The sequence below is a fragment of the Balaenoptera physalus genome, assembly GCF_965194825.1.
Source record: "Balaenoptera physalus genome assembly, chromosome: X".
Classification (NCBI taxonomy): Eukaryota; Metazoa; Chordata; class Mammalia; order Artiodactyla; family Balaenopteridae; genus Balaenoptera; species Balaenoptera physalus.
The window spans coordinates 61,429,897-61,553,622 of NC_138903.1; the positions used below are offsets into that span (position 1 = coordinate 61,429,897).

The 123,726-nt window shown below is 49.3% G+C and overlaps 6 protein-coding genes across 23 annotated transcripts; 4 read left to right on the forward strand and 2 right to left on the reverse strand.

Moving 5' to 3' along the window:
* Window positions 1–13,620: 13,620 nt before the first annotated feature.
* Window positions 13,621–20,749, forward strand: FOXO4 (forkhead box O4). The gene is made up of 3 exons (XM_082446003.1): window positions 13,621–14,525; window positions 17,928–18,993; window positions 19,316–20,749. The coding sequence occupies exons 1-3, from the start codon at window positions 14,061–14,063 to the stop codon at window positions 19,321–19,323; spliced, it is 1,539 nt and encodes a 512-aa protein (XP_082302129.1). The 5' UTR covers window positions 13,621–14,060; the 3' UTR covers window positions 19,324–20,749.
* A 176-nt stretch (window positions 20,750–20,925) lies between these two features.
* LOC309652160 (uncharacterized protein CXorf65 homolog) lies at window positions 20,926–23,546 on the reverse strand. Its single transcript, XM_082445680.1, has 5 exons — window positions 22,865–23,546; window positions 22,528–22,662; window positions 22,089–22,193; window positions 21,560–21,666; window positions 20,926–21,391 (listed from the first exon to the last, which is right to left on the reverse strand). Exons 1-5 carry the CDS (start codon window positions 23,025–23,027, stop codon window positions 21,236–21,238), a joined length of 666 nt encoding a protein of 221 aa, XP_082301806.1. The 5' UTR covers window positions 23,028–23,546; the 3' UTR covers window positions 20,926–21,235.
* A 145-nt stretch (window positions 23,547–23,691) lies between these two features.
* Window positions 23,692–29,811, reverse strand: IL2RG (interleukin 2 receptor subunit gamma). 3 transcript variants are annotated; one of them, XM_082446021.1, is made up of 9 exons: window positions 29,792–29,811; window positions 27,150–27,247; window positions 26,806–26,959; window positions 26,405–26,592; window positions 26,068–26,207; window positions 25,498–25,660; window positions 24,824–24,938; window positions 24,504–24,573; window positions 23,692–24,162 (listed from the first exon to the last, which is right to left on the reverse strand). In XM_082446021.1, the coding sequence occupies exons 2-9, from the start codon at window positions 27,199–27,201 to the stop codon at window positions 23,986–23,988; spliced, it is 1,059 nt and encodes a 352-aa protein (XP_082302147.1). In that variant the 5' UTR covers window positions 27,202–27,247; window positions 29,792–29,811; the 3' UTR covers window positions 23,692–23,985. The 3 variants fall into 3 exon arrangements, with proteins under 3 accessions (XP_082302147.1, XP_082302145.1, XP_082302146.1); XM_082446019.1 differs by lacking the exon at window positions 29,792–29,811 and having other exon boundaries at window positions 27,154–29,566; XM_082446020.1 differs by lacking the exon at window positions 29,792–29,811 and having other exon boundaries at window positions 27,150–27,300.
* A 266-nt stretch (window positions 29,812–30,077) lies between these two features.
* On the forward strand, window positions 30,078–52,111 carry MED12 (mediator complex subunit 12). Of its 9 annotated transcripts, none has more exons than XM_082445925.1 (46): window positions 30,078–30,335; window positions 30,853–30,957; window positions 31,165–31,356; window positions 31,493–31,652; window positions 32,395–32,576; window positions 32,765–32,875; window positions 33,221–33,475; window positions 33,841–33,987; window positions 34,151–34,250; window positions 34,382–34,518; window positions 34,748–34,879; window positions 35,218–35,344; window positions 35,837–36,066; window positions 36,589–36,669; window positions 36,801–36,971; window positions 37,174–37,318; window positions 37,485–37,535; window positions 37,857–37,975; window positions 38,179–38,322; window positions 38,762–38,925; window positions 39,125–39,256; window positions 39,681–39,908; window positions 40,085–40,229; window positions 40,403–40,523; window positions 40,884–40,985; window positions 41,086–41,199; window positions 41,451–41,626; window positions 41,795–41,974; window positions 43,039–43,110; window positions 43,561–43,694; window positions 43,863–44,024; window positions 44,265–44,376; window positions 44,536–44,625; window positions 45,118–45,227; window positions 45,453–45,588; window positions 45,856–46,017; window positions 47,009–47,383; window positions 47,574–47,757; window positions 47,913–48,118; window positions 48,271–48,348; window positions 48,441–48,495; window positions 48,571–48,658; window positions 50,587–50,812; window positions 51,215–51,361; window positions 51,537–51,618; window positions 51,836–52,111. In XM_082445925.1, exons 1-46 carry the CDS (start codon window positions 30,237–30,239, stop codon window positions 51,877–51,879), a joined length of 6,513 nt encoding a protein of 2,170 aa, XP_082302051.1. In that variant the 5' UTR covers window positions 30,078–30,236; the 3' UTR covers window positions 51,880–52,111. The 9 variants fall into 9 exon arrangements, with proteins under 9 accessions (XP_082302051.1, XP_082302052.1, XP_082302045.1 ...); XM_082445926.1 differs by having other exon boundaries at window positions 48,274–48,348; XM_082445919.1 differs by having other exon boundaries at window positions 48,441–48,658.
* Window positions 52,112–52,190: 79 nt separating this feature from the next.
* On the forward strand, window positions 52,191–80,074 carry NLGN3 (neuroligin 3). 4 transcript variants are annotated; one of them, XM_082445984.1, is made up of 8 exons: window positions 52,191–54,010; window positions 56,580–57,235; window positions 57,872–57,931; window positions 61,878–61,937; window positions 63,523–63,672; window positions 69,965–70,150; window positions 72,665–73,454; window positions 74,095–80,074. In XM_082445984.1, the coding sequence occupies exons 2-8, from the start codon at window positions 56,779–56,781 to the stop codon at window positions 74,936–74,938; spliced, it is 2,547 nt and encodes an 848-aa protein (XP_082302110.1). In that variant the 5' UTR covers window positions 52,191–54,010; window positions 56,580–56,778; the 3' UTR covers window positions 74,939–80,074. The 4 variants fall into 4 exon arrangements, with proteins under 4 accessions (XP_082302110.1, XP_082302111.1, XP_082302112.1 ...); XM_082445985.1 differs by lacking the exon at window positions 57,872–57,931; XM_082445986.1 differs by lacking the exons at window positions 57,872–57,931; window positions 61,878–61,937.
* On the forward strand, window positions 73,341–117,253 carry GJB1 (gap junction protein beta 1). 5 transcript variants are annotated; one of them, XM_082446059.1, is made up of 2 exons: window positions 73,341–73,454; window positions 115,742–117,253. In XM_082446059.1, exon 2 carries the CDS (start codon window positions 115,758–115,760, stop codon window positions 116,610–116,612), a length of 855 nt encoding a protein of 284 aa, XP_082302185.1. In that variant the 5' UTR covers window positions 73,341–73,454; window positions 115,742–115,757; the 3' UTR covers window positions 116,613–117,253. The 5 variants fall into 5 exon arrangements, with proteins under 5 accessions (XP_082302185.1, XP_082302182.1, XP_082302186.1 ...); XM_082446056.1 differs by lacking the exon at window positions 73,341–73,454 and adding an exon at window positions 110,577–110,715; XM_082446060.1 differs by lacking the exon at window positions 73,341–73,454 and adding an exon at window positions 110,813–112,711.
* Window positions 117,254–123,726: the final 6,473 nt, after the last annotated feature.

The following is a 123,726-nucleotide window of genomic DNA, read 5'->3' on the forward strand; positions in this document are numbered from 1 at the left end:
ACTGTGACTTTTATTTCTCTTGCATCGTGTATCCTGCATAATGCCTAGCATGGTGTATTGCAAATAATAGGCACTCAGCAAATATTTGTTGGTTGACTAATTGATTGGGAAAGGTCAGAGACTACATCAAATCTTGGTTAACCCCTGAATCGTTAGTGAAGAACTATGCACTCAATGTGTACTCAATAAACATTAATGATGATTACAAAATCATTCAAAGAGTTTTTATAGAGCTTCTACAGTGTGTAGAGAATGGTGTGTGGGGATAGAAATTAAATAGAGGACACAGCTTCCACCTTTGAATACCTTAGCTTAGTTTTCTCTTACTACTTCAATGCACACTATCTCCTTTCTCTGAATTCCTGCTGCATTTGAAGTCAGGACTAGCTATCACTCAGTTGTTGTCTCCCCCGATTCAATTGCAAGCTCCTTGAAGGAAATGGGTAACACTGTGCTGGGACCAAAATGGAATCACAGAATTAGAAAGGACTTTAGAGATTTCCCTATTGTCAAACTTCCCACCCAACGCAAAAATCCCTTTTGTAACAGCCCTGATTCAGCTCTTATTTAATTATACACTTCCAGTATCAAGAATTAATCAATATAGGAAGCATAGGAGGAAGAATAGGTTCAGGAGCTACATAATGAGTTGGATTCTGACTACGTGCAGTTTACTGTGATTGTTAGACAACCAAATGGAAACAAAGAGCTGAAATTCAAGTCTCAATCTCAGGAGAGATGTCAGGACTGAAGATAGAGACTTGGAGTCTTGGGTGTGGAAGTAGTAGTTGAAACACTAAGATTAAGACTACTAAGGACAAAAGAACAAAGCAACCAAGGACAAAATCTCCGAGAATTCCTCTACTTGGAAAATGAGAGGAGAAATCAATGAGGTGAGAGAACTGGAAGATGAAGAAGAGAGTTTTAAGGAGAGACTGGTCACCAGAGTCAATGGAGGATGGATCAATGAAGTTAGAAAGGATAAGACTGAGATAAGGTTATTTGATCTGGTGATTAAGAAGCCAGACATTTGATGACCTTGAAGAGAGAGGTCTCAGTGAAGTAGGGTCTATTTTGACTTACTCTTGTTACCTATAATGCCTAGTTCAATGCCTGGTTCAATACATATTTGTTGAATAACTGAATAAATGGTTGCAAGAACTGTAGTTCCTGCTAAAAACAGGAGGTGATGGGGAAAAGTAAACAAGTTAGCCTTTCTTTTTCTCTGAAGCAAGAGGAGAATATGGGTAATAATATAGAGAAATGTTAAGGTGAAAAAGAAAGGGGCAATGATTTTCCCCTCAAAATGTGAAGTAAGCTCATCTGAGATTCTTTCACAGGTTTGATGGAATAAACTCTCAACTGGTAACAACTATAAACTCTGGACAAAATACACACACACACACACACACACACACACACACACACACACACACCTGAAAGCTCCCGAGAGTAAACAAAAGTAGGCAGATATTGGATGGAGGTTGGAACTTAGAAAAAGGGAACAGCAGGGGCCAGGATTCCCATTTTTATGGATTTAGCCTGAGGGCAGGCCGTAGTCATCAGCCACATCGCTAAAACTACAACAGGAAACCCTCATCTTTCTAGCCTAAAGAACCAGAGGACAGGATCTGGGGAAACGACAGTCTCTAGAAAATGAGGGGATATATCAGAAAGAGATCCTGAGGAGGAGCCCTGAATTATCTGTATAAATTCCTCCCAAGACTTACCCTAAACCATGCATGCACAGGGTGGACTGAAAACAACTTTCATCTAAGACTAAAAGAATGGAACTGAGATTTGAGCTGCCACCCACCACAGGCAAGGCAGGGTTTTTAGTTTGAATCTAACCAAGTTAATTGCCTGCTGAAACAAATGCATCCTCACTCTTCAGAGAAGTATAACAGTATCCAGAGACTCCACAAGATAGCATTCACAATGTCCAGTAAACCCTCTAAAATTGCTCACTATATGAAGAATCAGGGAAATGTGGCCCATTCTCAAGGGAAAGACAATTAATGGAGGCCAACCCTGAGATGATGATGCTCAAAGAGGAGAGGAAAAAATGCCCTGGTAATGAATGAAGAGATAGGAAACTTCAGCAGAGAAATAGAAAATATAAAAAGGAACTAAATGGAAATTCTAAAACTGAAAAACACAATATCTGAAATTTAAAAAATTAACTAGATGCACTCAATAGCAGAATGAAACAACAGAGGAAAGAGTAAGTGAACTTGAAGGTACAGCAATAAAAACTATCCGATCTGAAGAAGAGAGTTGGTTGAAAAAAAATGAACAGAGCCTTATAGACCCATGAGAGAACATCAGTGGTCTAAAATATGTGTGATTAGCATCCCTGAAGGAGAGAAAAGAGAGAATGGGGCCAGAAACAGTATTGGAAGAAATAATGGTTGAACACTTCCCAAATTTGGTGAAGGACATATATTTACAGATTCAAGCTCAGCAAAGCCCAAACAGGATAAATATGGAGAAAATTGCACCTATGTGTATCATAGTCAAAATGCTGAGAACCAAAGATCAAGAGAAAATCTCGAAAGCAGCCAGAGAAAAACAGCACATTACATATAATGATTCAAATAACAATGGACTTCTCCTCAGAATCTATGGATGCTAGAAGACAGTAGAAAAACATCTTTAAATTACTGGGGGAAAAAAATCACTGTCGACCCAGAATTCTATGTTCAGTAAAAATATTCTTCAATAACAAAGGCAAAATAAAGACTCTCTTCAGATAAAGAGAGTCTCTCTCATGCTTATAAGCCTTTATTCTTGCTGTTCCCTATGTCTGGAACACACAGTCTCTCCTCTAGTCCCCTCCCTATCTTCAGCCTGCTAACTCCTACTCATCCTTCACAACTAAGCTTAAATGCCACTTCCTCCAGGAAGCCTTCCTGATCCCCCAAGTCCAAGTTAGGTGTCCCTCACTAATACATCAATAGCCCCCCACATTTCTCCAATCTTAGTATTTATCATGCTGTATGTAATTACATGAGTTGATTGTCTGTGACCTTCACTAGACTATATGTTCCATTAGGGCATGCACCATGTTTTCCTTATTGGTGTATTTACAGTGCATGCAATAAGCACTCAATTAATATTACTGAATAAAGAAAAGAAAGTCTGATTCCAAAGTATTTCTTCCTTTCTACTATGCCAGGCTGTCATCATCGAGAGGGAGGTCCTGACACTACTATAAGATTGACTACTATTATACTCTCTTAAACTTTATGGAGAAATCTACTGTGCTTTGAAAAACTGAAGCTTTCATTGAACTATCATTTTCCTGTGATCTCATGGGCAATTACTGTTTGGAGACTATTCATATGTGCTTAACATAGATCCTTGGTAATCAATGCTTGTGAAAATCCTCCTTCAATACCACTTCAAGATAAATGACGAGTAACGTGGAAGTGATTAAACTATGGTGCATCCAACTTATAGAATATTATGTAGGCACTAAAATTATATTTATAAACCTGTGTAATCATTTGAAAACACACTTATATGTTAAGTGGGAAAAAGACAAAACCAAAAATACAAAATTGTATGTATAGTGTGATTACATTGTTTTTGTAAAAAAAAAAAAAAAAAACTATGTGGAAGGGAAAAATAATGCTGGAAAGAAATATAGCCAAATTATTAGCTGCGGTTTTCACTGGGTGATGGAACTATAGTTACTTTAAACAATTCTTTTCTGTATTTCACAATTTTTCTTTAATAAACACATGATTTAAACAGCATTATTCCTATAGTGAGTGTGGGGGGACTTTCTTTTTTAAAAAGTTTAAAATAGAAAGTCTAAGGGTAGGTAGAGGTCCCCTGATACACCAGACGACAATCACAAGTAAAACAGGACTGTGTTTAAGTCTCCTTTCTCTTTAACTTGTACCTTAATGGCCTGATACCACTCATAGATTAACTAAGTGCATGACCTTGTTGAAGGGTGCTATAAGACTGGCCTCAGGAAAAGAAGAAAGGGGATCAGCAGTGGAAACTGCCAGAGGCAGAAGGAGAAAGAGACTAAGCAAAGAGATCAGAGAAAGTAAACATAAAAGAACAGGAAACGGGAGGGGGGAGGGAAAGACAAGAGGATAGGTATATGTATATACATACTTTCATACATTGGCACCCGCATGAAAAAGATGAGCTGGTCATGGATTTTTATTACAGGCATAGCTAGCATATTTTTCATGTTATTTTATTATTATCTGTATTAAGAGTATGTGTGTTTGTGCCTCGTGCCTCACTATTCCCCAGGGGCACACTATGTATTTCTTCAGCCCACATGTGCTGTCATATCTGCCTGATGTTGCCAGGGAAGATCAACTGGACACTAGGTCTGGACATTCTGGAGCCTACTCTGGGAGCAAATTGCATAACCACGTGCCTATCTACGTGAGCTATAGATTTAGCAGACTATGTGGGACAGTCGGGAACATTCTGGGTGATAAAGGAGATCTGGATGGGGATTCGGGAAGTCCCAGAGGCATTTATGGAAAACAAGAAAGTAGATTAGTTCTCTCCGGGTCTAAACCCATTTATGACAAACAACTCGACAGCTCATAGCCAAGATTGTTTTTGTAAGATATTCATATTATTCTGTTGACTTTGTATATTACTTCCGTCATCCTTGAAACTTTCACTGGGCTAGTGGGATGGTTGATGGGGGGGGGGGTTCAATTATTAAATGTCATGCGAGAGTGTTGGAATTAGAAATTAATTTCTACATGGTTTGGTTTGAGTATAGTCATTTCCCAGAAAGGATTTCTAGCAACCTTGTCTTTTCTGTATGATAATCCATCTTTTAACCCACCTGGAAATCAGGAACAAGGAGACTTGAAAGTAGGACATGTAAAGGGACCAACGCAAGATCTTAGCATCATTCATTGACCTTTAGAGGGTGGATGCAATTGTCTTAGAGCTCCTGATGATATAATTTGTAAGGTAAAAAACTGTGGTTTCCATTACCATACGCTAGAGTCTTGCACCATCCAATACAGTAGCCACTAGCCACATGTGACCAAATTTAAATTAAATTAAAACTTCAGCTCCGCAGTTGCCTGGCCACATTTCAAATGCTGAATAAGCACATGTGGCTAATGGCTACTGTATTGAACAGAGCAGATATAGAATATTTCCATCATCATAGAAGTTTCCATTGGACAGCACTGTGAATCTAGACTCGCAGGATGGTGATCTGAGGACCAGGCATCTCTGCATCTGCATGTAAAGTGACTTTTTAAAAAAATTTTTATTGGGGTATAGTTGATTTACAATGTTGTGCTAGTTTCAGGTGTACAGCAAAGTGAATCTGTTATACACATAATATATCCACTCTTTTTTAGATTCTTTTCCCATATAGGCCATTACAGAGTACTGAGTAGAGTTCCCTGTGCTGTACAGTAGGTCCTTATTAGTTATCTATTTTATATATAATAGTGTATATGTGTCAGTTCCAATCTTCCAATTTATCCTTCCCCCCTTACCCCCTGGTAACCATAAGTTTATTTTCTACATCTGCACCTCTATTTCTGTTTTGTAGATAAATTCATTTGTAGACTTTTTTTAGATTTCACACATAAGTGATATCATATATTTGTCTTTCTCGGTCTGATTTACTTCACTCAGTATGACAATCTCTAGGTCCATCCATGTTGCTGCAAATGGCATTATTTCATTCTTTTTTATGGCTGAGTAATATTCCATTGTACATATGTACCACATCTTCTTTATCCATTCCTCTGTTGATGGACATTTAGGTTGCTTCCATGTCCTGGCTATTGTAAATAGTGCTGCAATGAACATTGGGGTGCATGTATCTTTTCGAATTATGGTTTTCTCTGGGTATATGCCCAGAATTGGGATTGCTGGATCATATGGTAGCTCTATTTGCAGTTTTTAAAGGAACCTCCATGCTGTTCTCCATAGTGGCTGTACCAGTTTACATTTCCACCAACAGTGTAGGAGGGTTCCTAAAGTGACTTATTTTTTTTCTTACTTCAGGTTGTCTCTTTGCATCAATGTGCTCAGAGTGACACCAGGGAAACTAAGGCAGTTTAGCAGACCTAGTAACCCTCTTGCCACACACACGCACACACACACACACACACACACACAGATAAGAATTCTCCCTTGGGGAATGGCTAAATAAAATGTGACATATTCGTTAAATGGAATACAATACAGCCGTTACAGGGAATGAGCTAGAGGTATCAATAAGGATAGATCTCAAAAACATTTTTGTGTGAAAAAAGTCAGTTGTTGAATGTAATCATTTATTGCACACAAAACAATACTACACTTTTCCTATGTAAGAGTATTTTTTTAAAAGGTCTGGAAGAGTACATATCAAACTAACGACAGTGCTAACTTCAAGGAGGGAGGAAAGGTGAATGGGATAAGGGACCAAAGGGATTTTTTTTTTTTAAAAGGGATTTTTAGATTTTTCTGTAATGTTCTAAAATTTTAAAGAAAAATCTATTCATGTATTACTTGTGTAACTACAATTATTAAAACAGGACACAAATTTATATGCATAACGTGAATATATATATGTAAAAATATGGTGGTGAAAAAAATAAGGGAAGTATACAAAATCCTAACGATAGTTGTGTTAAGATGGTGGGTTTGTGGGTAATTATTTTATTCTATTTCTCTATTTTTAAAAAGTTTTTTTTGGGACTTCCCTGGTGGCGCAGTGGTTGAGAGTCCGCCTGCCAATGCAGGGGACACGGGTTCGAGCCCTAATCCGGGAAGATTCCACATGCCGCGGAGCAACTAAGCCCGTGTGCCACGACTACTGAACCTGTGCTCTAGAGCCCATGAGCCGCAACTACTGAGCCCGCGTGCCACAACTACTGAAGCCCGCGCGCCTAGAGCCCGTGCTCCGCAACAAGAGAAGCCACGACAATGAGAAGCCCACGCACTACAACGAAGAGTAGCCCCCGCTCGCCACAACTAGAGAAAGCCCGCGTGCAGCAACGAAGACCCAACACAGCCATAAAATAAATAAATTAATTAATTTTAAAAAAAAGTTTTTTTTGTTTTATGGCTGTAATGTTAATACAATAAAAATTCTTAAATAAAAAATGAATCCACCTTTATGCTGCTGACATAGTATTATCACACATTAGATGTAGTTCTGAAGAGGCAATGGGCTCTGGTATGCAATTAGTGCCAGAAATAACAGCTCAACCTCATTTATGTAAAAAATTTCAATTGTCCTTGGTGACAGTCTCCAAGATTCAATTGGTCAATATAAAACCCCATTCTGCAGCGAATTCATACTGGCAGACACACTGGGACCCTACAGTTCCTAAAAACAGAGGGTCCATCGGAATATTTACGAGAATTCCCTTCTTATGCCCAGGACACCTGACTGGTTATGGGCCTTGAAAATTGTTCAGATCAAAAATGCCTCCTCTGGGGACTTCCCTGGCGGTCCAGTGGTTACGACTCCGCACTTCCAGTGCAGGGGGTTCGGGTTTGATCCCTGGTCGGGGAACTAAGATCCCACATGCCGTGCGGCACGGCCAAGGGGGTAAAAAAAAAAAACCCTCCTCTGTGGTGTGGAACTCAGTTCCAAAAGCTGTTTCCTAAGAAAAATCTGGCTTCACCTGCACCCTACCTCCATGGGGATGCGAGGTCAGCTTCCACGCAGGCAACAACACTGGTCAAGCTTCTCAACTTTCAAGCCAGAATGTTAACCCTGTCACCCAACCACCTGTTCATCTGGCTTCCAAAACATATGGATCCTGCCTCAGTCAACAACAGAGCATACCAACTCTTCTGGGCTTCATCGGAGAATAAATGTAGTCAGCCTCTGAGGTCCTGTCAAAAGCCTGGTTGTGAGAAGAGATATTTATGGAATATATTATAAGGGACATTCTATCCATCCACTCCTTTAGGTGGCATTTTAAGTTGTGTCCTCAGATCAAGTTAGAGCACCAGAAGGTTACATGCCTGAACCATATCAGCTCGGCCCCTGCAGAAATGCTTTAATGTTATACCCTTGGCTTTTAGCCAGGGCAGTTACAAGAAAGTAATATGAAAATCTCTTCTGTGTGCATTATAAAACTGTTACTGAGGACATTGTCCCTTATGGTAAATCCCACATGAGAAATTTCTTATGGAATTTAGTGTCAGCGATGAACCATTATGTAGCTGTTAAAAATTGTAATTCTGGAAGACTAAATATGAAAACGTGTTTATGATATGTTCATTGAAAAAAAACAACACAGGATGGTACATAGAGTCTAATTGCAGCCATGCAAAATTATTTGTGTCTGTGGACAAGGACGGAAAGCTATAGGCAAAGATGAAAATTGCATGAGGGCGATGGGATTACAAATCTTTTATTTTTTTCAAAAAATTTTGTTTGCTGTAGCCCTGTCTTTTCAAGTGAGGGAAAAAAGAATTTAGTGACGAAAATCTCTATCTCTCTTGAGGAATTGCCACGTGTCTTTCTTTCTGATAAGAATTGTGTAATTTACTGTGTTTTCCCCGTTCCCCTGGGCGGCCCAGAAGATTAATTTAATGTTCAGTCATCGCACATTAGCTGCTTTTTCCTCTACATGCCTCTGATGTTCTACTTCTATAATCTGATGACATTTGTACTGGTTTTCTTTTTTCTGGTAAAGTGCCTCAAATCCCTTATAGAAAGAGCAAAACATAAAGCATTTCCCACATTTTAAAAGTTATACACAAAGAAAATTGGAAAAATATAAGAAAGTAAAAAGAAAAAATAACCACTGTTAACACTTTTGGGCATTTCTTCCTATTTTTTCTCAATGTATTTTAAACAAAATTATGAGCATATAGCATATAAAGCATCACATCTAGCTCTTCTCATGTAATTTTAAAATACAAGCATCTTTTTGTGTATTGGAAGCTCTTCTGGTAAAAAGCCTAGTAAGTATCATGCCATTCGAAGGTTGAAACCATAGAGGCCTATAGGAATGGTTAATGAGAAAGCTCAAAGGTCAGTTCAAAGAGCCAGAAACCTGAGAGATGAAGCTTTGTGGACCTTATTCCTGCAGGGGGCCAGGACAGAATTTGTGTGGGTGTGAAGTGTAAGCTCAGGGCAGTCTAAAGCCAAAAGGGCAATCTGGAGTCTTGTACCCATATCAAACATCACAGAAAATAGGATTTTAGACCTAGGAGAGACTTTAGAGATCACCTAATACAGTAGTCCCATTTTACAACTGAAAAAAACAAAGCCAAAGAGGTGAATTGATTTGTGTAGGCTCTGGAGTCAGATGGCCTGGATTTGCACCTCTGCTCTACCACTTAGTAACTCTGTATCTTAAGTAGGTCCCTGTACCCTCTCTAAGTCTCATTTTCCTCTGTGAAATGAAAATAGCAATAGCATTTAATTTACATGCTTATTATGTGGATTAAACCAGATAATCCGTGTAAAGCACTTAACACGGTGCCTAATACATAGTAAAAACTCAATAGATGTTACTTATTAACAGTAGTGTAATTATTATCATTATTCAACTAGTTAGTGACAGAACAACGACAAGGACTCAGATCTCCTGACTCAACCTAGTGCTCTTTTCACTACATCAGACTGACTTCCAGGGTTTGGAAAGGACTGAAAGCTGCCTCGATCTTAGTAGTGGTGCCAACTCAAATCTACTTGGGGCTAAATCTTAGGACTTTAGTCTGGGGTGTACTTTATGCAAAAGCACGTAGCCTGGTGTCTGGAAATGTAGGCTCTTACGAAATGTTTATTAACTAAAAAGATTTTTAAAAACAACGACAGGGTTGGGAGGGTGTTGTTGGCTTCTACGAGAAGAACAAGAAATCTTTCACGGAAACACATAAAGAAGGATTTAGGGAAGAGGGCTACGAAAACATGGATGTTCCATACACGTCAGTGAAGACCAGGGACAAGCTGAGGTTTCTTGAGCTTTCTCGTTGTTATTTTTGTTAACCCCTTCATCTTTCTCTGTAGTTACTAGCAAAAACCCTATGCAAACCCTAGATGGGAGGAGGGGTGTTTTCAAAGCTGGGCAGGGTAAGAAAGAAGTGGGGAAATGTCTATCTCAACTCAAATGAATAAAGCCGGTTCGGCAGCAGGCTTGGGGGGTGGCACCCAGGTAGAAGAGTGGGTGGTGGTGGTGAAAGAGGCAAGAGAGCCAAACACCTTTGACCTTCCAGAGGAAAAAAACCACGTGGGAATGGGGAGCCAGTTGAGATCATAAGCTCTGGGCTTGCAACCGGGAAAAAGGCCTGTGCCCCCCATATCCTACCATATTTCTGTTTGTAACTTATAACTATAGCAGTTTTCTGGGGGCCTGCTGTTGGTCCTCTTATTTTTTTTTTAGTTTTATTGGAGTATAGTTGACTTACAATGTTTAATTTCTGCAGTACAGCAAAGTGACTCAGTTATGCATATATATATTCTTTCTCATATTCTTCTCCATTATGGTTTATCACAGGATATTGAACATAGTTCCCTGTGCTATACAGTAGGTCCTTGTTGTTTATCCATCCTATATATAATAGTTTGCATCTGTGTTGGTCCTCTTTCATGACCAATGTCTCTTCTATTTTCCAAGGCCACCTTGCTGACTCTCTCTCTTGACTAATGTATATTCCAACACTGCCACAGTAATAAAGTGCATAATTCTGACCTCTCTGGATGCATGCTTTAAAGTCTTGGTGTTCTTACCATTCCATCGATCCTTCAGCTCACCCTCCTAAAGCATCTGGAGGTCCTATGGTTTATGGTCATTTTCATCTGTCCGGAGTTACAAGGTATACCCTCATCTTAACAGTAAAGGCTCAATAAGCATTTGTGGATTGACTGAAGAATTTATACTCTAGTTGGGGAGACAATATGCCCTCATGAAACGAAAAGCCATGTAACCCCAAGCACAAAATGAAAGAATACAAACTGAGTTCATAGAGGCTCAGGAGATGCAAAGTTGTTAAGTGATCTGTCAGGTTGGGCTAGTTGGGGAGTTTCCAAGAGCATGTAAGTTTTGAGCTTTGAATTGGAAATTTAAGGTGATGGACATGAGTTGGTAGAGAGGTGGACCTTTTCAAACAAATGCACAAAGGGAGACAACGCAAGATATAACTCAAGCCACGACAGGTGCCTGCCCCACCCTGCCATTTCCCTGTCTCAGCAGCTCTTCATGATCTGCCACCACACCTGTTTCAGTTAGAAGAGAGCTCCTTGTGACCTAGCGCCCACCAGGCTCCCTCTTCTACCAAATTCACCGCTCGTGCAGCACTTTCTGAGTACTCCAGGCTGTGCTGGAAGAGGCGTAGGCAGGAAATGTTCGCAGGCATTGTGAGCAACTATCTCCTGTCCCTCTAGTCTGGACCTCAGGTGGGAATACACAGTCTTCTGTTTACCCTCTACATGACAAATGCGTGTTGGAGTAGAAGAAGGCAGGAATATGTAGAACCAAGATGGTTATGTTACCATGAGCAGACTAATATCACTTTGAAGGTCTAATGTGCTGCGGCCTCTGAAAAACTCCGGGTGGTATGGCTTTACAACCGTGATGGGAGGAAGGCCTGGTCATCACAGAGCACATATCAAGCAACACTGCCAATGGTATAATGCTAGGCACTATACAGATAAGTTAAATTACACTCCCTACCCCTAGGAGCTTGCCGTCTAACAGGAAAAATGGGACATGGCCAGGCAGTAAATAAATATGATACATTTATTAAAACGTTGTCAAATGCACAAGTGCAATGGTCACTCGATTCCTGACCTCGTTCATTCGACAAACATTTATTGAATGTCTGTTATGTGGGCTCACAGAGATACATAAAACTTGTCTCTGCCTTCAAGGAGTTCACAGTTTAGTGGAAGAGACATACACACACATAAGCAAATAATTACAGTATAATATGGTTTATGCTATATAACATAAGCCTGCACAAAATGCTTGGGAATGCATGAGACAGAGAACTAACTGTACCTGAGGGAGACCAGGAAGGCTGAGTAAGAGTTTTCCAGAATAAGAGACTTGGGGAAGGGATGATGAGAGGGAGGACATCCCAGGATGTGGAGGGAAAGGTATAAAAGGGTATGTATGGCATTTCCAGGAAATAGTGCGAAACTCGAACTGGTCAGAACTTAATGTGCCCAGTGAAAGAGGAAGCAGGAAAGGTGCCTGAATCTGAAGAGACCTGTATGCCTTGCTAAGGAGTTTGAACTTTATCACATAGGCAATGGGGAAAATCAAAGGAAGTTTTAAGCAGGGAAATGCTATGATCACATATAGGTGATATTCCAGTTCTCCTGCCTCCTAGCTGTGTGACTTTGGGCAAGTCACTAAATCTCTGAGCATTAGTGTCTTTCTCTGGAAAATGGGGGTGACAGGGGTACCTACCTCACAGGGTTGATTTGAGGGTAAAGGAGCTAATTTATATAAAGCAGTCAGCACAGCGCCTGGCACATAATAAGTGCTCCATAAATTTTAGTTATTACCAGGGGTGTTTCTTAGAAAGGTTACTTTGTTGACAGCACAGAACATAAACTGCAGTTGGGAAAAGATTCGTGGTGGGAGGTCTGATTAAGACGATGCTGCAATTTAGTCCAGTGATAAATAAGATCCTGAACTGGGATTTGGATGTGGGAGTTTAGGGAGATGAAAAGATGAAGGGTAAATCTAGCTTAGGAGACTGGGTAGATTAGGACAACCATTAACCAAATTCAGAGATAAGAGTATCCAGAGGATAGGGGTGTGGGTGCAGGAACAGATAATGAGTTCTGTTTGGAACCTGTTGAATGAGAAGTGAAGCCGCCGAAGATGGGAACCTGGAGAATATCAATATTTGAGGAGAGGCCAGAAGAGCCAGTGGAGAAAACTGGTTAGCAACCGCACTATCAATGGGAACTGCGTATGGGGAGTCGAGAGCGGTGGGGGAGACACCATCATCAGCTAACCATTTGTTTATGTTCCCCAAGCCCTCCGCCCAACTCCTCAACACGAAAACAAGCCTATTCTCTAGTCAGTTCTTTGCTTCGTGCTTCTCGGTTTTCTGCTTCTTGCAGAGACCGCATTTTTTCCTTTTGCCCTCTTCTGACGGAAAGACGGAACGGTCTAACATCTCTCGACACGCTCATCTAGGCGATCCCGAATCACAGGGGAGGAGGGGGGAAGGGGAGAAAAGGAAGAAAATGATTTTTAAAGAAAAGAAAAAGTCCGCCACGACCTCTAATAATTAATGTTCCCCCTCTCTATATCCTGCCACGCCGCTCTCCTGCCACCCAGATCGGGCTCCTGGCCGCGAAGTAGGACGGGAGATGTAGTCCCCAAGCCCGACCAGGCTGGCACGACTAGAGAACTCTGTTTCCCAACCCGCTCTCCAGGCGCGTGCGCAGATGGCTGCCCCGGCGAGTGGTAAACAGAGACGTCAGGCGGGGGCCGCAGCTTGGAGCAAAACAAAAGGGAACCCCGGGGGGCGGGGGGTGGGGGGGTTTGATAGGGGGATTGGTGCGAGAATTCGAGAGGCTGGGGCCGCGGGGACGTGGACCCGAGTAAGAGCTGGGGGGAGGGAAGAGGCGGGAGGAGGGGGAGTCAGGGGAGGGGCGAGTGACGCGGGGGAGCGGGGCGTGGGGGAGGGCAGTGATCCGGGTGGAGGAAATTCGGGAGGAGTGTCCGGGGGGCAGCAACTTAAAAGGGGGAGGGAACTGCGGCTAAAGAGACGTTCGGTGATGGGAGCGCGATTTGTGAGGGGATACGGTGCCTCAGGTTTAAAAGAGCAGGAAGCTGAGTGAGAGGTTGGGGAAAAAGTGCCTTCGCTAGGCGAAGGTTACAGGTGGTGTCTCGGAAAGAGCTCCAAGGCTGCAGACTGTAGTGGAGGAGAGGATCAGAGAACTAACTGTGTGCAAGGGACAGCTTAGGGGCTAGCGTCCAGGGGCGAGGGGGAAGTTCGAGACTTTCTGAGGACTGGCAGGAATGTGCCTCCTGGCCCTCGGTGCTTCCCCCCTGGGGGGAGGCATCGCGAGGGACTGTGGCAGGCTCCTCTGAACGCTGAGCGGCGGAGGTCCAACTCCACGTATGGATCCAGTGAATGAGAATTCAGCCAGAGAGGCTGCCGCGCTCGTAGACCTCGATCCCGACTTCGAACCCCAGAGCCGTCCCCGCTCCTGCACCTGGCCCCTTCCCCGACCAGAGCTCGCTCCCGAGCCGTCCGAGCCGGCCGAGGTGGAGTCAGGTCTGGGAGAGAAGGTACACACGGAGGGGCGCTCGGAGGGGCGCTCCCAGCCGACCCTGTTGCCCTCCCGGCTCCCTGACCCGGCAGGGGGCCCCCAGCCTGGGATCCTGGGGGCCGTAACAGGTCCTCGGAAGGGAGGCTCCCGCCGGAATGCCTGGGGAAATCAGTCATATGCAGAACTCATCAGCCAGGCCATTGAAAGCGCCCCCGAGAAGCGACTGACACTCGCCCAGATCTATGAGTGGATGGTCCGCACAGTGCCCTACTTCAAGGACAAGGGTGACAGCAACAGCTCAGCAGGATGGAAGGTAACTATGACCCCCTTACCTCCGTCCCAATACCCGTCTGCCCCTGGTCCCCCCAGTCTCCTTACCTCTACTCTGGGGCCCCTTTTACACCCCTAGCCCAGAGGTCCACCTTCCGTCGTCATTTAGACAAACATTTACTTAAGACATAGTATATGCCGCTGGGTGCTTGATGCTGGAGGATCACAGATGAATAAGACACTGTCCTTGCCCTGGAGAAAATTGAATTCTCTGCTCACTGCTCAACACTCCCAGCACTTTGGCTTGGGCTGCCCCAAACACTTATCCCCACAGAGAAGTCTTTATCCTATGTACAGCAGGAACTGTGTGGATTCCCCACAGGAACCTAGCCTTCCCTCCTCCCCCACCTCCCACCCCAACACCTTTTCTCCCATTCCTGTGGGATCACTTGGATTCCCTGCTTGCCTCCCAATACCTCAGGGTAGAAGTACTGTTCTAGGACTCTGCTACCCAAGAAGATGGAGTGAAGTGGCGAAAGGTAAAAAGAGTGATATCCATGTGGTAAGGTAGCAGATCTTATGCACTAAGAAAAAAGGGGGGGCTGCCTCGGTTTACCCTATATAATGCCAAGAAACTCTCCTTAGTAAGGGGCTATCCAAGTTGTGGGGGGAAGTTTTCATTTACTGTTGAGGAATATTCATGGAAAAAATAGATAGGGCTCTGACTTCAGAGCACAAGGTTGGGAGTTCCCTTGGCCTTCCATGAGGAAACTGCGAGGAAAGATCTCGCTAGATGCTCTGAAAGCTTGTCCTGAGAAATATGGGACTCTAATCCCAAGATTTGGGAGCTTTAACTCCTGTTGACGCCTTGTGCCCCCATAGGTGGTGAGATCAACATGCAAGGAAATACAGAGGGTTGAGTGAGCAGAGGAGGGTCTTCTCCTAGGTATAAGAGATCAAGGGATCGGATCCGCAGTATCCCTAGGGGTTGGGCAGAACAGAAAGCAGGACAGCTGACTGAGACCCTTGGCACTATTTCTGGGTAGACTGCCACGCCACAGTCTCAGCTCATACAGAGCTCCCCTCCTTGGACCCAGCCTACACAGCTGTTTTTCTTTTCCCTTAGGTTCATTTTCCAGGGTAGAAGAAATAACCATGAGTTGTTAGTTATGCTGTGGTAGTGTAGTCCCTCCTTAGAATTTACACTTGTACGGGGTTTTTTAGTTTACAAAGTAATTAAAAATTTTAATTTCATTTATCTTCACAGCAATTCTGAGATTCCGCATTTTACATATTAGGAAACTAAGGTACAGAAAGGTTAGGAAACTCGCCAAAATCAATAGAATGAGGACTTGAACTCAGGTCTAACTATAAATCATATGCTCTTTCTACTAATCCATGCTGCCATGGAATGATGGCAAAACCAAATCAGGCCAAATCTGGGGCTTCCAAGGCTCTCACCTCCCACTCCCCACCCCCACCCCACTCCAAGGGGGAGACCTCAAGCCTGAGCTGGCTTCCCTGGTGCTGTGCCAAGGTTACTACCACTCCACCAGGGGGCGGCACTCACCTAGAACAAGAAGGCTTAATTTAGGTGGCTGGGGGAGCAATTAGCAGTTGCCCCCCTTCCAACAGGTTAGAACCGTAGGCTTCTAGGGAGCCGACCTCTCCAGGTAGGAGGCTGTACAATGTACTAGTTCCAAGGCCTAAAGAAGAGGGGATGAACAACTGGCACTCGTGGGTACTGAGTAGTAGGGAAAGGAATGAGCCTTCTCAGTAGACCCAGAGTTAGAGGATGGAAAGGCAGGGAGTGAGGGGGAAATCACAGTGCCAAAAGTCACTGTGGTTCTCAGTTACTAAGAGCCCAGGCTGGATGGACAAGTGTGATTCCTTGAAGGAACCAAAAACATTATAACGCAGCCAGAGTAGCTGGAATGCCATTACTACAGGGTCCCAGGGAGACAACGACTTCTAAAGAGCCCTGGAGCAAGAGGCTGCTTAAGCATCTTTCCCCAGGCAAAGGGTCTCCTTATCTAGAGCATCAGTCTGAAACACATGAAGTGATTTCTGACTGTCCATAGCCTCAGCCTGCTAGTTGCTCCAAGCCCTTCTGGGCTCCTCCCAAGTTTCTAAACACTAAAGAGCTTCATGTGGGAGGTCAAATGCCCCTAAGGTTGGAGATCCTATGCACAAATTCCTGAGGAGAAGTGGGGAAAAGGAGGTAGGAAAGAGAAGGGAGGTTCCTGGAGGGTGGGGTGGGGCGGACACAAAATGATGGTGTAACTAGCCTGGAGCAGCCAGTAGAAATAAGCTGCTCTGGGGGCTCAAGAAGCTGCCAATCTCAGCTCCCTGGGCCCCTGGAGAAAAAAACTTATCTCTAGCAGAATATCAGCAGCGAGGGAGGAAGGAAGAACACAGCTTCTAATACTCAAGGCACTCAAGAGCTGACGGAGCCTCAAGGGGAGATTCACCATCCGTCACCAGAGGGCCAACCACCAATCAGGCAACAAATATTGATTATGTACTGGGAGATTGGCACTCTGAGGGGGGCACTGCTGGGGGCTGCCCACCTGGACAACATGTCCTGGCGTTTACACTTGATAAGACGAATTACTTGAAACCATAAACAGCATAATATAGATTGGGGAAATTTGCGTGGAACAGATGAAAAATGCTGTACAAGAAATTTGGCTGCAGAAGTCAAGCAACCACTTTAGAAAAGAGAGAGGACTTCAGCTTGATCTTGACGAGCTAGTAGAATTTAGAGAGGGGAGATCCTTCCCGGGACAAGGAGGGAGGGAGGGATGGGCCTGGTGTATTTGAGGCACAGGGAGAAGCCTGGCCTGAATGTACTTGAGGGTGTGTGTCCAGGAATTGGGAGAAATCAGAAAAAAGGAATCTGCCAATCCTATAGAGAGCCGGGGCCCAAATGCCCTGTGCAGAGTGGAGCACCAGCCTTGCTGAGGTTCCAGCCCCTCAGCCAGTTCAGAGGACCGGCTCAGGACAGGGTGGGTCTGTCCTGGGCTGCTGTTGCGCCACTGTCCTGTAAATTCCACCCAAGCCTGCACTCAAGGAAAGGGGTGGAGCTGTGGAATGCTCTTTCCCACTTGAGCCTAGTTCTTGCTGAACCAGGAGTGCGTCTTCCCAACGCCCACAAGCCCCAGACAGCCACCAGAGACTTGGGAGGGGTAGAGTGCTGTGAGCTCTTGGGGGGGGGGGTGGCGGGGAGGGGGGCACAGTGCCCTCTGAGTAGCTCATTGCTCGGGTGGGAACTGTGTGTGGTCTCATCCCCTGCCACCACCCCCCACCCATACCTTTGCCTCTTTTCCCCCCTGGATTTGACTAGCTTTGCGTCTCCAGGAATGCCCCCGCTGCATCCCAGCGTCCTTTTAGACTGCACTGCCGGCCACTGACCTCCCTTTCCTGTTGCCTCTGCCCCCTCCAGAACTCGATCCGCCACAACCTGTCCCTGCACAGCAAGTTCATCAAGGTTCACAACGAGGCTACAGGCAAGAGCTCTTGGTGGATGCTGAATCCAGAGGGAGGCAAGAGTGGCAAGGCGCCCCGCCGCCGGGCAGCCTCCATGGATAGCAGCAGCAAGCTGCTCCGGGGCCGCAGCAAGGCCCCCAAGAAGAAACCAGCTGTGCTGCCAGCTCCGTCCGAAGGTGCCACTCCGAGGAGCCCTGTTGGCCACTTTGCCAAGTGGTCAGGCAGCCCTTGCTCTCGAAACCGCGAGGAAGCTGATGTGTGGAGCACCTTCCGTCCACGAAGCAGTTCGAATGCTAGCACTGTCAGCACCCGGCCCTCTCCCCGGAGGCCAGAGCCTGAGGTGCTGGCGGAAGAAGAAATGCCAGCCTCGGCCAGCAGCTATGCTGGGGGTGTCCCTTCCACCCTAAAAGAAGATCTGGAGCTGTTAGATGGGCTCAATCTCACATCTCCCCATTCCCTGCTGTCTCGGAGCAGCCTCTCTGGCTTCTCTTTGCAGCATCCTGGGGTTTCAGGCCCTTTACACACCTACAGCACCTCCCTCTTCAGCCCAGCAGAGGGGCCCCTGTCAGCGGGAGAAGGGTGCTTCTCAAGCTCCCAGTCCCTGGAGGCCCTGCTCACCTCTGATACGCCACCACCTCCTGCTGATGTCCTCATGACCCAGGTAGATCCCATTCTGTCCCAGGCTCCGACACTTCTGTTGCTGGGGGGGATACCTTCCTCCAGTAAGCTAGGCACAGGGGGTGGCCTGTGTCCTAAGCCCCTAGAGGCTCCAGGCCCCAGCGGTCTGGTTCCCACCCTTCCGATGATAGCACCAGCACCGCCTCCAGTCATGGCGGGTGCTCCCGTCCCCAAGCCCCTGGGGGCTCCTGTGCTCACACCTCCTACTGAAGCTCCAAGCCAAGACCGAATGCCTCAGGATCTCGATCTTGATATGTACATGGAGAATCTGGAGTGTGACATGGATAACATCATCAGTGACCTCATGGATGGGGGCGAAGGACTGGACTTCAACTTTGAGCCAGGTACGGCACCTCCGAATCACGGTAGCATCTCACAACCCATACCTCCTCCTAGGTGTCCAGCTAGTCCTGTGATTGAGCAAAGGAGAGGTAGAACAAGGGGTAGCTGGAGGTGCCGGGGAACTGGAGGGAGGATGTCATGTTAGAGTGGCATAGTTTCCACATGGGACCTCCAGGCCCCTCAGCAGTGCTCACCCCTACAAGGTAGGATGGGAGAGGTGGGGAAGGGGCCGTCTCTGTTTTCCTTGGTGTGGATCTTGATGGTGGAAAGTTGTCATGCCCCAGATGAGCCTCTTACGTTGTCCTCCATTTTCTCTTCCCACAGATCCCTGAGCCATTGGCTGGCAGCTTTATTCCCTGCTTCAGAGACGGAGCCAGGCGTGCCCATATCCACTCTTTACCCTTGACCCCTCCCTGGGAATTTGGGACCCTGCTTTAGACCTAGGGTAGGGTCTGCTCACCTGGGTGTTGAGGAAATTATAAAGCTGGGGGTGGGGAGGGAAAGGGGAGGGGGAAAGGGAGAGGGTTTATTCTCACTGTGCCAATTAGGGGGTAAGGCCCCCCTCTCAGGAGTCATCCTCGGGCCCCCCCCCATTCCCACCCCATAGGTTTTGTAGCAGGGGCGGGCAGTACTGTCGGAAATGTGAAGTCACCAGTGGCCTTACCCCTGCCTTTGGGAGCAGGATATTTTGTAGAGTCTTATCTGAGCTGGTCCAGGCTGGGTTGAGCCTGGGATTTTTATGCAGTGGCCCCTTGGGCCAGTGGTGTGGGATTGCGGGGGGTGGTAATGGGGAGCTGGAAGGGCCAAGGTCTGAAGCCTGGAGTGGCTCACCAGGCCAAATCACCCTTGGAAGGCTACAGATAACAGAAAGGCTTTTTATAAACTTTTAAAGAAATATAAACACAAATATAGAGATTTTTAACAGTGGCAAGGTGCTAGTGATGGGGAGAATGCTTTTTTCTTTCTGAAGGCTTTCTCATAGTGACCTGATGCAAACACTACAGACATTACTCCAGGAAACATGGGGGAAGTAGGGGAGAGAACCCCAGGTCAGCAGAGAGCAGGGGGCAAGGGGAAGAGCTCCCGTGAGGACCAGGTGTAAAACACGGCCTGCACAGAACTAGCTTGGAGTTTCCCTAAGCCAGGTCCCCTCACTCTGTCACCTTGTGCCTGGGAGTGTGTGGTGTTGGGGCACAGTCACACTCTCGTGTGACCCCCTGTGGGTTCGTGCTATGGTGGGAGAGTGCGTTGAGGGCCAGGAATGAGTTTGTGGCCTGGGAAGGGGGTGGGAGGGGGGTGAAGAGAAGGAGGGAAGGATTTAGGGTGGTAAAGTTAGGCACAGAGACCTCCCTGTTCAAGGCCCCAGACAGCTGTCCCTGCCCTTCTTCCCCTTGCCTGACTGCAGGGGTTATGTGGAAGTGTGTGCAGTAGCAGGCAGGGGGAGGGGCGGAACAGGGAAAGGGGAGCTGGGGAGCTTGGCTGAGGGTCTGGGAAATGAGCAGGGATGGAGGGGAATGTGGATCAGGTTTACTAGCACCTGCTAGGAAAGGCCATCTGGGGCTCCTTCTCCACCCTAGCCCCCAAAGCAGCCCCTCCCCCAGTCCCCTTTGCATTGTCCCCTCCCCCGCCCCTGCTGTGGGTTCCCATCATTTCCTGTGTCAGCGCCTGGCCTACCCAGATTGTATCATGTGCTAGATTGGAGTGGGGAAGTGTGTCAAATCAATAAATGAATAAATTCAATAAATGCCTATAACCAGCTCTGGTTTCTGCTGCCTCGCTGTTCCACGCGGATAGCGGAGGGGGAGGTAGGGACTGCCCAGAGGCAGACTGGTGGGGGGTGGGGGAATTTCAGACGGGGACTTGGTGGAGTGTGGCGGGGGGGTGGGGTTGGGGGGGGGAAGATGCCCATCCCCATCCGTCACCTAACCCCAGCAGGAGTAGGCAGGCTGTGATAGGCCTCCCAGGGGGAGGTTGTCTGGTTGGAGAAGACCCCACCCCCCACTCTGTCCCTCAAAGGCTCATTGTGCTAAACTTCGCTGTCTTTCCTCACCCCCACCCATGTGCTTGCCCCCGCCGGCTCCTGCTGCCCCTACCCACCCTGAGAGCCTCCACAATGCCTGGCGCAGACTTAAGCCTTGGTGCAGATATTGGGAGAAGAAGTCTTTCTTGAAAAAAGGAACCTCACATTAAATGCCAGTAATTTCATACCTAGTATTGCTGCTCTCACTTGGTCACTTTATTTTGTTAGCGATGTTTATCCCTACTACGGATAATGTTCTCTCTGGTCTTAAAGAGTGGACCACTGCGAGTGGTCCCCACTTCATCTGAGCGTCTTGATGATTTGGACTGGAAAAGGAAAGGGTCGGTAAGTAGAGAAAGAGGCCCCTGCAGGGAAGCTTTCTACAAACTAGGGCCGAAGGCAGGACAAAAGAGGTGAGAGGCAGGCCTTGGGCATGGATGTTGGATTTGGAAAGGAAATTCATCCCAGAGGGCCAGGGTGGAGGAGCCTTCGGTAGACTTGGTGGGGAAAGGAGGTTGCTGGGACAGACCATGTTTGGGAAGTCTTACTGGGAGTTTCACTGACGATTCAATTGGAGCGACTTTCTTGGCTTCTTGGCTTCTAAACAGTTCAACTTGACCCCTCTGCAGGAGGTCACGTTGTGTATGCAAGGCATCTAGGAATCAGGAAAAGGTGCCCTCACCTCTGAGGACTGGAGACCTTCCCTTTTCATCCTGTCCCTCCCATCATTCAAATGATCACTTGGAGTAACCGGGCCTAAAGCTAGGCTGAGGAGTGACCTGAAGGTGCCTAAGCTTTGCTCTTTTCAGTGGCAATCGGGACACCAAGACTCCAAGAGCAAAAGGTGAAGGGAAAGATGGGAATGATGTGGTGGGGATAGGGAGATGTACTGAGGAGATGGCTGAGAAACAGCGAGGAGGGATGAGTGACACACGCACACTGCACCTGGTTTGAGCTAAACATCCCTTCTGAAGTGGCCCTAGACCCTAGTCCCCTTTTCCTAGGATCTTGTGATCCTACCTGATGGACTACACCAGCCCCACCCTATATTCTCCATCACCCACCGTTATACAGTACCCTCCATGTTCCTCCTTCCTCCATCATGCTCCTTACCAATTATCTTGGGTTCTGGGTTCTTAAGGAGGGGCACAAAAGCTCTGTAGGCATTCTTAAGTCCAGTTCCTGTGAACACGGCAGTGCACAATCCCCAGCCCCCGTCACCCAGCCTCCACCCTTCCAAAGCCCAAGATTTCAGGACCCTAACACTCAACACTACCTTGAGCTGGTGTACCTTATTTTCTCCCCTCTGGTCCATCCCTAGGTCAGGTCAGGGGAGGTGGGGAGCGGTGCATAGAATGTGCTAACCTAACCAATGTCATAGAGGCAGTGCCCTTTCTTAGGCTGACTAGAGACGGTCAATTTGGATCTGGTTGAGGGGGCCCTATTTGAAGGACCAGGTTCACGGTCCATCTTTGGGGCCTTGCTCTATCTCTGGGGAATGCTCCCAAGCCGCTACCTGGTGCCTCATGCTCCACCCTACAAACGTAGTAGGTGTTTCGAGCTGTAAGGAATTTGTTGGCATAGTCTCCAAGGGTCTTCGTCAGGAAAAACAACTGCATTGTCCCCATTGCATCACACAAATCGATGATGTCTGGAGGGAGACCAAAGGGTAATTGGGGCAGCTAAGGAGGGAGAGAGGGAGCAAAAGAGGCCAGTGATCCTATTCAGAACGTGTTGGAGGAAGCTGTCGGGATTCAAGGAGCTCTCTTCTTGCCAGCAGGAGGACCTGAGGGCTAGAGATGACCCTGCTACTTCTGACCCTTGGCCATGAGTCCCCTCCCCACACTCCTCACCTGTATCAGGCAACCCCACTTCATGACGGACATAATGCAGCAACAGGAGGACAGAACAATTAGTATTGGCCAGAAACTGCTGATTATCTGAGAAGAGATGGCACGGGGCATGTGGTCCTTCCTCAGTTATACCATCTCTGTGATCTCCACTGCCCTCCAACATCCCCAACCCTACACATAGACTCCAGCTCTGTGATACCCCTCACCTCCATGTTTGATAAAGATGAACATGCTCTGAAGATCTTCTCACTCTTCAGAGAGTCTTAATAAGTCATGGCAGAAGGAGGGTGTTCTAGAGGCCTTGGGGGGCCAAGTGGGCCCATAAGGTCAGGGGACTGGAGAGGAAGATGGATTAAATTGGCTGAGGAGGTCCAGACTGGGCAAACAGGAGAGAGCTATGGGCAGTTGTGGATAAGCAGCATCCCTAGGGGTGGGGCCTGAGGCTGTAGCTGAGGGATTATGAGGTCAGAAGTGGTATGTGTGACAGAAGGTGAGGTAAGGCTAAGGGGAGAAGAACCTGGGTGGGGCCTATAAAAGATTTGTTAAAATGGGGGCAACAACAACAACAAAAGATAATGGGGGCAGCATGGTAAATCTAACTCTAAACTGGCCCCTAGAAGGAGTGTAGGGCACCTAGAGAAAAGTCCGTTTCTGGAACAGCACTCTTTTCCAGTGAGTCTGTAGTGCCGCTGCCTCCGCGGCATGAGTCCACCGCGCCCCTTTCCTCCCCTCGGCACCATGCCTCCCACCCGCATTGCACCCCACGTTTCCCTTGCTCCCTCCCCCTCCGCAACAGCAGACTTCCTTGATGATTATCAACAGAACTTTTATTTCTCATTCGTTTTGGGAACAGTTGAAGGGTAGATGGAAAGGGGGAGGGAGGGAGGGACAGCAGAAGCAATGCTGTGAGGAGGAAGGGCTGGGCTGGGGGAGATGAGAAACATGGACAGGGCAAAGGGGCAATTCTCAAGTAGGAGATATTGAATGAGAAGGCAGTTATAGGGGGCACAAAATTCAAAATCAGCCACAGGGGGGCGAGGTGAGCACTGGACCCAGGTTGGTTGGACGAGGGCAAGTTAGTACAATTTAGGGCTACAGGGCCCTGGGGTTCTGTCAGGGTGTCAGGGCTCAGGTTTCAGGGTGTAACATGGAGGAGCCCAGTAGGGGCTATGCTGGCTGCAGGGGGAGCCCCCAGGCCCTTCCCCTCCTTTTGGGGGGATCTCACTGACGTGGCAGAGCCGTTCACTGTAGTCTGGCTGCAGACTTTCCGCCAGTCCCTTAGACACACCACTCCAGGCCTAAAGACAGATATCTCCAGGTCAGGGCTCAATTAGGAGCAGGAAGTAAAAGACCCAGGCTCTGTGCCAGGGGAACTCTCCCAAGATCTGCAACCACTGTGATTACAGAAGGGACACACACACTCCTGGGCCCTCAATACCACTGTTTCCATCTGCCTCAACCAATCTAGGATCAGTTCTTCTGGGTGTCTCTCTGCATCTAGCCCATCCCCCAACTGGTCGGCCACATCCTGTTAGTGCAGGCCCCCCTCCCCTCCCCTCTGCCCCCCATGCCCTGTCTGTCTAGCTGGCAGGCAGTTGGCCATTGACAGACTGCAGTCTGCCTATGACAATGTTCTCACCGAAAAGTTCCCATGGTATTCAGTAACCAGATCCTCTAGGTTCTTGAGGGTTGGAATTCGGGGCATCGTCCTGAGTGTGGAGAAAGAGGGAGCAGGAATACATCGGTTACGCTCTTGGATTACCCTTCTCCCAGTTCTCCCACATGGAATGTAATGATTCTGTGTTGTCTGTGCCTGCATCTTCCTTCCATCACCATGCCCACTTGGGTGATCCCTCATTCCTTACTGTCCCGCCCTCTACTCCTGGAGACCCGGTAACAACCCTCTTCCCCTATTCCCAACCACCCCCACCTCATTTTTCTGGGATTCCGAATTCTCACCGTTCCAGCCAGCAGTACAAACAGATGAGGCTCACGATAAATGCCATGGAGCCAAGGGGGATCACCACAGCTTTCCAGGCAAACAACGAAGGAGTCTCAGGATTCTCAGGATTCTCTATCGAAAAGAGGAAAGGAAAAGAGACCGAACATTTGTAGTGCCCCTACTACGTGCCAACATTTAGAGCCCCAACTTGGTGCCAGACACTGTGCTAAATGCTATCTGTATAGTTAATCCTCATAACTCCTGAACGGGGCGGGGAGCAATTATTATCTCCATTTTACAGATGAGGAAACAGAATCAAAGAGGTGAGTGATGTGCCCAAGGTCAAAGAGGTAGGAAGTGGCAGAGGCAGGTTTAAACCCTAGATTTGCCTGATTCCAAAGCCATCTTTACCATGCAGGCTTTCTGGGAATGCTGCAGGGAAATTTTATACATTCTGTATCCCCTTTGAGGACCCCCTCAGCCTCCTTCCCAATCCACCCCCCTACTGTAACAACACACTGATCCAACCCTACACAGAAAAATCCTGCTTCCTGGGGGTTGGAGTTGAACAGTGAGGGGAGATGAGCCACCAAGTTTGGGGGCTTAGGGGTAGGGAGGTAGGGCAAAAGACAGTGGTGCTAGAAAGGTTCCTGGGCTCATGGGTCGGGGTGATGCATTAGGCCCATTTTACCCTTTGAAGTATTGCTGCCCCAGTGGACGGGGAAGCTCCAGTCACTCCAATGCTGAGCGCTTCCACAGAGTGGGTTATAGCGGCTTCGAACACGGAACGTGTAGAATTTCTGTGCATCCACGCTAGGCAGAGAGAAGCTATGTCTGTGGTCCACGGCTTGTTCCTTGAGGAGAAAGAGGGTGAGGGAAAGATGGGTGTCTATAAAAGAAGGGAGAACGGAAACTGCTGCCCCCCCACCCCCACCCCCCAGGTCATCTTCTGGTTCTTCCCAGTTTCTCCCTCCTCTCTTGACTACTCAAGCCACACTGCTCCCTTCACTGCCTAGAATTTAATGCCTCCTTAAAGGCTTGCTTTTGTTTACTTGCCTTTCTGGTTTTGGGAAGAGCATGGGTAGGGAAACCTTGAGGAAAACTCACTGGTGATGAGAGGGAAAGGAGTCAGAGGAGGGTGGAAGGTGGGCAGGGGAACTGGGAGGCACAGAAGGGGAGCTGGGGCTCAGGCCTTCCTATTGGCTGATTGAATCCTTCATCCCCACTTGCTCAGCCTGAGCTGCTATCCCCACTCACTCACAGTCCAGCTGTGGTCCCGGTCACTCCGGTACTGCACCAGGTGCTCCAAACAATGGTCCAAGTGTCTGTTGCTCCAGCTCAGTTCTAGCTGGAATTCACTCAGGTTGCGAAGTGTCAGATTCTCCGGAGCCCAGGGGATCACTGGAGATAGGTGTGCGTGTGTGGTCATTCCCCTGGCCTAGACAAGTCAGGATCCTGAAGGTAGTGCGCCTGAGCCCTCCTCCCTTCCCCATTCTATTCCTCGCCTCTTTTCTGCCCAAGTACCCTTATGGTGAAAGAACACTAGTTTATATACTCCAATACCCCACAATATCCTTTGATCCTCCTTTCCAAATTACCCAGATCCTGCAGTTTTAGCAACTGTTCGGGCTGCCTCCTGTGTTCCCATGGGTCCTGGAGCTGGACAACAAATGTTTGGTAGAGATGGATCTCCTTTTTTCCAAACCAACAGCCAGAAGTGATCCCTTCAGAGAACAGATAGTGGCCACACTCCTGGAGTTTATCATCATCATTAAAGTTCTTGTACCTAGAGAAAGATTTCAAGGAAGAAGAACAGTGAGGTAAACTTGGGTACTCCAGATTTCCACAGCCCAGCCTCAGCTCCTCTGAACTGACTTATGACTTACCCCATGAGAAAATAGTGGGGAGCCTGGGATACTCTCTTGGTCCCCACGCAGTCTCTCACATCTAGCCCACCTCCTCTTCCTCCCCCGTACGATCCCCTCTCCCCTTCTCTTACCCATAATGCAGAGTCAGGTTGGTGGGCTGGGGCTCAAAGCTGCTGTTCCAGGTGCAATTCATGTACTCGACATTGAACACAAAACACTGAACCTTTGGGAGGGGCAGAGTGGAAACATTGAGGGTCCCAGGGGGTGTAGAGGTCAGGAAGAAGTCTAGGTTGGGGAGAAAATGAAGTGGGGGAGGGGAAGAGAAGACACGATGGTCAGAAGAAGCAGCGTGAGGCAGGGAACCCTTCCCCTTGCCCTCCCCACGGTACTCTTAAAACTCTGCCTGCATCCTTCCAATGTCCAGTGGCAGGTTCCAGAATTCAGTAGGACCCCTTCCCACAGCTTCCCTTCTCACCAACCTCCTCCAGTCCCAGGTTTCCCACCAGCTGTGATGTCTTCATTCCCATTGGGCGTGAGGACACTTGGGTTCAGCCCCACCCCCAGCAGAGGCAGCTGCAGGAATAAGAGGGATCTGAGAGGCAATGGCGGCTTCAACATGGCGCTTACTCTTCGTTCCCTGGGTGTAGACTGTGTCAGGAACCTGGGCCCCTTACCCACTACCCCTCCCCACCCACACATTTCCTTCTGTCATAACTTCCGGTGGAAAGAACCTTAGAAGCCAGGGCTTTACGGAGGGTGTGGTGAATGTGTGCTATGACACAGGCTAAATCCTCTGGGAGATTAGGTGTTAATCTAATCTGTAGAAGTAACACCACCACTGTAATGTGGTGTTAAGTAGAGACTAAAGCTGGGTATCCAATATTGTCACAGACCCAAGAAACCTCAGACTACCTAGATCCTGGGAAGGATCTGTTCATCACCACCACCGCTCCCGGCCACCTTCTCATCTAAATTATTTTATCCCATATAGTGGAGGGTCTGAACCTCCCTCCATCCTATGCTATGCTCCTTCCTTGGCTCAGTCACCCTGAAACTGCTATCAAAGCTCTACTGTCTTGGCTGGATGGAAATTGCAGTCTTGGCTCCCATGGGCGCATCTATAGCTATCTTTCCTCTGACCTTATCCAAACCAGAATAGCCACCCTTAGCTGTTGCGAGAGCTGGGTCCCCATTGTGACTGGTGAGGAGGTCTGACTTAGAAGTAGATTCTGGAAATGAAGGAACAACAATACTGGCTTCAAACTCCTCATCTTCCCCTGAATCTGCTTCTCTTCCTGTGTTCCGTATCTCAGTTAATGGTATCATCACCCTCTCAGTCACCCAGACTTTAAACCTCAAAGTCATCTTCGATTCCTCCGTCTCTCTCACCCTGAGAATCCTATCAGCTCTACTTCTGTTGTGTTTCTCCCAGTCGTGTCCTCCTTTCCATGACCAGAGCCACGGTGCTAAATCAGCCTTTCATTCCCTCTAGTCACGATTAGTACTAGAACCCACTACCTGGCCTCCCTTTCTAAAGGCCCCCTGCTCTCTAATCCATTCTTCATTCTGTTGCCAGATGTATCTTCCCCCAAACGCAGAGCTGATTAGAGACACTATTTACATAAATAGTTTATTTAGTAAACATTTATTGAGCCCTTAATATGTGCCAGGCACTGTGCTTATGTTCTAACCCACCCTAATTTTCCGTGGGTTTAAATTCCTCAGGGTTAGCGCAAATGTTACCTCCTCCAATATGTCTTCCTCTCCCCAATCAGAATTAGTCTTTCCATTGTGATTCAATAGCATTGTGTTATTGTTACTTTTATTTGTTATGTGCTAATTTTATTATTTTTTATTTATTGTTATTTGTTACTTTTATTACAGCACTCTATCTTTTCTCTAAAAGGCAATACCATCATAGGAAGAATATCAAGAGTCAAGAAAAGTATGATATCACTTATATGTGAAATCTAAAAAAATACAACAGGGAATCCCCTGGTGGTCCAGTGGTTAGGGCTCCGCGCTTCCACTGCAGGGGGCACGGGTTCCATCCCTGGTGAGGGAACTGGGGAACTAAAATCGTGCAAGCCGCGTGGCCAAAAAAAAAAAAAAAAAAAGATAAAAAATACAACAAAGTAGTGAATATAAGAAAAAAGAAATAGATTCACAGATACAGAGAACAAACTAGGGGTTACCAGTGGGGAGAGGGAAGGCGGGAGGGGCAATATAGGGGTAGGGGACTAAGGTGCAAACTATTATGTATAAAATGAGCTACAAGGATATATTGTACAACACGGGGAATATAGCCAATATTTTATAATAATTATAAATGGAGTATAAACTTTAAAAATTGTCAATCACTATGTTGTACACCTGTAACTGATATGATATTGTACATCGAATATACTGCAATTTAAAAAGGCAGGAAAAAAAAACAGCAATGAGATGATACACTACTTTAAAGAGAGAGAGTGAGAGACAGAGACAAGAAAAAATTCTAGTCTCAGCTCTGTTACACAGTAGCCATATAATATAGGGCAAGCAAACTTCCACTCTTTGAAAACCAGCTTCCTCATCCACAAAATGGAGACAATAATAATCCCTAACTCATAGGGGTTTTTTGCGGATTAGAGGAGACAATGTCTGAAAAGCATCTGACACTCAGTAGGTGCCTCTTTCGATACAGCAAGGGTTCTTAACCTGGAGTTCATGGACCCTTAGGGGATATGTGAGTGAACTTCAGGAGGGGGTCTAAGAATCTCCCGGCAAAGTATCTAACGTTTTGTATATCTCTACGTGCATTCTGGGAAGAAGGGCCATAGCTTCCATCAGCATTTCAAAGGGACTGTGAAGCAGAAGAGGTTAAGAACCTCAGGGCTAGACCATAAAGACCTTGAGCCGACCTTTCAGGGTTTAATAGGTGCTTTCTTATGCATACATAGTTTCTAATAAAGATTAGAGCCGACCTTTCAGGGTTTAATAGGTGCTTTCTTATGCATACATAGTTTCTAATCTTCGCAACAGTCCCTTGAAGGTGTTAGTACACCCATTTTTCAGATGCAGGAACTAAGAAACAAAGAAGCGGTTTGCAAAAGGCAGAGTTTCTAAGCAACGCACAGACGATCGAGCACTTATTCTAGGCCGAGAACTGAGCGAGGCGCTGGGAATCCAGTTCCAGTCGGAGCTCAGCGCCGCGGCCGACTCACGCCTCGCGGGTTCGTATCCCCAGCGCCTGGCTGGCGGACGTTGCAGGGATCTTGACTGAGTGAAATCGATCCTCCGGCGGCCGGGGCGGAAAAGCTCCCCGCGCGCGGAGCTCCGCCCCACGCCGGGATGGGCCCCGCCCCCGCCCCCGCCCCCGCTGCGGTTGGTATTGTCCAACGGTTCCCGGCGTCCCTCGGTTTCCCTCGGTAGTTTCCGGCAATGATCGAGAGTTTCTAATGTGCCCCCTTGTTGTCTCTCGGCTGCCGTCCTCGCCACCGCCGCCCCCCTTTTCGGCTCCCTCTCCCCCTCCCCCGCGGCCGGGCCCGGCTGGCGCCTCTGGTGCTACGGGCTGGGCAAGATGGCGGCCTTCGGGATCTTGAGCTACGAACACCGGCCCCTGAAGCGGCCGCGGCTGGGGCCTCCCGATGTATACCCTCAAGATCCCAAACAGAAGGAGGTGCGTTCAGAAATCCAGGCTCCCACGGGGCCAGGGGCCAGCCATCGCCATAGGAGGAAGAACTGATGGCTCGGGGAAGGGGGGGGCGGGGCGGTTCGGTGGGAGCGCAAGTCCCGAAAGGGGGAAGAGTAAAGTGGGCTGGTGTAGGAGAGTAGGACCTAGTGGGGGTGAGGGGTGGTTCCTGGGCGCGAACCGGGAGTGATATCGGGGCCACGCTGGAGGCGCCCCCCTCTCCACACACACACAGCTCAGAAAGTTGTCTGAGGCTGCTGGGTGAGCTACGGCTGCTTGCAAGCTCGCAGGGGCAGAGTGCCGTTGAGCGAGCTCTGGGGAATTGGGAATCTTAGTGAGGGTGGGGTCCAAATGAACATTTGGACCGAATATCCGAATCCTCCTCCTACCTTTTTCCCCCCTTGTTCCCCTCTCTTCTGCCCTCCTCTCCCACCACCCCCACCCCCACCCCCACCCCCACCCCCAAGGGAAAAAAAAAAGCTAAAATGTCGTTTTCCTGCCTCAGGATGAACTAACGGCCTTGAATGTAAAACAAGGTTTCAATAACCAGCCAGCTGTCTCTGGGGATGAACATGGCAGTGCCAAGAACGTCAACTTCAATCCTGCCAAGGTGAGACAACCCTGCCAGGCTGAAGGAAAAGGCTGGAAGAATCTGAGAAGGGGCAAAGGCCCTGGGTTGGGAAGACTTAAAGGGATGACCTAAATGGCTGAGTTTTCCTTCATAACCTAATGCTACCACATTGGCATTTGCCCATCAAAGGCACAACCACTTCTTTGCCCCTTCTTCCCACCCTGAGGTGTACTTTTCTTCCCTCAGATCAGTTCCAACTTCAGCAGCATTATTGCAGAGAAGTTACGTTGTAACACCCTCCCTGACACCGGTAGAAGGAAGCCCCAGGTGAACCAGAAGGACAACTTCTGGCTGGTGACTGCACGATCCCAGAGTGCCATTAACACCTGGTTCACCGATCTGGCTGGCACCAAGCCACTCACACAACTGGCCAAAAAGGTGAGGTACTGTTTCCTGTTCTTCAGGCCAAGGAGGGGAGTGTGGGTACCAAGTACCCTCCGATTCCCAGATGAAGCTACACGGGTGCCAGCTCATGGAGGTGAGAGAGGTCTCACTATTTGCGATGTCCATCCAGGTCCCCATTTTCAGTAAGAAGGAAGAAGTGTTTGGGTACTTGGCCAAGTACACAGTGCCTGTGATGCGGGCTGCCTGGCTCATTAAGATGACCTGTGCCTACTATGCAGCGATCACAGAGACCAAGGTTAAGAAGAGACATGTCATTGACCCTTTCATGGGTGAGTAACTCCTAATACCAGAGGTTCCACCACTGATCGCTTCCAGGAGTGGTAGAGAGACCCTTGCAATTATTCTCCTTCCTCATCTGTATTCCTTGCTTCTGCTTGTATCTTGCATTCACTCAATTAGTAAGCATCAAGTATCTTGAGTATCTACTGTATGCATGTACTGGGCTATAAAGATGACCACTACCTAATCCCTGCCCTTAGGATGCTTATAGTCTAGTGGGGATGCTAAGGCGTATGTACGAATCCCATAATTGAATATAGAAGCGTAGTGTCAAAAGTGGAGGCAGAAGGTTCTTTGAGAATTCAGTGAAGAAAAAGATTACTTTCTTTTGGGGACACCTGGGAAGGCTTTAGGAAGGTGGCATTTGTTTCTTTGTTTGTTTGTTTTGTTTTAATTAATTTTTTTGAAGTATAGTTGATTTACAATGTCGTGTTAGTTTCTGGTGTACAACGAAGTGATTCAGTTTTACGTATATATACATATATATATATATATATATATATATATATATATATACACTCTTTTGCATATTCTTTTCCATTATTGTTTATTATGGGATATTGAATATAGCTCCCTGTGCTATACAGTAGGACCTTGTTGTTGAAGGTGGCATTTGACTAGAGCCTAAGGGGATGAATAGGATTTAGAAGTATGGTGACTGGGGGTGGGGGACAGAAGGTGTTCTAAGCAAAGGGACAGTATAAAATAGCCCTATTCCCATCTTTCCCCTAGAATGGACTCAGATCATCACCAAGTACTTATGGGAGCAGCTGCAAAAGATGGCTGAATACTACCGGCCAGGGCCTTCCGGAAGTGGGGGCTGTGGTTCTACTATAGGGCCCTTGCCCCATGATGTAGAGGTGGCAATCCGGCAGTGGGACTACAATGAGAAGCTGGCCATGTTCATGTTTCAGGTAGGAAGAAGGCATGTCGTGTGGGACGTGGGATTGAGCCTGACCTCACACTCTGCCAGCATAGAACAGAATCTGCCTGCCACCTTGCCCCACTCATGGTTCTCTTCATTCTTTCTTTTACTTCCTCTGCCTCATCTCTGATAGTCCCTCAGCAAAACTAATCCTCTTCCCATCCCTTGTACCCATAGGACGGAATGCTGGACAGACATGAGTTCTTGACCTGGGTACTTGAGTGTTTTGAGAAAATCCGCCCTGGAGAGGATGAATTGCTTAAACTGCTGCTGCCCCTGCTGCTTCGAGTAAGGCCTGGGATTTGGGGGGTCTAGGGAGGATGTGAGGAGATATAAGACGTGAAAGCAATGTCCCTTGGAGAGAACTGTTTTTTGTTTGTTTGTTTGTTTTCCTAACATTTATTTATTTATTTGGTCGCACCGGGTCTTAGTTGCGGCTCCAGGGTTCCTCAGTTGTGGCAGGCGAGCTCCTTAGTTGTGGCATGCAAACTCTTAGCTGCGGCATGCATGTGGGATCTAGTTCCCTGACCAGGGATCGAACCCAGGCCCCCTGCATTGGGAGTGCAGAGTCTTATCCACTGTGCCACCAGGGAAGTCCCCAACTGGGGGGTTTTGATCATCGTGTCTTGACAGTACTCTGGGGAATTCGTTCAGTCTGCATACCTCTCCCGCCGCCTTGCCTACTTCTGTACACGGAGACTGGCCCTGCAGCTGGATGGCGTGAGCAGTCACTCATCTCATGTGATGTCTGCTCAGTCAACAAGCACACTGCCCACGACCCCTGCTCCTCAGCCCCCAACTAGCAGCACACCCTCTACACCCTTTAGTGACCTGCTTATGTGCCCTCAGCACCGGCCCCTAGTTTTTGGCCTCAGCTGTATCCTTCAGGTAGGTACTAGGTGGGCCCATGGAAGTATTAAAAGGCATCTTGAGAAGACTCAGGTGCCTGTCCTGGAAAATGGGAGCGGTTCTAAATTGGAGGCGAGAGTAGGCACTGAGTACTTGCTTGGAAATTGTTGGCTTCTCATTTCTGGGGTCTTAGTTCCTTTTCAGTTAGTTCCCTTCCAGGTCTAAATAGTAGGCCCAAAGCCTTTTAGGAGAGTGGATGAGGGGAGGGGCTCAGAGATGGAGTGATGCCACCCCAGGGGCTCAGAATAACTTTGGATCAGAAACTGAAGGATTGGGTCTTATAATGGGCTTCTAGACAGGTAGCCGTGATAACTGAGTTTGACTTAGCTGTTCCTGTCTGGCAGACCATCCTCCTGTGTTGTCCTAGTGCCCTGGTTTGGCACTACTCGCTGACTGATAGCCGAATCAAGACTGGCTCACCACTTGACCACCTGCCTATTGCCCCCTCCAACCTGCCCATGCCAGAAGGCAACAGTGCCTTCACTCAGCAGGTAAGTCTGACCAATAGCCTGGTATCCCCAGGCAACTGGGATGTGAGAGGCTTAAGTTACTCTTTCAGAAATAGTGATTCGGAGTCTGCTACTATTCTTTTAGCCTGGAGCCCTGGCCTTTTTTGTATGCCTTGCTACATCCTTAAAGCCTTCCTCTTTGTAGGTCCGTGCAAAGTTGCGGGAGATTGAGCAGCAGATCAAGGAGCGAGGACAGGCCGTTGAGGTTCGCTGGTCTTTTGATAAGTGCCAAGAAGCTACTGCAGGTGGGTGCCAGAGGACAGACAGTAAGAAGGATGTTTGAGGAAAGGATGGGGACGGTAAGGACATATAGATCTGAAAGTTGGAGTACATCGGGCCTCTAGTTAAAGTCCCCTTTACCACTTTTCCTCCTCAGGCTTCACCATTGGACGGGTGCTCCATACTTTGGAAGTGCTGGACAGCCATAGTTTTGAGCGCTCTGACTTCAGCAACTCTCTTGATTCCCTCTGTAATCGAATCTTTGGATTGGGGCCTAGCAAGGATGGGCACGAGGTAATAAGCAAGAAGGGGAAGAGAAGAAGTGAAAAACAGAGCAAGAGCAACAGTATATATGAGGGAAAGGCTTGGCAAGGCATTGAAACCAGAGGATGTCTGAAGAGACAGCCGGTCTTACTGGGCCTAGGATGTTTTAAGATGGGGCCTAGTCGCTGGGAGACTGGAACTCGGTTCTTTGTCCCCAACTCTACCTTACTCACCCCTTTGGTCTTCCTTTGGTCTCCAGATCTCCTCAGATGATGATGCTGTGGTATCATTACTGTGTGAATGGGCTGTCAGCTGCAAGCGCTCTGGTCGTCATCGTGCGATGGTGGTAGCCAAGCTGCTGGAGAAGAGACAGGCAGAGATTGAGGCTGAGGTTAGGGGGCCCATGGGGCAGTGGCAGCTGGGGTCGGAGCCACATTGAGCTGGTAGTGGGACCAAAGTTGAAGTTGTGAGAGTGAAGAAGGGGTAGAGAATGTACAGGGAAAGTTGAGGACATAAGGCAAAAGTAGAAAGGAGTGGGTCGATGTCAGAGTTAGAGAAGTGACCAAGGCTGCAGCTGGGAGACGGTAAAGAAAATGGGAGTCAAGGGGGGGAGGGTAGAAGTGAAAAGCTTGGGATGGATCCAAAATAGGCAGTGGTTCAAGGATTGCACATGGACGAGTGAAGAAACAGGTAAAACCCAATCCTACAGTTTGTTCTCTCATCTTACAGCGTTGTGGAGAATCGGAAGCCGCAGATGAGAAGGGTTCCATAGCCTCTGGCTCCCTTTCTGCTCCTAGTGCTCCCATTTTCCAGGATGTCCTCCTGCAGTTTCTGGATACACAGGCTCCCATGCTGAGTATGGACCCCTGCCACCCTCTGGTTACCTCTGCCTAGACTCACCCATCCCTGTCATCAGAAAGCATATGAAGGGCCTTCTGGATATATTTCTGTCTTGAGCTCTATGCAGAATGACTTTTGGACATAATTCTAGCCTTTGCTCATCTTACAGTTTAACAGAGTAGAGAAAGAGAAGAATAAAAGCAGGAGCATACGATCGAAGCATTTTCACGTATAAATAGCAGAGATGCTGTATTCCTTTATGAGATGGTGTGTGGGGCAGGAGTTGGGGTAACCAACCACACTTTATCCCTCAACAGTTTTGGTTTTATTGTTGTTGTTGTTGTTTTTGGTTTGGCTTTTGGTTTTTTGGGTTTTTTTTTTTGAGTCATTGCTATTCTTGCCTACTTCAGGAACCCTAGGAGCACCATGCCTTAGGTGTGTCCCTCTCTCTTTCTGCCCGTCTCTTTCGTGTTCCCCTAACTCATCTTTTCTCATCCCTTCTCTCCAGCGGACCCCCGAAGTGAGAGCGAGCGAGTGGAGTTCTTTAACTTGGTACTGCTGTTCTGTGAACTGATTCGACATGATGTTTTCTCCCACAACATGTACACTTGCACCCTCATCTCCCGAGGGGACCTTGCCTTCGGAGCCCCTGGTCCCCGGCCTCCCTCTCCCTTTGATGACCCTGCTGATGACCCCGAGCGCAAGGAGGCTGAGGGCAGCAGCAGCAGCAAGCTGGAGGTGAGGGGGCTTTTCCTTGCCCTAGATCATTTCTTCTGACAGTCCCATCTTCCTGGCTCCTGGAATCCTCTGGGAATCCTTTACCTAGTGACGAGGGTAAGATTTGCTTAGTGCTTTGCAGTTTAGCAAGCACTCTCATGTCACTTTTTTTCATTGGATCCTCACAGCAGCCCTGTGAGGTATCCTTTTTTTTTTTTTTTTTTTTTTTTTTGGCTGTGTCGCGCAGCTTGTGGGATCTTAGTTCCCCCACCAGGTATCCAACCAGGGTCCATGGCAGTGAAAGTGCTGAGTCCTAACCACTGGACTGCCGGGAATTCCACCTTGTGAGGTATTCTTATCCTCATTTTAAAGCTGAAGGAAACCAAGGCCTGTGGAGGTTAAGGGACCAGCCAAGGCTTGCATCTGGAACTGGTGCTTTTCCCAATATGGTCTCCTCTCTTCGACTCCCTGGTCAACTTTTCTAGATGGTGGGGAGCAGCTCCTCGGGGCTAAAGCAGCTTCGCTTCTGTTCTCTGCCCTCAGGATCCAGGGCTCTCGGAGTCTATGGACATCGACCCTAGCTCCAGTGTGCTCTTTGAGGACATGGAGAAGCCTGATTTCTCAGTAAGTTAGATCCTGGTGTGGGAGAATCCAGCTCCTGAGGTCCTCCCGTTATGCCACTTTGGGGAGTTTCTTTGTGCCCCCTCATCCCTTTGTCTTCCTCTAAACGTTCTGCCCTTTCGCCTTTCTCTTAGTTGTTCTCCCCCACTATGCCCTGTGAGGGGAAGGGCAGTCCATCCCCTGAGAAACCAGATGTTGAGAAGGAGGTGAAGCCCCCACCCAAGGAGAAGCTAGAAGGGACCCTTGGGGTTCTTTATGACCAGCCGCGGCATGTGCAGTATGCCACGCACTTTCCCATCCCCCAGGTACCGTTCCCCAACACCTTGCGACCATCTGTTCTGAGCCCAGGTTTCTGTCCAAGGACTGTGCCGAGGGGTTGGAGCTGTCCTTGAGGGTGTGGTATGCTGGGAAGGGCTTGAGCACTGGGATGCTGAGGGGCATGGAGCATGCTTTTAAGAGGAGGGAGAGCGATCCATGCTGGAGTCTGATGGTGCCGCTGGGATGCAGGAGGAGTCATGCAGCCATGAGTGCAACCAGCGGTTGGTCGTACTGTTTGGGGTGGGAAAGCAGCGAGATGATGCCCGCCATGCCATCAAGAAAATTACCAAGGATATCCTGAAGGTTCTGAACCGCAAAGGGACAGCGGAAACTGGTGGGTTTGAGGTGCCTTAAATGGATCTCCCCCAAAAAGCGCCCTAGTCAGTCTTCCCTTCCCCAGTGTAGGGAACTCCCAGTCATGTCCCGATGTCCTGTCTCTTGGAGTCTCCTGAGAGCTCTAGTCCTTTTGAAACTTCCCCCCTCATTCCCCCCCTCTGCAGACCAGCTTGCTCCTATTGTGCCTCTGAATCCTGGAGACCTGACATTCTTAGGTACCTCACAGTAAGCCCCATACTGCCCGCCCTCCCTCTCCCTTCCCTCCCTCAACCTAGCACCTCCCTGTACGTATTCCTCTAAGGTCCACATAGTCTGTGGTCCTCCAAACCTTTGCTTCACTGTCCCCTTCCCTTCATCCCTCCCCCGCCCCTTCCTTGACCCTCCCTTCCCGTCTTCCCTCTTCCTTCCTTCCCTCTCTCCCTCCCTCCCTTCCTTCCCCTTCCCCGCCCATAGCCTTCTCTCCATACCCACCCCCGACCCCCAGTCACCTAGTTATCTTCCCTGTCCTGACTGGTCCCTTTCAACTGTCCCCTCAGGTGGGGAGGACGGGCAGAAGCGGCGGCGCAACCGGCCTGAAGCCTTCCCCACTGCCGAGGATATCTTTGCTAAGTTCCAGCACCTTTCGCATTATGACCAACACCAGGTCACGGCTCAGGTGTGGGCGTAAGCCCAGCCCCCTTCCCACATTCCGGCCTCCTTGTCCCGTTTTCCTTTCCTCCTTGTCTTCCCCCACCCCACCCCACCCCCGCCTCAGGCAGGCTAAGCCTCCTGGTCTCATCCCCTTCCACCATCCTTTCCTGCTTCCCTGGTTCTTGCCACCTCTCTCCACTCCTGTCTCACTCCCACTGCCCTTATCAGGTCTCCCGGAATGTTCTGGAGCAGATTACGAGCTTTGCCCTTGGCATGTCGTACCACTTGCCTCTGGTGCAGCATGTGCAGTTCATCTTCGACCTGATGGAATATTCACTCAGCATCAGTGGCCTCATCGACTTTGCCATTCAGGTGGGGAAGTTGGGGAGATGAGGGTGGAGGAAGGGGTTTGTGCTGTACAGGGTCATAAGGACAGGAGGAGAGGCTCAAGCCAGTGTCCCAGGCTATTTGGAGGGACCGAGAGACTAGTGTGGGGGGAGTGACCCATGAGCTAAGCCAGCAGGAATAGAGACTCAAGTGCTCCCTGGGGAGACCCGAGAGACGGATTAGAGCACTGGGCACAGACTGTCCTCCCATCGTGAGGTTCATAGGATTGTATCCCGGAGACTGGTTAGATCATTGACGTGGCTTGTCGTTACTAGAATAAAGGACAGTGGTGTATGGCACCAGGGCCCTTCCAGGCTGAGGCAGCTCCAGCAGGAAGGGGCTCCAGTTTTCTCACAGGAAGGGGGGTTATGTGTAATACTCAAGGCCTCTTCTCATTTCTCAACCCCCGCTCACTCTGCTCTAGCTACTGAATGAACTGAGTGTAGTTGAGGCCGAGTTGCTTCTCAAATCCTCGGATCTGGTGGGCAGCTACACCACCAGCCTGTGCCTGTGCATCGTGGCTGTCCTGCGGCACTATCACGCCTGCCTCATCCTCAACCAGGACCAGATGGCACAGGTCTTTGAGGGGTAAGCAGGGCTTCAAAATGCAGGGCCCTGGTGAATGCTGGTGGAAGTGGCCTGCAAAGAACATGTGGGGCTCTCACTGTGCGGAAGTGCGTGCCATTCAGGTGGGGAGGGGAGAGAGTATTGCCGAGGGACGGGAATCTTTGCGCCCCGGCCTGCCATTGCTCCAGGCACACCTCTTGACCTCGCCCCTTCGTGACAGGCTGTGTGGCGTAGTCAAGCATGGGATGAACCGGTCCGATGGCTCCTCCGCAGAGCGCTGTATCCTTGCTTATCTCTATGATCTGTACACCTCCTGTAGCCATTTAAAGAGCAAATTTGGGGAGCTCTTCAGGTAAGAGAGGTGGGAGGTAAGGGGTAGAGAGTGGGACCTCGTCCCGTCTCCTTCCCGTTACTGCCCCACTCAGGAGCAGAGCACAGCCCAGGACCCTGCTGTCTCTGCAGGGTCATTTGGGGATGGTGTCCTCTGCGTGTTCTTGGTTCCTGAGAGTGGGCCTCCTTCCTCATCAGCCTTGCCTCCAGCCCATGTCTGCGGGGCCCACACTCCTCCTCCCCGCCTCCAGAGGCCCCTGTGCCTTCTTCCCACTGGGTTCCTTTCCTGCCCAGTCGGTCTGCTTTGTCCCATTTCCCCTTTTCTTGCCCTAAGACCCCTTGTCCCTCACATTCTCCTTTTTTTTCTTTTCTCCCCTTTCCTGACCATCCCTCTAGCTCACTAGCCCTTCCTCAACGCTGCTCTCTCCTTTCCCCCACCCCTGCAGCGACTTCTGCTCCAAGGTGAAGAACACCATCTACTGCAACGTGGAGCCGTCAGAATCCAACATGCGCTGGGCACCCGAGTTCATGATTGACACTCTGGAGAACCCTGCCGCTCACACCTTCACCTACACAGGGCTAGGCAAGAGTCTTAGTGAGAACCCTGCTAACCGCTACAGCTTTGTCTGCAATGCCCTTATGCACGTCTGTGTGGGGCACCATGATCCCGATAGGTATGGGGCGTACTGAGTGAGGAATGGGCACCACGCTCCCGCCTGATATTGGGAGGGATGAGATGCCTGGGAAGTACTGCAACCTTGGTTATGGCCGGGGTGGAGATGAAAAGTTAATGAGTCTGAGGTTTTGCCGGAACAAGGTTTTTCCTGAGGGCATTTGTACTTTTCCCCAGGGTGAATGACATCGCAATCCTGTGTGCAGAGCTGACCGGCTATTGCAAGTCACTGAGTGCAGAGTGGCTGGGAGTGCTTAAGGCCTTGTGCTGCTCCTCTAACAATGGCACTTGTGGTTTCAACGACCTCCTCTGCAATGTAGATGTGAGACTGGGGGTGGGGGAGTGCCGGACACCGGGCATTTCCCAGGGCAGGGGTCTGCTCCCAGTAATCACAGGAGCGGAGGGACAGAGTTTTGCAGAGTGGAGGCCAAGCGCTCTGAGTAGCCGCCCTCTCTCCACACTGAGTCCTGGTGTCTGTCTGCTTTTTTCCTCCAGGTCAGTGACCTGTCTTTTCATGACTCCCTGGCCACTTTTGTTGCCATCCTTATCGCTCGGCAGTGTTTGCTACTGGAGGATCTGATTCGCTGTGCAGCCATCCCTTCGCTCCTTAATGCTGGTGAACTACCAATCCATAACCCCTAGAATGTCTAGAGCCCCCGGTCTCAATACACACTGGACGGCCGCACTCTGGTTGTTCAGTGTGGGGCTCCTGGTGGCACCAGAGGCCAGTCCTGTGGTGCGCCTCAGGCTGGGAGGGGCGTCTTTCTAACCCTGCATTTGCAGCCCCGATCTTTCCGGTTCCTGACCCTTCCAGGTACTCCCCTTACACTGCAGAACAGTTTGCTACCCCACCTCTCCTCCTATGTTTTATCTCTTTTCGCCTGGCCTCAGCTTCCCTTTTAGCCCCTCACCACCTACAGACCCACATACCGTCCGCCTTCATCCTTTCCCCTCTGCTTTGTCTTCCTCTCTGTAGCTTGCAGTGAGCAGGACTCTGAGCCGGGGGCCCGGCTTACCTGCCGCATCCTCCTCCACCTTTTCAAGACACCTCAACTCAATCCTTGCCAGTCGGACGGAAGTAAGTGACCTCGATCCGAGCCGGCCAGCCGTGGAAAGTGTGGCTACCCCACCCACACCGTTTCTACTTTTGCTTCCCCTGACTTCAGCTGTCTCCCCAGACAAGCCTACGGTAGGAATCCGCTCCTCCTGTGACCGCCACCTGCTGGCTGCCTCCCAGAACCGCATTGTGGATGGAGCTGTGTTTGCTGTTCTCAAGGCTGTGTTTGTACTTGGTATGGGGGTAGGAAGGGAGTGGTGCCAGAAGTGTGTATAGGGTGGAGCGCCAGCTAAACTACAAAGGACAGTCTTTCTCTCTCCTGAAGGTGGTCCCTCTGACCTTTGGGGAGGAGACGAGGGAGGGAAGTATATTTCTGTCCCATAGGGCAGGATCTGGGGAGTTGCTGCTTCTGTGGGTCTGGGGTGGGTCTCCACACAGCATTCGGATCTCACTCTGCCCTCCCTATCTCCTGCCTGTGAACCACAGGGGATGCGGAACTGAAGGGTTCAGGCTTCACTGTGACAGGAGGAACAGAAGAACTTCCAGAGGAGGAGGGAGGAGGTGGCAGTGGCGGTCGGAGGCAGGGTGGCCGCAACATCTCTGTGGAGACAGCCAGTCTGGATGTCTATGCCAAGTACGTGCTACGCAGCATCTGCCAGCAGGTCAGTCTCACCTTCCCCCCACACCTCCTAAACGCCGCTATATAATATAGTCCTGTTTCCTATCATGATCACACCACCTCCCTGCCATACACCAACCCCCCAGTCCATCCCCCTTATTCCTAACCTGCTTACTGGTTGCCCCAGTCCCCTGATTCTCGGCTTCCTCAGGAATGGGTAGGAGAACGTTGCCTTAAATCGCTGTGTGAGGACAGCAATGACTTGCAAGACCCAGTGTTGAGTAGCGCCCAGGCCCAGCGCCTCATGCAGCTCATCTGCTACCCACATCGGCTGCTGGACAATGAGGATGGGGAAAACCCCCAGCGGCAACGCATTAAGCGTATTCTCCAGGTAGGCCAAGGCGATGGGGGTCTTGGAGGAGGCAGTGAGGCCTGAGCCTGGGGTGAAACGATGGGAACCTTGAGAGAAAAAGAGAGAGGGAGTTAAGTAGGAAGACGAACGAGGATGTGGGTGAAAGGTGGTGAGAGAAACAGCTCCAGCATGGGTTTCGAAGTTAAGCCAACATGGTCTAGACTCGAGAGTGAACTGTTGGGTGAGTGCACAGCTATCTGGAGTAGGACTCTAGCTTATTAGTGGGAGGCATAGCATCTGGGAGGCCTAGTTTTTGGCCTTGTATGTTTGGCATGTTGGTCATGGCTCAGTCATGAGTAGTAATACTACCGAAGAGCTATTTCTTATCGAACGGCTGCTTCACGCGGGGTACCATGCTCAGCACTCTACGTAGATTTTCTCATTTACTCTTTACAACCCTGCGAAGTAGGTAAGAATATCCCTATTTGACCAGTGAGGAAACTGAGACTTGAAGAGGCTAAGTAACTTGCCCAAGGTTCAGGAACTCACACAGCTAGGAAGTTTAGAGTCAGTATATGAGCCCAGGTCTGCCTGTGCCCTTCCTGCCTCACCACGCTGCTGCAGACATTCATGTGACTGGAGGGTGGAAAAATAAAGCCGTTGAGGAAAAGCTAAAGGAATGAGGCCTCTTCAGCCCAGAGGAGATAATGCCAAAGAGAGATTAGCTGAGACTAGCCTTCGGGTCTGTAAAGGACTTTGAGCAGCTGGTTGGAAACAGGAGCGGCGAGCTTCAACTTCAACATCAAAGATTTAGGTTAAGCATTAAGCAGAACTTCCTGATGCTAAGGAATGTGAGGCTCTGGAACAGGAAACTGGGGAAAGATGTGAAATATTTCCAGAAGCGCTTTTAAAATAGGAGAGACTTTTCAGTCATTTTGGACTATTTAGGTATGATCGTCCCTAAAGAGGGGACATAGAGGTCCCTTTCAGACCTCCAGGCATATGTGATTCATGGTTGTGAGAGATCAGGAGCTGGCATCGGGGTGCTGAGTGGCTGGGATGACACAATCATGACTAGCTTGTGGGTGGGGTCTCTGTCACAGAACTTGGACCAGTGGACCATGCGCCAGTCTTCCTTGGAGCTGCAGCTCATGATCAAGCAGACCCCTAACAATGTGAGTGGTGCCCGGGCCCTCTCTTTTCCCATGCTTACTTCCAGCGACACATGTCAGGGAGGTGGGCCGCCATAGAAGAACCTAGGTCCTACCTTTGGGTTCTGGAGATCAGAGAGGATGGGAAGATGGCGGACGTTTGGAGCCGATGATAAGGGACATGGGTTGGGAGTGTTGGGGCTCTGAGCTGTGGGGAAGGTTGGTGGCGGTGGCCATAGAGGCTGTTTCTGTGGCCACAGCTGTAAGGAGGTATGTAAAGGAGAAGACAGTGGGCCATTGGAGAAATACTACGAGGTGCTGGAGGACATGACACCCAGCAGAGTTGTGTCCGTTAGCCTCCCATCAACCTCCATGGATGCCTTCCTATGTCCTCATCTCCCAGCTCTCCTACCATCTCTTTGCCTTTGCCGCCAGCTACCTATTTAGCACCCCTGTGCCTTTCATCCTCCTCAGGAGATGAACTCCCTCTTAGAGAACATCGCCAAGGCCACAATCGAGGTTTTCCAACAGTCTGCAGAGACAGGGTCATCTTCTGGAAACACTGCAAGCAACATGCCCAGCAGCAGCAAGACCAAGCCCGTGCTCAGGTTGGGTAGAAACGTGTTAGGACCCATCCCCTTCTGAGTTTTCTCCTCTGGTAGTGTAAATGATTTCAGCCACCTGGAGATGCCAGGCATGTCCATCAGGAAAGGAGAGGATGGGTTGTTCCAACCTTGCCCGGCTCCTCTGTAACCCTGTGCGTGCCATCTCTCCAGCTCCCTAGAGCGCTCTGGTGTATGGCTGGTGGCTCCTCTCATTGCCAAACTGCCCACCTCAGTCCAGGGGCATGTGTTAAAGGCTGCTGGGGAAGAATTGGAGAAGGGCCAGCACCTGGGTTCCTCTTCGCGCAAAGAACGTGATCGACAAAAGCAGAAGAGGTAAAGCGGCTACGAGGGGGCCGGGATTGAGGGGTAGAAAGGAGAGGAGGCATACCCAGGGAAGAAGAAAAGTTGGGGCAAAGAGGTGAGGATCAAAATCAGAAAAATGGACAGAGGATAAGAATGATAGTTGAGCAAGAGGCTAGATCTTAAAAGAGTAGAGTCTGGGGCTCAGAGGAATGAGGTTGGAAGTTGCCTGACCTACAACCCATGGTCCTGTTCTTTTCCTCCCGTCTCTAGCATGTCCCTGTTGAGCCAGCAGCCCTTCTTATCCCTGGTGCTGACGTGTCTGAAGGGTCAGGACGAGCAGCGCGAGGGACTCCTTACCTCCCTCTACAGCCAGGTCCACCAGGTACAGGTCTCTGGGCCCTGGAGCCGAGCAGGAGGGCAGAGAAGGATGCAGCCAAGAGGCCACTGAATCTTCAGTGTTTTCTGACAAGAACACCCTGGGTGCTTTGGCATGGAAACGAGAAGATCCCTGAGCTGTGTGTTGTACTTGTTTTTATCTTAGATTGTGAATAATTGGAGAGATGACCAGTACTTAGACGATTGCAAGCCAAAGCAGCTAATGCATGAGGCGCTCAAACTGCGGCTCAACCTGGTGAGAGAGGGAGCTGGGGAGAAGAAGGAAAGGGGTGGGGCTAGGACTGCAGACAAAGAAGCCCCAGCCCAGGGAGGCGAGGGTGAGGATGGAGGGCCCAGGCTCTTCTGGGTCTTCACATATTAGCCCAGCTCTCCTAAAGGACGCAGGACCTGAAAGTGGTTAAGGAGACTGGATCCTTGCAGGAACCCTGCCTCAGTATCCTAGATTCTGGCTGGGCCCGAGAAGCCCTAGACATCTATTGTGAAATGTTGAATGAGATCCTGGACGTCCTTTGGTCCAACTCCATCATTTTATAAGTAAGGAAACCAAGGCCGAGAGATGTCAAGAATTAAGTCGTTGGCCTGAGATCATGTAGCAAATCATAGGTACAACTGGGACATTGACCTCAGGTGTCCCGAGTCACATCCAGCCCAGGTTCTAATCTAAGCTTTCCTTAAATGCTGCACTCCGCCCCTGAGCCATCTGACTGACTTGTTGTGGCCCTGGCAGGTGGGGGGCATGTTTGACACCGTGCAGCGCAGCACCCAGCAGACCACAGAGTGGGCTGTGCTCCTCCTGGAGATCATCATCAGCGGCACTGTCGACATGCAGTCCAACAAGTAAAGCATCCCCATCCCCTCCCTCCAGTTTTGTACCCGAGAGGATCCCCTTCCCTGACACCAGGTGCACAACCCGCCGCAATTGGTGTGGCTGATACTGCGGACTCCGCGGTCCGGGGTTGCCCACACGGTTTTCGTGCCTGCTCCCTCTCGTGTCCAGCCCGGCTGTCTCTGTCTGTCTGAAACTCTTTATCCTCTGGTTTTCCCCCCGGCTTCCTGACACAGTGAGCTCTTCACCACCGTCTTGGACATGCTGAGCGTGCTCATCAATGGCACCCTAGCTGCGGACATGTCCAGCATCTCCCAGGGCAGCATGGAGGAAAACAAGCGTGCCTACATGAACCTGGTGAAGAAGCTGCGGGTGAGAGGAGGGGGCGAGGGCGAGGCCTAGAGGCCTGGGGTCTCAGCTCCCTATTCCCTGACCTTGCGTTTTCGGTCCAGCCTCAGCGACATCGTCCTGCCCAGAGCCCCCTACCCTTCCCTTGCACGTCTGTGTTTTCTTCGTTATTCATATGGTAAGGATTTACCAAGTGTCTTCTTCGTGCCAGCTTCTGTGCTATCCCCTGAGACTTCCCGTCCCTCTTTTCCTGTGTCCTTGAACTCTTGTCCTGTCCTTCTGTGCCTGCAGAAGGAGTTGGGGGAGCGCCAGTCAGACAGTCTGGAAAAAGTTCGCCAGCTGCTGCCACTGCCCAAGCAGACCCGAGATGTCATCACATGTGAGCCGCAGGGCTCCCTTATCGACACCAAAGGCAACAAAATTGCAGGCTTCGACTCCATCTTCAAGAAGGAGGCATGTTCCATTGTCTTCCCATACCCTGCTCCCCGCTCCCCACCTTTGTTCCCCTTTGGGTCAGAGCCTCCCCTGCATTAACCTCTGTAGCTGCAACAGGTTTATCAGGCTCTGTGGGCGAGAGCCATCCCTGGGGTGTTGAGCTAATCACTTAATTTTCCTCACATTTCTTCTTCCCATCCTGGGAGTCTCCGTCTCTTTCCTTGGTCTCTCCCTTCACCCCTCCGCACCTCCCATCACCCCCACCCACCTTTGTACGTACCACCCACTTCTCAGCACCCTACCCTCCTCTTTCCTCTGCCCCACCTGCCTCCCATACTGCTCCACCCCGGCCTGCACCCCCTTTATCCCTGCATCTCTCTCCCCACGACCCTGTCAACCCATCTCTGCACAGTTTTCTCTGTCCCCTCTCTTTGTCAGTTGCAGTATTTGTTGAGTAACCATAATCATTGTGTGTAGTAGAGGGAGAGGAGAAAGAGAACACGGAGTTCAAAAGCCAAAGTCCGACCCGTCCATATAGCCATACTCTTCATTCTTTTCCTGGCTCAGTGTGTCTCTGTCTGTGTTTCTGCCTGTCTTTGTCTCTCTCTCTCTCTCTGCCTGTCTCTCTCTTCCTGTTTTTCTCTTTCTCTCCCTGTCTGTCTCTCTCTCTGCCTGTTTTCAGTCTCTCACTGCCTTTTCTTTCTCGGCCTTCCTGTTTCTGTATCTGTCTTCCTCTGTCAGTGTCTGTCTCTGTCTCCGTCTCCCTCTGCTCCCCCCCATCTCCTCTTAACTCTCTCTCCTCTGTGTGTGTGTGTGTGTGTGTGTCCGTGTGTCCGTGTGTCCATGTGTCTTCCTTTCACCATCTTCCCTGAATCTACCCATGACTTTTTTTTTTCTCTTATTGCCAACAGATACTTTTCCCTCTCCTCCAAGTCCTCAAGTTTTCCAAGTCTTCTGTCTTCTGTTTTCCAAGTCTCAACAGCTCACTGTTTCTCATTTTCCGGAGCAGGGTCTACAGGTTTCCACCAAACAAAAGATCTCCCCCTGGGATCTTTTTGAAGGCTTGAAGCCATCAGCGCCACTGTCTTGGGGCTGGTTTGGAACAGTCCGGGTGGACCGGCGCGTGGCCCGCGGAGAGGAGCAGCAGCGGCTGCTGCTGTACCACACGCACCTGAGGCCCCGGCCCCGCGCCTATTACCTGGAGCCGCTGCCGCTGCCGCCGGAAGATGAGGAGCCCCCAGCCCCCGCCCTGCTGGAGCCTGAGAAAAAGGCTCCAGAGCCCCCCAAAACTGACAAACCTGGGGCCGCTCCCCCCAGCACCGAGGAACGCAAGAAGAAGTCCACCAAGGGCAAGAAACGCAGCCAGCCAGCCGCCAAGACAGAGGTGAGCGCCGCTGCCACCTCGCCACAGCCCCGTCGCACCCCTTCCCCAGCCCCTCTCTCTTCCTGGTTCTGTCGAGCAGCTGGTTTGTGGGAGGGCTGGGGGCATCTGGGGAAGGGGTACCTTTAGAATTAGAACAGGGAACCACGTACATCCAGCTCCTGTTCCCCCCTCCTACCCCACCTGACCCCAGCCCTCTCCCCTTCCTCCTGTGCCGTTCACACAGGACTATGGAATGGGCCCAGGCCGGAGTGGCCCCTATGGAGTGACAGTGCCTCCGGACCTCCTGCACCACACCAACCCTGGCTCCATATCCCACCTTAGCTACAGGCAGGGCTCCATAGGCCTCTACACCCAGAACCAGCCACTGCCGGCAGGTGAGTGCCAGCTACTAGGCACGAGAGCCTGACCCGAACATGCCTTCCGCCTGAGGGGCGATGCCACTCCTCCCAGGAGCTGTGGATGCCCGGGGCGCTGAGCAGGGCACAGAGGGACGAAGAGCCTAAAGAGGTCAGCCTGCTCCCCTTTCCAGGTGGCCCCCGTGTGGACCCGTACCGCCCTGTGCGGTTACCGATGCAGAAGCTGCCGACCCGACCACCTTACCCTGGAGTGCTGCCCACCACCATGACTGGCGTCATGGGACTGGAACCCTCCTCCTACAAGACGCCTGTGTACCGACAGCAGCAGCCTGCGGTGCCCCAAGGACAGCGCCTTCGCCAACAGCTCCAGGCAAAGATAGTGAGAGGGGCCGTAGGGAGGGCCGTCAGGGAGAGGGGCTTTTGAGGGTCACAGGGATTGGGATCTTCACAAGGACACACAGAGTAGGAGATACAAGAAACGAGGTGGCAGAAAGCCCTTCCTGAGTTTGAGTTTGTCTCCTTTTTCTCTAGCAGAGTCAGGGGATGTTGGGACAGTCATCTGTCCATCAGATGACTCCCAGCTCTTCCTACGGTTTGCAGACCTCCCAGGTAAGGGCACGAGATGGTGAGAATCGGGGAGCTTGAGGCAGGCTGCGCTGCACAGTCTTGGCCCTGACTCCGTCTCTCTTCCTTCCCTCCAGGGCTATACTCCTTACGTTTCTCATGTGGGATTGCAGCAACACACAGGCCCCGCAGGTACCATGGTGCCCCCCAGCTACTCCAGCCAGCCTTATCAGAGCACCCACTCTTCTACCAATCCTACTCTTGTAGATCCTACCCGCCACCTGCAGCAGCGGCCCAGTGGCTATGTGCACCAGCAGGCCCCAACCTACGGACACGGGCTGACCTCCACTCAAAGGTACCCAAGGGAGCCAGGGGTCGTGAAGACACACTGAGGCTTTCGATTTGGGAAAACCTGGGCCTGGAGGTGATGGGACTAGTCAGAACTTTTGGAGGCATCAAGAACACTTATCTGGCCACCTGGCCTGTCGCCACAAAATGCCAGAGCTGGAAGGGACCCTGGCGGCCAGTATTCTCACACCTGCTTCCCAACATTTCTTCGAGGACCAGAGAGGGGAAATCATTTATATATGACTAAGAAAAGGAAAGATCTGGGGTTCATAGATGCAGTGTGTGGTAAGGAGTCATCCAGCCACTGTTAGAGCAGTTTAGTGCTGGAATGGACCAGCGAACACATTCTCCCACCATGCTGAACGTCAATCAGGCCTTGGTTAAGACTTTGGAGTCATGGCTTGAGGCTCTGCAGCTTAGGGTTGAGAACACTGCGGGGTGGACCAGAAGAAAAGTCCCTTACTTAGACGTGCCTTAGGCCCACTGTGTGGCCAGCACTATGCTAGGACCAGGTGGGGTGAGGAAAGCTATTTGAAAAAAATACAAAGTCCCTCACCACAGAGAATTTCTACTATACCTGGGAAGAGGAGACTTACTCAGAAGAACACTTAGGGAACACAGTGATGAAAGATATAATCAGCTGTGCAGTTGGGTGCCGTGAAGTAAAATGGGAATTCAGGAAGAGTGCGGGATGATATCACTGTGGGCCTGAGTCACCAGAGAAAGTTCCGTGAAGGAGGTCAGACTTGAGTTGGCCTTTGAAGCATAGCTGTGATTTGGATTTGCAGGGAGGAGGAGAAGGAGGGGGATCCCAAGTAGAGGACGTAGCCTGAACAAAGACATGGGGACCTGAATGAGTAGGGTGGCTGGGAGGACAGGAAGGAGAAGAGCTTGGCTGGAATGTAAGACTCGTGCCAGGGAAGGAGTAGGGACAGGCTGGGAGTGGGCAGGTTGAGAGAGAGCCTTGAACGTTCAGTGAGGGATTGAGACACAATCCCAGAAAGCACTCTTTTTTTTTTTAAATTTATTTATATTTTATTTATTTATTTATTTATTGCTGCATTGGGTCTTTGTTGCTGCGCGCGGGCTTTCTCTAGTTGCGGCAAGCAGGGGCTACTCTTCGTTGCGGTGTGCGGGCTTCTCATTGCAGTGGCTTCTCCTGTTGCGGAGCACGGGCTCTAGGCATGTGGGCTTCAGGAGTTGCGGCACACAGGCTCAGCAGTTGTGGCTCGTGGGCTCTAGAGCGCAGGCTCAGTAGTTGTGGCGCACGGGCTTAGTTGCTCTGCGGCATGTGGGATCTTCTCGGACCAGGGATCGAACCCGTGATCCCTGCATTGGCAGGTGGATTCTTAACCACTACACCACCAGGGAAGTCCCCAGAAAGCACTCTTTTGATCAGGAAAGTGATGTGATGATTTGGGCGTGTTGAGAGATTAACGTGGAATTCATGGAGAGGATGCATACGGAAGGTGACAGAAGACTTGAGACGGGCCCAGCCAGTAGCCTGTTGCAGTGAAGTACAGATTGGGGTTAGGAAGGTGTTAGGAGCAATAGAACTCAACAGTCTCCAAGACCCTGACGTGTTACTGGGGACCAACAACAGTGATAAGCAGAACAACCTCAGTGGGTATCTATAGAATGCCTAGCCTGTGCTAAGACTGTGTTTCATTTTCATAAGAGAAAACCAGCTACAACAGAATTGAAAAATTCCTAACCACGAAGGTTAGGAGCCACTGAAATGGGGTGTTGTCTTTGCTCCTCATTCCCCAACCTAGCAATCTGTCAGAAGCCAAAAAGGCTCTTCTGGTTGGTGACAGCAGGAGTGAATGAAATGGCCTGTTGATGTTTCTTTGGGGTCAGGGACCTGGGGCTCATCTGCCCCCACCCCCTCCCCACAGCCCATGCCTTGATCTCTGCGCCTCCTTGTCTTTGTAGGTTTTCCCACCAGACACTGCAGCAAACACCCATGATAGGCACAATGACCCCACTGGGCGCCCAGGGTGTCCAGGCCGGCGTCCGGTCGGCTTCCATCCTGCCTGAGCAGCAGCAGCAGCAGCAGCAACAGCAGCAGCAGCAGCAGCAGCAGCAGCAACAGCAGCAGCAGCAGCAACAGCAGCAACAGTACCACATCCGGCAGCAGCAGCAGCAGCAGATCCTGCGGGTAAGGGCCCTAGGATTTTCATCTGGGACCTGGGAGCCCGAGGAGGAGGAGGAAGGGGACTGGGAGCAGAGGAGGAGGAGGGGGAGGAGAGGCACAGGCTCTTCCAGGTGGTTTTCAACACTGAATGAGGCAGTGTAAGGACGTACCCCGGCAGGGCAGCTGGCACGTAGTGGGGGCTTAAGAAGCCAGTTCCTTCCCTCCCCCTTTTTCCGGGGGTCCTGGTGGGAGAGAGTTGGGGGTCATCTGCTTGGTGCTCCAGATTTGATTTTCTCTGCAGCTCTCTGAGCGGGGAGGGCAGCGGACCCAGAGTTCCCACCCTGTGCTTCTTCCCCCATCCCCATCCCTCCACCACTGAGGTTCAGCCCCTTGCTCTCCTTAGACAGATCTCTTCTGTCTCCACAGCAGCAGCAGCAGCAGCAGCAACAGCAGCAGCAGCAGCAGCAGCAGCAACAGCAGCAGCAGCAGCAGCAGCAACAGCAGCAGCAAGCACACCAGCAGCAGCAGCAGCAGGCAGCTCCTCCCCAGCCCCAGCCCCAGTCCCAGCCCCAGGTAGCTGCTGGATTCCAGCCCCGGGCTCTGGGACCGCGGCCCAGGCTGGGGACAGTGTGCAGCCATGGCGAGGCGGGAGGCAAGGCAGGGCCCTCCGCCGAGGGGTGGGGACATGAGGACAGGGAAGGAAGGGGACGGTTCGAGTTCAGTCTTCCACTTGCCGTTCTCACCTCAGTTCCAGCGCCAGGGGCTTCAGCAGACCCAGCAACAACAGCAGACAGCAGCTTTGGTCCGGCAGCTCCAACAACAGCTCTCCAGTAAGCCCGCCCTTCTTCCCAAGGAGAGCCCCACGGAATAACTGGGGGTCCGGCGGGGCGGGGGAGGCCAAAGTAGCTGAGGTGATTGCTTCAGGCCCCGGTTGTGAGGGGAAGCGTTGCCTTCCATCCCTTCCCTCGGTGCCTGAATGGCTCTCCTCAATGCAGACCGCCACCCCTGCTCGGCCTCCCACCCCTGATAATCTCTGGTTTTTCACAGATACCCAGCCACAGCCCAGTACCAACATATTTGGACGCTACTGAGCCACCTGGAGGAACTGCTTGTGCACTGGATGGGGCCCCACCCTTTCCTCTTAATTCCCAGTCCCCTTCCTGGGCTAGCACCAGTAGTGGTTGGGGCTCTTCCCTCAGGCTCCATTTTTAATGAGTTTTTAGTATTTTTGTTAATGTGAGGCATTGAGCTGTTGGGTTTTGTATATTATTTATATAGAGACCCCAGAGCTGTTGCACCCAATACACAGAGCTTCTTTGCAAAGGGAGTGTGTGAGTCTGCATGTCCGGGAAGGGCGGGCTCTCGGAAGGGTGCGGGCCGGACCAGCAAGTCAGCACCTTCATTCTGTTCAGATCACCTCTCCTGTTTACCTTCCACCCCCTAAATTTCTGAATTCTAATTGGCTTACTACCCTCTCTTTTCTCCAACCCGGCAGCGGCAGCGTGTTAAGGGTTGGGGCCTTAGTCTCTCAGTAAGGGCGGTTCACCTTCTCAGCTAGATGGTGCAGCTTCTGTATAGTTTGTCTCCATGGGAGGATACACCGCTGGGATTGGGGAGGGGCCGCTGGGCCAGAGGAAAAGTCACTGGAACCTGATTATCCTTCCACCCATCCCACATGCTGGGTTTTGAACAAGCTTCGGGCTGGGGTGTGACAGACACTGCTTACCCTTTTTGCCACCTTCTGTGGTCCCCATAATGTTCCAAGTGATATCCTAGATAGAGAACTTCCCTGAGTCACATTTCTGGGATGAAACATTGCCCTCCATTGGCAAGTGTCGCCACCACAAAGGTGGTGGAAGGACAGTATGGTTCTAGGAGGAAGAGAAACCAGCAAAAGGAAGCACCCTTTTCTCTCTCTGCTCTGTTGCTGGAACTGCTTGTTTTCACACGACCCACCGTGGCAGTTACCCAGGGTGACCTGCTCACTCCCATTTTACAGTAGAGAAAACTCAAAACTGTTGCTCCAGGGTCACGTTTGGAACTGCGGCGGGGCCATTCTCGGCCCCCTTGCCTTCAGGTTTGGGGCCCTAGATCTAAGGCTATCCAGGAGAGCCAACTGGTTTACTACCATGGAGTCTTCTGGTATGCCCAGGCTGGAGCTGGAAGAGGGCCAGCCCCAGCCTCGTGGGTGGGTGGTACCAGATGATTTGACAACTTCAGGATACCGTCCAGGCCATAGTTGCACTCTATTACTGGGAAGTGTCAAGTGTGCTGGTAAAACCAGGAGCACCAGTCAATACCCAAGTTACAAAAAAAAAAAAAAATTCCCTCTTTGAGGTCCATGAAGCCCTTGCTCAGACGGGACTTACCAAGTTTAAGAGTTGTGTATACAAGGAGTGGAACTCCCTGACAGGGTAAAGTTGAACACGATTGAAGCTTTCTTCTGCCCTGTCCTATCCTGACAGAAACATTCTGAGGAGCTATAGGGGTAGAGGCTTGGCTGGGATAAGGGACACTCAGAGGGGCTTGGGGTGGGGGGCTACTGAAACTGGACAGGTGCACTACACACAGAAACACAAGACACAAAGACAGCCAGATCTGGAGGGGAGAGACTGAAATGGTCTGACAACTGGCACGCTGACAGCCGGAGTCTGACATGCCCCAGCAGAAAGGAACAGCATTGACCTTTGGGAAAGTGACAGGATGAGGGCAAAGTGCCTCTCCCCCCCCCCACACCTCCTGGTTGCTGCTTGAGTGGTGCTGGTGCTGAGGAGAGGTGAGAGATGCCAAGTGAGGTGGAGGTGGGTCTTCGTGGAGTGTGACTGGGGACTCCTGCAGACAGTGCCTCAGTTTCTCCCTTTGTTTCAAGGTCTCAAGCTCTGCAGGTAAAGTTTGGACTAGCTGCCCCGGAAGATCACCTGACTGTGACTTGAGGGGTGTGAGAGAGAGGGTGGGGAGAGAGCTTGAGGAGAGCGTGCTTGAGCCTGGGAGGAATTGGGCCATGCCCCAGGACTTGAGCCATCTCTGGCACAAAAGGAGTTAATGGCAGGGACCGCGCCCCCCCGTGTCCGGGCACGCGCAGCGCGCCCCCTCGGTGCGCGGGCACAGCAGCCAGGCTGCCGGAGAGCAGATCTCGGGGATTCGGGTGCGGAGCCCTTGGCCTGGAGGCGATATGGGTGGTCCGTGGCCCGGTTCAGTCGCTCGCAACAGCCCGGGGAACAGGTGAGGCCGCCTGCCCCGGTCTCTCATCCTCTAGCTGCCCATACCTTGCCCCGATCCTATCCCCCCCCAATCCTGGGGTGCTCCACTTCCCAGCCAGTGCTCCCCATCCATCTCAACCCCACGTTCTCCATCAGCACCCCTGACCCCCCAATCCTCCCCCGCTTTTCTCCTCCACCTCCTCCCTGAATCCCGCACCCTTATCATCCTCCCGCCCATGGTCCCTCTATTTCCACAGCCCGGCCCGCATGCTCATCAAAATACCCCTCCTGAAGGCCCCCAGCCCCATTCCTGTATAGTACATTGCCAGTCCCCCTCCCCCGCAGTGCAGCCCCATCCCTCTTCCATCATAGCATCTCACAGCCAGGCTCCCTCCCCCACTCTCTGCAGCCCCCCCCCAATGGAGGCCTTTATCCTATCCTCCCCCATTCCAATGCAGCTCCGTCCCCCAATACTATTCCGAACCCGCATAGCCCCCAATGCTGCAGTTCTTGACACCAGTCCATTCCTGCACAATGCCCTTCGCCCAATACTGCTCCAGCCCAGAAAGTACCCCCAGATGCCATTCTAATCCCCGGCATTGCCGCCTCCCCTTGTCTTCTCCCAAATTGCAAGTTGGACCAGGATGGAGATCTTGGCCTTGAAGACTCACAGTGGGTCCTAGGGTACAGAGGGCGTTTGGGGGTCGGTCGATTTGTCTAGGTGTTCACGGGGGGAGGGGCTGCAGGAAATTGACTCAAAGGAGAATGGCATTTGGTACTGAAGGGTTACTGGAGAGGGAGGCATCCTGAAAGGGTTAATGGAATTTGCGGGGAGGGGCGGCACCGAGGGGGTTAATGGTGTGTGTGGGGGGGGTTGCTGGCGGGGAAGCCGTGTGAATGAGCGGTCTGTGCCCCGGAGTTGCCATGGAGACGGTGAATGGGGGGATTGTGTGAACTCAGCTGCGGACTATCCCCCCCCAACACACACACACACACACACACACACACACACACACACACACCCACTCCCTCCTGCCCCACCTCCCTACTCCTACCCCTTCCTTCCCCGTCCCCTCCTCTCCTCCACCCGGGTGCATTCTGGGCAGCGTCTGGGATCTAACCACCCATACTTTGCTCCCCTTTTCCTCTGAGCCCCCACCCCTTTAGTCGCTTTGCCCGCCCTCCCTCCTCCTCCTCCTTCTTTTTCTCTTTCCCTCCCTCTCCCTCTCCCTCTCCCTCTTTCTCTCTCTCTCTCTCTCTCCCCCCCCCCCCCCCACACACACACACACACACGACACACACACACACATTCTCATTCCCCTCTCTCGGTGGCCGATTGCCGGGGCGTTCCCAATCTCCCTCCCCCCACCCCTTCAGCCAGTTCTTAAAGGAGCAGGCCTACAATCTTGGAAGGCGGGAGAAATAGGGGGAAACTAAATTGTGTGTGTGTGTGTCCATGCGGAAGTGTCTGTGTGTGCCTGTGTATATGTGTTGACTATACAACTGTTTTGTCAGAAGGCCTGTGTGCCTCGAGTGTGTTGCTGTTTCTGTTTCTGTCTCCACCTATGTGTCACCATTATGCTGCATGTGTCTCTGGATATTTACCTATGCGATGTGTGTGTGATTATGTTTCAGTAAGTCTCTGCGTGTGTCTCTGAATGTATCTCTCTGTGAGTCTCTGGCTCTGTGAAGCTCTCTGTCTCAGAATGTGGGACTATATGAGGCGATCTCTGTGGGTTTGGAATGTATGTCTCTGTGAGTGAACATCACGGTGTCTGTTGTCCCGGCTTGCTCTCTCTCACTCCCTCTTTCAGTGTTTGTGAGTTTATTTCTGTGAGTCTCTGAGTGTGTGTCCCCTGCACTCTGTTGTTTATTTTACACTGGCTGAGCATCAACAATGCCTAGGGTGCTAGGCAGAATGCTTTCTGCCTCAGTCTCTGGCACCCCATGTGAATTAGAGATAGCTGACAGAAAGGACCAAGGCTTAAGGATGTGGGAGCAGTGAGGGCTTTGAGAAACGTACAGGAGGGTCTGGGGACTCTGGTGAATGGCTGTCCTGCCCCCTGCCCTGCCAGAGGGAGACGGGGTCTCTCTGGGGCCCCCTTTGCCTATCTGCTGTGTTCCCTTCTTCTGCCTTAGTCCTGGAGTGAGGTTCACAATCCTACCGTCTCCTGACGTTGAGGTCCCTGTGTGGGGTCATGGGTCCTGGGGGCTGGGAGCCCAGTGTCCACGCAGCGTGCCCAGGAGCCTGAGCTCCATTTCCTGTTCTCCCATCGCCTACTACCACATGCTACTCTGGCTCCAGCTGACCCCGATGAGCTCCATTGGCTGAGGGGTTGAAGTCAGGGACTGGCAACTTGCAGTGGCAACAACTGTCAATCTGTCGACCCCCTTGGCTTTTCCAACCATGGCCTGGACACAGCGAATGGCTTTGACTGGCAGTGGAGATCGTCTGAGGGTCCCTGGAACCCCGGGCACGGGAAACCTCTCCTAACTGTAGGAGAATAGCCCAAGCGCAGCAGGGCCCCAAAGACCCACTCCATAGCCCTCCGCGACCATCTTGGATGACGCATACTTCCCTCTTTCCACAGGCCTGTCTGGCCCTGAGGGAGTCCCCTTTCTGAAGCTGTGGTGCTCGGAAGACCTGCTCTCTACGTTGCCGGGCACCTGTAGGTGTCCCTCGAGAGCTCAGTTTTGAGGTCCAAGTCAGTGTGGCCATGAAGGGGCTGCCTATTGGCTGATGCTGTGACCCCGGAGTCTGCCTTTCCTGCCAGTCCCCCGGCCCGGAACATGTGGCTGCGGCTTGGCCTGCCCTCGCTGTCCCTGAGCCCCAAGCCCACAGTTGGCCGGAGCCTGTGCCTCACCCTGTGGTTCCTGAGCTTGGTGCTGAGGGCCAGTACCCAGGCCCCAGCACCCACAGTCAATACTCACTTTGGGAAGCTAAGGGGTGCCCGGGTACCATTGCCCAGTGAGATCCTGGGGCCTGTGGACCAATACCTTGGGGTGCCCTACGCAGCCCCCCCCATCGGCGAGAAACGTTTCCTGCCCCCTGAACCACCCCCATCCTGGTCGGGCATCCGGAACGCCACACACTTTCCCCCAGTGTGCCCTCAGAACATCCACACAGCTGTGCCCGAAGTCATGCTTCCTGTCTGGTTCACGGCCAACCTGGATATCGTCGCTACTTACATTCAGGAGCCCAACGAAGACTGCCTCTACCTGAACGTCTATGTGCCCACGGAGGATGGTGAGTGCAGCCAGGCACTGTGCCCTCCTTGCCTCCCACCTGCCCCGCTGTGTTTGTGGCTGGCATGTGGTGGTGTGCCGTGCAGCATGCATCTGTCTGTCTGTGAAAATGCTTCTAACCATCACTCTGCTTGGCCTCCCCCTTCCTCCTCCCCGTTCTTTCCTCTCCCAGCATTGTCTGAGCTCCCATGTGTGAGTGACACTGTTACCAGGAGGGGCCTGGCCAGGCCTGAGAGCTCTGACAGGTCTAGGGCCAGGTGCTGGATGGGGGTTCCCTGGGGGAGTATGGGTCACTGCTGGCAGCTGCCCGCGGGAGGATGCTGGCACCACCGGGCCCCCCTGTCGCCATTCCACCTGCTCTGAGAGGTGGTAGGTGTGTGTGGCCAAGGGAGCTGGGTGTGTGTGGGGGGCAGGGGGCAAGCCTGGTGGGCAGTGCTTAGGTGCCTCCTCTTTCACTAGCTGATGCCTCCTCCCGCGGGGGTCACACTAAGGTAAGTGACAGAAGCAAGGAGATGGTGGGACAGGCTCTCTGCCACGTGCCGCCTGCAGAGCAGCTCTTGGGGCCTGGGGGGGGTGCGGGTGCATGCCCCTGGGCAGAGGCCTCCTGTTATTTTTTAGTTTTTTATTCATTTTACAGTAAAGCGGATTTCCAAGGAATGCGCCCGAAAGCCCAACAAGAAAATTTGTAGGAAAGGAGGTAGGTAGCGAGCCGGCGGGGAGGGAGAGAGAGAGAGAGGGAGGGCTGCCTGCCCACCTGCCCTTGCCCCCGAGGACCCAGCCTTCCTTCAAGTAGCCCAGGCTCAGGGGGCGGTCGGTGAGCAGGCATAAGCTCCATCTCGTCCGAGGGCCCCGGCTGCTCTTCAGGAAGGCTCTGGTGGCCTAAGGCAGGTTCAGAGCAGAAGCGGCAACCCCATTTCTTCCAACCTTCCCAGCCCCAAAGTCCACCCTAAAGCGTGTGCCAAAGACAGAGCCAGTGGTTCCCTGTGGGACACCTCAGGAGAAACTCTAAGCCGCCGAGATGGAGCCAGAGGCTCTGACCTTCTCCTGGTGAGGGAGCCACCAGCTCGTCCTTCCGTGCCCTTTCCCGGGTTGAAAGTCGAGAGTCAACTCTCCAGTGGTGGAGCTTAGACCAAACTGCAGCCAGGTGTAGCAACCCTGCCACCCCGCCCACCACCTCTGGCCAGGGCCTAGCTGAGTGACCCGGGCTAGCCTGGTGGCAGACCTTGCGGGTCTCCAGGAAGTGTGCACTCTGAAGGAGGCACGAGATCCCGAATTGCAAATTGACCCTCTTTCCGGGAGGAATTCGTCACCTTCCACCCATGTAATAATTCTTCCTGTTCAAATACCACTTTATGTTCTCTGCAAAGCACTTGCATACTTACCTCAGAAAATCCCCCCCACTTCTGTGGAAGCTTATGAGGCAGGAATTGGTATCCCAATTTTCCAGATGAGGAAACAGGCCCAGGGGAGTGACTTGCTGCTGCTCAAGGCCCCGTCGCTGGTCTGTGGCAGGGCCTGGACCAAAACCTGGGTCTCTTGACCCTCAGGGCCGTGTTCTTTCCACTGTAGCATGCGAGGCAACTCCCATCTGGTCATTCCCACCTCCCCTACTCTGAAACAAATGGTGAAATGTGGATGGGTTGAACCGAATTGGAAACAGTAAGACTAAGGAACAAGTGGAAAAGCACAGCCTGGTCCCTACAACCCTTTGGCAAGCCTGGAGTTTGTTTTCCTTTGAAATCATAGGGCGGGGTTCCCCCAAGTGGGGTCATCAGGATTCCTGGGGCTGAGTGCCCTCTACTAAGTAAGAATCACTGCGGGCAGAGCCCGGTGATCTGCCTGTTGCGCTTTTGATGCTCACTGAAGCTTTGAGTGAGGTCTGCTGCCCTGGGGATAAGCGTTACACCACCTCCCCACACCCAGCCCAGGACCTCACACTCAGAAGGCAATCAGTAAACATGTTTTTGCACGAATGAAGACGCATTGCGGTGCCGCAGAAAGAGTATGGGTCTGGGAGCCACAAGCCCGACCGAGTCCCAGCTCTGCTGCTAACTCACAGTGAAACCCTAGACAAGTCTTTTCCTTTGAGAACCTCTGTTTCTACATCTGAAGGTGGTAGGGGACTATTCTGGTCTTAACGTTCCATTAACGTATAAAAGATTTCAGGAAGAGGGTCTCTTAAACCTGCTCCTACTAGTTACTTGCTTACTCAGGTGCAGGGTGGCGGAGGGAGAGGCGATGACACTAACCATTTCCTGGGAGCAATGATCCCCCAGGGCACCAGTAAGAGCCTAGGGCAGTCCAGTCCAGTCCAGTCCTGAGAGTTTGGCTAGAGAGCCAACTGGACGCTCCAGTCAAGTTCAAACAAACACTTACCAATCGTGATTGTTGACTATGGGCAAGGCCACGTGCTAGGTGCTGTTGGGATGTGGAGGGATACGAGGTGGAGGAAAGATTTAGAAATAACTAAAGACCTGATTGCTACTCTGAGGAAACTCCTAGCCTAGCATTGAAACTCAGCTGGTTTAGCTAAGCCCCACAGGCCGAGCTGGGAAGCGGGTTCCAGACAGCGTGGGAGAGGGCATCTGGTCATTTAGCTGCTCAAATGAGTTCCCTATCCAGGGCCTGTTGGCCATTTGGAACAGACTTAAAAAGTCTGCCCCTCGGGGGAGACCCATCCCCAGGGGTGGTTAGGGTTGTGATGTGTGCAGGGCAGGCAGGGCTGGCCCGGTTGGGCTCCTGCAGCAGCACAGTGTTGGGCTGGGGGATGGTGGTCGTGCTGGCCCGGGGGTGGGGGACAGGCGTGGCAGCAAGGAGTTGCTCAGCGAGTGCTAAGCTGAGGGAGCAAAGGCATCTGTACGGAGGAGGCTGGGACAATGCAGCAACCCAGGGACCTTCCCAGAGGGGGGCAAACGGGACGCATCTTCTAAGTCGGGGTCCAGGGGAAGTGAAGGATTTCCTGGGGAAGATATGCCCTGTCCCCCAACCTCCACCCCCATCAAGTTGGAGGGAATTCGTGTTTAGGGATGGGTGATTCCTTGCCGTTTGGGGGTCTGTCTGCTGTGTGGGTGATGACACCCCAGGTCCCACAGGGTTTCTGAGGGCAGTACCGTCGTTGTTAGGTGTTAAGATGGTAGGTGCCCCGGGAGGTTCGGGAAGCCGGAGGCAGTTTCTGCCCCTCAGGCTGGGCTCTTGCCCTGGTTGAAAAGCCATTTTGTAATTGGAGGGCGGCTCCTGTTTTGATTAATAGCTGTACGGGAACCCAGACCAGCTGAGAAAGAGGGCTATTTGCTGCCTCCAGGCCGAGAGTATCTGATGTCTTAGACAAGAGGATAAGCCCTGGGGTGCCAGCAGAATGACCTCTGTTTCCACACACTGACTAGCACCCAGGCGGTGGGTCCTCTTTCTCAAAGCCGTTCTCAAGATGAACTTCTCATCTCCTTAGAATGAGAAGGAGAATTGGGGCCCGCTCACCCAGGTCCTAAACGTCTCTCTTCTCTCCTCTAGTCTCTTCTTTTCTTTCCTTCCCTCCCCTCCCCTCCACCACCGCCTCCCCCATGCTCCACCTCTTTCCTGACTTATTTTTTCCCTTCCCTTTCCCCCGTCCCAGAAAGGTGGCATTGTGCAGTGGAAAGACCATGGGCTTTGGAATCAAGCAGACCTGGGTTTGGATCTCATCTCTAGCACTTCCTAGCTGTGCAATCTTAAGCAAGTCACTTTGCCTCTCTGAACCTCAGTTTCCCCATCAGTGAAACAGGAATAAAGATAGTCCCTCCCTCATTGGGGTGTAAGGATCAAACAGTATGGCAGAAGTAGAGTGTCTGGCACATGGTAACCGTTCGGTACATGGTAGGAGCTGCTACCATTATTCCTATCTCTGTTTTTTTTCTCTCTCTCTCCCTCTCTCTCTTTCTCTCTCTCTCATGTCCCTTTCTCCTTTTCCCCTTCCTTCTCTCCCTCCCTCCCTCTCTGGCTCTCTTTCGATCTCAGAGCAATGCTTGCTGCTCTCAGGCCTGGTTCCTGTGGGCAGGAACCCCATTTGCCATTACCCAGAGCAGGCCCCAGTGAGGAAGACCGGAGGGAAAGCTTCATCTCCCATTTTCTCCTGTGGGAATCAGGGTCAGCTGAGGCCCAGCTTGAGCCTGCCCACTGGGCCCGAATAGCTCAAGGCTGGGGTCCCCGGCTCTGCCCTAACAGCTCATATCCGTATCTACACGTGCTGGCGATGCCGCCTCTCACCTTTGGTGCCTGCCCCTGCTCTCCAGCTCAGCCTGCCTGTGTACACACGTGCAGCCCCTTCCACCTGGGAGAAGTCCTTCCCCTGAGTGGGTCTCTGGCTCTGTGCCCTGGCCCACCTGCTGCTACCTCCTTCCTAACTGGGAAGGTGGTTGGTTGAGACAGGCTGCTGGGGACAGGGAGGCGCAGGGAGGCCAGCACAGCAGGGGCCTGCAACACTATCATCCTGATGAAGGTCTGGGCCTCAGCCCACCCATTCCCTCAGTTCTTGCCATCCCTCCTGCCTGTCCTGGGCCCAGGCCCAGAGCTGGCTTGCTGGGCCACACTGCAGTCATGCTGTTTTTGAATTCTCTCTCTGTTTTGTTCTCTGTTCTGTGCTGTTGTGTCTCCCCGTGTCTGGTCCCCAGGATCCGGCGCTAAGAAACAGGGCGAGGACTTAGCGGATAATGACGGGGATGAAGATGAAGGTATTTGGGGGCTGCAGGGCGCGGCGGCTGGTGCATGGCACAGAGCCCCTCCCCCTCTCGATGGGGAGAAGCCCCGTCTGTCTGTCTGTCCGTCCGTTGGTGTGTTTCTGTTCCTGTACAAGGCCGTGGGGCTGTTCATCCATCTTTGGCCTGGTCGGCCACTGGGAGTTCCAGGGTGATGGACACGGCTGGCGGGAGCAGGGGACCACGAGCAGAGCCATGGGGAGGGCATCCTCCTCGCCCCGGTCCCCACTGCCCAGAGACAGCTTCCTCCCCCATCTTCTGTGGTTCACGGGCACCTGCCCCTACTGAGCAGCAGGGAGAGTGGAGAGAAAGCAGGACTGAGGGGGGCGGGGGCGAGGAGAGGCACCTAAAACCTCCTTGGCCTTCGCCCAGAAAGAGAGAGATGGCCTCAGGGCCAGGGGCTGCATTAGGTTCAGGACAGGGCCACAAGGACTGGACCAAAGCACTGGGCTGAGGCCAGGACGCCACAGCCCAGTCAGTGGATGGCATAAGATCCTTGGGTGACGGTTGAACCAGTCTTCCTTCCTCCTCAGGAAAACAGGTTGTGTTTGCTCGGCAGCAGAGAGCATTCCCTTCTGCCTCCACGCCCCAGCCCTGGCCTGGGGGCCACACAGCTCAGGGGGGCCCACTGGTGGCTGGTAGGGCTGTGCCGGTGCGGCAGAGTGTGGTCCAGCTCACAGGCCGAGAGAGGCTTCAGGTCGAGGTGATCAGGCCGGGAGCCTTCTCGTGGCCGCCCAGCCCTGTCGCCGCACTGCTCGGGGCTTGGGAGCAGCCGCTTAAAGGTCTCTCGTTGAGTGGCCTCTGCGGAGGCTCCATCTTCATCTTAAAGCTGCCTGGGGGCAGGCTCTCTCATTCTTAGTTCTGCCCCCACCTCTTCCCCATCCCCAGTGTTTCCAGTTAAGTCTGCCTGATGCCCGGGGAGAATGGGGTAAACCAGCACATGGCTGAGAAACCATGTCAGTAAGGTTCTCCCCCCCCGACACACACACCCCCATCTCTGCCATTCACTCCCCTGTCCCCACATTCTCCCTTGTTCTCTTCTTGTGCCACCCCCTATTCCCGCCCCTCTTGTCTCTGTCTGCACTGGGGGGCCAGCTGCTGCCAATGGCCGTATTTCCATGTAACTGGTCTAGTCCTGGGGGTTTCAGGGCTCCCCAGCCCCTGCTCTCTAAAGCCATGTCAGGTCCCAGGACTCCTGGGTGCCCGGGGCAGGGACTCACTGATCCAGCTAAGGGACCTGCCCTTTCTCTTCCTCCCTCCCCCTGTCCCCCAGGGCCCAGCCACGGCCGCTGTAGACCTAGCTGTATCAGGAACGCCTGGCTGCCTTCTGCTGGGAGGCACTTGAAACCAGAGTCTTTAAAAACATCACCGACGTCCAACTTTCTCTGGCTGATGCTCAAGCTCCGGGCCGAACAGCCCCATGAGTCCTGCCCTCAGAGATGGCGGTGGTGTCCTGGCACCTGGGATAGCTTTGCTGCCCACACCCCCCCACCCAGGGCTGGCGGGGGTGGGGGAGGAAGGGCAGCCTACCCAGCCTGTGTCTCACCCCTTCTCCTTGCAGACATCCGGGACAGTGGCGCTAAGCCTGTCATGGTCTACATCCATGGAGGCTCTTACATGGAAGGGACAGGCAACATGATTGACGGCAGCGTCCTGGCCAGTTATGGCAACGTCATCGTCATCACCCTCAACTATCGGGTTGGAGTGCTAGGTATGGTTCCCTGCTGGGTGCCTAGAAGGAAGCCTGGGTTCTCAAGGAGGGAGGAAAGAAGGCTGAGGAGCTGAGAACAGGCCGCCTTGGTTCTCTAGCTGGTGCTAACGACCATGGCCACAATGTTGTTATCCCATAGCCCCTACCCAACTGCCCGGGGCTTCCCCACGGTGTCCCTAGGCCCGTTCCTGGAATGTTGAGATGCCACTGGAAATTCAATTCAAACTTCACACCTTCTCTTAGGTCTCCAGCCAGGTCTCTGGTTCCAGACTTTTGCCTGGCTGAGTTTTGTAGAGTCGATTCATTTTCTGGTGTCCTACCCTCATCCCTACCCACCCACCCCACATCCCTAAACACCCCACACATGCACAGATATTCCTTCTAGCCAATCACATATCCACACACCCACATACCCTCACATGTCCACCGTCCACGCTGCCCACATGCACCCGCATGCATCTATTTCTCTCTCATCCCCCCAAGCACACATACACACCCATACACATACAGACCCCTACATCTACATCTACAGACCCCCTCACATATATGCACATTCCCTCACCACTCCATACACTGCACACGTATAGTCTCCCCGATGCGCATATCCACATACCCAGATGCTTCTCTACACTCCACATCCATACCGCACATCTACACAGATTTCTGTCACCTTCCATGCATGCGTACACACACACACACACGTTCCCATGTATCTCTCCTTCCACATCGCTGTATCCACATCTGTGCCCATATACACCACATGTGCCCCCACGCTCACGCTTTCCTCTACCCCCATAACACACTTACACAAAGACCCACACCCTGCACGTCCACATCCGTGCACAAACCCCACATATATATACCTTAAATGTACACAAATATTCCTTCCACACATACACGGACAGATCCACGTCCCCCTAAACACCCCACTTCCACCTCTCCTCCAACAGCCACACACACACGTATGTCCCTCACCTTCCCTACACAAACACGAACCAGCGTTCCCCTCCCTACACATGCGGGAGCCATACCTGCACGTCCACACCTCCCTAGCCCACAGTACACAGATACTACGCACGTACCCCTCATCTCCCTGCTTCCACATCTACATACACATCCCATGCACTACGCTTACACATCTCCCCTTATATACACACCCACAGACCCCGATACACGTACCCATATACACATACACACACACACACACACACACACACACACACACACACAGTCTTCCTATACACATCTGGCATATATATGTCCAATACATACATATGTACATATTCCTACCCCACGAATATACACGCATCCATATCCCCACACCTGGCCATCCATATCCGTACACGCATACACACTCATGCACACCCCACACTTACATATCCCATATACATACACTGCACATTTCTTCTACTCTCTCCACACATACATCCCCATACACTCCCATCCATTACACCATCTCCCTCCCACACACACACTTACATATCCCATATACATACACTGCACATTTCTTCTACTCTCTCCACACATACATCCCCATACACTCCCATCCATTACACCATCTCCCTCCCACACACACACACTTACTTCCCAAATACCTCCTGATACACACCCATATCCCCTTCCCCACTCCTACTCTATCACCCACATGCTTATTTTGGTGATTTAGGCTGCCCCTCTACCCTGTGCCTTCCTTGGTAACTGTTAATGCCTAACTGTGGCCAAGGTCTTGAGGTAAACAAGTGCCTCAGAGAGAGCGACCAAGCACACAGGGCCTCGCTCCCTTTCGGATGCTCACCCAGGCCTCCGAGGGCACACGCGGCCCCATAGCCCTGGAGTGGCACAAAGAAGCCAACTTCCTGCCCGGAGGGCTGGTGTCCTGAGTCCCAGTGGGTGTCTGGGCTGTTTCTCAGGTCTGCAGGCCTGGGTGCTGAACAAGCAATTAGGCACGGCTTACTCCAGGGCTTGTTGGCTGACAGGACCCTATTTTAATTTGCTTTTGAGTATGTGGCTTTGCCAGTTGGCATCCCAGAGGCCCCAGAGCCGCGTTTCACTTCTGGGTGCATCTACCTACACGGAAAGGCAATCTTCTCTTGACTTCCCCTTAATACTATGTGGGATAGCAAGACACCTTTTGGGAGTTCAGACGAGAGAAATGATATTCCCTGAAAAAAGTGGAGCCTGCGTTCCCTTCAGCGGCATCTTGATGCTGGGTGTGACGTATGCAGGGCGTCTCCCTGGCCTCTCCACAGTCTAGTGGGCTTTGGGTTTCATGGTTCTGCCACTGCTCCTCTGTCTCTCTGAGTTGCCACAGACATCATGGCAAGGCTCTGTTCTGTAAGCTGTTCTGTCCTGTTGAGAAAGGGGATCTGAGTCTCTGACAGTAAAAATGGTACCATGAAGGTGCCTGCAAACCCACATACTTGGGCTGCATAGTTCCTGAAGAGTAATGCGTTTACAAACGTAATCACACACAGATACACAGGCACACGTGCGTGGTAGTTGAAGGCCAGAACTAACTGTGTTACTTTATTTTCTAAATGAGAGTGACAGAAAATATTCAACTCAGTTGCTTTTAAAAATCATCAACACAAAGCTCCAGTCTCTAAAGATCAATGGAAAGCACGGAGAATACTAAGAATATGCTTCAGTTCCAAATGATCGGACCAGGTAGGAATGAAAGAAAAGAGAGAGTGGAGCATCGGGGGAAAAGAGAGGAGAAAATAAGGAAGAGAAGGAAAGGACGGGAAAGAGAAAAGAGGATAAGAGTGACACACAGAAAGGAGGCAGAAAGGAGACAGAGGACTCAGGATTTGAAGTGTCAGTTGGGAGCTGTGGGCTGCACAGAAGGCTATTATTGCTGGCGAGCCCTCCCTATGATATCCTGGTTTGCTGATTACTTCACAACCCTTCAATTGCTCTAATCCTTAAGCTTGTATATCAGAAGTTCTTAACCTTTTGGGAAGTCTTGGACCCCTTTGAAATTCTGATGAAAGCTATGGACTCTTCCCCAAAAAAATGCATGTGCGCGCGCACACACACACACACACACACACACACACACACACACACACACTTATAGAAATTATTTCATGGATCCCACTGAAACTCATCCACGAAATTCAGGTTAAAAGAAAGACCCCACCACCACCACCTTATAACCTCCTCTCGTTTGGATAACCAGAACAGCACATCTCTGGGTAGGATTTTTATTCTTTGGGCTTAAATAGTTAATGATCAAACTAATATTACCCAAACCTCAGAAGGAGCCATAAACTGAGATTTGGCCAGAAGTTCCCCACCACTTCCTGTGTACCCTTTAGTGCCCGCTCTGGAACACAAATGTAATCAATAAGCCACTGATTGGCTTCTGGGTACATTCAAGATGTTTTTGTCTCTTGGCGCCAGATTTAGAACACGGGTTTGTCCCTGAATCTTGGGGATTTTGCTGTAGAGCTGAGGCTTTGTTGTTTTGTTTCCCAAAACATCCCAGAACAGGTGGCCAGTTTTGAACCTCAATTATATGCATTCATTCACCCTCCCCCCCATCAGCTTCTCTGAGCCCTGAGCCCAAACAGACGGTTTCCTCCAAGGTGCTTCTTTAGACATCTTGGTGATTCATGTATTTGGAGAATGTCACAGGCTATTCCATGGATCCCATCCAAGACAGAGGGGTAGCTATAATTGGAGAAGCCCCCACTGGGCTTGAGACCAACAAAAGAAAGGGACCCCAGCAGGGTACAGGATGTGGATATCCCTGGGGCTGAGGAAGTAGGGGCTTGCCGAGTTTTATTCTGGGTTTCAGAATTTAATCCTACATTCTTGCTCAGGTACCCTTCAGGCAAACTGAAAACCTGGTAAATGTCAAGCCCTGGGTGACACAGATACCTGGTTTTGATACAATGTGCCAGATTCCCCCGTCTTCTGTTGACAAGCAGCTTACCATGCACTGCAGTATAAACTTGGGCCCAGGGAGACTGGCTCAGATTTGCTCTAACAGTTTGTGGAGTTTGGTGTTTCAGCCCTCATTCTCACATGGTTTCTGTGGGTGACTGAGTTACTGGGGAGCTAGTAGCGAGTGACCGCTCTCCCAGACTGACAGGTTTTTGTGTGCTTGTGGTCGGCGACGTTTGCTGTATCATCTGCCTGAGCCTGTTGGATAGAGCACTTCAAGCAGGACGCTGGTAGTAGGATGGTTGGCATGACGTCATCCACAGGCTTTAGTGCCTCTTATCCTGAGGTTTGTGGGATCTGAGGGAGCAGAGAGTGATGGTCAAGTCCTCCACCCAGCCCTTTCAGACCTTTGCTTCTAACCCAGGAAGTTGGTACATGTTGGAGAAATCTACTGCATCCAAATGCAGGCTCTTCCTGCTGGTTAGGACAGACGTATTTGACACATTTCACTGAACGATACCTTGGCAAAGACTGAAGCCAAGTCTGCTATTGCGTAAATAAGAGAAAAGGAAGAGAGAAAACGGGGGAAGGAGAGAGGAGGAAGAGAGGACAGGCAGGCTAAGAGAAACACATAGTGATTTTTGCTGGAGGGTCGCAAGGCTTGGACAGCCGGGATGGATCTCGGTCAGCATACTTTTTTAAGACTTGCAGGAGCAACTCCAGCTTGTGAATGAGCCAGGCAAAGGAGAAGCTGGTTCTCTTGTCTAGAGGAACAAGAGCTCCTCCGTTCATCCTCATTCAGGCTTTCTCTAATTCCTTCTCATTTCTTCATCGGGAACCTGGGGCTAAAGAGGGCTTGTGACTAAGTCCTGGGAGGAATAACTAAGTACTTTACATACTTAATTGCACCAAAGGTAAATTAATAACACACTTGAAGAGGGTGAAATGAGCTCTTTTACAGAAACTAGAAACAAAAGGACTCAAGAAAGACAGTGATGGGGTCTTGTGCCTGCTTGAGTCTGTTTAAGTTCAGCTTCTGCCCGTGGACTACCAGGACCGTCAGAGAACTCTCCGTGAGCTGAGGGAGCCTCCTCAAACATGGCCTCCCACAAAGTTGATCCCAGGGGCTACAAATGAGCTTTTAACTGTGGGGTCAAAAAATACTCACCCAGGTATAGGTTTCCAATGTGTAGGAGCACCACAGCTACCCACTTGGAAAGAACCTTTCTAAAAGCCTAGGGCAGGAGAAGATAGAGCCTTCCAAGGAGCCTAAGGATCAGGGAAGAGAGAAAAAATGAAGCAGCAAGATCAGACTAAAATGGAAGCAGGGTGGGGGGGAATATAGGACATCTCTGTGGGATAGCCAGCAGGTGGGCGGGAAGGTAGTTGCCATGGCAACAAGTCTCCACAGCAGCAAATCCCAGCAGGTGGGTGGGAAGGTAGTCTCCATGGTGACATGTCTCCTCAGCAGCAAATCCCAGTGGGTGGGCAGGAAGACCTGTTTCTGTGGTAACCGCACTGCACTGACTTCCCCATTTCTCCACTAGACGAAAAAGATGGTCTAACCCAGTGGTTTTCCAACTTTAGCAGGCATCAGAATTACCTGGAGAGCTTGTTAAACACACGGATTGCTGGCCCCATCCCCAGAGTTTTCGATTCATTAGGTCTTGGAGGAGGGGGAAGTGAGGACCTGCCATGAGAATGAAGAGAAGGGGGCATCCGAGACCCTGGAAGGAAGTGGAAATGGACGACCTTGGACAGGAGGGGCAAGGAGGGCTTAGGAATTGTAGCCTCTTGGGATCTTCACTTCCTCCAGAGAGAGAAGGATGGGGAAAGAGAAGTAACTATAGATGTGTAACGTGCTGAGCATATTCGAGATGCTTATGTTCATTTTATCCTTGTTACAGCCCTTTGAAGTATTTTATCCCCATTTTACAGAAGAGGAAACTAGAGCCCAGAGATTCTCAATAACTTGCCTAAAGCTACATGGCCAGTAAGTGGTAGAGCCAGGACTCAAACCAAACTGACTCCAGGGTCCCTGCTCTTTCCACTCTATCTTGCCAGGTGCTAGGGTAATGTCCCGGCTGGTATATCAGGGCAGAGGATGCTGGGTCCTGGTCATTTGCAGTTCCTGCAGTTTAAGTCTCCCAGCTGGATGCATCCCTTTTGAATGGTTTGGAGACCTCGCCTTCCAAACTGGAGAATGGGTGGGAGGTAGGAAGCTGATCCTTCCTATAGTGATGGTGCTGGTCCTTGCAGAACGGAGCAATGGTTAATGCTAGCTGGGTGGAAAGAGCTGCGCTGCATGCTCATCCTCCGTCCTCATGCCCCCAACTGTCACCGTCATCCAAATCCTCCATCCCTCCACCTTCACTGTCCTCGTGCCCTTTGTTGAATCCAGGTTTCCTGAGCACTGGCGATCAGGCTGCCAAGGGCAACTATGGGCTCCTTGACCAAATCCAGGCCCTCCGCTGGGTGAGCGAGAATATCGCCTTCTTCGGTGGCGATCCCCGCCGTATCACCGTCTTTGGCTCGGGCATTGGCGCGTCCTGTGTCAGCCTCCTCACGCTGTCGCATCACTCTGAGGGTGAGTAGCTCTTGGAACGAAACAGGAACTAGACAAGTGCTGGCCGCCGACCCTGAGCCCCAGTCCCTCCAGGCTCCAGGGTGCCCAATTCCATGTCCCAGGAGCATCCAGGGGAGTCAGCAGCCCTCACCTGCCAGCTCGGTGTCCCTTTGGGGAGAAGTGGAAGGGAAATGTTTCTCAAGGGGAAGATGTAATTCTCCCACTGTGAGAGAGGGAAGGAGAGAATTCCATTTACATCTTGAGAAAGGAATGTTCTCCTGATGTGGGAGTCTTATTGAGGAGCGTGGGAGTAGAATGTCTCTCTGAAGGACAACGGCTCTTTTTGGGCGGGGGGAAATCTTTCCGTGTGGGAAGGACACATACACATGACTTCGGGTAGAGCTCTAGAGTGGAAATTAGTTTTTAGGTGTAAGAAACATTCTCTGCCTTTCTCGCTGAAGAACAAGTCTGTGCAAGACGGGAACTGCCCTTGACGGCGGGGTGGGGGGGGGGGCGGGGGGATGGGACCGAAGTGAGGATTACAAACCTGCGGGTGGCCTTTGTCTGAGGGATGGCGAGCTCTTATCAGACTCCAGACCAGACCTCTCCCGCCCCCCGGGCTGTACAACACCCTCTAAGGGAGACTTTCATTTTTAGCCCAAAGGGAAACCTCTCTCCTTGCTGTGGGTCCCCCTGCCAGTGACCCTTCCAAGGGGACCAAATAGGGCCTTTTTTTTTGCTCAGCAGGAAGTGTTCTCTTCACCTCTGGACTATAAGAGCCCTTTCTACCTCTGAGAGGCAAAGATGAGCTTCTCGCAAAGAAGAGATCTTCCCAAAATAAGTGTCCTTCTCCAAGATAAGGAAAGCCGTAAGAGAGGACACAGTTTTTTACTGAAATCAACCTTATGAGTTAGTGATATTCTAACAGGAAGACTTGCAGTCTCTCTTTGAAGAAGGCCTGTCTTTCTGAAGGACAAAAATCACCTTCTCTGACCTAGAAATTCTGTCTCTATCCCTCCAGGGACTCCGTGAGGGAAGACTAAGGTGGGATGTAGGGAATGTTGGATGTACATCCCTCCTTTAGAATATGTTTCTAGGTGACAGTACGGGAACAGGAATTCCTTTTTTTCCACCAAGGAGGGTGAAGTGACTAGTTATGAGGGTGCCTCTGTTTGGAAAGAGGAACGGTGCCTCCTCTGATTAGGGACTATTTCCCTGGGAGGAGAAGGCCTTTCTTGGTGTGCTGCTATTCTCTGTCTCATAGGGGGCCTGCATCCCTGGAGACCTGGCTGCTTTAAAGATTTATTCTCTTGGGACTTCCCTGGTGATCCAGAGGTTAAGACTTTGCCTTCCAGTGTAGGGGGTGCGGGTTCGATCCCTGGTCCAGGAGCTAAGATCCCACGTGCCTCGTGGCCAAAAAACCAAAACAGAAAACAGAAGCAATATTGTAACAAATTCAATAAAGACTTTTTTTAAAAATCTAAAAAAAAAAATTTATTCTCTCTGTTTTTCTGTAACTGATTAATGGAGAATAATCTTTCAAAAAGTGAGGCTCACTTAAGTACTCATCTATATTTCTCTCCCTCTCTTTTTCACCCATGCAAACTCCCTTTCTCTCTCTCTCTCTCTCTTTTTTTTTTTTTTTTTGGCCGCACCATGCGGCATGCAGGATCTTAGTTCCCTGACCAGGGATCGAACCCGTGGCCCCTGCATTGGGAGCATGGAGTCTTAACCACTGGACCACCAGGGAAGTCCCGTAAACTCCCTTTCTCTTAGAGGAACAGAACTGTGCACCTGAGGGCCAGGTTCTCCCTTACTTGGAAATGTTGGGGCCAGAGAGAGAATGATACCTTTTTTCCCTAGGGGGGAAGAATCATCTACTTTTTGAGTTTGGGGGACTGGTTCCCTCTCACCTAGGGGGAAATCTGGATCTGAGGCAGCAGTAGCTTCAGGAAAAGGAAAGTGTCTGTGGAGGTTACAGCCTGGGAGGGCATGTTCCCTGGAGACTTTCAGACCATAGGGCCTTTGCCCTCGGGAATCTTTCCCTAAACTCCCAGAATGTGAGGCTCTCTCCTGCCTGCATTTCTCATCTCTCATGAAAAAGACCCCTTTGTGGTGGAAGCGCCAGCTCCCTGGTGGTGTGCTGGCACAGAGCTGGGCCCAGCTGGGCAGGAAGCAAGAGGGGAAGACAAGGAGAGATAAAGAGAGGGAGCATAAGGAAGCTGATGTCTGGGACCCAAGGGGTTAATTCTTCCGGGCGTTTCCTTAACCCCCAAGTTACCAACCATCACCCAGAATAAGGAAGCAAGAAGCAGGCAGGGGACCAGTCAGGAAAGGAGCCCAACAACCCCTCCTCTGGTCCTAACCCATCATTCCAGCCGAAAGGGTTACTCATCCTTTGCAGTCCATTCAACCCAGAGGGCAGCCTCAGTAACAAGGAATGAGGTGTTCGATCTGTCCTTCAGGGACAAGCAAGGGAGGCTTAGGCTGTGAGAGACACGACAGATCTGACCTGGTGCTGCTTATTTTCTATAGGGCTTTTCCAGAGGGCCATCATCCAAAGTGGTTCTGCTCTGTCCAGCTGGGCTGTGAACTACCAACCGGTGAAGTACACCAGCCTGCTGGCAGACAAGGTAGGCTGTAACGTGCTAGACACCGTCGACATGGTGGACTGTCTTCGGCAAAAGAGTGCCAAGGAGCTGGTAGAGCAGGACATCCAGCCTGCCCGCTACCATGTGGCCTTTGGCCCCGTGATTGACGGTGATGTCATTCCTGATGACCCGGAGATTCTCATGGAACAGGGCGAGTTCCTCAACTATGACATCATGCTAGGTGTCAACCAGGGTGAGGGGCTCAAGTTTGTGGAAGGGGTGGTGGACCCTGAGGATGGTGTCTCTGGCACTGACTTTGACTACTCAGTCTCCAACTTTGTGGACAATCTGTACGGCTATCCTGAGGGTAAGGACACCCTGCGGGAGACCATCAAGTTCATGTACACAGACTGGGCAGACCGTGACAATCCTGAGACCCGCCGTAAAACACTGGTGGCGCTCTTCACTGACCACCAGTGGGTGGAGCCCTCAGTGGTGACAGCTGATCTGCACGCCCGCTATGGCTCGCCTACCTACTTCTACGCCTTCTACCATCACTGCCAGAGCCTCATGAAGCCTGCTTGGTCAGACGCAGCTCATGGGGATGAAGTACCCTACGTTTTCGGTGTCCCTATGGTAGGCCCCACTGACCTTTTCCCCTGCAACTTCTCCAAGAATGACGTTATGCTCAGTGCTGTCGTCATGACCTACTGGACCAACTTTGCCAAGACTGGGTAAGGAGAAATTGGGGGTTCTTCTTTGGGGCCCCAGCATGCCCTCCCCTCTGCTCCTCTATCCAAACCTCTTCCATCATCTCCCTTCCTAAGACAGTCCCCAAATCTTGATTGGTAACCCCTTCATCCCTCTTCCTACGTCCCCCTTTCTAGTCTCTCATGCCATTTCCTTCCCTTAAAAATTTTGTTGAGGCTCAGAACTCAGTTAGCATTAGGACTGAGCAGGAGTGAGAGTTACTGGCAGAGCTATGGGATTCAAGTTTAGATGGTCGGAGGCCATGTGAAGTGGGAATAAAGTACATTCAGAAAGAGCTTTTAAAGGGCTCTCGGAAAAATTGGGCAGCTGAAAAGATTGATGGGTGCTCTGTAGCTTGTGAGAAGAAGAAGCGTCCTATAGGTTGATCTCACAGGATGGGCGCAGGGAAGGATGAGATGCTTTCCATGATGCCATGGGCAATAGGAGTTCAAGGCCTGGGGACAAAGAGGGGTATGGACAGAGGGAAGGACCCTGAAAAAGATGGAAATGGTGGGACATTTTGGACTGGGAAAGGGGTTTAGGGCTGGGTGTGAGAGGAAGAATCCTGGACCCTTTCCTCGTCTAGGTAGAGTGGTGACCCCAGATTTCCATGTGGTATTTCAGGGATCCCAACAAGCCGGTCCCCCAGGACACCAAGTTCATTCACACCAAGGCCAACCGCTTTGAGGAAGTGGCCTGGTCCAAATACAATCCCCGAGACCAGCTCTACCTTCACATCGGCCTGAAGCCAAGGGTCCGCGATCATTACCGTGCCACTAAGGTGGCCTTTTGGAAACACCTGGTGCCCCACCTATACAACCTGCATGACATGTTCCACTACACGTCCACAACCACCAAAGTGCCGCCCCCGGATACCACCCACAGTTCCCACATCACCCGCAGGCCCAATGGCAAGACCTGGAGCACCAAGCGGCCAGCCATCTCCCCCGCCTACAGCAACGAGAACGCCCAAGGGTCCTGGAACGGGGACCAGGATGCAGGGCCGCTCCTGGTGGAGAACCCTCGTGACTACTCCACTGAATTAAGCGTCACCATCGCCGTGGGGGCCTCCCTCCTCTTCCTTAATGTCCTGGCCTTCGCCGCCCTCTACTATCGGAAGGACAAGCGGCGTCAGGAGCCCCTGCGGCAGCCCAGCCCTCAGAGGGGAGCCGGGGCTCCTGAATTGGGAGCTGCTCCCGAGGAGGAGCTGGCAGCACTGCAGCTGGGCCCCACCCACCACGAGTGTGAGGCGGGTCCCCCCCATGACACCCTGCGCCTCACTGCACTGCCCGACTACACGCTGACCCTGCGGCGCTCCCCTGATGACATCCCACTCATGACCCCCAACACTATCACTATGATCCCCAACTCCCTGGTGGGGCTGCAGACATTGCACCCCTATAACACCTTTGCCGCAGGGTTCAACAGTACCGGGCTGCCCCACTCACACTCCACCACCCGGGTATAGCTGCAGCCCAGAGCACAACATATATCCTGGCTCTGTCCCTCCTGGATCCACGAACACACACACACACACACACACACACACACACACACACACACACACACATATATGTATACGCACGCACCCACACCTGACAGCAGACCCACCTGCACAAACATAGACAGATGTGGGCATGCACCCGCATGTGCAACAACACAAATAAGGAAGTAAACCTGAACAAACCCTTCAAATGGGGACACAAACGAGTCCTTGGGAAACTGAGGACCCGTGGAACAGCAGCTGAAGCCGGCTCCCCGAGCCTGACCACAGACACTACTGGGGAGCCTGAAGCACCAGCTGGACACCCCCTTGGTGCTCGCCTTCCACCTCTCTTGGAACTGCACCACCGACCAACTCCAGACTTGGGAGCTTTAAAGAGCAGAGTAGCTCTTTCTCCCCCAGACTTGGTCTTTTTTCTGGGTCTTGTTTTTGTTGATTTTTAAAAAAAATTTTGGAACAAATGCTTCTCCAACCGGTGGGTGCAAAGAAGCTCCGGAAGGGAGGGCTCCAGGCCAAGGTCTCTCTGGCTCTGGAACTCCCAGTGCTCACACAATCCGACCAAGGAACATGGCCCCCACGAAAGAAACAGGTTCGAGCAAAACCATGGGGAGAAGGAGGAAGGGGCTCTCACTGGATGGGGTTGGAGGGCCTTAGGGGGCAACTTGCCAGCCACCTCTGTATCTCTGCGGAGGGCTGCAGAGACCACAGGGTGACCTGCGTCCCCCAGAGGCCAGGAACATCGGCCTAGCTAGACCAGGCAGGGGACTGCAGATTTGGTGAAGGAGGTTTTGTGGAGGCCATGTGATTATCAGTGCCCCGGGTACAATCTGGGTTCTGCCTCTGCCCTTGGGGTAATGCTATCAGAAACTCCCCCCATTTTCTTTACAGAGTCTCTTTTGTGTCTGTCATTTCTCTTTCAAAAAGGTGGTGTTTTTTGTTGCTGTTGGCTTTTTTTTTTTTTTTTTAAAGAAAAGTTCTTAAAACACTAACGGAAACCCACGGAGTTTGTCCTTTGTAAAAATTTTAATCACAGTGTCTTGATATAAAAATAAAAAATCCAGTTAGCACTCCCAACCTGCCTCCCTTGCACAGGCCTTGCCCAACAGACCTCCCGGCAGGGCGCCTCCCTCTGCATCCTGTGCCTTTAAGCTGATACAAGTCTGGGCAGCACACTACCGGCCCCCTGCACGAAGGCCTCTCCAATCTTAATCAAGTTGCAGTCCCCACCCCCCCCACCCCCCCAACGCTCTGGGTTCCTGCAGCTGAAGCCTTCTCTCAGCACCTCGGGCCTCCTAATGAAACGTCAAAAAAAACACTTCCTTCTTCACTGCACCACTCTGCTGCCGCCGCCACCACCCGCCGCTGCCTCTGCCACTGCCACCATTGCCACCACCCCGCCCTCGTCCTGGACTGGGGGCTGGGAGGAGGTCTGCCCTCTAACGTGCTGAAATTCTTTTTCGTGTCTGAATCCAGTGCAGCATCAGATATGCGGACTCCCTGGCCTTGGGTGACTGACAGAGCAGGGGGCCCTCTCCCCCAGAGATACTGGTTTCCTGGTCTGTGAATTAGAATTGGAGGAGTCATTGGGGCTCTGGGAGCATTCCTCTCCAGGATCATGATCAGTGGCTCCCTGTCAACCCTGGGGGACAGATTCAATGGGCTCCGCAGAGTTAGCCTTATGGTATCGTATTATTCTCAGTGACTTGAAGGACTGAACCAGGAGTCTGCTCATCAAGTGTGACAGTTGGGCGGGGTTGCTGACACCTCAGAAACCAGGAATAGAATTCTTCAAAGTGACCCTGACAAAATGAGGGAGATGAACCAATACAACAGGATGATGTTCAGAGGGGACGAACACAAGGTAGTACAAAGACCAAAATCGAGGACTAATATACTAATATGGTACGTGGGGACGAGAGAGATGGGCAGTGATTGACTTGACCCAGGTTAGTTAAGAAAGAAAAAAAGAACTGGGGGGGAGGCTGGCAGGGTGGGTCACGAGTTGAATGAGTCTGAGTCCGTGGTGTAGAACTGGTTTTCTCTTCCCCCCATGCTCCCTCCCACCCTCTTCTTTCTCTTCCTCCCTCCCTCCCTCCCTTCCTTCCTTCTTTCCAAACCTAACTCAATTACTAGCATATAATAACAAAAATTTAGTATGGAGTCACTGGGAAGTAATCAGAGTCCGAATTTTTAGAATTGGAAGTAACCTCAGAGTCATGTAGTCCAACCCACTTATTTTATAATTGGGTAAATGGGCTCAGAAAAGCACAATGTCACAGTGTTAGAAACAGATCTAGAATGCAGTCCAGTAACATATGACCTTTCTCATGGTCCTCAACTTTCTCCACTCTACCCAGTATTGGTTAGGACTTTGAAAACAGTCGTGGGTCTGCCCTTGGTCAACACATTTTCAGCACATGTGGAAAAGCTGCAGAGGTTCTGGAGAAGAGCAAAAACAATGTGCCAAAGGACTAGGGTTTGTTTTTTGTTTTTTTTTTTAATTTAGAAAGGAAGAAGCTGATGAAGTAACATTCAATCATTGTAGAGCACCTACTATATGACAAGTGTGCTATACCATCTTCAAAAATGTAACTCCTAAATCAGGACAGAGCTGGTGATCTGTTCTCCGTTTCTTCTGAGACTGACAGAGGGGAAAATATTGTTAGACACAAGGCAAAACTTTGCTGTAGATAGGAGCTGATCATGGCACGTAGTATGTCCTTAATAATAGTTGCCAAATTGAGTGAATGACTAAGGAAAGCAATGGTGCTCACCTTCCTGAAGGCAGAGAGGGCTGGGTTACGTGACCATTTTAGATCAATTCAGAGTCTTTGTTGTCATGATCCTTTCATTGCTCCATGTCAGATATTACCAAATTGGGCCTCCTCTTCTGGGGTGTGTGTGTGTACCTCCAAATTAGGAGGCTTTCTAGTTGGGAAGATTTAGACATTGCTTCTCCTCTAAGAACTCAAGGTGCCATAGCAAACCCAGCTCCAATCCTATTTGGGACCCATCAGTGAGAGATTATAGTTGGTCTTCACACCTTCAAAAGGTCTGAGTGACCTCCAAGGCAGGCAGGGTTTCAGTCTAATTGACAGTCAGTGCTGTCCCAGGGTGCCTTGAGTGTTCTTGGCCCCCTTGTTGACTGCCAGCCCTGAGCCCAGCTAAAAAAGCCCAGGTTCTTGTTTAAAGGGCCAAGGGTATAGTTAGATTTGATTTCACACAGCAAAAATCATTAGTGCCTAGACCAGGTCCAGCCTGCATCCCTAGATTTATCTAGTTTCTATATTAGTCCTTTGAGGAGCTGGACACAGCTATCTTGGGATCTGAACTTGTGGTGTGTGTGAAGGGCCAGAGGTTGGTCACTGCGGAAAATCTCTGTGGGAAGTGAGGATGGTTATCAGGACTGTAGGCCAGGCCCTGTGCTGGTTTATATACCATGAGGGATAAAACATACCCCCTTTGGTGTGCATACTGTCAGGAAGACAAAACTGAACTATGATCAAATGAGTGACATGCATAATCTCTGTGACTCTAATTGTATGATAAAGGTTAAAGGAGCTACAGAAATTGCAAGAGAGGCTATGATGAGATCTGGGTGGGTGGGTGGAATAGTGGGCATTCCAACTTGGGAGAAAGTCCTGAGCCAGAGCATGGAGATAAGGTCTAGATGTGCTCGAAGAGCAGTGAGGGAACCGACTTGACCGAAGTAGAGTGTTCAAGTTAAATGGTGGGAAATCAGATTGGAAAGGCAGGCTGTGGAAGGTCTTCATAACAGCTGAGGAGTTTGGGTGTTACCAGGTGAGTGATGGGGCACCCTTTTTCATTTGCTAATGGTTTTACAGAGAGGAATCAAAACCTCCACGGCAACCCTTGTGTTCCTTCTCTTCTGCAAAGAGAAGGATTTTCAGAGTCAAAGGGGCAAAGTGAGCCCCAGAGAGAGGCTCCTCAAGGCAGTCTAGTCCCAGAGAGCCTTTAGCTGCTCTGAGCAACTCCATCTCATAGTTTAGGTCAATAACAGCCCAGGGCATTATGATGACCTGCAGCTCAAGTTGCAGGACAACTGGTGATGTCTTTGAAAACCCCATGGAGGGTGAAAGGGATGCACACTGCCGTGTCACTGAGATCAACGAGTTAAATATTGATTGAAGGCAGGATTCAAGAACAAATGATTAAAAGGAGGATTGGTGAGCACTTACAAAAGGAAGAGAAGATCACTCAGCCCCTGCATGGATTCAGGAAAAACAAATCATTCCCCACTCAAGCTCATTTCCTTTGATAGGGTGACTCGATGGGCAGATGAGGAGAATGCTCTTGGGACAATATAAAGAAATGTGGGGATTCTAAGCGATTCTTAACCAGTTGAACGACCACACACAAAAGCGTTCTTTCTGTTTTAATGTCACTAGATCAAATTTGAAAATTGCGCATAGCTGGGAGAGAGAGCCAAAATGTGAGATGACAGAATAAGAATTCGTAGCGATGTCAAGAGGCTGGTATGATATATACCAGTCATGAGGCTGGACTCGCTATAGCAAAATCAAAGTTTACAGGGACAAATATGAAGTCACCGATTTGAATTCCAAAATGTAACAGTACAACCGTAGGAAGTGAGAGATGTGGCTTAGAGGGTTTTAGAATAAATGAAAACTCATCATGATCCATGAGTCAAAAGCACGGTTTGGTTGTTACAAAAAGTATTGTGACCTTGGGTTGTATTAAGAAGAGTATAACGTCCAGAATAAAGGAGGTGATCATCTTGTGCTACTCTGCACTGGTCAGACCACACCTGAGGTCCTCCGTTCAATGCAGGCATCACACTTCAAAGGACATGTCAACAAAAGTACAGCCAGAGAAAGAGTGGTGAGAATAGTGAGGGGACTAGCAAATCCCCAGAGAAATTTGTCTACTGTCAGCAAATCATTACTGGGCTCATGGTGAAGAGGAAGCTGTAGATTTATTCTGTGTATGACTCCAAGGGCTCTGAGATCTAATGGGTGGAAGTTACAGGAAAGCAGATTTTGGTTCAACAGAAGGAAGAGGCTTTTTTTCTTTCTTTTTTATAATGAAAAAAATGATAATAAAAGTTTTGGCTCATGATTCCAGCCTCTTGAAGTCCTTTTAAAATTTATTACCGACAGTTTCAAAAACAGAAAAGAAAAAAATTCCTAATCTCAACAGCCTGATATAAGCATTTCGCTGTGTTTAGGAAGAACTTTCTAATGATTAGTAATAGTCTCTGAAATTAGAATGGACTACCCCAAACGGTAGGCAGCTCGCCATCACCAGAGATATTCAAACAGTGACTGGACAATCACTCCATGTGGGTGATTCAAAGGCAAAGAAATCATCTGATAAAGGACTGTGCCGGATGACCTCTAGAGTTACTGGGATTCTATGATATGTGAGCTGGAAAGTCTCATGATAAAGTATTCAGAAAAATATTACTGGAGTCTCTGTGCAGGGCAGGCTGGAAGCAGAGATAGTAACTGGTTGGGAGGTACCTACTTTGAGGGCCACAACGATTTTCACCTCTGGCCCCCACCCCTACCCCTGACTTGAATCCCCAAATTACAGTGTCAGAAGCTGACTTAATGTTTGCCTAATTCCTCACCCTTATGATCTGATGCTTGATCCCCTCTGCAACCTCTTTGCCAATAGTTATCTTGCCTCTCTCTGTTTAAATACCTCCAGTGATGGGAATATCTTGTCCTTTCAAAGCCGACCATTGCATAATATTTGGTCATCTTGAACCATCATAAAGTTCTTCCTTAGGTTGAGTCAAAATATGTTTTCCCAGAGCACATGCCCTTTGTCCCTCTTATCGAGCAAAACAAGATGACTCCTTCTTCTATATGATGAAGCTTCCAATATTTGAAAACTTGATCCGGATCCACCACCATCCCCCTTTTGATCCCTTCTCCAGGTTCATAGACGATGATTCTAAAATCCCCTCACACTCCTGGTCTCCGTCTTTTGTGCGTGCTCCAGGTTGCTAATGCCCCTGTTCTTGTGTGGTGTCCAAGGCTAAAGACAGTCCTCCACTGTGGTCTAATGAGCAGAGAAGAAAGCACAACTGTAATCTCCCACATCCTAGCCCTGAATTCATTAGCATTGCAGGCAGCTAATGTCAAAAATAATGAGCCTACAGGCACCTCAGACACCTGAAACCTTTTCACACAGAGTCACATCTCTCCTCCCTTGCACTGAAGCATTTGGTTTTGATGAACTAGACTATGAAACTTTACCTTCCATTTTCCTGGTTCATTATGGCCTCTTGGGAATCTTCCTGAAACCAGCATCATTTACAAATTTGACCAGCATGCCATCAATGTCCTGATCCAAGTCGTTAATTAAATTATTGGACAGGCCAGGGACCTCCCTTCAGGCCTCCAAAGATCCATTAGTCACCGGCTGTGAATACACCTTTACCGTCCTATCTTCACCCCACATTTTTTCTTCTTATCCACAAGGACATCTCACACCAGGACATTCTTAAACAAAGTAACATTGCATTCTGAAATCCTCTTTGGAAACAAGGGAGGGGGGAGCGAAGGGAGCAGAGATGAAAGGAGTTTGACCTTTAGATCTTCCCCTCCCTTGTCCCCAGTCCCATGATGAGTTCCATGACCTCAGTCTCCACGAAGGAATTTCCAGCCACCAGCTCAGGTAGAGAAAGTTGAAAGAACTGAATTTAGGGTCAGAAAAACTGCATTCAGACCCATCTCCGCCTCTTCCCAGCTGTATGACCATGGGCAAGTTCTTTAACTTCTCTGAGTCTGTTTGCTCATCTGTAAAACAGGGGTGATAACACCTACCTCACAGGGTTGTTGTGAGGATTAAATGGGAAAATGGATGTGAATGTGCTTTGTAAACTGTAAGCACCGTACAAATGTAAGATATTATTATCATTATTTATTGAGTGCCTACTGTGTTCATCAGTACAGGGTATAAAAAAGATACATAAGATATGGTCCCTGCCCTTGGGGAGCTCATAATTTTGTAGGGGAGACATGTTCACAAACAACTATAACATAAAGTAGAAGAATAGGGCAAATGGCACAAGTTGTTATGGTAATTTAGAAAAGTGCAGGTCCCTTCAGACTGGGGGAAATGAAGGAAGGCTTCATGGAGCTCTATCTGCACCTCAACAAGTGGCTTGGATCTGACAGAAACAGCTGAGAGTGGACAGAATTCCAGGTGGAGGAGCCTGGGAATGGGGATTTATGGAGCGTGTCCGAGGGGCTGGAAGCAGTCCTGTTTGACTTAAGAGGCCATGAGGCTGGTTGGCCACATCACAACTTGTTTAGACATGGTCATTCCTAGCATGCCCATGACAGAGCACTGAGCCCTTCAGAAGGGGGCCCAGGATTTGAGCAGAGCCGCCGAGGTTTGATGTCTGCTACTCCTCAGCTGACCACCTTGAAGAAAAACAACTCTTCTGGAGGGTGGAGGCATCTGAAATGATTCCAGGGAAGTCCCATTTTCCTTATCTGCCGCTGAGAAATAGGTCTCCGGGAAGGGTGAGGACTGAGGCTGCATTTAAATCCTTGGAATCTTCAGCTGGAAGATTAAAGATTCAAGCGTTTTTATTGAATGAGAGTTATCAACCATATCTGAAAGGCTTCTTATTTTTCAATTCCACGTGGGGAGCGGGGAGGGAGAGAAAAAGAGTTCAAGGACTCTCAAGGTCCATTTCCTGCCGGTTTCTTTGGAGTTATGGTTATACTTTGGTGCCACCTGGTGTCCGAGATGGAATATAGCAGCCTCCTTCCTAAGTTGAGAGCACTGGACCGCCGCCCAGCATCTAGGATGAGGCAAGCTTCCTTCCAGTAGGGTAGAGTCACTCTGGGGTCTGGGTAACAGAAAAGAAGAGGGAGAAAGGGAAAATGCTGCTCCAGGCAGGCCTCATGGCCATCCTTTCCTCTGTCGTTAAAGCTCCAGGATTATGTTTGCCGTGTCCCTCTTCCCCCACCCACCCCCCACTCACACACACTTTCTTACGATGGCTTGAATATCCGTTAACAGATGCTACAAGACCTCTCTTTCAGATCTGACCAAGAGACATTGTTGTCAGCCTCTAGGGTGGCCAAGGGAGGAACAGTAAAAAGGTGGTCTGGTTCCCCCATGAGCTCACCTCTGTTTCTTCCCGTGTGAGTTATACTGTTCTAGAATGACTGAGCCCGAACTCTTCCATGAGAAATCTGTTCCCGGAGGCTATGCTTAGGCTTCCTACAGCCCTTCTAAAAGGTTAGGGGAGGGAGACTGGGGGGGGCCTCAGAGAGTAGAACAGATGGTAGCCCCTTTTGCCCTCAAACCCCATTCCTGAATAGATTCAAAGCGATCGATAAAACTAAAACCGAATTGGTCTGATGATGCCTCACAATAGGGTAATCGTAGAGGGTAGATTGAGGGGGTCGCTTGAATTGGGATGGCCGGAGCTGAGTAAGGACAAGACTGAGCTAGTGAAGAGGTGAATCCCTCTGCCACTGCCTGCATTCTCAGGTACCCTTGAAGTCTGCTTTTCTGTTGTGCCCCCATCTTCTCAGGCACAGCTTTTGCAGGCTTCTCTGAGTGCTGGGAATCCTGGGTAGCTCTCAGTTTGGATTATGGATTGTGGGTGGGAGACTGAAAATGGCTGAAGTGCAAATGGAAGGAATCAGCTAGATTAGAATGCTTCCATTCTCAGATCACTACTTTTATATGTCCCAGCTCTTCCCTGGTCCCTACAAAACAGGGAGGCATGAGTGGAGGCCCCCTACCGGTACTGGCCAAGAAGTTAACAAATCCCTTTTTATCCTGTAGTTTAGCTACAACTGGGTTGCCAATTTTTTTTAAGTAACATCTGCTAGGAAACAGATAAGAAGACTAACAAAAGAACATACAAACAAATGGGTTTAGGGGTTAACTAACATTCCTTATCCTATCCTGGATCAGCTAAAGTCTAACTGTAGGTGAACTTACCTGGTGCAATGTACAGGGGACCCAACCAAGTCCTTTTGTGTCAAGGCAACCTTGCAAAACAGGTGAGAGGCCAGAAGTTAGACCAAGCTGCCTAGACTTTAGCCTAACAGATCTGGTGAGATTGGCAGTCCCGGGCAGAATCGGCCTCCCACCTTGCCTTCTGGCAGGCACCCAGCTGCCTTCTGGTTGCGCAGTCACCCTGACCCCTGGTAACTCCCACACTTTCCTGCTCCCTGAGAGAGAAGAGCCCCGGTGAAACTCCACCCCTTCCCATATCGTTTTTATGTTTTTTAGGACCTATGCTCTGACAAACCTAAGTGTGCTTATGAGTTTAATTGGCAAAAAAAATTTGGATTCGAGGCTGCTTCTGAAAATCTGAATCCTTGGTTGGCTGTTCCTATCATTCTCACTAGTATTTCACTTAGTCCCCTAAAGTGGCCATGCGACCTTGATGGCAAACGCCATCTTTCCAAGCAGCCTGCCTGCGCCGCAGCACACTCCTCTAACTACGGCTCGCGCTCTGTCTTTTCCGATTTCAAAGCCTTACGACCGCCCACTGAGACCCTTTTTCCGGTCTGAGAAGCCTGGGAGGCTCTCAGGTCATTTGTGGAGCAGACGTGATTGACACGGTCTGTGCCTAATGAATGCTCGTCTCCTTCCCAGCTCAGATTACTTGTTCCGCTCTCTTTCCCAGCTTCTTTTTGATGACTCATCCCTTAAATTCTTCGCTGACGCTCCTTCCTTATACCCGCCCCGCCCATCCTATCTCTCTTGGCTCCTAGCTGTCCGCCACCCTTGGGGGAATGGTTTTTGTGAATCCTATCGAGTGTAGTTTTTACAGTGTACTTGAAACATACAGAAGCAAAAAAAAAACACAATTTCCGCGCAGGAACGGGAAGGTTCGTTTCCTTATAAGGAGCTTAACCCGTCACTGTTCTTTGAGCTTTCTCTTTCTCGTGATGGGGGCTGGCTTCTGCCTCTGTTTCCAGTTCAATTGCAAACCCCAGGCAGCTCTGAGTTCCTAGCAAAGGTCAAGCAGCCCCGCTTCAGCGGCTGGCCTCGCAAAGGGAGGACTCAAGGGGAGGCGCGATTAGGGTTGGAAGTTTTCAAACATTTCTGTGGGTCTCTTGGGCATCTGCATCAGGCACATATGACAGCTGTGCTAGGAACTACGGCCCTAAAGGGGAAACAGACTTGGAGTCGTTAATGGCGTGGAGAGGGAAGTGGGCGATTGGGGGTGGGGGGCGGTGCGCAAAACAAGTAGGGGGTTGAGACTGAACTTAGAAGCTGTCCTCGACCCAGTCCATTTAAATAAGTGAATGAATGGACTTTCACCTGGGCAAGTGTCCTCACAGCATGCTTTCCCAGATAGGGTCAAGTGACGCCAGCAAAAGATATATAGTAGGAAGTTGGCAAGGAACGGGCTGAATTTGTCCCCTTTGGGCACTTGTAGGCTCAGTTGCTCTTTCATGCTCACACACTCATCACCACGTCTCTCTGTCTCTTATGCCACAGCTAAAGCCTGTTATTGAAAGCTTCAGTTTGCCTAGGTTTAACACTGCCTGTATAGGGCTTTGTGCAGAGTGGGTGCACAACAAATTCCCTGGAGTCTGAGTATCATACCAAAGGCTAGAGACTCAGGGACCACCCAGTCTGCAAAGTGCTCTCAGACTCGGGCATCTATTCAGAGGGAGCTTATGCACTTTGGTATTGTGTCTCTGGGAGAAAAGAGTAGTTTGTTGCTTGGGGAAAAGAAGGTGCTGAGAAATATGTAAGGCACCTTCCTTTTCTGTTCCCTCCTCGGCAGCCCCGCTGCTCTCCCTTTGGAGGCCCCTTGGCTAAGTCCCATACACACAGCTCATTTGCATTGTCCAGGCTTGCCCCTCTGGCCTCTGAGAGGAATGTAGCCAATGAACAAGAAAGAGGCAGCATGCTTTCTGCCCCTGCTGGGGTGAAGAGTAAGTGGGGACACAAATCCTGTCCCCTCCTCAGCTTCTGCTTCCACCTTCTCTCCTTCACCTTCATCAAAAAACAATTTGGAAGCGTTTCTCTGTCCAAAGCTGTGTCTGTCCTCATTACTTTGCACACAGTCCTTGCCCTGACCATCGAAGGCAACAAGGAGTGAGTGACACCGAAAATGCAGAAAACACTAACACATGGAGATGGGAGGGGAGAAATGGGCTAATGTGGTAAAATGTGGAGTCCAGAGATGTTCATGCCAGTGACACATCTGGGGATCAGTGCCGTTTGTGGCTAAGGAATCAGGATAAATGCATGTAATGGTGATGAAAGTGGGGGTGGGCAGTTGTGAGAGTTTTAGATCTAGGTAGATTGGGACAAGCAAAGCTATTGGCTCTTAATTGTAACGGATTCCTAGAGGAGGTGCGATTTCAGAAATAGCTGAGTGACAGAACCAAATGGCCACAAGGTATTTACATCCTGAGGTGGGAGTGGAACTTGCAGATGGAGTAGACTTTGATCAGGAAAGTTTGAATAACCACTGATTGTTATTCCTTTTCCTCCTCCCTTCTCAACACACACTTGTTGAATGCCAACTCTGTCCTAGATATTGGAAACATAAAAATAAGAATGATTGCAAATAGTTATTGAGTACGTACTATGTGCCAGGTACTGTGTTAAGCACATTATCTTATTTACATCTCACATTGGCCTTATGATGTAGGTATCATTATTATGTCCACGTTGTAGATGAGAGAACTGTGGTTCAAAGAGATGAAGTGACTTGCCCCAGGATCACACAGCTGGCTGTAAGTGGAAGAGATGAGATTTGAATCTAGGCAGTTAGAGTCTAGAGCCCATGAATTTAATCAGTATGCTTTACCTAATCTTCTAGTTGGGCAATGATAGAAATGGAACTCCTTTGATGGCAGGGGAAGCAAAACAGGGAGGGCCAGGACTCTGAAAGTAGACCAGGTAAAGCAGAAGATCCCAGAAGCAGCAGCAGAGTCCCCAGTCAGCTATTTAGACAGGCAGGTAGAGCAAGCATCAGGGTAACCAGGATACAGCAGACACTAGGAGGAAGCCCAGATAGGCAGGTGGTTGGCAGCCAGAGTTTCTGGCAGCCAGTGACAGAGGCTCTGCCATGGGGCCTGGGCTTCCAGAGCAGGATGCCAGATGTCAAAAGGTCTGGCAAGAGCCAGATGAAGCACTACTCTAGCAAAGACTAAGGTGCCAGACAGGGCACCAAGGTAGGACTAAGGAGCTGGGAGCACCTGAATGGGGCTTTAAGTACGGGCTTCTATACAACAAACCAGGAAACAGCCCAGTTATTAGAGCTAGGAATCAACTCCATTCATTCATCCTCCCATCTCTTCTTTCAACAACATTTTTTGAGCTCTCACTAGGTTGTAAGCGCTGTGCTAGGCTCTGGGGTAAGACACAGTCTACTGGGGGGAGCCAGACCTATAAAACGGATAGCTACAAAACGGTGATTAGTTCTATATTAGAGGAACAAACAGACTCTGTGTGTGGAGGAGGGAGGAGACTAACTTTCCTTGGGGAGTTCACAGAGAATATTAACTCTGAGCTGGGTCTTCAAAGAAGAGGGGAAATTTCCCAGGCTCTGAGTGGTAGAGAGGATTTCAGGCAGAGGGAATACCATGGGCCAAGGCTTAAAGTTTTGAAAGAATAGGCCACATTTGGGGGACAATAAGCAATTCATACCGGATCATGGGGTATACAGTAGGGAGGGGTGGGGAATATGAAGCTGAAGAAGACCTGAGGCCAGATTATGAAGGCTTTTGTGGGTGCTGCTGACAATCTTGGACATTCTCCCACAGGTAAAGGAGACCCAGCTGCGGTCTTTATGTTGACAAGTGATGGGATTGCACTGAGGTATTTCGGGAAGACTGCATGGGAAATAGTGCCCAGATGTACTGGAGGCAGGCAGATCACTCAGGAGGTTATTGCAATTGTGCAGGCAGAAAATGATAGGAGCTTGAATTAAGATAGTGACAGAGAGGATTAGTTCAGGAAAATATTTCTGAGGGAGAGCTGACAAGTCTCAGTGACTAATGTGGTGAGTAATGGGGAAAAAGGAGTCATGGACTATGCCAAAGATTTCTTGCTTGACAACTGGATATGTGGTGACATCATTCACATAAAGATTGGGAATATAGGGTAAGGAGTGGGTTTTATGGGAGGAGATAAGGAGCTCAGTTTGGGATATGCTGAGTTGGAGGTGCCCGGTGTTGTGCTGGTAAATGTTTAACTACCAGCTCTGGAAGGTGGGGGGGATCCTTAATTTACTGATTTCTGTGGTGTAAATACACCCACCGTAGCCAATTTCAAGCTACCAATGTGACGTCAACCCACTCACAAAATTCCTGAAAATTTAACAATTAGTCTCAAAGCCCCAGAAAGGACTGTGCCAGGTAATCTGGGGCACAGGCTTCTGATGGCATTACTTAAATAATTTTGAGACCATACCACTGGACTTAGGATTTTCAAAACTCCAGTGGAGAAACTAATGGGTTCATTAAACTGCTAACCCAAGATCAAGAAGAACAAGAATGAATTATATGGCACTGAATGAACTGATGAAGGATGATTATAGTTTTTGTTTGGAATATTGCTGCTGGGTTCAAGGAACCCCTTTCTCTTTTCTCTTTAGTTAGCTATACTCATGACAACTAGTATATTGTACTTTTGTAAACAGAAATGAAACTTATATTTTCTCCCTAACTGATCTCTTCAGAATTTTTTTTTTATTTATATTATTTATTTTTGGCTGCATTGGGTCTTCGTTGCTGCGCGCGGGCTTTCTCTGGTTGCGGTGAGCGGGGGCTACTCTTCATTGCGGTGCGTGGGCTTCTCATTGCAGTGGCTTCTCTTGTTGCAGAGCACGGGCTCTAGGTGCATGGGCTTCAGTAGTTGTGGCTCACAGGCTCTAGAGCACAGGTTCAGTAGTTGTGGCGCATGGGCTTCGTTGCTCCATGGCATGTGGGATCTTCCCAGACCAGGGCTCGAACCCTGTCCCCGGCATTGGCAGGCAGATTCTTAACCACTCTGCCATCAGGGAAGTCCTCTCTCCAGAATTTGAAAACTCTTATTGAGTATTCTTATTTCCATGGCAATATAATTATTTGCATAAGTTCAATAGGAATCTGTCCTCCTTGTAACAGGACATAATTAGAAACATTGCATATATAACCAAGATGTTGATTGGAATGTCATATTTGAAAATGATGCACAGAATCAGATATGACCAGACAGCTTTAAGGAACTAAGGTTGACTTTATGGAGCCAATACTTACAAAGTCCTCTTGAGAAAACTGGCCTGGTACCTGGCTTACAAGGTTCCCAGACTTACAGGTGAGTAAAGAAGGTCACTTCTTGCAAGGAAGGCCCAGGAATCTTGGGCTATTTTGGAGACCTCAAAAAAAGAGGAATTCACCCGCATCTATAGGTATTGCAAGTGAAATCTGATGGCAAGTTCTCAGCTTGGCTTCCAGAAGGCTTTTGAAAGTCTAACATGAGATTCTTCATGAACAGTTCCAGCAAAGCAAACTTTAAAAGGCCTATGTGGTCAATTACCATATTTTTGCTGCATTTATGTAAATAATCAAGCCAAATCTAATGAGATGAGATGTATTTTGTAAACAAGAATCAAAAAGGTGGGGTGGCTGTAGAGAGAAATGTCTGCTCTCAGGCCACAGTGGAATTAAAACAGAAATCAATAATAGGAAGTTAACTGGAAAATCCCAAAATATGTGGAGATTAAACAACACACTTCTAAATAACACAAAAGTCAAAGAAGAAATCTCAAGACAAATTTTAAAATATTTGGAGCTAAACAAAAATGAATACACAACTTATCAAAATGTGTGGAATGCAGCAAAAGCAGTGCTTAGAGGGAAATTTATAGCATTGAATTCTTGTATTCAAAAAGAATAAAGATCTAAAATCAATAATCTAAGTTTCCACCATAGGAAACAGGAAAAAAAAAAAACAAGAGCAAATTAAATCCAAAATAAGCAGAAGAAAAAAGAAGTAGAGCAGAAATCAATGAAATTGAAAATAGGAAATCAATAGAGAAAAATCAACAAAAACAAGCTGAGTCTTTGAAAAAAATCAATAAAATTGATAAGCCTCTGGCCAGGCTAACTAAGAAAAAAGAGGGAGAACACAAATTACTAACATCAGAAATGAAAGAGGGGTCATTATTACAGATCCATGAACAATAAAAGGATAATAAAGGAATACCACAAACAACTCTATGCCCACAAATTTGGCTACCTAGATGAAATGGACCAATTCCTTGAAATAGAAGCATAACTCAAGTTATGAGTTATGAGCATAACTCATAACAAGCAGCCAAAACTCACACAAGGAGAAATAGACAATCTGCATAAGCCTAATTATTAATGAAATTGAATCAATAACCCTCCAAAAACAGAAAGCACCAGAGCCAGATGAGTTCACTGGTGAATTCACCCAAACATTTAAGGAAGAAATTATACCAATTCTTTACAATCTCTTTTGGAGGATAGAATGAAAAGGAACACTCCCTAACTCATTCTATGAAGCCAGCATTACCCTAATATTAAAACCAGAAAAAAAGGGCTTCCCTGGTGGCGCAGTGGTTGGGAGTCCACCTGCCAATGCAGGGGACATAGGTTCGAGCCCTGGTCCAGGAGGATCCCGCATGCCATGGAGCAACTAAGCCCATGCGCCACAACTACTGAGCCTGCACTCTAGAGCCCGCGAGCCACAACTGCTGAGCCTGTGTGCCACAACTACTGAAGCCCACGCACTTAGAGCCTGTGCTCTGCAACAAGAGAAGCCCCCGCTCGCTGCAACTAGAGAAGGCCCATGCGCAGCAGTGAAGATCCAACGCAGCCATAAATAAATTAATTAATTAATTAATTTAAAAAAAAAACAGAAAAAGATTTTACAAGAAAAGAAAACTACAGACAAATAGCTCTCATGAACACAGATGCAAAAATCCTCAATGAAATATTAGCAAACCAACTTCAACAGTGTATAAAAAGAATTATACACCATGATCAATTAGGATTTATCCCAGGTATGCAAGACTGGTACAACATTCAAAAATCAATTAAGGTAGCCTATCACATCAATAAGTTAAAGAAGAAAAATTACATGACCATATCAGTAGATGCAGAAAAAGCATTTGATAAAATCCAACACTGATTCATGATAAAAAAAATCTCAGTAAACTAGGAATAGAGGTAAACTTCCTCCACTTTATAAATAATATCTACCAAAAACCCTACAGCTAACATCATACTTAATGGTAAGAAACTTGAAGCTTTCCCACCAAGATTAGGGGGTGTCCCCTCTCACCCCTCCTTTTCAACATTGTACTGGCAGTTCTAGCTAATGAAATAAGACAAGAAAAGAGAAGAAAAGTTATACAGATTGGGAAGAAAGAAATAAAACTATCTTTGTCTGCAAATGGGATGATATGTAGAAAATACAAAAGAATCAACAATGACAAAAAACTCCTGGAACTAATAAGCAATTATAGCAAGGTTAATATACAAAAGTCAGTCACTTTCCTAAATACCAGTAATGAACATGTGAAATTTGAAACTGAAGACACAATACCATTTACATTAGCACCCTCCAAAATCAACTACTTAGATATAAATCTAACAAAATATGTACAATATATGAGGAAAACTACAAAACTCTTATGAACAAAAGTGAAAAAGAACTATATAAATGGAGAGATCCTCCATGTTCATGGACCGGAAGACTCAATATTGTCAAGCTGTCAGTTCTTCCCAACTTGATGTATATATTCAAAGAAACCACAATCAAAATCCCAGCAAGTTATTTTGTGGATATCAGCAAATTTATTCTGGGCAATAGACCCAGAATAGCCAACACAATACTGAAGGAGAAGAACAAAATTGGAGGACTGTCACTACCCAACGTCAAGACTTACTATAAAGCTACAGTAATCAAGACATTGTGGTATTGGTGCCAGAATCGACAAAATGATCAACGGAAAAGAATAAAAAGCCCAGAAATAGATCCACATAAATATAGCCAACTGATCTTTGACAAAGGAGCAAAGGCAATACAATGGAGCAAAGACAGCCTTTTCAACAAGGGCTGGAACAACTGGACATCTACATCCAAAAAATGGATCTAGGGACTTCCCTCGTGGTCCAGTGGTTAAGACTCTGCACTTCCATTGCAGAGGGCACTGGTTTGACCCCTGGCCAGAGAACTAAGATCCCGCATGCTACGTGGTGTGGCCAAAAAATAAAAAATAAAAGTAAATAAAAATAAAACTCCTAGGAGATAACATAGGCAAAAACCTAGATAACTTTGGGTATGGCAATGACTTTTTAGATACAACACCAAAGGCACAGTCCATGAAAGAAAGAATTAATAAGCTTAAAATTAAAATGAAAAACTTCTGCTCTGTGAAGAACGTCAAGAGAAAGAGAATACAAGCTACAGACTAAGAGAAAATATTTGCCAATGACACATCTGATAAAAGACTGTTATTCAAAATATACAAAGAACTCTTAAAACTCAATGATGAGAAAACAACCCAATTTAAAAATGGGCCAAAGACCTTAACAGACACCTCATCAAAGAAGATAACCAAGTGGCAAATAAGCATACAAAAATATGCTCTACATTGTATGCCATCAGGGAAATGCAAATTAAAACAACAGTGAGATACCACTACACACTTATTAGTATCCTCCAAATCCAGAACACTGACAACACCAAATGCTGGTGAGGATATGGAGCAGCAGGAACTCTCATTCATTGCTGGTGGGCGTGCAAAATGGAAGACAGTTTGGTGGTTTCTTACAAAACTAAACATACTCTTACCATACAACCCAGCAATCACACTCCTTGGTATTTACCCAAAGGAGTTGAAAACTTATGTCCACTCAAAAACCTGCACTGAGATGTTTATTACAGCTTTATTCATAATTGCCACAACTTGGAAGCAACCAAGATGTCCTTCATTAGGTGAATGAATAAATAAAATGTGGTACATCCAAATAAGGAGTATTTTTCATAAAAAGGGATGAGTGATCAAGCCATAAAAAGACAAGGAAGAGCCTCAAATGCACCTTACTAAGTGAAAGAAGCCAACTGGCAAGGGCTACATAATTATGATTTCAATATATAACATCCTGGGAAAGACAAAACTTTGGAGACAGTGAAAAAATTAGTGCTTGCCAGGGGCTGGAGTTGGGGGAGGAATGAATAGGCAGAGAACAGAGGATTTTTACAGCAGTGAAACTACTCTGTATGATACTATAATGGTGGATATATGTCATTATACATTTGCCCAAACGCATACAATGTACAACAACAAGAGTGAATCCTAAGGTAAACTATGGACTTTGAATGTACCACTCTAGTGGGAGATGTTGATAATGAAGTAGGCTATCATGTGTCAGGGCAGGGAGTATATGGGAAGTCGCTGTACCTTCTTCTCAGTTTTGCTATGAAACTAACACTGCTCTAAAAAAAATTGTCTTTTTAAAAAATTAACAACCGACTGCCAGTACAGGCTGACTCCAGCATACCAATAGAGGTGCCTGAGGAACATCTAGGAAATATTTAGAAGGCCGTTGGAAACACAGGTCTAGAGCTAGCAAGGTCAGGGCTTCTCTACTCTTGCCTCGGTCCTTGCCCTGGCCCAGCTCTTCCTGAAGGGCCTGCCCATACACTTGCATTCCTGGAATAAGCTCCCTTAGCCCTCTCCTAGATACCAGCAAGTCAGGATCAGGAATCCGTCCTCCACAAACCCTTTGGATTGTAATTTAATCTTTTTTGCAACTCGATGCAAGAGTGTCTTGCTAGACTCTCCCAGGACAGTTTAGCCCAGTTCTCACCTGAGTACTCTGACAATATTTCCCAAGCTTTAGTCATTCAAGAATAACCTTCACAATTTTTGACAGACCCATGTGACCACTTGTACTATTATTTACTTAACACGTTTCTTTCAGTTGCCTTTAAATCAACTCCTCCTCCCTTTTTCTTCTTCCCAAGCAACAGTAGTTAAACCCACCCTTTAAAAACCCATGAGGAAGATATCACGCTGGAGACCAACATACTTTATCTCAAGAAATTCAACAGAGCTTGCGACAGATTGCTGTTTCTTGAGTTGAGCCACTGATGAAGTTGTACACACGCAGTTAGGAGCCATGTTGTTGGGAAATCTGTAAATTCAAACCCCACTTGGTGTCATGAGATTCCTATGGGGCTGGAGAGCAATTTGGAGAAAACGTTATATCCACATTTCCTATAGTACCTCACTACAGGGTTGATTGGGAATAGTGGCGGGCGGGGGGTGGCAAAGGTGGGATCTGGACTATTTAAATATTTTTTTCTCTCTATAAATCGTTAGGTGAATTCATTCATTTCAGTTTAATGTGCTTATGATGGACACCACTATATCCACAAACAATCACTGTCTGATACACTCACAGGAGTGCCCAGCAACTTTGCCCTTCACCATAGCATATAAATGGATTAAAAACCTTCCCAGGGACTTCCCTGGTGGCACAGTGGTTAAGAATCCACCTGCCAATGCAGGGGACACGGGTTCGATCCCTGGTCTGGGAAGATCCCACATGCCGCTGAGCAACTAAGCCCGCGAGCCACAACTACTGAGCCCACGTGCCACAACTACTGAAGCCCACACGGCTGGAGCCCATGCTCCGCAACAAGAGAAGCCACTGCAGTGAGAAGCCCGCACACCACAACAAAGAGTAGCCCCCGCTCTCCACAACTAGAGAAAGCCCCTGTGCAGCAAGAAAGACCCAGCACAGCCAAAAGAAAGAAAGAAAGAAAGGAAAAAAAAAAAAAAAACCTTCCTGGATGTGAGGTGAAGACTATATATGAAGATATATTCATCTATTGACCTTGCATAGATTCCAGAAGAGGAATATGCGAGTTTGTAGAGAAATGGATGTTCACACTGGGAATAGCTGGAATGAGCTGGAGGGGTGGAGGTGGAAAGGAACCATCAAAACCTGAAATAGAGCTCTAGGAGTCATCAACAAACAGATGGTACTTGAAAGCAAGAAAGTCAAGTACATCACTCAGCAAGAGTCTTGGAGTAAGAAGACACTGAGGCTAGAATTCTGGGCAATATCTACAGAGATGGAGAAGCCAGAGGAGGACAATGCAGAGTAAAATCATGAGCATGATATTATGGAAGTCAAAGGAAGAGTAGTTTTCTAGAAACGAGATTTGTTCTTAGTATCAAATACTACTGAGAAGTTCCCTCTGAAGTATGTCTGTGGCTTTTCCAATATGGAAGCCACTTATGAGCATAATGAAAGCTGGTGGTTGGGGCAGAGACCAGAATGCAGGGATTGAATTATGGGGGGAAGTAAGGAAGTGAAGATAGTGAGTGTGAACTACTTTTTCTGAAAACCGGAATCTGGGCATTTCTTTTCGCAGTAGCAATACCAGTTACCATATGTTAAATAACAAATATACAGTAGGTGAGTATTACAATTTCTTTCAACTCCAGCAAACATTTATTGGGTGCCTTGGTCGTTGGGGATATGAAGAAGATCAAGGTGAGGTCACTGTCCCCAAGGTGCTCATAGTGTAGTAGAAGACAGACATAGAGGTCTGGGAGCACAGAGGAGGGAACATAATTTCTGTTGGAAGAAGGGGTTGGGAATCTGAGAAGTCTTGACGGAGGAAATGACATTAGAGCTGGGATTTGAAAGATGAGTGGAAGTTCTCCTGGTGACTGGTAGGGAGGGCATTCTAGGTAGAGGGACACATAGGCAAAGGCTTATAGACAGCAATGTCTCTGCCATGTTTGGGGATGACTAGCGGCTCAGTACAGATGAAGGGCATGTTAGTGAGTTTGGACTTTAATGGAGGTAATGAGAAGCTTCCAGAGTTTTTTGAAGCTAGATTAGTCACATGTCCAGAATTGGAAGGGTCAAACTGCAAGTGGACTTGAGAGACTTTCATAACTGTCTGATCACGAGGGGCTGAGAACCTGTTCTAAGAGAGTGGCAAGATGTTGAAGGAGAATGAAACAAATAGCAAAGTAACACAGTTGAGCTGATTTAGAAAATAAAGATGATGACGTGGTGATTGATCATAGTGAATTATTAAGCTCTCGAGCTCTGGAATCAGGAAGAATCCTGGTTCTGCAACATTCCATTTGTGTGATCTTAGACACGTTATTTAACATCTCTGGGTTTGTTTCCTCATTGCATAGTGGGGATAATAAAATGCCTACCATATAGGACAAAATAGAGTAAATACTCAATAAATGTTAGTTATTATGTTTAATATTATTATTTTTACTGCCAGCTAAATTTCAGTGACTGATGGAAATGCCCAATAGGCAGTTAGAAATGTGAATTGAAGTGCAAAAGGAAGGTATGGACCAGAGATTTTTTTTAAAATAAATTTATTTATTTATTTATTTTTGGCTGTGTTGGGTCTTTGTTGCAGCACGCAGGCTTTCTCTAGTTGTGGAGAGTGGGGGGCTGCTCTTCATTGCTGTGCACGGGCTTCTCATGGCAGTGACTTCTCTTGTTGCGGAGCACAGGCTCTAGGCACGCAGGCTTCAGTAGTTGTGGCATGTGGGCTCAGTAGTTGTGGCTTGCAGGCTCTAGAGCACAGGCTCAGTAGTTGTGGCACACGGGTTTAGTTGCTCCGTGGCATGTGGGATCTTCCCAGACCAGGGCTCGAACCGTGTCCCCTGCACTGGCAGGCGGATTCTTAACCACTGCGCCACCAGGGAAGTCCCTGGACCAAAGATTTTTCATTCACACCAGAGATTTTTTTAAAATTTATGTATTTATTTTTGGCCACATCGGGTCTTAGTTGCGGCACGTGGGATCTTTCTTTGTGGTGCATGGGCTGTTCGTTGTGTCGTGCGGGGGCTCCTCTCTAGTTGTGGCGCATGGACTCCAGAGAGCGTGGGTTCTGTAGTTGCGGCATGTGGGATCTTAGTTCCCCGATCAGCAATCGAACCAGCATCTCCTGCATTGGAAGGCGGACTCTTAACCACTGGACCACCAGGGAAGTCCCACACACCAGAGATTTTTGAGTCACCTTATAATCTCGGAGACTGGCTGAGCCACTGTGAAGAGCAGAGAACGGAATTTTGTGGAATATTGTACAGGAAATTAGTGGTGTGAGAGAGAGGGAGAAGTCCTTACCTTGGCGAGGATCTTTTTATTTATTTATTCATTTTTAAACCTATTGGCCACACCACGTGGCATGTGGGATCTTAGTTCCCCAACCAGGGATCGAAACTGCGCCCCCTGTGTTAGGAACGTGGAGTCTTAACCCCTGGACCGCTAGGGAAGTCCATGGAGAGGATCTTCTTAAACTGCTAAATGCAGTGGCTTCATCTAAGTCCTCAATTCCTGACACCTCTGCACCACTGGATGCAAGTGACCTCTTCAAACCTTCTTTTAGAAACTCTCTTCTTCAGTTTCCATGACATTCTCTTCTCGTCTATCTTCTCTGATTAAGCATAGGATGTCTCAGCCTTATCACTTAATTGCGCCAACCCCCTCATTTTACAAATGAGGAGACAGAAGAGCCAGAAAATGGAAGTAGCTGGTTCAAGGTTCACAGCCAGTTGTTCCTTCCTTGTCTTTTTTTTTCCCTTTTCTCACTTCCCATAGTTCTTTGCTCTTTGCTCTCCTATGCTCACTTCCTCTTTCTATAAACTCATTGGTTTGCACAGCTTCTAGGATTGCCTTTAGGTTTTTTGATCACCAGCTTGAAATCTCCCACCCTTGCCTCTCTCCAGAGCTGCTCTCCCACCCTTTCAACAGTTAGTCAGATGTTCCACCAACACCTCATACTCAGCATGCCTGAAACATCATCTTTCCCCACAAGGCTAGCTTCCTTCTTTGACTCCATCGTCATATCAATGGCACCTTCATTCTCCGAGACAGCTAATCCCTTACCAAATCTGGTCGATTAGTCGTATAGGAGTTAAGCACGCTGCCCCTAGAGACAAGACTTCCTGGGAGCAAATCCTGGCTCTGTGATATTGGACAAGTGACTTAGTCTGAACCAGAGGCCATTAGAGCTGGAAGAGAACTTGAAGATAATTATTTCTCTAAGCGTCACCTTTTCCAGAAAAGAAACCTGAATCCGTGAAAGGTAAATCCCCATGGCCTGTAAATAGGAGTCAGGACTGGAACCCAGGGCTATTGGAGCCCCCAATCCATGGGCTTTGTCCTGAGCCATATTGCCTCTTGCAATCTTATTGGATCTGTCACCACTGCCACCTCCCAAGACTGAATATTTGTAACTTTGTGCCTGGATTATTGACACAGCCTTCTACCTACTCTTGTAACCTCTCTTTTACCCATCCCCAGTTCATTCTGCCACATTAATCTCCCTAAAGCTTCATTTCCATCTTGTCATTCCCCTCATCGAAAAGCTTTTAGTGGTTCCTCATTGCCTCCTAAATAAAATTCAAATGGCCAAGCTAGGCATCAAAACTCCTCCAAAGTCTGCTGCCAGCCCACCTTTCCATGCTTCATTACCCACACTACCCTTTTATACTTCATGACCCAGCCATGCCCAAAACTCTGTGTTCTTTGAATAGCTCATGCACTTTCATGCCCAGTTGCCTTTTTACATAATGTTCTTTCAACTTTGAGTGTCTTACTTTGATTTCCTCTTGACAAATTCTTATTCATTTTTCAAGGCCCAACTAAATGTCCTAGTGCATGAATACTTTTCAGATTTCCCCAGTCAGAATTAATCTCTATGATAACATATGTGATAGTAGTTGACAACATAGATAAGTGTTTAGAGAGTTCCTGTCCCCCTTTTTTTCACCTGTGTTCCCAAAGCATATTGCTTATACTTCTGTTTAACACATTTCACTTATTCAAACTGGTTATTTAAACAACTAATGAGACTTGTCTCATTTCATCTTTGCATCCTCCACGGCCCCTAACAGAGTTCCTGGCACACAATAGGTACTTAACGAATATTTATTGAAAGGAATGAAAAGGAGAGGAAAACTGTGGAGCCAAGTCTTGAGACATCACCTCATTAGTAATTCAGCAAGACCAACTCCTGTTGCCGAACATGGAGTGACATGTTGAGAGAAGAAAAATCTGGGAAACCTCGTTGGAAAATCTTCAACAGTGTGCTTCAGAGAAGCCTTGGTTCAACCTGACAGTTTGCTTGAGGGTGATAAGGTAGGAGACGTGACACAACTCAGATAAAGTTCTTACCCACACATTCTTTAAAATAAGCTGAGGTCAATGCAGGTCCATTGTCCCCTGCCAGCGGGTTTACAAATAGCTGGAGAGAGCAGTGACTGGTGCTGAATAGGGGAGGAGGTGGAAGCAGAACCTCTTTGGAGCCTTTTAGCAAAGGGAGGCTTTCATGATCCAGAAATTAATCTTTCCCTGAAAAAGGATTCTTTTTTTAAAAATTGAAGTGTAGTTGATTTACAGTGTTGTGTTAATTACTGCTATACAGCAAAGTGATTCAGTTATACATACATACATATATATACATTATATATATATACATTTTCTTTTTTTATATTCTTTTCCATTATGGTTTATCATAGGATATTGAATATAGTTCCCTGTGCCATAGAGTAGGACCTTGTTGTGTATCCATTCTAAATATAAAAGCTCACATCTGCTAACCCCAGCCTCCCACTCCATGCCTCCCCTAACCTCCAGCCCCTTGGCAACTATCAGTCTGTTCTCTACGTCCATGATTCTGTTTCTGTTTCATAGATAGGTTCATTTGTGTCATATTTTAGATTCCACATATAAGTAATATCATATGGTATTTATCTTTCTGTTTCTGACTAACTTCACTTAGTATGATAATCTCTACTTGCAGCCTTGTTGCTGCAAATGGCATTATTTCGTACTTTTTTATGGCTGAGTAGTATGGAAAAGGATTCTTGACCGAGCTCCCTGGATCACTTCCCTCGGAAGAGTGGGTAACTGTGATGGGTGATGCAGGCCGAGTAGGTTGGCATGTGTGACACTCCTTTATGGTCTCTCAGTAGCAGGATCTGTTCCAGGACATGCTGGACACAGCTTTTAGCTAAGGCCACTCTGCAGATCATCCCAATTCTGGAAGTGATGCCTGGAGTAATGCCAAGATAAAAGACGATTTGCATTCTCATGTTTTTGGCCGCACCACGCGGCTTGTGGGATCTTAGTTCCCAGACCAGGGACTGAACCCGGGCCCTAGGCAGTGAGAGCGCAGAGTCCTAACCACTGGGCCAGGGAATTCCCTGCATTCTCATGTTGACAGTTTAAGGACAGGTTGAAAACCTCAAGTTCATTTCTTTGTTGGCCACCTCCATCATTAATTCAATTGTCATTCATTAAAATTTTTCTAAACACCTACTACGTGCCAGGTACCTAGTACTGATACAGAGATGAATGGTCTCTGCCCTTAAAAAGTATTATTCTAGGGGCTTCCCTGGTGGCACAGTGGTTAAGAATCCACCTGCCAATGCAGGGGACACGGGTTCGAGCCCTGGTCTGGGAAGATCCCACATGCCACGGAGCAGCTAAACCAGTGTGACACAACTACTGAGCCCACGTGCTGCAACTACTGAAGCCCACGCGCCTAGAGCCCGTACTCTGCAACAAGAGAAGCCACTGCAATGAGAAGTCTGTGCACCACAACGAAGAGTAGCCCCCACTAACCGCAGCTAGGGAGAAGCCCATGCGCAGCAACGAAGACCCAACGCATCCAAAAATAAATAAATAAAATAAATAAATTTATATTTTCAAAAAAAGTGTTATTCTAGGGACTTCCCTGGTGGAGCAGTGGTTGAGAATCTGCCTGCCAATGCAGGGGACACGGGTTCGAGCCCTGGTCTGGGAAGATCCCACATGCCACAGAGCAACTAAGCCCGTGCGCCACAGCTACTGAACCCGCGTCCCTAGAGCCCGTGCTCTGCAACAAGAGAAGCCACTGCAATGAGAAGCCCACGCACCGCAATGAAGAGTAGCCCCTGCTCGCCACAACTGGAGAAAGCCCACGTGCAGCATCGAAGACCCAATGCAGCCAAAAATAAATAATAAAATTAATTAATTAATTAAAAGAAAAGTATTATTCTAATAGAGGAGACACACAAGTAAACAGACAATATGGTGGGCTATGATAAGTGCTATCACAGAGATATACAGCACAGAGGAGAAACTGAGGGATAGAGAAAGTGGACGGAACCAAACCTAAACCCCTGAATTTAGCATAAAAGGCCACTGGCTACCTCTCACCTCTCCTCAGCCTTTGTACGTGAAGGGCAGACTATCTGAGCTGAGTTTCAAAGAATGAAGAGTTGGCAAAGAAGTGGGGAAGAGGTGTTATAGGCAGATTTTATCCTAAAGGCAGTGAGGAGCCAATGGGGCATTTGAAGCAGGGGAAGGATATGATCAGATATATATTTTAGAAAGACCACTCTGAATAAAGTTTGGAGAATGGATTGGAAGAGGCTATGAATGGAGGTAGGGAGACAGTAAGGAAACTGGTTTACTAATCCAATCGTAAAATTATCAGAGTCTATACTAGGGCAGTGGAAGTGGAACAGAAAGAAAGAGAAAGAGCTGAAAGATACAAGGAAGCAAAACCTACAGGGTTTAGTTATGTAGCGAATATGGAGTGATAGGCGGGTGAACAAGGGGAGGAAGCTAGTGCTGACTCCCCAGATTCCTGGCTTGGGCAGTTGGGTGGATATGAGACCATTCAATGGGATAAGGGAACACTAGAGGTGCAGCAGGTTTGGGAGAAGAAGAGGTGAGATGCGCATGATATATATATTTGGAGACCAGGAGTGAGGTCTGGCCTGAAGATACAGATTTGGATCTATCTGTGTTTGAAGCTATGGGTTAGATGAGCTTACTCAGGGAGAGTCTGAAAAGTGACAGGAACAGAGAGAGTGGAACTCTGAGGAACATCAACATTTTAAGTGGCAGAGTAAAAGGAAAGCATGGAGCAATCAGAGAGACAAGAGAGAGACCAGTAGAGAAAAGTGTAACAAAATTCAAGAGAGGGGCTTCCCTCGTGGCGCAGTGGTTAAGAATCCACCTGACAATGCAGGGGACACAGGTTCAAGCCCTGGTCCAGGAAGATCCCACATGCTGCGGAGCAGCTAAGCCCGTGCACCACAACTACTGAGCCCTCGTGCCACAACTACTGAAGCCCGCACACCTAGAGTCCATGCTCCGCAACAAGAGAAGCCACCACAATGAGAAGCCGGTGCACCACAACAGAGTAGCCCCCGCTCACCTTGACTAGAGAAAGCCTGCGCGCAGCAACAAAGACCCAACGCTGCCGTTAAAAAAAAAAAAAAAAAATCAAGGGAGACTTTGTAGCCGTTAAAAAATATGTTTTAGAAAAATATTTAATGACATTTTTTAAATGGTCATGATATAATGGCAAGTGAAAGAGGATATAAAATAATACATATTGCAGAGAACAGACTGGTGATTGCCAGAGGTGGGGGGTGGAAAGTGGGCAAAAGCATGAAGGGAGTCAAAAGGTACAAACTTGCACTTACAAAATAAGTCATGGGGATGTAACGAACAGCATGGTGACTGTAGTAAATAATACTGTATTGCATATTTGAAAGTTGTTAAGAGAGTAGATGTTAAAAGTTCTCATCACACAAAAAATTCTGTACCTATGTGTGGTAACTAGAGTTACTGTGGTGATCATTTCACAGTGCGTACAAATATTGAATCATTATGTTGTACACCTAAAATCAATATAATGTTACATGTCAATTATACCTCAATAAAAATAATATGCATTGTATAATGACAATTTTATTATAAAAGTATATGTATATATTTTCATTGAAAAATGACTAAGGTTTCACACTTTGCAGTAATGGTTATCTCTGGGTGGTGATGTTACAGACTATTTTTTTTTCTTTTTTATTTATTTATTGGTTGCGTTGGGTCTTCGTTGCTGCGTGTGGGCTTTCTCTAGTTGTGGCGAGCAGGGGCTACTCTTCGTTGCGGTGCGCGGGCTTCTCATTGCAGTGGCTTCTCTTGTTGCAGAGCACGGGCTCTAGGGACGCGGGTTCAGTAGCTGTGGCGCACGGGCTTAGTTGCTCCGTGGCATGTGGGATCTTCCCAGACCAGGGCTCGAACCCGTGTCCCCTGCATTGGCAGGCAGATTCTTAACCACTGCACCACCAGGGAAGTCCCTATAACAACACTTCTTAAAAATATATAAATTTATTTATTTTATTTATTTATTTTTGGATGCATTGGGTCTTCGTTGCTGCACGCGGGCTTCTCCCTAGTTGCGGTGAGTGGGGGCTACTCTTCATTGTGGTGCACGGGCTTCTCATTGCAGTGGCTTCTCTTGTTGCGGAGTACGGGCTCTAGGCGCGTGGGCTTCAGTAGTTGCAGCACGTGGGCTCAGTAGTTGTGGCTCGCAGGCTCCTGTTACAGACTATTTTTATTTTTATCCTTATGATTTGTTTTGGTATTTTCCAGTTTTCCATAAGGAACGTGCATTACTTGTGTAACAGCAAACATAAAAAAATTAATATAAAAGGGAAAAAATTCAAAGAAGAAACTTTAGAGAAGGTGGGAGTGGTCAGCTGGATCCAACACCTCAGAGTCAGTAAGACTAGTTCTGAGGGATGTCATTCGATTTAGCAACAAAGTGACCCTGGTGAAAACTATTTCAATGGAGTAGGGAGCAGGGGCAGAAGCCGGACTGGAGAGGAATGGAAAAGTGAATGGGAGATGAAGAAGTGTAGACGGCAAGTATAGACATGTCATTCAAAAAATGTGTTTAAGAAGGAAAAGACATAGGGCAGAAGCCCACTTTCAGATATCATCCAGTTTAAGACTCCCACACTATGTGTGGTGGCTTTAAGCACCCTGAAGAGGGGTAAGTTATGAAGGTCTTCTGACACTCAGATTTTCAGTGTAAGGGGTACAGCATAGTGTGGAATTGGAAGCAACAGCCAGCTCAAGGAATCAACATCAGAAATTGCTCTTCTGGGCTCAGAGACAAACTTACCATCATTGGAACTGAGTGAAACACTCCAATGCTACGTATGTGGCTACCTAATTTAAAGTGTGGGTTAATACTTGGAAAAGAGCCCTCCCCAAAAGCTTGTGATAAGTATGAAATCATTGTGGAAGTTCTTGTGACTCATGTGATAACAGTCAGGGCTTCTTTATCAAGGTGTGTAACTCAGTTTTGTAGACAATGTTGTTCTCTAGGAATAATGCCAAACCTCAGTGCATGCTACAGCTCAACCCATCCCCAACACTGTGAGGTGAAATGTCAACAGTGAGAAAGAGCAGTTTATGTTTATTAAAGCACCAACACAGATTCAGCAATCAATAACCGCTTGACATTCTGAAAAGCGCCCTCATGCTGGCAAATCCAATGCCACTGAACACCCATTGCCTAGGAGACAATGAAGTAGCTCAATCACCCTTGTCTTTTGTAGGAGGAAAAAACAACCAAAATGGAGGCCTCTTCAGAGAATCTGAAGCTCTTACTTTTTTATCTGAAGCAGAGGCCCCATAGATTATGGAATCCTGATTCAGGATGTGTCTGCTTCTGGGGCGAGCAGAGGGAAAAGGATCCTAGGGGCATCCAAATAGAGAGGTTTTCACATGAGGAGGCCCAGAGCAGCAAAGCCATAGAGGAGAACCGTAATCTTTAAACAAAAGGCAAGATGAGGGTGGAAATAGAAGGGAGACAAAATCTTTGTCTGAGAGGCTTGGGAGCAGGATTGTCCTATTCAGGTGCAAGGAACAAATTAAGGAAAGTAGGCAAGTTAGAATGAAGGCTGTAAAGGATGAAGAGGTATGAGAGCTCCCTCTTTTATACAGTGCTCAGAGCCTGTTGCAGAGACTGATTTGGCAGTTTAAAGAAGGTATATAGGAGTAGATCCTATTTTCTCCTTGTGACGCGTGTGCACACACACGCACACAAACGCGCACACACACACACACCACTGTATTGGCTGGGGTTGGAGGTGAGTTGGCTCAAAGCATTATGGATGAGAGTTAAGGTTGGACTCAAGCTCTTAGGGGTACCCCTCTGACCCACAGTTCTCTCCCTGGAATCCAAGTTGGTGGGGCTATCCAGGAATCCCTGTAACACACATGCTGGCTCCCTATCCCTGGTAGGGTAGACGGATATACGTGAACAGGAACGGGGGCAGATTTAGGCAGAAGGCAATGGGGTTCATGATTTCAGGGATCTGAATGGGCCTAGGAATCAGTCTTTTAATTGGCAGCAGAGTTGACTGGGGCAGGTGGAGTTGGGGAAAAAGTGCCTGGGTTTCCTACCTAGACAGCCTACCATCCCTCCTATGAGCAATGCTTGTCAACAGAAGCCTTGGCCTTCAGGGTGTCATTAGCAGCCTGGCACTCCCCTAGGTATTGACCTAGGAGCACTGGGTAGTTCAGAGAAATAAGAGGGGCAGTGGCTCTGATTGCTGAGGCAGAGGGATTCTGGATGAGGCATTCATGGTGTTATTGTTGACAAACTTGGGTGACAGAGGGAAGAGCAGAGAAGTCCAAAGATTAGACAGAAGTGATGAGCCTCGGGGCTTCTATTTAGGGCCTGATTTACATGTTTTATTGGATTATCAGTTTGAGGGGGTGGGTGATGGACCAATACATTTCTACTTGGAAGTCCTGGAAAAGGATCCTATGAAAAAGAAATCCCCTTTATATACAGTATGATTTCAGTGATCATTGTATATGTAAAGAAAGGAAACTGGTGGGAATTCCCTGGTGGTCCAGTGCTTAGGACTCCGCAGTTTTCACTGCTGAGGGCCTGAGTTCGATCCCTGGTTGGGGAACTAGGATCCCACAAGCTGTGGGGCGTGGCCAAAAACAAAAAAAAAAGAAAGAAAAAGAAAGGAAACTGGAAAGAAAGTACTAAACTATTAACAGCTTAATGGGCAGGGCGTCAGCTCATCAGGTTGGACAATTAGCAAACTTGGACAATTAGCAGAACAAGCTAAATTCTTCTGTGTCCTTTTTGCTTCACCCTTCAGCCTTGGCTCTTGGCCCCATTTTTCTGGCTATAAGCTGGACTCCTCTCTGATTCCTCACTGCTATCATGCTACGTCTAGACCCCTTGGGATTGGATGCAACCTAGGAATTTTCTTCCCCTGCACCGCTCCCTGGGTCCTACAGTGCACTGTACCCCGAAGCAGAAAGATCAGGAAATGGACATCAAGCTGTAGCATTAAGATGGAAGCCCAAAAGTTCCAATTTCCCATTACCCTTGTTTCACTTGGCTACCTGAAATGATGTGGAATTTTCTGGAGTCTTTTGCAAGCATACCCTCTGTTGGTGCAGTGATCAGACGCCAGTGAAATACAGTACCATTCCTCAAACCCCAGGAATTCGGGTCTTGATAAAATACAAAAATGGAGGCAAAGTGAATTTCAAACTGCAGGGAGCGGATATGGTGCTGCTTAATGCTCTTACTCCCAAGAAATCAATAAGCTTTACTGTTGGTAGAATGAGTGCACTATCCTGACCATGTGGGGCTGGTTTCAGGATATTTTACACTCTTAGTTTTTTTGAGGGGGAGGGCTGAAGCACCTTTGCTTTGTTCCCTGCTCCAAACTGTCCTGAGAGCAAAAGGTATATGCTTAATGTCAAGTGAATTGGTGCACTATCTGTGTCCAGTTCTTCAGAAACTCTCTTGAAAAAATATTGATAACTCCCCCTTCTTGACCTCTTCTAAGAATATGAATTCCTGAGGCACAAACTCATTCCTATAATTATGTGTCCTTTAAAAAGGATTTGTGACAGCCAAAACCAATTATGAATACAGGACAACTTCCATTTTTCCCTAGCAGCCCTTATGGAAACAGTTTGCATAACCTTCCACAGCCTGAGCTGGGGTGGGGACTTTTGAAATGTTCTGCAGATTTTCAGGGTTAGCCATTTCCTTAACCTTATGGACCCATTTGGGAAGATCTTTTTGGCCTGTGTGTCTTAAGCAACATTTATATGGGAAGCTGTCCCCTTTGATTGCTGAGCCATACAGCAATGCTGTCTCATTGATCAAAGCCATACAAAATGCCACATTTTGTTCGGTAATGAGGCCCAGGGACGGGCTGGATGATGGACTCCACATGCAAGGCAGTACTGCTGCAGGCCATCCCGGGAAGCCTCAAGATCGCTGTGCTGAGGCAGCCGGCACTGCTCCGGGGTGTAATGAGCAGAGCTTCCACTGGCCTGCTGATTCTGTTGATGAGTTCAGAACCTCTGAACTATGACCATGTTGCTGGTGAAATGTGCTCTGAAATAAAGTGATCAGTTTTTTCCAGCAACTGTCCTGGTCCTGGGTGGAACAGAACGGGGAAAGCCCTTGTTTGGGCTAATGTCTGAGCTGCGCCGGAGACAGCAGGCTTATGTTTAGGGTCTCTTATCTTGTATGTTTCCAGATCTAATGAAGATCTCCCTGAGTGAATCTGAGGAAATAAATAGTCTGATGTAAAAAAATTTTAATATTCCCCCAAAACGTCCACTGTAAGAAGAAAGTCTGCTTAGGATTCAAGGCAGACGCTGATTTTAGCTGCTTACCAGAAGCAAATGGATTTCCACTGCTCCCTGCAGTACAGTTTTCCTCCTCTCCTCTCCGTTTTCCTCCCCTCTTTCCCTCTCCCTTGCTCTCCCTTCTCTCCCCTCGCCTTTCCTCTCTCTTGCAGCAGCACCCCATCCAGAAGATGTGTTCAAGCAGCAATTAGCAGGCAGAGGACAAGTGGCTTCTAACAACAGTATTTTTTATACAGCTACAAACTAAAAGACTTCCTGTAGCTTAGAACTGCAAGCACCCTAGAGAAACCATGCCAGAACTCTAAGAAACAATGAGTACACACTGATATTGACCTGTATTTTCCCTTCCTGGGAGCTCTGTTATAGGAGCTTTCTCTTCTGGTCAAACAGGTCTGCCCACCATTCCCTAAACATCTCACAGCTTCCTGTCACCTGGAATGCCTGGCCTCTCTATCTTTTTTATGACCCATGTCCCACTCTGCCTCTTCCAATAAAACCTACCTTAATACTCCTACATCTGAATGCCTTCTGGCCCCTCATATCTACGTATGTCATTTAGGACATACTCCCTTGTTGTAGATACTCGGGTATACCTCTCATCTCTCCTGCTAGCTTAGACCCTTCTAGAGTCAAAGACCAGTTCTCACTCAGATACTCCATGGGACCTATAGAGCTTATCAGCTGTGATGTCGTGGTTAAACTAACAAGCTCTGGTGCCAGACTCCCTGGGTTCAAATCTTGCTTTGTCACTTGCTAGCTGGGTGACCTCATTTATGTCACTTAACCTCTGTGTGCCTTAATTCCCCTGTAACATGGGAATATTAATAACATATACCGCAGAGGGCTATATTTTTTTAATAAATTTATTTATTTTTTATTTTATTTATTTTTAGCTGGGTTAGGTCTTTGCTACTGTGTGCGGGCTTTCTCTAGTTGCAGCAAGGGGGGGGGCTCTTTGTTGCGGTGCGCGGGCTTCTCATAGTGGTGGCTTCTCTTGTTGCAGAGCACGGGCTCTAGGCGCGCGTGCTTCAGTAGTTGTGGCACACGGGCTTAGTTGCTCCGCGGCATGTGGGATCTTCCCAGACCAGGGCTCGGACCCGTGTCTCCGGCATTGGCAGGCAGATTCTTAACCACTGCGCCACCAGGGAAGACCACAGAGGGCTATTTTGAGGATCGAAGTGATACTTGCAAAGCACTTTGAACATTGCCTTTCACCCATTAAGTACTCAAGAAAAGCTAATCTTCTTTATCCACTCCAACCTGTACTCTCAGCAGGAACTGCCAAGCGCCAAAGAATGGCATTCAGTCTGTCCCCCATGGTGTCTAGCTCAGTTTTGCCTTATACCAAGTTTACCAGACACTCGCTGAAGGAATTCTCTACCTGACTTTAAATATCCTTCCTGCTCTGAGCCCCTTAGCTGACTGACGGTATTGTCCACAGCCACCCAACACAGTCTTGCCTCCTTTCTGTCTCCCAGACATGCCCCACTCATTCCTACCTTTGTGCCTTTACTCACAGTGTTCTTCCTCCCCGGAATGCTAGCCCTACGCTTCACCTTTCCAACTCCCACCCATACTTTACTATATATATATATATATATATATATATATATATATATACACACACACACACACACACACACACACACACATACATACACGTATTATTTATTTATTTATTTGTTTTTGGCTGCTTTGGGTCTTTGTTGCTGCCCGCGGGCTTTCTTTAGTTGCGGCGAGCGGGGGCTCCTCTTCGTTGGGGTGCGAGGGCTTCTCATTGCGGTGGCTTCTCTTGTTGCAGAGCACAGGCTCTAGGCACGTGGGCTTCAGTAGTTGTGGCACGCAGGCTCAGTAGTTGTGGTGCACGGGCTTAGTTGCTCCGCGGCATGTGGGATCTTCCTGGACCAGGGCTCGAACCCATGTCCCCTGCCTTGGCAGGCGGAGTCTTAACCACTGCACCCCCAGGGAAGCCCCCCATCCTTTACTTTTCCACTCAAGCCTCACCTCCTCTAGGAAGCCTTCCCTGATTACCTCAATTTACCCTCATCTTCCCCTTCTTCGAACTCCCTCAGCAGTCTAAGTCAGAACCACGTAACTGAACATACACTAATATTGTTCATGGCAACTTTTGAGTCTTGGTCTTGTCTCCTCCGGAAGTTGATAAATTCCTTAAGAACAGTTAGGATGTTTTCCCCTCTCCTGCCATCTGCCCCTGGCATGTAACCAGTACTGGGTACCCAACAGGTGTCCAGTAAAGACTTATCAATTGATGTACCCATACGCCCGGGTATGGCCAAGGGAAGCCGGAGCTCTGGCTCTCTTTCTGGCAGTGAGCTTGGGCTGGGGTGAAGAGAAGGCAGGGGACCAGTTTCTGCTGACTTCACTTATTTCTTCACTGTCACTCAGGTCACAGAATTAGCAGGATCTTCAGGTAAACCTTCCTTCAAACTGGACTGATCCCTCAGTTAATGGTTGACATTCTCTGTTTACCTTAATGATTGCCAAGATCTGTTGCTGCACACGATACATTTTGTGGTTCAACTGCCTTGGCCCCGAGGGTAGAAGGCAATTTTGAAGAGGTTTTGGGGTTCTGGGATGGGATTGGAAATACTTTGGTCCATCCCTAGCCACTCAGGGCATGGGCAATAAACAGACGGCCAAAGAGCACCCTGGTACTGCCATGTGGGGGGAGCACTGCTGTCTCTCACCTCAGCCTCAAGGGGCCAGTAAGCATTGCCCATGACTTTTTTTTTTTTCTCCCCATAGTCATATCATTTTAGAGACTGGGAGCTGGAAGGGATGGAAGGGATGGCACCCAGTGCAGGAGCCCTCTCTGCAGCTCACCCACACATTGGATCTACCTATGGCCAGGGGGTGGGGGAAGGCTGAGGACTGTTGATGAGCCCAGGTCCAGTTCAGTCTCCCAGACTGGGCTAAATATGCGTACATGGGTGACGATGATGCCTCTCTTCCTCTGGGACAGGGCAGTAACTTCAGGCTATGTGATTTGTCTCTCCAAAGCCACTGGGAGCTCAGGGGATCAATCTTATTTAATGATTGTGTGTGGGAGGAGGTAGGGCTGGTTAATGTTTGTCTGGTTCCTCTTGGGCTGTGGGCCATATCTGGCTCCAGCCCTGGGCTCTTTGTCCCTCCCCTGGACTGGGCTGACAGTACCTAGTGACATAGTGCAGACACGCCTGCAGACATTCCCTGGGAAAGGGCAGCAGCAGCCAGGTGAGGAAGCTGGGGGCTGAGGGAGGTGGGCCCCGTGGGCTGGTGTGGCCCAGGAGGGCAGAAGCGGGGGCTGGGGAGAGGCCGGGGTTTTGCCTTCTCTTGGGCTCAGCATTCAGCCACTAAGATCCCTTCTCTGCTTCCCTCTGAGCTGGGCTGAGGCCCCTCCCGCCAGGCTTGCTTAGTTTCTCTCTGTAACCCCCAACTCATCCTCTTTCCAGGCTCCGTGTTGCTTCTGCTCTCACTCTTTTTTTCCCAGACAAGAATCCCCCTCATCTCCACAGGGTCAAATCCCCAGAAAGACTTGAGGGGCCCCCACCAAGCTCAGGGTGGCCAAGTTTATCTCTTTAAGACATTTCCTGCCACACAGGGTTAGGGTTAGGGTTCAGTGGGGCCTCTGGGCACTGCCAGGTGCTGTTTTCCTTCCCTGATTAGAAGGTAAACCAGGCGTGCAACCAACATGGGGGCTGTCAGCGGATGAATACAGTGCACTCAGCAGGCCCAGCCAACGGGGCCAAGATTTGGGAGCATGCGTTTCCATCTTCTTGAGGGAGACAGGGAGACTCAAGCTGAGCTTGGAGTAACTGATGATTGGGAGATCTAAAAGACGGGTGGCTCCCCCCCCCACCCCCGCAGCTGTTTAAAAGTTGTTCCAGCTGTTGGGAATGGCACTGCAGAATGCATGGACTTTCAGAAAATGAGATGGGGAGAGGAGAATAGAGACAAGAGGGGTTTGAATGGAGAGAAGTATATATGAGGATGCAGCAGAGCAATGGGGAAGGGACCCAGGCTTTGGTGAGGGGCCAACATGAATCCTAATCTGAGCTCCAGCACTGGCTTACCAGCTGTGTGATAAGTTACTCAGCTTCTTTGAGCCTCCATTTCCTCCTCTGTGAATTGCAGACAATAACCCACAGCTCACAGGGTTGTAGTGAGGATAAGAGTTAAGGAACAGACCACTTCTAGCACACAGTAGGTATTTCATAAATGGTGGCTGCTATAATAAGCCCAAGTAGAGAGCAACCGGAAGTCAGAGAGCTGATGGAGGCGTAAGAGGGTATAGTTCAAACAGTGATGAAGGGAGCTGATATTAGCAGTTCTATGGAAAGACCATGGCAGAGTGAGAGAAGAAGAAAACTGGAATGAGCTAGACTGGCCCTGACCCAAGCCTGGCCACAGAATACGTATGGCAGCGTGGAGGGAACAGTGCAGCAACTGAGGTGCTGTGGAACCACAGGGGGTAGGCAGGGAAGAGAAGCAGGTGAAGAGGCAGAGGGCTGGAGGAGTTTGGTCTTAGCCACACCAAACTGATGAAGGCAGCCCAAAATTCAGAAGAAGATCTCAGAGAAAGGTCCCTGTCCTTTCCTGGCCAGAGGCTGCCTGTGAAACAGGGGAGGGAGTGTGGAGTCTGAGGCTGAGTGTAACCTCAGCCAGCCCAGCCAGGCCCCTCTTCCCCAAACCAGAAAGACACAAGGAGTTGGAAGGAGGTACAGGGAAGAGGTGGGAGCAGAAAGAGAGAGACAGACTTGATGAAAGTGTGTGTGTGTGCACGCATACCCACGCATGCTGGCACATGTGGAAAGGAGTATACGTTTTTGAGTTATGGGCCTGGTCTCAGAATGCAGTGTCCTTTAAGGAAGAGAGGTTGTCCGTGTACAAAGGCTTTGGCGTCAGAGGAAAACAAATTTGAAATTTGACTCCATTTAGCAGCAGTGCAGCTGTCACTGAGGTAAATTATTTAACCTCTCCGAGCCTCGACTGCCTTGTCTGAGAAGTGGGTATAATATTAGCTGGAGGCACTAAGGACAATCTCCTGATTTGGAACTGTGCTTGAGTGCTTGGGCAAATCTGAATATGAGGACAAGGCCAGAGCCTGACATGGTCAGAGAAGTCTTGTCCAATTAAACATGAGAGCAAAACACTCCTGGAGCAACACAGAGCATATCAATACCTGGACTTTAACCCAAAGTCACAAAAACAGTTTGGATTTCAAAATCAGGTAAGTCCCCTGGATGTTTTTGAAGTGAAACCCTTGAGGTATTGATGTTGACATAGGGATCAGCTCTCCTTCCAAAGGGAGAGCAAAAATTGAGATCCCAGTGCCTGCACAAGGGTCCTTAGGGGCCCCAAAGGGAGCTCCTGGCTATGTCCCAGAGGGCTCAAGAAGATGGGAGGCGGAGAGCTACAAGAACCTAGAAACTCAGGGGTGGCCAGGCTGTCTGTGGGGCACCGCTGAGAGACAGAGAGAAGAGAACACATGAAGTTTGCTTTGGGGTTTGAGGAAGCAGCTGGAGAAAGGTAAGGAAGGGGAAACAGAACAAATCAGGAGGCCGCCGAAAGCCCTGGGAAGGGAGGAGAGGAAAACAGCTGTGAGTTATAGGAAAGGGGAGAAGGGCTAGAGGAGAATAAAAGCCAGACCAGTCTTCGATCTCTCTGTTTCTAAAAACGCACTCATAGAAAGAAAAATGATCATCGTAGCTGAGGCAGTAAAGCCTTATGGGAAAGAGTATGGGCTCTGGAGTCAGCTTGACCTGGCTCAAATCCCAGCTCTGGCACGTACTCACTGCACGACCCTTGTGACACTGGGGTAAGTCCCTTCACCTTCCTTTGCCTCAGTTTCCTCGTCTGTGACATGAGGATTACAACTAACACCTCCATCACGGGGTTGTTCTGAGGTTCACGTGAGATCATGTGCGTGCAAGGGCCTGGCACGAAACAGGGGCTCAGGAAATGGTTATTCTTAATAATGCTCCTCGACCACCTGTTTTTGACTCTAACAAACATGTCTCACTGGATGAAGCATTTCTTCCCGGGGTACCTCCTGTAGCAGCTGTGCCTTCAGAATCCCAGGCTTGGGAGAAAGGGCACCTGCGTCCCTGCTTTTCCCACACTGGTTTAGGCCCACAGCATAAACTGGCTGAGGCTTTTTTGTTAAGCTAAATGAAGAAACCTTGTTCAGAGAAGTAATCTATCTCCCATGGACCGTCCCTTCGTCCCCTAGTTCCTGTCATTGCGTTCCGTTCCCCCCAGCTTTTCCAGCGCTAATACCCTACCCTTTCCCCTACAACAACCACTGCCCCTGCGTCCAGGCCTGTGTGCTCTCACAGCCAGTTCCCGGCTTCCAGCATGATCTCCTTGCAACTTAATGGCAGAAGTGGTGGGAGGGAGAAGGAGGCCTTCTTTGCCTGCCTAAGGGACAGAGGGGAATTTCTTCCCTAGAGCAACGGACAAGCTCAGGAAACCAGGAGTTACAATGTATGCTTGACTTGGGGGCAGGGCAGCAATGGAACAGTCTGTTCAGTCTGAGAGACACACTATAGGTCAACAACAGCATTGGGAAGGAAAAAAGAGGGATATTGGGTTTGGCAGATCACTTAGTTCCTCGGAAGCCACATTGTTTTCTCTTCCTGATAAGGTTTTTACTTCCCTTGATCACCAACTATGAAATTGCAGCTGCGCTAAGAACTTTTGCAGGTTGCTTCTTTGAACCTTACCGTAACTCTGGGTATTAACCCCGTTTATAGATGAACACGGCAGACTCAGAGGTTCGGTAACTCAGCCCAAAGTTGTAGCCAGTGAAGAACCAGGATTCAGACCCAAAGCTAGGTGACTCTTACCTATTCCATCTTCTAACTTTCTGTTTGCTTGTTTAACGTTTGCTTTCTCCTCCTGGCTTGTCCCCACCTGGCCACCCTCGATACGGGCTCAAGGAGGGATGGTCAGGGTTTGCTCCATGACACTGGAGTTGGACTGTACTCACTGGTCAGCAGCTTCCTTGTTTCTTGTGCTTTTATGGGTAGCATTAGCCTTTGCTTTTGTTGCTGCTGCTGCTGCCGTTGTTGTCATTAACTGCCAGGCTTCGCTTTTGTGGACACCATCTGCAAAAGCACAAGGATTATACCGTGGAAAGAGCCTAGACTTCTGCTGCGGATACCTTTGTGTTTCATCTTACTCAAACACTTCAGCTGTGTGATCTTGAGTGAGCTACTTAACTTATCTGAGCTTCAGCTTCCTCAGCTGGAAAGACTGGGGTAACAGTCCTTAGACGCTTGCTAAATGGGTCAAAAGAAAGAATGTATGGGAAAACGCTTAGCACAGTTCCTGGCTTGATAAATGTGAGCTCCCTTTCCTAACCTCAAGCTCACCCATTCCCTGGAGGGGATCTAAGCCTAGGAAAAATCCTGCTGAATCTAAGTTTCTAGTAGAGTCACCGGAGAGGGCCTCAGCCCAGAGCCTCCTGGTTCCCCCGGGTCCCCTCTTACATGCACCTGTCTTTGTTCCATCTTCCCCCCGCCTGCCCCGCTGTGGCCATTCTTCTGGTGGGGCTATGGGGCGGGTGCGGCGATGGACCGGGCGGGCACAGAACAGGTGGGTGCAGGCTGGGTGTCCGGCGCTGGGACACAAGTGCTCTGTGTGTAGGGTGGGCGGAAGTCAGGGCGTTTGATCTGAATTCTAAAGGGCGTTGTTCAGAGCCCCACAAAGGTCCCATTGTGCAGACACTGGGTATAAAGCAGCATATGACTCCCCAGCACCGGGCGGCGATGAATTGGGACGCAGGCGCGGACCCAGGGACCACTCCCCCTGCACAGACATGAGACCATAGGGGACCTGTCTGGGTGGCCTCAGGGATAGGCGCTCCCCAAGGTAATGAGGCTTTGTTGGGTTTGCCCCAGGTCCAGACTTAAGGAGCTGGGGGAGGGGGAGCTAAAGAGGATGGCCGATGGCAGAACAAGATGGGCCTGGCAGCAAAGGGCAGGAGAGGAAAGAATGTTGGATGAAGGCGAAGAAGGGAGATGGGGCTCAGGGAGGTCAAGTCATCAAGTGAATGAGGGAGGAGGAGAAGGAGGAGGAAGAGAAAGAGAAGGAGAGGCTAGCACGGGAGAGGGGGTGGTGAGGAAAGCTATGACTCTCCTTCTTCCTTTCTTGTCACTGGCTCTTGGAAGGGGTAAGGGGGTGTCAGGCAGTGTTACGGTGTCTGGCTTTCGGCCCCAGCTTCCTGACAGCTTGCTCTGTGGCTCATGTTTTGCAGGTGTGAATGAGGCAGGATGAATTGGACAGGTTTGTACACCTTGCTCAGTGGTGTGAACCGGCATTCTACTGCCATTGGCCGAGTGTGGCTCTCGGTCATCTTTATCTTCAGAATCATGGTGCTGGTGGTGGCTGCTGAGAGTGTGTGGGGTGACGAGAAGTCTTCCTTCATCTGCAACACCCTCCAGCCTGGCTGCAACAGCGTCTGCTACGACCACTTTTTCCCCATTTCCCATGTGCGTCTGTGGTCTCTGCAGCTCATCTTGGTTTCCACCCCAGCTCTCCTCGTGGCCATGCACGTGGCTCACCAGCAGCACATAGAAAAGAAAATGCTGCGACTTGAGGGCCACGGGGACCCCCTACACCTGGAGGAGGTGAAGAGGCACAAGGTCCACATCTCAGGGACACTGTGGTGGACCTATGTCATCAGCGTGGTCTTCCGGCTGCTGTTCGAGGCCGCCTTCATGTACGTCTTTTATCTGCTCTACCCTGGCTACGCCATGGTGCGGCTGGTCAAATGTGAGGCCTACCCCTGCCCCAACACAGTGGACTGCTTCGTGTCCCGCCCCACGGAGAAAACCGTCTTCACCGTCTTCATGCTGGCCGCCTCCGGCATCTGCATCATCCTCAACGTGGCCGAGGTGGTGTACCTCATCTTCCGGGCCTGTGCCCGCCGAGCCCAGCGCCGCTCCAATCCGCCCTCCCGCAAGGGCTCCGGGGGCTTCGGCCACCGCCTCTCACCTGAGTACAAGCAGAACGAGATCAACAAGCTGCTCAGCGAGCAGGACGGCTCCCTGAAAGACATACTGCGCCGCAGCCCCGGCACCGGGGCCGGGCTGGCCGAGAAGAGTGACCGCTGCTCGGCCTGCTGATGCCACAGACCAGGCAACCTCCCTTCCCGTCCCCGACCCTGCACGGGCCTGCCCCTCCTTCTCCCCTGCCGGTGTGCACAGGCCTCGGACTGCTAGGGATTACTCCATCAAAACCTTCCTTCCCTCCCAACTTCCCTTCCTTCCAGGGCCTTCTGCCTCAGGGGCTGAAGGGGTGGGGAGCTGGAGGCCACCCACGCCAGCACTCAAGGCTACTGGGGGTGTGGGCCGTGCTCGTTGCCTGCATCCCTTCCACTTCCCTCTTCCTCTCCCTGGGACCACTGGGGACCAGAGGTAGGATGCTCTGACAACATCTCCAATTATGAAACTAATCTTAACCCCGTGCTGTCAGATACCCTATTTCTGGAGTCACATCAGTAGGGAGGGATGTGGGCAAGTGGAGTGGAGGGAGGGTGCTGTGGACGTGTGGGTGGAGAAGGGAGGGTAGCAAACGCAAGAAAAGGAGGAACAGTGCTTGCCGGCCCAAGGAAAAGGAGGACATGTCTGGGGTGGAGGAGGTAGGGAGGGAGAAGCAGGCAGATAAGCTGGAGTGGGGGTTGGTCAGGGCTGCCTTTGCCCCTGGTCCCTAAGGCCTCTCTCTGCCTGAAATGTTACACATTAAACAGGATTTTACAGTAAACGAAGAGGTGGCTTGTGTGTTTGTGAAGTTCTTTCTCCTGCAACCTCTGACCACCCCTGGATGAGCTGGCCTTGGCTTTTTGCTGATCAAGAAAGGAATGGGCAAAAGAGATAGTGACTTGAGTAGCTGAAACTGCCAAGGAGGGATCGCCACCCCCCAGGCCGGGCAAAACCAGGCCCGGGGCCATTCTCTCCTGTTTTTTGTTGTTTTGGTTTGGGGCTCCCCCCCCCCATTTTTTAATAACAGCTTTATTGGGCTCTAATTCACTTACCCCTTCCTCTGATGTGATTTTTTCATCCATTTTAAGTATACGGTTTATTGAGTTTTGGTAATTGTGGGCAGTTTCGTAAACATGACCACGATCTGTTATAAAACATCTACATTCCCTCAAAAAGTTTCCTTGGGCCCCTTCCTCTGATTTTAAAAAGATTAAAAGGACAACTCCTCCTGGAGAGACAGGAAATGATAGAGAAAGTTCGCAAGTCGGAGAGGGTAGCCGGCATCCCCTTGGCTCCACCCACACGTCCCCTGCACTCCTGGGAGAAATATGCCCTGTTCTTCCTCGAAACTCAGCGTTCACTGCTGATTGATGCCCCCAAGCCACCCATTGGATTGCACAGTGACTTTGACCCCTTTCTTCCGACATAGCCCCAGATTCTACCCTCCTCCCCAGTTTCCTTCCCTCAGGAATCAATGCCTCCCACCCCAGAGATGCCTCTAACACAGGTCAAACATTTCACAGCAGCAGCAGCAGTTTCCTGGCCAGCATCAGTCGCCCAAGAAGCAGGTAGCCCCCTCTCCCTCGGTCAGCTGTGGTAGGAAGAGCTCCAGGCTGGCACTTGATAAAGCTGGGTTCAACTCCTGGTTCTGTCACTTAGTAGCAAGGCATTCCCTTCCCCAAGCTTCAGCTTCCTTGTGAGCAAACAAGGGCTGGCCTAGCACCTCTCTAAGCTCCCTTTAACACTCTGGGCTCCTCGGATTCCCAAAGGACTCCCCCGGTTCCATGAGGGTTCCCCATCACAGAGTCACTGCCCTCACCAATGGCCCCTCGGAGTAAGAGTTTTCCCCACAGTAAGTTTCTCCCCTCAGCTTCCCTACCTCTTAACAGAAAAAATTATTTGCCACTCCCTCTCAGAGAATGCTGACTCCCTGTGGGAAGTATATCAGAAAGGAAGAGAAAATCAGGCATAATCTTATCAGAATTGTTCTCCAGAAACAGTCTTTTCCCTTCAGACAGAAAGCCTGGAAGGGCTCCTCATTCAAGGAGGTTTCTCCTTTAGAAAAGAAAGGAGAGAGTAAGTATTCCTTTCCCACACACTCAGCAATCCTGAGAGAGAGCTTCCCCCTCTCTTAAAAGAGAGACATTCCTTTCCTGCAAGAAATTTCCTTCCTCCTTAGAAACAGACAGCATACTCTGTCAGAGGAGAGGTCCCCACCCCCTCATGGTAGGGAGATTTCTTTTCTTATTGAAATCCACCCACACACAACACAACACAACACAACACAACACAACACAACACAAACAACAGCATCTCCTCTCTGTCCAAGAGGCCATCGAGAGAAAGCTTTTCTTTTTAAAAATCCATCCTGGTTCAACAAAGGAACTTCATGCCCTTCTCACATTGAGAAATGTTAAATCCCTCACCTCAGACATCTAGTTTCTCTTCAGAAGATTCTACGAATCCCCCTTGGAAAGAGGTTCCATCTCCAGATCCAGACTTTCCTCTCCAGGGGGCAGTGGTGGGACAATAAAGCTACCGGACTGGGTGTTCCAGCCAAAAGGAGGACTCTCACTCTTGTTTGCTGTGAAGCAGGTGGGAGCAGGCCAAAGGAAGCTTGAGGGGAGCTGGTGTACACAAGATAGCAAGGAGGGTGTGGCAGGCTAACCCCAGGACTGACTTTTGTATTTGAGGCTCTGTCACAATCGTGTAAGGGAGAAACAGGAGGCAAGCGGGGCTTAGTACTTGCCACACAGTAGACACTTGGAAGAGTGACCGGGGTAGTGAAGACGGTGATGGAATTCGGAAACCTGGTTCTCCATTTATTAGCTCTAGCCCCTTGGACACATCATACTTACCCTTTCCGAGTCTCAGCTTCCTCATCTGCGATATAGGATTGATGATAACCTCTCTACCTCTTTCACAGAGCTTTTGTGAGAATCAAACAAGATGTGTTCAAAAGCTGGTTACATACACACTGTAAAGTAAGGAATGATAGTATCACGAGCACTGAGGCCACAGCCTTAGGGCATGCTAGAACTCACAACGAGCCAGAAAGGAGTGAGGCCGGTTCAGCTAGGCTGGAGATAGTGGAAGGAACTAGGCAACAGTAGGGTTGGCTCCCCGAGGGAATGGACAGCAGTCCAAACAGCAAAGTCCAGGAGATGTCGCAAACTTCTCTTGAGCATGATCCATTTAAGGGTCGATATTCAAGGGGTCTGATCTGGAGGTAGAAAAGGCCTGGTAATAGGAGCTTCTTGCACTCTCTCTCATGGCACTGGTGTTTCTAGGGACATTTATGGTCTTCTAAAGGCATCTGTGTGCAGAGATACCAGGAGCTGGGGCCAAAGGAACAGAGTCAGCTCCTGGATGAAGGGACTGGCCGAACTAGGAGAGTAGTCAAGGCCCCAGCCAACTGAGTTGGGATTTCAAAGCAGGCTGCAGTCTCCATAGAGAATTGGCATGGTAACCATGAACTGATTCAGATGCCCAATCAGACAGCCTGGGTGCACACAGTGGTGGCTAGAAGGGACTGCTTGCTCCATTTACTGATTCCACAGTACTTAAATGCCAGACCTGACCTGTGGGAGAGAAGGGGCTATAAAAGCCCACCAAGCTGGGCTCTCTTTGATCCCTGGACTAGGCCAGTCTGAACCTGTCAGGTGGGGAAAGGATTGGGGCACTCTAGGGAGGGGGAATAAAGCAGGCAGAAACCACACAGATGTCTGAAAGTGTATGGTATTGTCTTCAGACTTAGACTAATAATCTGCTGCGAGGGATTTGAGGAGGGGAATGGCTAGAGGGGAGGTAGGACAGGTAAACTCTGACCATCGTATGATGGGCCTTGTACGTCACTATAAGGGGTTAAGACTGTCCTATGGCTGGTGGAAACCATTAAGGGTTTTGAGTAGGGGAGTGCCACCTTCAGATTTGCGGTTGGAGAGCTCACTCTGGCAGCTACAGACAGTGGATTGGGGGTTGGAAAAATGAGAGGCAGAATGACCAGCTATGGAACTGGGGCAATAGCCCAAGTGGGGCCCGTGGGACTCATACAGTGGCAGGAGGAATAAGAGGAGACCAACATAAGAGACACTTCGGATGTAGAATCGACACCAGGACTTGATGTCTGAGTGTGGGGAGATGGAGGAGCCAGAGATAATTTAGCGGTTTCCTTCCCCTTCCTTGACTGGCAGACTCCTAATCATTCAAGACTCAGCTCAAAAGTCATTTCCTATGTGAAGCCCTCAACTCTCTTCTCCTCGCCCCCTCCCAAGTCCGTCAGGGAGAAGGAGTCCTCCCCCCATTCTGAATCCCCACAGGATGTTGTAGTAGTGTGGTTGATTAGAGCGCTTGTCAAATTGTGTGCTAATTACTTTCACAACCTTGGCACACAATAGGTGCTTAGCCTGTTGAATTAAGGGCAGCAGGGAAGAGGACAGAGGCATGTGCAAAGGCTCAGAGTCTTGAAGGAGTAGAGTGTGTTCTAGAGCAAAGAATGCCAGGAATGGCAGGTGGGGGGCATCATAGGAGGTGAGACTGGCAAAGTAGGTTGGGGCCAGGTCATGAAGGGTCTCATATGCTGTGTGGAGAAATTTACACAGGAATTTGAACTCAGCTGTCGCAGGCAGGACCCTTCTTTTTTTTTTTAATTTTTTTTTAATTAATTAATTTTTATTTTTGGCTGTGTTGGGCCTTCGTTTCTGTGTGAGGGCTTTCTCTAGCTGCGGCAAGTGGGGGCCACTCTTCATCGCAGTGCGCAGGCCTCTCACTATCGCGGCCTCTCTTGTTGCAGAGCACAGGCTCCAGACGTGCAGGCGCAGCAGCTGTGGCTCACGGGCCCAGCTGCTCCACGGCATGTGGGATCTTCCCAGACCAGGGCTTGAACCCATGTCCCGTGCATCGGCAGGCAGACTCTCAACCACTGCGCCACCAGGGAAGCCCCAGGACCCTTCTTTTTTAAAAGTTAGGCCCCTACTAGACTTGTAGGCAATTCTGTACTCATCATGGTAGGCAGACTGTGGAGATCTTGAGGAGATCCAAGATCGATGCATTAAGGTTGACGGTGAACTGTGGAAGAAATGGCAGAGCGATTTGACAGTGGACTTCAATGGACTTCAAAGAGAAAGTGTAATTTACTCAGGATGGTGACCGGATGTCTTCCATGTCAACTGAAGCCCCTGTGAAAAGTCGGTATGGCATAGTGACCTTCGCCAAGTCACTTGGCCACTCTATGCCTCAGTTTCCTCTTCTGTAAAATAGAGATAATAATAGTACATATGTCACAGGGCTGTAGTGAGGATCAAATGCATTCATTACATAAAAAGCACTTAGAATATTGCCTAGTTGATAGTAAGCTCTATACAGGTGTGTATTTCTATTTCCTCTCACCATCTTTGCCACCCTCCAACGATTCACCAGCTCTTTGAAACACTGAACTAAACTCTTTGTCTCTCCTAACGGTGCTTTCTTGACTGTCTAGTTGTCAATTGCCGTGTGTGTGCTGAAGTACGCAAGTCTGCATGTTTGCACACACGTAGCGGTACATATGGCCACATTCAGATATAAGTGGAAGGATGGCTGTCGGGGGGTGGCGGTCTTAATTCTTAATGTAGTTTTAATGAAAAGCATGTGTCTCAATCATAATAAAGTCTGAAACTTTATTCCCAGTCTTACAAACAACTTAGGCGGATGAAAGGAAAGGAGGCTGCTTATGGAGCACCCAGTATGGACCAGTTTTGGTGCTAAATTAAGCACTTACATACATCATCTCAGTAATGGCAACATAGCTATTACTATACCCATGCTTATAGATGAGGAAATGGAGGGTCAGAGAGGTTAAGTAATATGTCCAGCTGAAAACTGCAGCGCTAGAATGAACACTTAGGCCTATTCTAATCCAAAATCTGTGCTAGCTCCTCTACACCAAAGTAACCACTCTACGCTGCCTCAGGAAGGGTTTCATGATGGAGGGGTGAGGTGGGGGACGCTCAGTACGATATGAAAATATTAAACTGCTGGAAAACAAGATGTGCTTTGTGGGGGCCCTAAGGTTAAGAGAGAGAAACGGTGAAAGCTGAGGAAGGGGCTGCCCTGTGCTCAGACAGGGAAGGGCAGTCTGGAGGGAGAGGGTGTCTTCTGAGATCTCTGCCTGGAGCAGGATCCAGAAACTGTCCATCCCTGGGAAGCAAGGCAATGTGGGGAGTGCAGGCAAGATGGGGCGAGAGAGTTATTCAGAACCCGTACCTTTCAACCCCCTAGATCAAGATAAGCATTTGAAAACTCCACCATTTCTTTCCCTTAACCTTAGGGATCTCAAACACATGCTTGGTTTTCCAGCAGTTCCCTTGCCCCTTTCTCTTTCCCCTCCGCCTTTCCTTCAAGGGGACAAAGCCTTTCATTCCACAATTAGAGATAAAAAAGTCTTGAAAAGCAGATACTTTGGGGGATTAATGCCAACAAAAAATCATTCATGCTAAAATATAATCAATTCACCAGCAAAGAAAGTCTGGTAAGTCAGCTTCCCAAACCTTTCTCAAGTCCCTTTCCTCCTCAGCAGTCCCATCGTGCTGCTGCCTTCCTTCAGGCCTTGAAATTATCTCCTAACTGATAATGTGGACAATAAAAACTAATGTTTAGGGGGCTTCCCTAGTGGCGCAGTGGTTAAGAATCCGCCTGCCAATGCAGGGGACACGGGTTCGAGCCCTGGTCCGGGAAGATCCCACATGCCGCGGAGCAACTAAGCCCGTGCACCACAACTACTGAGCCTGTGCTCTAGAGCCTGCGAGCCACAACTACTGAGCCCGCGTGCCACAACTACTGAAGCCCGCGCGCCTAGAGCCTGTGCTCCACAACAAGAGGAGCCACCGCAATGAGAAGCCCGCGCTCCACAATGAAGAGTAGCTCCTGCTCGCCGCAACTAGAGAAAGCCCGCGGGCAGCAACAAAGACCCAACGCAGCCAAAATCAATCAATAAATAAATTAATTAATTTTTTTAAAAAAGCTAATATTTATTAAGTGCTTGCTGTGTGCTGGGCACTGTGCTAAACCGTATCTCCCTTAATCCTCACTATCCATGGAGGTAAGCACCATTATTGCCCCAATTTACAGATGAGGAAACAGGCCACGTAGTAACTTGGTCAGACCAAACAGCTAGGAAAGAAAGGGCTGAGCCGGGGATCTGGAACTCATGTCTGCCAGAGGCCATAGGCAAAGCACATACCCATTTCCGTGCCACTGGCTCCCTGTAACTGGCCTCCCA

Bases quoted from the DNA above. Each gene is read 5' to 3' on its own strand.
- FOXO4 (XM_082446003.1), top strand. From the start codon at position 14,061: ATGGATCCAGTGAATGAGAATTCAGCCAGAGAGGCTGCCGCGCTCGTA. The intron at 14,526-17,927 runs GTAACTATGACC...TGCCCCCTCCAG, and splicing joins ACAGCTCAGCAGGATGGAAG to AACTCGATCCGCCACAACCT.
- LOC309652160 (XM_082445680.1), bottom strand. From the start codon at position 23,027: ATGTTGGAGGGCAGTGGAGATCACAGAGATGGTATAACTGAGGAAGGA. The intron at 22,663-22,864 runs GTGAGGAGTGTG...GTCTCCCTCCAG, and splicing joins AGTGGGGTTGCCTGATACAG to ACATCATCGATTTGTGTGAT. The intron at 21,667-22,088 runs GTACTGTATAAC...CCTGATTCCTAG, and splicing joins AGGAAGGAGGAACATGGAGG to ATGCCTTGCATACACAACGT.
- IL2RG (XM_082446019.1), bottom strand. From the start codon at position 27,373: ATGTGTGGGTGGGGAGGGGTAGTGGGTAAGGGGCCCAGGTTCCTGACA. The intron at 26,960-27,153 runs GTTGGTGAGAAG...TCCCCAACCTAG, and splicing joins GAAACCTGGGACTGGAGGAG to ACTTCTTCCTGACCTCTACA. The intron at 26,593-26,805 runs GTAAGAGAAGGG...ATCTTTCTCTAG, and splicing joins AACCTGACTCTGCATTATGG to GTACAAGAACTTTAATGATG.
- MED12 (XM_082445919.1), top strand. From the start codon at position 30,237: ATGGCGGCCTTCGGGATCTTGAGCTACGAACACCGGCCCCTGAAGCGG. The intron at 40,986-41,085 runs GTAAGTGACCTC...CTGTCTCCCCAG, and splicing joins TCCTTGCCAGTCGGACGGAA to ACAAGCCTACGGTAGGAATC. The intron at 44,377-44,535 runs GTACAGGTCTCT...TTTTTATCTTAG, and splicing joins TCTACAGCCAGGTCCACCAG to ATTGTGAATAATTGGAGAGA.
- NLGN3 (XM_082445984.1), top strand. From the start codon at position 56,779: ATGTGGCTGCGGCTTGGCCTGCCCTCGCTGTCCCTGAGCCCCAAGCCC. The intron at 57,236-57,871 runs GTGAGTGCAGCC...TTCATTTTACAG, and splicing joins CTATGTGCCCACGGAGGATG to TAAAGCGGATTTCCAAGGAA. The intron at 70,151-72,664 runs GTGAGTAGCTCT...TATTTTCTATAG, and splicing joins GCTGTCGCATCACTCTGAGG to GGCTTTTCCAGAGGGCCATC.
- GJB1 (XM_082446059.1), top strand. From the start codon at position 115,758: ATGAATTGGACAGGTTTGTACACCTTGCTCAGTGGTGTGAACCGGCAT.